This window comes from Schistocerca cancellata, chromosome 5, assembly GCF_023864275.1.
Source record: "Schistocerca cancellata isolate TAMUIC-IGC-003103 chromosome 5, iqSchCanc2.1, whole genome shotgun sequence".
Classification (NCBI taxonomy): domain Eukaryota; kingdom Metazoa; phylum Arthropoda; class Insecta; order Orthoptera; family Acrididae; genus Schistocerca; species Schistocerca cancellata.
In genome coordinates this window covers 619,231,929-619,351,729 of record NC_064630.1, presented here as the reverse complement: position 1 = coordinate 619,351,729, position 119,801 = coordinate 619,231,929, and the positions used below count along the sequence as shown (strand labels likewise).

Here is a 119,801-nt window from a genome sequence, read left to right as displayed (position 1 = left end):
AGCTCTGATTTCCCTGTTTTTATTATGATGATCGTTTCTCCCGATGTGGGTCGGCGTCAACAATTTATTTTCGCATTCAGAGGAGAAAGTTTATGACAGAAGTTTCGTGAGAAGATTTTCCCACAACGAGAAACGCCTCTGTTTTAATTATGTCCACCCTAAATCCCGTATCATGCCAGTGACACTCTCTCCCCTATATCTCGATAATTGAAAACGTGCTGCTCTTCTTTGAACTTTCTCAATGTACCCGTTAATCCTATCTGGTAAGGATCACACCCGCGCAGCAGTACTCCAAAAGAGGACGAACCAGCTTAGTGCAGGCAGTCTCTTTAGTAGACCTGTTGCATCTCCTGAGTGTTCTGCCAACAAAACGCAGTATTTGTTTCGCTTTCCCCAAAACATTTTCTATGTGTTCTTTACAATTTAACGTGTTCATAATCGTAATTCCTACATATTTAGTTGAATTTACGGCCTTTTGATTTGACTGATTTATCGTGTGATCGAAGTTTATCGGATTCCTTTTAGACTCGTGTGGATGACCTCACACTTTTCAGTATTTACGGTGAACTGCCAATTTTCGCACCATACGGATATCTTTTCTAAATCCTTTGTAAGTAGGCTGTTTATGTTTTCTTATTGGCAACGTTACGTAGCGCTCTGTATGAAAATCACTGGCTGTGCTGTGTACAGCCTGTGGCTAGTTTGCATTGTTGTCTGCCATTGTAGTGTTGGGCAGCGGTAGCTGGATGTGAACAGCGCGTAGCATTGCGCCATTGGAGGTGAGCCGCCAGCAGTGGTGGATGTGGGGAGAGAGATGGCGGAGTTTTGTAATTTGTCATGAACTGCTATATATATATTATGACTATTAAGGTAAATACATTGTTTGTTCTCTGTTAAAATCTTTCATTTGCTAACTATCCCTATCAGTAGTTAGTGCCTTCTGTAGTTTGAATCTTTTATTTAGCTGGCAATAGTGGCGCTCGCTGTATTGCAGTAGTTCGAGTAATGAAGATTTTTGTGAGGTAAGTTATTTGTGAAAGGTATAGTTTAATGTTAGTCAGGCCCATTCTTTTGTAGGGATTTTTGAAAGTCAGATTGCGTTGCGCTTAATAATATTGTGTGTCAGGTTAAGCACAGTCGTGTATAAATTGTTCTAAGGGGACGTTTCACCTTTTGGAATTTGTTTTGATCTTTTGATGACTTTACTGGGCGGTAAACGACACCATCATCTGCAAACAGCATTTATATAGGTAGGGAACAGCAGAAAGCCTATAACACTACCTTGGGGAACGACAGAAATCACTTCTGTGACTTTCCGTTCTGTGACTTCTCTGGCAGGAAATCACGAACCCACTCGCATAATCGAGATGATATTCCATAAGCACCCAATGTGATTACAAGCCGCTAGTGAGGTACAATGTCGAAAGCCTTCTGGAAATCTAGAAATATGGATTCAATTTTAAATACTTTATCGAAAGCACTCAGCAGTTTGTGTAAGTAAAGAGGTAGTTGTGTTTCACAAGAACGATGTGTTCTAAATCCGCATTGTCTGTGTGTCAATAGATCATTCTCTTCGACGTAATTCATAGAGTTCGAACACAGTAAATGTTCCAAAATCCTGCTGCAGTCTTTCTACATGCATACATAAATAATCCGCAAGGTACCAGACCGTACTTGGCGGCGGGTACCTAGTACCACAAGTCATTCCCTTTCCTGTTCCACTCGCAAATGGAGCGAAGCAAAAACGACTATCTATATGCCTCTATACGAGTCCTAATTTATCTTATTTTTGTGATTTTTATGCGAAATGAACGTTGGCAGCAAAAGAAACGTAACTCAGTCAGCCACAAACGCAGTTCTCTAAACTCTTTTAACAGTGTTTCGCGAAAGGAACATCGTCTTCTCTCCAGGGTTTTCCAAATATTTATTGAAAATAATTTCCGCTAGAGTTCTCAGAGCATCCCCATTTAACTCATATGTTGATCGAAACTAATGATAACGAATCTAGCAGCACGCCTATCAATTGCTTCGATCTTTAATCCGACCTGGTGATGATCCCAAACAGTCAAACATTATTCAATAATGGGTCGCACTAGCCTTCTACATGCGGTCTCTCTTTTCTGGAATTCTTCCGATTAGCCGGCGTCGAATATACGCCTTCACTACAACCGACCTCAATGTGCTAGTTCCATCTCACGTCATAGCAGAGTAGCACTTGCAGACTAAGTCCTAAGTTTTTACTGGATGTATTCCACTTTGTCTTCCTCTACAGTTTTTACCCTATACAGTTCCCCCTATGGAGGTCATTCCCTGATGTCCTAAAACATATTCTATCATCCCGTCCCTTCTTCTTGTCGGTGTTTTCCATATGCTACTTTCCTCGCTGATTCTGTGGAGACTCTCCTCATTCCTTACGTATCAGTCCACCTAATTTTCAACAGCCTCCTGTTGCACCGCATCTCAAATGCTTCGCTTCTCTGCTGCTTCGGTTTTACCACAGTCCGTGTTTCATTACCTTACAATGCTACGCAATTCTCAGAAATTTCTTCCTCAAATGAAGGCCTACGTTTGACATCAGTAGTCTTCTATTGGCCGGGAATATCACCTTACCAGTTCTACTCTATTTTTTATGCCTTCCTTGCTTCGTTCGTTATTTGTTACTTTGTTTCCCAAGTAGCTAAATTCCTTAACTTCGTCTACTTCGTGATCACCAATTATGATGTTAAGTTTCTCGCTATTCTCATTTCTGCTACTTCTCATTACTGTTGTCTTTTTCCGGTTTACTCTCAATCCATATTTTGTAGTCATTAGACTGTTCATTCCATTCAACAGATCTTGTAGTTCTTCTTCAGTATTACTCATAACAGCAATATCATTAGTGAACTCGTCATTGATGTCCTTTCACCCTTAATTTTAATCCCACGCTTGAAGCTCTATTTTATTTCCATCATTACGTCATCGATGTATAGATTGAACAGCAGGAGTGAAAGATGGCATCTCTGCCTTACACCATTTCTAATCCGAGCACTTCACTCTTGGACTTCCAGTCTTACTCTTCTCTCTTTGTTTTAGTATGTATTGTACATTACCCGTCTTCCCGATAGCTTACTCCTATTTTTCACATAATTTCGAACATCTTGCACTTTTTCGAACACTTATTAGCTGCAACACCAGAGGTGCCTATCTGGTACCTTTACTTTTCATAAGGCCAGACTGAACGTCATCTAACAGAACATTATTTTTATTTTCCATTCTGCTAAATATTTTTCTCGTTAGTAGCTTGGATGTATGAGCTGTTAAGCTAATTGTGCGGTTGGTCTAAAACTAATGTGCTCTTGTTTCTTCGGAATTGTGTGGATGATATTTTTCCGAAAGTCTGATGGTATGTCGCCAGTCTCACGCATTCTAAACAACAACTTGATCAGTCATTGGTTGCCACTTCCTGCAATGATTTTAGAATCTGCGATGAAATGTTGTCTACCCCTTCTGGCTTATTTGACCTCAAGTCTTCCAGACTTCATTGATATTCTGATTCTGATCCTGGATCCTCTATATCTTCCATATCGACTCATTCTTCTCCTATCAAGTCATCAGTTAAATCCTCAATCCTCACAGAGGCCTTCAATGTACTCTTCCAACCTATTCGCATTCCCCTCTGCTTTTACTGGTGGAATTGCTTTTGCGCTCTTAATATTACCATCCTTGCTTGTAATTCTACCGAAAGTCGTTTTGCTTTTTCTATATATAAAGTCAGTCCTTCCGACGATCATTTTTTTTTGATTTCCTTCACATTTTTACTGTAGCCTTTTCGCCTTGGATTCCTTGCACTTTCTACTTATTTCACTAATAAGTGAATTATATTCCCGTCTTGTTCTGAAGATTTTTGTACTTCCTTCTTTCGTCAAGTAATTGAACTACGAGGTTTGTTCAAAAAATTTCGAAATTTTGTCTATAAAATTTTTGTACGTTTAACTTTTACTCTCATTGTGCATGGTTTCCTTCTAAATACTCTCCTCCACAATTGATACATCGCTTCCAACGCCATTTTCACTTCCGGAAGCTGTCCTTATACGCCTCTTGCTGGATCGCACGAAGCGCCGTCTGCGTATTTTCTTTTATCTCATCCATCGTTGCAAATATTCGTACTTTCAACGAGGTTTTCAGGGCTGAAAATACAAAGAAAAGTTCACTGGGGCCACATCTGGAGAGAATGGAGGATGAGCCAGCACAGTGATTTGGTTTTTTGTGCAATAGTCACGCACCAACAAGGATGAATGTGCGGGTGCGTTATTGTGATGAAAGAGCCATGAATTCTCACCACATTTCAAGCTTCTTCCTTCTCACATTTTCTCGCTGGCATCGCTACACGTCCCGATAGCGCCATCGGTTAACAGTTTCTTCCTGAGGCATGATTTCATGATGAATAATCCCAAAGTCAAACAAAACCACCAGCATGTCTTTGCCATTTGACCTGACCCGATGAGCTTCTTTTTATCTTGGAGTACCGTTCCCGACGCGTTATGAAGACTAAACCTTGGTCTCAACATCATACACACGTCTGAACACCAGTTACAGTTCTCTTAAGTGACATCTCATTCTCATTTGCGCGAACCAAAAGCTGTTTGCAGACTGCGAGGCAAAGGTCTTTCTACCCTTGACTCGAGAGCTGCGGGACCAACTTGGCGGCAACAAGATGCATTCCAAGATGCTGAATGTTATATTCTTCTGCAATCTCTCGGATAGTCAATCTTACATGGACATGCACTATTTTGTTGCCGGTCCTGATACGAGCATTGTCGGTAGACGTCGAAGGACATCCTGAACAATGGTCATTTTTAGCTTCTTTCCAGCCATTTTGAAACCGTGTGATTAATAAGTAAGGCTCAAGCGAGTTACCATAGGCTTCCTGTGTCATTTGGTGTGTCTTTGTAAAGGTTTCCATTGCTCCTGTAGCTCTGCCATCTCGAAATTCCCAAACTGTAAGACACAGTGTTCTACTCAATGCAGCACTGCGCAGTGACAGAGATACAACAATGAAACTTCTCGCAGTCATAGATTAAACACAGGTGTGTGCAGAGATGCCAACAGCGTTTCGCTCCAACACCCCTGGCGCGAAATTACGAATGTTCTGAAATTTTTTGAACAACCCTCGTATTTCTTCTGTTACTCAATGTTTCCTAGTAGTTAACTTCCTCGTATCTATGTTCGTCTCTCCAATATCGTTTAGTGCCATATTTAGAGGTTCACTCCTCTTCAACTGAACTGCCTACTCTGGCATTCCTTTTCGCAATATCCACGTCCTTAGCGAACTTCAAAGGCGTCTCAACATGATCTTTCCCCACGATTCTCTTTAACTTCAATCGACTTTCTATCAATAAGTTTCCTTTAATTTACGTCTATGGTCACAAACTTTTTGTTAACAGATTACCGATTTCGGTCTGTAATGGCCATCATCAGATCTGTTTTATAAAAACAAAGTTCTAATCTACTGCAGCTATAGTGGCATCGTCAAATGTTAAACGCAGAATCACCACCAGCATCGTCAAATATATATATAAATAACATCATATACACGAGTCATGTTGTCAGTAGTTTACAACAGTTCGGCGATTTTCGGGTCAGTCAGTAACTACTGACAACATGACTCGTTTATATGATGTTATTTATATATATTTGACGATGCTGGTGCTGATTCTGCATTTAACATTTGACGGTGCCACTATGGCTGCAGTAGATTAGGACTTTGTTTTTATGAAACAGATCTGATGATGGCCATTATAGACCGAAACCGATAATCTGTTAACAAAAAGTTTGTGACCATAGACGTAAATTAAAGGACACTTATTGTATACATGGGTCGCTGTTTTATTCGCGACAATGTCGGAGCTTGTGCGACTCTTTATCGTTACTGAAATGTTATCTGTCTTTGATTTTTGTTCCTGGGTGCAACTTACAATTCAAAATCTGATTACTGGTTCGCTATCGACTATAATGAGAACAAAACTGTTCACAGTCGCACATTTTCAGCCCTACTTTCATAACAAATCCTGCTCCAGTTATACCATTTTCTGTTGCTGTTGATAATACCCTATATTCGTCTGACTAGAAATCCTTATCTTCTTTCCATTTCAATTCAGTGACTTCCACTATGTCTAGATTGAGCATATGCATTTCCCTTTTCAAATTTTCTAGCTTTCCGGCAGTGTTCAAACTTCTGATATTCCATGATACGACTGGTAGAATGAACTCTTCGTTCGTCATGAAACCATTTTCTCATGGGTGCTTCCGGCCTGGCTGTCCCCTCTCAGAGATTCGAATGGGTTACAAATCCGGAATCGTTTGCTAGTGAGGAGACCATTATGGCACGTTTTCAGTTGCAGGAAACACATTATGTGTCTTTAATGGACTGGTTTCGATTGCCTTCTGCGTCCTCATGCAGATTGCCGTTGATCATTGCCGGTTCTTCCGTCTTTAGGGGTGGATTCACACCACAGGATCAAGAGAGGGCAATGAAAATATGAAATCATCGTATGGCATTATTGGCCGGGAGGCCCCATTCGGGGGAGTTCGACCGCCGTATTGCAAGTCCTTTTTAGTTGACGCCACTTCGGCGACTTGCGAGTCAGTGATAAATAAAATGATGATGTGTGACACAGAACAGAACCTTCAGTCTCTTGCAGGGAATTGAACCCGGGTCCCCTGCATGTAAAGCTGTAACGCTACCGCTACGCTGCGGAGGCGGAGTAACGGAATGTAATGACACTCTGTGTACTCATTTGCCCTCTCAAAAAGACTGTTGACAACGTCGTTACTGATGCATCGTTATTCGTAGATATTTAATCGACCTGACTGTCACGCAGCACCCCACAAATATTGTATTCGCAAATTACAGGGGTGTTCTCCCTACTCATTCACATGAACTTATTTTTACTTCATTTAGAGCAAGCTGTCATTCGTCGCACCAAGTAGATATTCTGTCTAAGCAATCTTGTATCCTTCCACAGTCACTCAACGACGACATTTTCGCGTACACTACAGCACCCTCAGCAGACAGTCGCAGAGTGCTGCTCACCCGATCTTTTATCATCCTTCTCTTTCTTTCGCCATCCTTACCATTTGGTTCTAGTAGCTGCAGTTCTTTCCAATAATAACCGTTATGCTTCTTCTGGGCCTGCCTTTTGAGTTTCTTCTTCAGAGATGTTTTCTGCGTAGCCGTTACGTCGAATTAGATGTCCAATTAATTTTCTTCTCTGTATCACGCTAATCAATGACCTTTTTTGTTAGATTCAGCCTAGTTGTCAAATATGGGGTGTCTAGGAAACCTACTTTCTCGGATAGCTAGACAACATTCAAACAAATCGTATTAATGAGTTTTATTACAAAATGAAAAGATTACAATGCTTATCTTTGCGATTACACAGATGTGTCGCAAGCAAAGGGCGACAAACGAAATAAGCAACGTTCTTCAGTATAAACAATCCTAAGTCCGTATTACATAGACAGTACAAGCAAGTGATTAGAGTTGACGCTTCTATCCAAGTTGCTAGTCTTGAAGCTGCTGTAGTACTGGGCCGTGACCAATCGGGCGTGTCGCTTATGTCCTCTCCGCATAGGGGCCGATGCTGTCCCGTTTTCGCCCTGGAGAGGTGTCGGTCAGCGGGCAATTGTGTGACGTCTTGTCTATTCTCTGTCGTTCCTGACTGGCGTACGGGCCCTTGACTTTGCGCTGTACACTTTTCTCGGTAACTTATTTTCCCATTGGTTTCTGTTGAGTCAGGTTAGTTCAGTAACTCTCGTCGATATTCACATTCCTATTGCTTGTTTTTCTGTTCCTAGAGTCCATCCTCCATATCCAAAGGTCAAAATGCTCGAAATAAACGCCTTGATGAATTTATTTCTTTCTTTTATATTAAGGTGATTTTTTGTTACTGAATTCGTCTTTCTCCTCAAGACTTGTTTGATCATGACTGTTTTTCTTTTAATATTCCTTATCCTTCTGTTGCCGTCTGTTATTCTACTTCGCAAGTAGAAAAACTCATTTATTTGAATTTGCATTGTAAAATTTTTGCCCTTATTTTCCTGTTCGATTAGTAATATCGCGATTATTTTAGTTTTGTTAGTGTTTATTTTCAGTTTGTGATCGTCCAAGACATCAGGAAAAAATTTTTCACGTCCACTGGTGATAAAGCAACCACCTATAGATGCTTTAAAAATGCTATCATTTTAGAACCATAACCAGTTTCAGGCATTCATGCCCCTCTTAATAAGGCTAACGTTTCCTCTTACATTGTTTATTCACCATTCAGTAATGGCCATGGAGTTTGCTAGATCCAGCATTTCCGAATCTGCTAAGACTGCTCTGCTATCAGCAAATCAAATACTATTCATTGTGACATTACTGTCGCATACCATCAAGTGATATTGTTTTATTTTCTGCCATTATTTCGTGGTTATTTTATTGAGAGTATGGACATGTGGTCTTGGAAGGAAGACAGTGTGTTTTTCACACTGCACTCCTGGTATTGTGTCCTCTCATTGGCAGAAAGCAGCCAGAAAATACCATAGAGAGAGGTGAGCCTCCTCAGGCAGGTGGGCAGTTTTCTCAGAAGTTAGGCTGCGGGCTGCTTTGTGCTTTTGTGGGCAGAGCCAGGCCCCTGGCGTAGCTGAGGGCAGCGGACACCGTACCGCTTCTATCTTCCACAGAGAGTAATTGAGTTTGACATTTTCTGCCTTATCTGCATGAGCATCAAGGGTCGGCATGTTATGATGCTGCCCCACCAGAATGAGAATGACAATTGTTTTACTCCTGAATTTTGTCTATCCAAACGAACCGGGCCATCCCACCGGCATGCTTCTTGCGAAGTTCCGGTTTTTTAAAAGTGAAATGCGCGATATTCTCGTCTATCACAGTGGAAATAACAATAAGACCTACCCTCCAATGGTATTCTGGAAAGGTTCGGCAGTCGAGGGCCGTGAACTACTATTTTGGGCCATTCTACTCCGGGCTGCAGTGCTGTGCTGTTGCTCTGTGGGCCACCGTCCAGTGCTGATCAGCGTATACTAGCTGTTGTTGGGCAAATGTGTCATTATTATGTTAGCGTGATCAATATTCTGAGCAGCTCAGTTTTGCTTAGTTTGCCACACACCTTGTGTTGCTTAATGTGGTTACAGTTTGAGGCTTTTTGTTGTACCGCTAACTTCGGCTATGCGAGCTGCCCAAATGAGTAGATCTTGTTGCGCCTTCTCCTTAGTCTTCCACACTTTTTGGTACCTCCCCACTGTTTTAAAGTAATTTGTTAAGTTTAAGAAAACTTTGTTCTCTGTTAAATTACTTGTGATTTACGTCGGTCATTAGAGCAAATAAATGTCTGTTAGTATTGACCTAGAATTCAAGATCTCTTTCCATGATTAAATGACATTAACAACAACTAAAACCTGTTGCCCTACAAGTTGATTGTCTGTTGTTTTATTTTGTACACAGAGGCCAAATCTCGACGATAAATGATTGTAAATTAAAGGTAGTGGGCGAACAATACACTCACTCATTGGTCGTTACTTCCCAGTTGTAGCCTCACAAGTATTATCATGCAGAACCGAGCAAGCAATTTTTATGGCACAAACACTCCTTACGACTACGAGAGACAGATTATCTCTGACTCGTGATATAAAAACACTGTTGACATAATATGGAACATTACATTTACGATAGAAGTACTATTTCTGACTGGGAATTGCGGAGATTAAGTTCACAGTGGAATTGTAATTAGCAACATTATTGTAAGCTGTCATCTTTAATATGGAATACAATTCCATTAATTGTAATAACATTTCATCTCATACAAGAGGATGATGTATACTGTAATGTAACTAGGAAAATAGTTTATGGAAAAATATAATTTTTTGAATGGGAATGGTATGTTCAATTCTTTGTTTACTTTAACTTCCCCCTTGTCGTGTCACGGAAAATTATTTGGTGTGTCCTAACTCGTAGGGAACTTTGTGTCCTGGGAAATTAGTAGAGTCTGCATGACGATCTCTCATGCTCTATTTTAAGAGATTAAATTCTGGACGTTATCGAAACTGATACACGATTTGGACGCTGCACCCAAGATGGCATCCCCTGCGCGTACAATTGTGCCTCTGATTAATTTAAGAATTTTCGCCGGAATTCTGCAGGCCCACAGAGTTTTTATTCCAGGTACTAACTTGGACAACAAGCGTCAAGAAAGTATGATTATGAACCATAACTTCTATTCATTTTGTTTTATGCGTTAAGAATTCAACGAATAATTAATTTTGTACCTGGAAGTGTGGAAGATAACTGTGTAAAAATATTGAGGAAGCGACTTCTCCCATCCAAAAGCTTCCATTCAAATAGCTACATGTTGTTCAGTCATAACTATTTAACTTCAATTTCAGAGGGGGAGGGAAGTTGGCGTTTGCTTAGGCCAGGACGCCGTGTATAATATTTGTGTGTATCTGTTTCATGCCACAACGGAACGAGTACTGCTGCTACGACATTTGGTGCAGACTACGAAGGTCCGTCACATGCGAATTTCAGACCAGAAACTCGAAGGAAGACCATATACAGGGTGTTACAAAAAGGTACGGCCAAATTTTCAGGAAGCATTCCTCACACACAAAGAAAGAAAATATGTTATGTGGACATGTGTCCGGAAACGCTTACTTTCCATGTTAGAGCTCATTTTATTACGTCTCTTCAAATCACATTAATCATGGAATGGAAACACACAGCAACAGAACGTACCAGTGTGACTTCAAACTCTTTGTTACAGGAAATGCTCAAAATGTCCTCCGTTAGAGAGGATACATGCATCCACCCTCCGTCGCATGGAATCCCTGATGCGCTGATGCAGCCCTGGAGACTAGAGATGGGGGATCCGCTCTTGAACTAATTCATAGAGTTCAATCTTTCAAAGGAGTGAACAATCAGTGATTCAGAAAAAAAGAACGGTAGCTCCAAACGTTTCCCACGGCAGAGAGAGAGAGAGAGAGAGAGAGAGAGAGAGAGAGACGGAGCATATCAGCAGCGCCTCTGCTGGTCACAGCACAGTGCACGCCACACAACACAGCCAGCGCCGGCCTCTGCCCTGCTTCTACCTTGGCTGCCTGCATTGTGCAGTGCCCCATTGGATTTTGTGTTCCACATATGCCGTGGCGTCTCTGTGCGTCGTCTGCTGCGGCGTGTCTGGCGCAGCGTAACTTCGCATCGCACTCTGTCGGCGATCGTTTCAGTCGCACGTCCTGCCCTCTGGGCAGTTGATGCGAGCAACAGGACAGAGAGCCACCTAGCGGATAACATAGGAACTACTTGCAAAAACCCGCTCGCAAGGGAACGAACTATTTGTCTCGGAGCGGGTGAGTTCACCGCTACCCCCTCCCTCGGAACTTGCCCGCTCAACGCTCGCCCCACCGTCTCGACTCTAGCCAGAGCGTCGAGCAAAGCGACTCAGGTGTCACTGTGGTCTCTGCGGTCTCAGCTCACGCAGTAATACAGCTCGCGGCTCGACCTGCTCGACTCAGCGCCTCTGCATCAGAGTTCGTCCCCACTGGATATTGTTCTTCGTAGTAATGCCGCTATGTATATTACATTATTATGTTATGTATACATCAATTGTTTTTATTTTATTTTTATTTGTTTAAACTGATTAGATTAGGTTCCTGATAACTCCTCTTACTATAGGATTTTTATTATAGACACTCGAATTTACGCTTTAATTACGAGCGAACCGATAAACGTATCGCAAAATGTGATACACCAATATTTTCCTTGTTTTATTCTGCGTAAGGCTATATGCAGCACTTTCGTTTTACAGTCAAATTTATATTTTTTTTTTCTTATTCTGGTACGGATTTTGCGATTTTAGGCGTCTTCGAAAGGAAACGTTCACTTTAAAAATATATGGCTTGCGATGTATTTGTATGAGGTTAATGAAATTTTAATACGTTATAGCCAAATATATTGTTAATGTATATCTCAAGTTACAACATTTTCCGATCACCCAAAAAACCACGATAGTGCAAAATAAATCAATAATCAAAAACTTTGTCATATCGTGGAAATTTCAATAAACAATACAAAATTCTTACTCATTATCTGTGTTACTTCAAAATAGGATCAAATAAGATCAAAATACAGGTATAGTACTGGAATAAACCAAGTTTAAAGGGCAATGTGCCTTCCATTTATTTTATATTGTAAATGAGTGGTGAGTCATGAAAAAGAGCTAATTCATTTCAGGGAGTGAACAGTTCTGATCCAATCTCTGAAAAGAACAGTTTTGCCCATCTCTACTGGAGACTGGCGTATTATATCACAGCCGTCTACAATACGAGCACGAAGAGTCTACATTTGGTACCGGGGTTGCGTAGACAAGAGCTTTCAAATGCCCCCATAAATGAAAGTCAAGAGGGTTGAGGTCGGGAGAGCGTGGAGGCCATGGAATTGGTCCGCCTCTACCAATCCATCGGTCACCGAATCTGTTGTTGAGAAGCGTACAAACACTTCGACTGAAATGTGCAGGAGCTCCATCGTGCATGAACCAATGTTGTTTCGTACTTGTAAAGGCACATGTTCTAGCAGCACAGGTAGAGTATCCCGTATGAAATCATGATAACGTGCTCCATTGAGCGTAGGTGGACGAAACTAAAATGAGCTCTAACATGGAAATTAAGCGTTTCCGGACACATGTCCACATAACATCTTCTCTCTATTTGTGTGTGAGGAATGTTTCCTGAAAGTTTGCCGTACCTTTTTGTAACACCCTGTATAAAGGCAGAACCTCTAACCAATTATCTTCCATGCCACTTCTTCTAGAAGTGGCAAGGACTCTGTTGCTGTTCTCTGTAAAGGGTAGTTTTCCATTTTCGCTATCATTCTGCAGACAAACTTCTGTAGCGGTAGTTTCTGAAGTGCTACGAGATTTTAATTGCATGTGAAATAGTGACTAAATTTATTGTGTGTATTAATCGAAAAAGTACAATTTACGAAATTGTTGGCAGTATTTCATGGTTTTAACTCGCGCGGAACAAGGAAGCGAAATGCAGTCAACTGATGAAACGAGGGCTATAGACAAATCCCACAGCTGCGGCACAGGATCTAGCTAGATCCTCAGCATCCGCGATTGATCCCCTCACCTTAATTATGCAGAAGCCTAGTTTGCTATCTGATAACAAGTCTATTATGTTGCGAGCGCAGTCAACCATGACACAAGAGCAGTCAACCATGGCTCAAGAGCAAAAAGATACGAAAGTTCAAGTCGATCAGATAGCACAAGCGCAGTCTGAAACGCAAACACAGGTCGACGTAATTCTGCTGAACGTTCAAAATCAAAACGAAATGCAAGATACGGTAATTGATCTTATCAGAAAGCAAGAGGCCTTGTTGAATGACTTACAAGAGTTGCGACAGGCACAAGACAAATTTCCGGTAGAGATCTAAAAGAGAGGTGATACTGTCAATGAAATTATGAATCGACAGAATCAGGTAGAAGAAACGGTTGCTAGCATCAGCAAAACACTGCAAAATATTTCCTCAGGACAGGAAGATTAAATCAATGAAAATTTTGAGGTAAATAAGAGTTACTTTTCGGAGGAGATCGACAACTGGGCAAAGGCGAAGGAACATCAGCTGAATCAGACGATAACAGATTGTGTAAAATCTGCTATCTCATCCTTATCCATGGATGAATTGCCAGAAGGAAATTTCCTTAAATGATTAGAAGAGGTTAAGACGCCCCTAGGTTCTGACCTTGTGAAATGGAAGTAACAAGTCCGGGAATCTATTAACATAACCAAAGGAAAGCTAGAAGAGTTTCGAGTGGTAGCAAGGTATATCAAGCTCCAAGACCGCAAACTTTGGGCGACGCAACTAGTTACGGAAATCCAAACGTATATTCGCCATTTTGTAATCCCCTATATACGCCACAAGAAGCCGCTACTGGTCAGTACATGTGAAGGGCTTATTTCAATAGTGGTACAAGTCTATTACCTCCACATTTCTGCCTATAATGCTCCTGAAATTAATGATCCAAACAGAAAGAAAGGTTCATCTCTAGCAAGAAGCCATATGCTTGAATACACTCCTGGAAATTGAAATAAGAACACCGTGAATTCATTGTCCCAGGAAGGGGAAACTTTATTGACACATTCCTGGGGTCAGATACATCACATGATCACACTGACAGAACCACAGGCACATAGACACAGGCAACAGAGCATGCACAATGTCGGCACTAGTACAGTGTATATCCACCTTTCGCAGAAATGCAGGCTGCTATTCTCCCATGGAGACGATCGTAGAGATGCTGGATGTAGTCCTGTGGAACGGCTTGCCATGCCATTTCCACCTGGCGCCTCAGTTGGACCAGCGTTCGTGCTGGACGTGCAGACCGCGTGAGACGACGCTTCATCCAGTCCCAAACATGCTCAATGGGGGACAGATCCGGAGATCTTGCTGGCCAGGGTAGTTGACTTACACCTTCTAGAGCACGTTGGGTGGCACGGGATACATGCGGACGTGCATTGTACTGTTGGAACAGCAAGTTCCCTTGCCGGTCTAGGAATGGTAGAACGATGGGTTCGTGACGGTTTGGATGTACCTTGAACTATTCAGTGTCCCCTCGACGATCACCAGTGGTGTACGGCCAGTGTAGGAGATGGCTCCCCACACCATGATGCCGGGTGTTGGCCCTGTGTGCCTCGGTCGTATGCAGTCCTGATTGTGGCGCTCACCTGCACGGCGCCAAACACGCATACGACCATCATTGGCACCAAGGCAGAAGCGACTCTCATCGCTGAAGACGACACGTCTCCATTCGTCCCTCCATTCACGCCTGTCGCGACACCACTGGAGGCGGGCTGCACGATGTTGGGGCGTGAGCGGAAGACGGCCTAACGGTGTGCGGGACCGTAGCCCAGCTTCATGGAGACGGTTGCGAATGGTCCTCGCCGATTACCCAGGAGCAACAGTGTCCCTAATTTGCTGGGAAGTGGCGGTGCGGTCCCCTACGGCACTGCGTAGGATCCTACGGTCTTGGCGTGCATCCGTGCGTCGCTGCGGTCCGGTCCCAGGTCGACGGGCACGTGCACCTTCCGCCGACCACTGGCGACAACATCGATGTACTGTGGAGACCTCACGCCCCACGTGTTGAGCAATTCCGCGGTACGTCCACCCGGCCTCCCGCATGCCCACTATACGCCTTCGCTCAAAGTCCGTCAACTGCACATACGGTTCACGTCCAAGCTGTCGCGGCATGCTACCAGTGTTAAAGACTGCGATGGAGCTCCGTATGCCACGGCAAACTGGCTGACACTGACGGCGGCGGTGCACAAATGCTGCGCAGCTAGCGCCATTCGACGGCCAACACCGCGGTTCCTGGTGTGTCCGCTGTACCGTGCGTGTGATCATTGCTTGTACAGCCCTCTCGCAGTGTCCGGAGCAAGTATGGTGGGTCTGACACACCGGTGTCAATGTGTTCTTTTTTCCATTTCCAGGAGTGTATTTATGGTATCTCAACTGCAGATTTTTCAGCGCTCATTTAACTCTGTATCTCAAAATGAACAAAAATGGACTTGTACCACTATTGAAATAAGCCTTTCATGTATTCTACACCTAATATCGAAGAGAAAATGCTAAAGTATCGCCAATTTCAGTCATATAATCCCGATAAGAGGACGGTAAATACCGTAGTATTCATGCGAAGCTTCAGGGGAACTTTGCCATGGAACTGGACTGATGCGTAGAAGATAAGCTTTGTATCAGGTTATATTCAAGGAGAAGGTGCACTATGGGCAACCGACGCATGCGAATCTTGTTGGGCTGACGATGAATTTGAACAGGCGTTCTTAGCAAAATACTGGTCGCATGGAATTCAACAATGGTTGCGGCAAGAACTATTTTACCCTGAGCTGTTCTCATTCAAGCAAGGGACGTTAAGAAAGTACTTCGAAAACTATCTTAATAAATATCGTTACTGGGACGATCCTTTACCACCACAGGACATATTGTGAATATTAAAAGCTAGATTATCGGCCAGTGTGAGGAATCAGCTAGTTAATGTGTCAGACGAAAATTTGGAGGATTTTTTGTCTGTGTGTTAGATTCGATCGACCTAATCTAAGAAGACCTCAAGTTCACGTCAGGATCAAATAATGGGTATAATAATGGAAACACTGGTGCCTATCACACACCAAATGGCCTTGGAAGCGGTAGTAATGCACAAAGAACTAACCGAATGGGTAAAGCAAATATAAGCATTGTACCAAATGGTAATTCAAACAATAACCTGGGGAACAACCGTGGAAATGAAAATGGTAGCAGCTTCCGACCGGCCAGAAACAAATTCATTAGAGGTGATCGGAGGTAAAATCCACTCAAATCTAATATACAGCAACCGTTAACTAGTTTTGAGACAATAACTTTCCACAACAGCAACAACAGAATGAACTGCAGTCTATGCCAGGAGATTGACACATGCAGACACCAATAATTACGAGTTAATAAACGAAGCAAATTGTGGCAATGACGCTCGTACAGCAAATTAATCGTCACCCACTCTTGCCGCAGAGACGCGGTCAGGGATTCGAATAGGTGCTGTGACCAGCAGTTCAGGTGCTACGGTATAATGACGGAAAGGAACTATCGGAGGAATTGTATGAGGATATTTAACGATGTGACAAGGTTAATTCTTTCGTGCCAGTTTCGGAAATCCTTGCTACAACCAAAGAAATTCCAGTCACTGTAACATTATACCCGGGAGCTTCGGCTAATGTGATTTTAAGTGCTTTGTTCCAGAAGCTATCCCGGAAAGCAAAACTAATAATTTTGCCAGTGGAGAACTGTAGAATTAGAAAACTAAACTCCTCCCGAACAGGCCTTGAAGGCCCAACGAACCGACCGGCCGCCGTGTCATCCTCATGCCATTGGCGTCACCGGATGCGGTTATGGAGTGGCATGTGGTCAGCACACCGCTCTCCCGGCAGTATGTCAGTTTCCGAGACCGGAATCTTCTCAATCAAGTAGCTCCTCAGTTTGCCTCACAAGGGCTGAGTGCACCCCGCTTGCCAACAGCGCTCGGCAGACCGGATGGTCAGCCATCCAAGTGGTAGCCCAGCCCACAGCGCTTAACTTCGGTGATCTGACGGGAACCGGTGTTACCACTGCGTCAAGACCGTTGGCACTGTAGAATTATAGGAGTCTTAAGAACAATATCCACAAGTGCCAGGATGCAGACACAATTGAAGTAGAAATTGGGAAATACAGGTTTTACATGTGCGTTCCTGGTTGTTGAAAAGGTTGATCGTGGACTGTATTCTGGGCATTAGTAGCATAAGAGAGAGGAACGGAAGCATAGATTTCTCATCAGGGAAAGCTAAATTTTGAATCGACGGTTCTTTAGTGGGGCTTGACTTAATACGGAAAGAAGGAGTACGAGAGGTACTGCCGTGTGGCCCGCATAAGCTTGATCATCACAAATAATAAACGCCGAAATTTGTTTACCACGAAGACAGTGAACATTTCCAGATCAAGTAATCGAGAAACTGAAGGAACCTTTGAACCTCACTGATGAACAGAAGCATCAATTATCAAGTCTCTTATTATCTCATTCAGTTGTTATTGAAGAAAAACTTGAAATTATCAAAGGATATTAGTGTCATCCCGATGTTATGCCACATAGGACATTGTATTGTATTGTATTCAACTGGGGACCTAGAAACGACGGAGAGGCTTCGTCCCCGCCGTAGCCCTCAGCGGTTCACAACCCCACAACAGGCTACAGCAGTCAATTCACCCCAGCACCGCCCCAAACCGAACACAGGGTTATTGTGCGGTTCGGTCCCCAGTGGACCCCCTCGGGAACGTCTCACACCAGACGACTGTTTGCGAGGTAGAATAACGATGGTGTACGCGTACGCGGAGAAAGGGTTTGCGCAGCAATCGCCGACATAGTGTAACTGAGGCGGAATAAGGGAACCAACCCATATTCGCCGAGGCAGATGAAAAACCGCCTTAAAAACCATCCACAGGCTGGCCGGCACACCGGACCTCGACACTAATCCGCCGGGCGAATTCGTTCCGGGGACCGGCACGCCTTCCCGCCCGGGAAGCCGTGCGTTAGACGGCACGGCTAACTGGGCGGGCCACATAGGACATACTGTCATACCTTCTGTCCGGTTCACAAGCGTCTTAATAAACCTGTATAAGAGGAAATTATGAACAAAGAGCTTCACGCTTCAACCATATTCACGCCTCAACCATTTTAACGCCTGCTGAATTGATGTTTAGAAGAAAGAAAAGAAAAGAATGGGAAGATAAAATTTCGAAGACATACCTTGGGAGGAGAAAATTAGACAAGCTCTGGTTAATCTCACCGAGAAGGTCAGAATCAGTAAAAAGTATTATGACAGGAAACTCAAATGGATGCAGACATTCAAGAACGGCGAGAAGGTACTGCTGCGAGTGCAACAGCGATCCTCATTACTTTTCAAAAAGAATAGGAAGTGGCAACTACTATACATTGGACCATTCATAATTGTGAAGATTCCTAACCCTGGCGCGTATTTATTGGCGTATCCAGAAAGTTTACGAATCACAGGACTGTGCCCCCACCACGATATTACGAAATATCATGTGAAATGATTAACCGTGTGAATAGGATTATGATGATTAAATTAAAGGTGATTAGCAATTGAACAGTAAGGAGTGAAGGACTATGATTAAATTTATAGTAATTGTGTTTAGTGTTGGACTATGACACACCCGTAGTGAGATCAGTGTTACTAATTAAAGACTACACACCGCATAGTGAGTACTTTAGAGAGTGTTTATCTAGTAAGTAACTTATTAATTCTTTTTATTGATGACGAACTTAATTCTTTATTTTTCGGAAGAGTGTATATATATTTGTGTGGTTATGTGTTCTCTAATTTTAATTACTTAAGTTTTGATTTAGGGTGTGACCTTGTGTTTTATTCACTCAATTTCATGCACCGTAAGTTACTCTTTCGTGTGAGAGGAAGTTTACCTAAACTGACTGAACTTACCCGAACGAGGTGTTCTGATTTATAATGATAGTGACATTTTAGGGACTTGCAGAATCATCGATAGTGAAACGTTAAATTTTGCTACATTCTTACCACTTACTGTAGTTGCAAGTTGGTTCGTAGATAGGTGTAGATTGGGATTGGTTTGATGGTTCCTGACCCTAACGAAGTTTACTTTCAAGAATGTAAAATACTTTATATACGTTGGTGTGATTTATTTGATTTCAAATGATCATGATTGTAAGAAGTATTAATTTACTACCTGCTCTAAAGTGAATTCAGATTCGGACGTGGTCTGAAAAGAATCTGAGAAGCCATAGGTGATTAATAGAGAAATGTATGATGAAAGCATAGAAGTAGTGCGAAGGCTAGTATATTTATAGTCTTCGTCTGGAGCATTTTCCTCGTGGAATATTCATTTTCGATATACAAAAAAACTGTCTTATCTTACGACGAGTGCGGCTGGTCCCGGCGGAGGTTCGAGTCCTCCCTCGGGCATAAGTGTAAGCGTTTGTCCTTAGGATCTTTTAGGGACTGATGACCTTAGCAGTTAACTCCCATAAGATTTCACACACATTTGAACATTCTTACTGTAAGTAGGCTGTTTAGGTGTAAGTGGGCTGTTTAGGTTTATTATGTTGGCAACGCCACGTAGCGCTCTGTATGAAAATCACTGACTGTGCTGTGTGCAGTCTATGGCTGGTTAACATTGTTAGAATATTCGCTATTGTAGTGTTGGGCAGTTGTAGGTGAGCCGCCAGCAGTGGTGGATGTGGGTAGGGAGATGGCGGAGTTTTGAAAGCAGATGATCTGGACGTGTGTCCATCAGAGACAGTAAATTTGTAAGACTGGATGTCATGAACGGATATATTACATGTTATGACTTTTGAACACTATTAAGGTAAATACATTGTCTGTTCTCTATTAAAATCTTTCATTTGCTAACTATGCCTATCAGTAGTTAGTGCCTTCAGTAGTTAGAATCTTTTATTTAGCTGGCAGTATTGGCGCTCGTTGTATTGCAGTAGTTCGAGTAACGAAGGTTTTTGTGAGGTAAGTGATTCATGAAAGGTATAGGTTATTGTTAGTAAGGGCCATTCTTTTGTAGAGATTATTGTAAGTCAGATTGCGTTGCGCTAAAAATATTGTGTGTCAGTTTAGTGATGATCAGAATAAGTAAAGAGAGAAATGTCTGAGTACGTTCAGTTTTTTACGACGAAGGATTATAATGTGATATCGAGGCACAGAGAGAAGGATTCCTAAAATGAAGGATGGTCTTTCTTGAATATCAGCTGATACGAACAATTCGTATATGTCGATTGATGTGGTATAAGTTACAAAAAGTATTGGATGATCTACTGACTTCATATAATCCCAAAACCTGAATGTAATGCCGGCCGCGGTGGTCTAGCGGTTCTAGGCGGTCAGTCCGGAACCGCGCGACTGCTACGGTCGCAGGTTCGAATCCTGCCTCGGGCATGGATGTGTGTGATGTCCTTAGGTTAGTTAGATTTAAGTAGTTCTAAGTTCTAGGGGACTGATGACCACAGATGTTAAGTCCCATAGTGCTCAGAGCCGTTTGAGCCTGAATGTAATGAACTGTTCATGAGCAGTAATTTACTTTAGAAAGACTTATTTGGTTCAAATGGCTCTGAGCACTACGGGACTTAACATCTGAGGTCATCAGAACATCACACACGCATCCATGCCCGAGGCAGGATTGGAACCTGCGACCGTAGCGGTCGCGCGGCTCCAGACTGAAGCGCCTAGAACCGCTCGGTCACACCGACCGGTAAGATTTATTTAAAATAGATAAAATCGATTGCTATGCAGTGGACACTGCAGTGGATCATACCTCTTCCGAATCTACTGAATTCATGAAGGATCCGATGGAGGAATGTGCTACTAACCCATTCTTTTGCAATGTGTAAAATAAAGATTTCTGACTAAACCAGTGTTTGAAATTGTTCCATGTCCTATTAGTTCGATGTGGTGCCTTGAGGTTCGAGATTATCCCACTTTCCTTCAACCTGATTCCCGCAAGATTCGTCCTACATCAACCTCCAACAGTTCCAGTCAGCCTCCATCTGCCAACAAATTCAATCAGCATCATCAAACTCCGTCGAATCCGTCTATTCAAGTCAAGAGAATGTTATTCTTGTTCACTGAATCGTTTTAAACACGCGCATTGTTGTTTACTTCCTGTTAGTAATCTTAACATTCAACCAGTATACGAAAGAAACATTCAAGGTGATTTGTACATGCTATTTTAGTTTTCTATTTTCTGTGTGTAATTTTCAAAATTTTAATATTCAATTTATCTACGTAACGAACAGGTCAAGGTTGCGGGTTTATATTCCTTGGTTTTCCATGGTTTCCCTCTGAGAAATTTTGTACAGAATTGGTTAAGTTACTAATTTTTGTCTACATAACGCGAACAGGTCGAGGTCGCGGGTCTATGTTCCTTGGTTTTCCATGGTTGTCCTCTGAGAAATTTTGTATAAATTTGGTGAAGTTACTAAATTTGGGTCAATTGCAGATGAACACGTTAGTGAATAACCGACCAAGTGAGTTTCATGAGTCAAGGACTCTTCACGATAGTGAGAGAGAGATTATCTCTGACTCGTGATATAAAAACTCTGTGGAAATAATGTAGAACATTACGTGTACAATGGACGGACTACTTGTGATTGAGAATTGCAGAGGGTAGGATCACAGTGGAATTGTAATTAGCGGCACTGTTGTAAGCTGCAACCTTGAATATTGAATGCAATTTGATTAATTGTGATAACATTTCATCTCATACAAGAAGATGATGACGTTAAACCCTATCTTCCTTCCTTCCTCCACATGTTGGCATCTGGTCTCGATTGGAATTCTGGAATATTTACTTCTTCTTCTTCGATGATTTCGGAAATCCATGCGTAGCAACTCCGCTTTAATGGCTCTGTCATCGGTAACATTACCGTTACTATAGCACAGTGAAAGATATCGTGCCACTGGTGTACTTTACATACGACCAGAATCAATGTAGATTTGCTGCCGGATTACGAGAAAGTACCGTTATGGAAACTACTAAAAGTATGCATTACTACTCATTAAAGTATGCACCAAGTTTTAAACTTGAGTAAAACATTGCCAATCTTGGAGATTTTGGGTATTTTTAAACCTGGCATGACTTTTTCGTTGCTTCTGCAAGGGTGTCCTGGCGTGTTATGTGTACCATGGTCGATGAGGGGGGGGGGGGGAGGGGGAGGAAGCCATATCTAATCTACGCTTACATAGTTAGTTTGCGCGGAGTGGAGACTATGTCTTAGGGGGCGTAAAGTGATCTTTTATCTGCTTTTGAAATAGATTAATTTTACATTTATTTTTCGTTAGGTGTTACGGCATTGAGTCGCTCTACATGGACCTTTTGGTCACTAATTCCTATAAATGTCATGTTACTCCCTAATTCCTCAGGATTATTTATTGCTAAGAGCTGAGATATGTTTTCGCGACCATTTACACTTCGGGTGTTCTCCTGAACGGTTCAACATTATTTTCAGTGCAAGCATTTAGTACGATTTTGGACAGTGTTTTATGCTTACCACCGACTTTAAACATGTATTTTCACCAACGATGGGTTTGGGTCTTGTGCTTTCCCTGCTTTCCACTTGTGCACTGTAGAGATTGTGCATTGGTAGCTGTTGTGGTTGTCTAGATACATGTGTATGAAATGGCCGCCATCGCATAATGGGATCACCAGGACATCTTCTGTCCCTTTCACATCAATGTGTTTTACTGGGAAAAAATTGGAGATTGTTCTACAATGTGCTCTTGTTCTACCCTAAAATTCCTGCCCGCCAAGCAGTTTGCCCCATCAGTGTTCATGCCATCCGACATGCCAGAGCTCAACGCCACGGCAAGGAGAGGAGCGGCGTTTTTGTTATCGGCTTTGCCGGCCAAAATGTCGGCTACTGTCGTCAGCGGAGGCTGGGAATTGGTTGAAGGTCACCATGGAAACCAGACCCCGAATGCCGTGGTCTCGAGAGCAGCGTGGAAGCAGGCAGCAGTGGACCTTCGAAGTGATGTATTTTGTATCGCTTTTCTTTTTCCTTCCAAGTCGATATTTCCTCATGTCAATTAACTGACATACATTTTTTTATTATGTTATAAATAGATGCAATGTCTGTTAAGAAAAAGGTATAACAGGTTAATTATAAACTAGCGATCTTTTTCTCGCAATGAAACCCAATGGGCTATCGCTTAGCTCTTGATGCGCGAGTGAGCGGAGGATTACGAGGCTTTACATGTAAAAATTCAAATGGCTCTGAGCACTATGGGACTTAAAATCTGAGGTCATCAGTCCCCTAGAACTTAGAACTAGTTAAACCTAACTAACCTAAGGACATCGCACACATCCATGCCCGAGGCAGGATTCGAACCTGCGACCGTAGCGGTCGCGCGGTTCCAGACCGAAGCACCTAGAACCGCTCGGCCAACACGGCCGGCTTTTACATGTAACTCTAAGTATCTCGTGCAGGACATCTCTGACAGAGTCCCGGTCTGGAGCAGGTAAAAATATGACGTATCCTTAAGATTTCGTTAGCAAAATACGTTCACCTAAATTCAATAAGAAAAAGGTTTCCCACATGTGGAAAATTTGGTAAAGTCAGCAGGAAACGCATTATCGTAAACTTCCCGTATGCCGTCTTATAAATTTGTTGCCGTGTATAAATCTAATATTAAAATATAGTTTAGCTCTTCTAGAACGCAGACACCTGTTCCGTCGTTGCACACAAAACAGTTTGCGACACTGACCGAAATCTGCTGTTGTCCTGGTCGAAGGTCATTAAAAGTGATTGGTGACCGCTTTTTGACTGGAAGTACAATGTATAAAACCGTTTTCGACCTAGAGAATCTGTGAAGCTGCTTTAAAAGCTCAAACTTTTCCAACAATATCTTCTCAATTTTCAGTTACAATTTTCACATATCGCTGCTCCAGAAAATCTGACTTTGTATAAATCACAGTGATCACTGTGCCATATTTTACTCACAACTCAGAAGCTCTGAAACTACGGAAAAATGGTAGGACGTTTCGTTGCAATGTAAAAAATTTAAGTTAGTTCTGGAGAAGTACAGTTGTAACGTTTTTCCCTTATACCTCTCGTATTTTGCCCGCATCTCGTGGTCGTGCGGTAGCGTTCTCGCTTCCCACGCCGGGGTTCCCGGGTTCGATTCCCGGCGGGGTCAGGGATTTTCTCTGCCTCGTGATGGCTGGGTGTTGTGTGCTGTCCTTAGGTTAGTTAGGTTTAAGTAGTTCTAAGTTCTAGGGGACTTATGACCACAGCAGTTGAGTCCCATAGTGCTCAGAGCCATTTGAACCATTTGAACCTCTCGTATTTTGCTTGAGTTTTGTCACCGCTAACTTGTCAAAGGAAACAAAAGACGTCGGCTTGCTATGAGAGAAAATAACGGTGGTCCAAAGATTAACCAACAACGTACATCTACATCTACATCTATACTCCGCGAGCCACCTTACGGTGTGTGGCGGAGGGTACTTATTGTACCACTATCTGATCCCCCCTTCCCTGTTCCATTCACGAATTGTGCGTGGGAAGAACGACTGCTTGTAAGTCTCCGTATTTGCTCTAATTTCTCGGATCTTTTCGTTGTGATCATTACGCGAGATATATGTGGGCGGTAGTAATATGTTGCCCATCTCTTCCCGGAATGTGCTCTCTCGTAATTTCGATAATAAACCTCTCCGTATTGCGTAACGCCTTTCTTGAAGTGTCCGCCACTGGAGCTTGTTCAGCATCTCCGTAACGCTCTCGCGCTGGCTAAATGTCCCCATGACGAATCGCGCTGCTTTTCGCTGGATCATGTCTATCTCTTCTATTAATCCAACCTGGTAAGGGTCCCATACTGATGAGCAATACTCAAGAATCGGACGAACAAGCGTTTTGTAAGCTACTTCTTTCGTCGATGAGTCACATTTTCTTAGAATTCTTCCTATGAATCTCAACCTGGCGCCTGCTTTTCCCACTATTTGTTTTATGTGATCATTCCACTTCAGATCGCTCCGGATAGTAACTCCTAAGTATTTTACGGTCGTTACCGCTTCCAATGATTTACCACCTATGGCATAATCGTACTGGAATGGATTTCTGCCCCTATGTATGCGCATTATATTACATTTATCTACGTTTAGGGAAAGCTGCCAGCTGTCGCACCATGCATTAATCCTCTGCAGGTCTTCCTGGAGTACGTACGAGTCTTCTGATGTTGCTACTTTCTTGTAGACAACCGTGTCATCTGCAAATAGCCTCACGGAGCTACCGATGTTGTCAACTAAGTCATTTATGTATATTGTCAACAATAAAGGTCCTATCACGCTTCCTTGCGGTACTCCCGAAATTACCTCTACATCTGCAGATTTTGAACCGTTAAGAATGACATGTTGTGTTCTTTCTTCTAGGAAATCCTGAATCCAATCACAAACCTGGTCCGATATTCCGTAAGCTCGTATTTTTTTCACTAAACGTAAGTGCGGAACCGTATCAAATGCCTTCCTGAAGTCCAGGAATACGGCATCAATCTGCTCGCCAGTGTCTACGGCACTGTGAATTTCTTGGGCAAATAGGGCGAGCTGAGTTTCACATGATCTCTGTTTGCGGAATCCATGTTGGTTATGATGAAGGAGATTTGTATTATCTAAGAACGTCATAATACGAGAACACAAAACATGTTCCATTATTCTACAACACGTAAACTGCCCGTATCAGGAAACGGTAGTTTAACAGCGGTGTGTCGATCTACTGAATAGCAGACATATCTTTTGGTTTCTGCGTCTTCAAAGTCCAGTCGCACATTCTCCACATGTCAAACTTACCCATATTCCACCTGCAGGACAGCTATCAGCACATTACACACCAGCATATAAACTCTGTGAACGAATATGCTGTTTAAATAACAGACTGGGGATGTTCATACGCCCATAAATAAAGCACAGACAACTCTGGCAAAAACTTAATGTATTGTAGAGACCCAGTGTCCTCAAGCTTCTTAGTATATATTCGTTACAACAGTTGCACAACAAAACAAATGCTACGATCAGAATTCACAGTGCTGTCACGAACGTAAATTTTTACTTTCGCTCTGACACTACGTATGCGCAAGAGAAAATTACTTGCAGTAGGATGCACAAAACTAATCTGCCGCAGTTCTGTTATGCTTTGAAAGCTGTACCTGCCAAGCAGTTTTTGCTACGATACCGCCAAAAAGTTTCTCAACAAACACAAAATGACAGAATCCTCTCCCTGCCGCGAACAAATGGTCATCAGTGACGATGAACTCACAAAACTGAGGCAGTAAATATTAGAACAACCAGTTTGCCTATATGAACTGTAAATAGTAACGGCGTCACGACTGACATACGCTTTGCGCATTACCTGCCATCTTACAAGTCTGTGAACTTGTCATAAATTAAATAAAACATACTTACAATAACCAAACAAATTCACTTTCTACATGACGTGACTTGAAATACATTATTTATGAAATATGCACAAAGACAATGCTATTTTTCCATATATCTGGAGCGGAGTCACGTAGCTCACCTATAAGGTATGTACATCTTTTGAACTATTTTCACATTAAGTAATTGTTATCGCTGTCAAATAATTATTATATACTATATTTCCTTTGAATTGCTCTGTATAATAGGTTAATTTTCTGGAAGGGATACTGTCCTGTGCGAATTCACTCACGTGAGAATATTGTGCTCTTTCCGACATAGCCGACCGGGGTGGCCGAGCGGTTCTAGGCGCTACAGTCTGGAACCGCGCGACCTCTACGGTCGCAGGTTCGAATCCTGCCTCGGGCATGGATGTGTGTGATGTCCTTAGGTTAGTTAGGTTTAAGTAGGTCTAAGTTCTAGGGGACTGATGACCTCAGAAGTTAAGTCCCGTAGTGCTCGGAGAGCCTCTTTCCGACATAACTCAGGCAAAATAGGTTTATTTCTACGTTTGCACTTCGAGATCTGTTCACTGGCCGGGCTCGGCATAAGACTGACTTTTTCGTCCACACAAGAGAGGGCGTTGTTGGGCCAATGTGTAAATCATTCCTCTGCCACCTTAATAACGTATTGGTGGTACAATTCTCTATAGATTCTCCTCATTTGTATGGATTCGAGCCATTTTTTCCAGGCATTGCAATATTCACTTACGTTAGTGTGAAAGGAGTTTATGTCACACTTTTCACCTATGTAGTTGAGAGACGTGTAAGTAGGCTGTTTAGGTTTTTATGTTGGTAACGTCATCTAGCGCTCTGTATGAAAATCACTGGCTGTGCTGTGTGCAGTCTGTGGCTGGTTGGCATTGTTGAAATATTGTCTATTGTAGTGTTGGGCAGTTGGATGTGAACAGCGCGTAATGTTGCGCAGTTGGAGGTGAGCCGCCAACAGTAGTGGATGTGGGGAGAGAAATTGCAGAATTTTGATAGCGGACGATCTGGACGTGTGTCCATCAGAAAGAGTAAATTTGTGATATTGGATATCATGAACTGACATATATATGATGACTTTGGAACATTATTAAGGTAAATACATTGTTTGTTCTTTGTGAAAATCTTTCATTTGCTAACTATGCCTATCAGTAGTTAGTCCCTTCAGTAGTTTGAATCTTTTATTCAGCTGGCAGTAGTCGCGCTCGCTATATTGCAGTAGGACGAGTAACAAAGATTTTTGTGAGGTAAGTGATTCATGAAAGGTATAGGTTATTGTTAGTCAGGCCATTCCTTTGTAGGGATTTTCGAAAGTCAGACTGCGTTGCGCTAAAAATATTGTGTGTCAGTTTAGTGTTGATCAGAATAGGTAAAGAGCGAAATGTCTGAGTACGTTCAGTTCTGCTCAGCTGTTTGAAAATAAAATAATGTAAGAGGTTTATCACCACAGTCATTCATACATTTTTTCTAAGGGGACGTTTCAGACGTCACATAATGTATTAATTGTGGTGTCACCGCCAGACACCACACTTGCTAGGTGGTAGCCTTTATATCGGCCGCGGTCCGCTAGTATACGTCGGACCTGCGTGTCGCCACTGTCAGTGATTGCAGTCCGAGCGCCGCCACACGGCAGGTCTAATGAGACGTCCTAGCACTCGTCCCAGTTGTACAGACGACTTTGCTAGCGATGCTACACCGACAACTACGCTCTCATTTGCCGAGACGATAGTTAGCATAGCCTTCAGCTACGTCATTTGCTACGACCTAGCAAGGCGCCATTACCAGTTTATATTGAGATTGTAAAACATATACCGTCAAGAGCGATGTACACCCATTATGGATTAAAGTTAAGTATTCCAGCAGCAACGTACCTTATTGGCTATATTAATTACATTGTCATTTTCCAGACCTCACGACAGCCTGCGTGAGCTTAAAAGCATGCATTTCGGCCTCCTCTAGCAACACCGTGTTGGCTCTTCTGCCAACACAATATTAATATCACTTTATAATGGAAACTTGGGACAAAATATTCAGTGAAAAATATAACCAATACAACAAATTATTATTAATGTCTGTTTTTAAACTGGAGAGTTTCTCTAGTGCAGGTCAGCAGTGGTAGAGGCAGTCCTTGTCACATGTTGATGCCACAGCAGGTACGATGGCGTACTGTAAAGTAATGACTTTTAACTTTTTGGATGGAAACTCTTAAAGCTTTCTAAATAAAATAAACGTTATTAGTTTCTACATATTTATTGTTCACGTCTACATATACGCACCCTCCGCTGCTAGAGGGCTCCGAAGTGTAGTGTCTCACGTCGCGGTGTGTTCCGTAACTATGTCGGTGCGTGAGAAACAGCGTGCTGTAATCGATTTTGGAATTCGAAATTTAACCGACAGGAAGAAGATGCTGTGATATGCAAATGATGAGCTTTCCAGAGCATTCACATAACGCTGGCGCCGGTGGCGACATCTACAACGTGCTGACATGAGGAAAGTTTCCGGCCGATTTCTCATACACAAACACCAGTTGACCAGCGTCGCCTGGTGAAACGTTGTTGTGTTGCCTCGTGTAAGGAGGAGAAACGCGTACCATCACGTTTCCGACGTTGATAAGGATCGGATTGTAGGCTATCGCGATTGCGGTTTATTGTATCGCGACATTGCTGCTCGCGTTGGTCGCGATCCAATGACTGTTAGCAGAATATGGAATCGGTGGAGTCAGGAGGGTAATACGGAACGCCGTGCTGGATCCCAACGGCCTCGTATCACTAGCAGTCGAGATGACAGGTATCTTATCCGCATGGCTGTAACGGATCGTGCAGCCACGTCTCGATCCCTGAGTAAACAGATGGGGCGTTTGCAAGACAACAACCATCTGCGGGAACAGTTCGACGACGTTTGCAGCAGCATGGACTATCAGCTCGGAGACCATGGTTGCGGTTAGGCTTGACGCTGCATCACAGACAGGAGCGCCTGTGGTGGTGTACTCAACGGCGAACCTGGGTGCACGAATAACAAAACGTAATTTTTTCGGATGAATCCATGTTCTGATTACAGCATCATGATGGTCGCATCCGTGTTTGGCGACATCGCGGTGAACGCACATTGGAAGCGTGTATTCGTCTTCGCCATACTGGCGCATCACCCGGCTTGATGGTATAGGGTGCCATTGGTTACACGTCTCGGTCACCTCTTGTTTGCATTGACGTCACTTTGAGCAGTGGATGTTACATTTCAGATGTGTTACGACCCGTGGCTCTACCCTTCATTCGATCCCTGCGAAACCCTACATTTCAGCAGGATAATGCACTACCGCATGTTGCAGGTCCTGTACGGGCCTTTCTGGATACAGAAAATGTTCGACTGCTGCCCTGGCCAGCACGTTCTCCAGATCTCTCACCAACTGAAAACGTCTGCTCAATGGTGGCCTAACTACTGGCTCGTCACAATACGCCAGTCACTACTCTTGATGAACTGTGGTATCGTGTTGAAGCTGCATGGGCAGCTGTACCTGTACACATCATCCAAGCTTTGTTTGACTCAATGCCAGGCGTATCAAGGCGTTTCTTACGGCCAGAGGTGGTTGTTCTGGGTACTGATTTCTCAGGATCTATGCACCCAAATTGCGTGAAAATGTAATCACATGTCAGTTCTAGTATATTTGTCCAATGAACGCCCGTTTATTATCTACATTTCTTCTTGGTGCAGCAATTTAAATGGCCGGTAGTGTACATAGATAAGAAGAATAAGGATGTAGAATGTTAAAAACGTTTGTTTTATTTAAAAAGCTTTAAGAGTTTTCACATAAAAAATTCCGAGGTGTTTACTTTTGAACACGCCTTCGTAGTTGCTGCGTCATCCCCTTCCGACGCCGTTGCCACGGTCCCTGCGGTTCGTGTTGAAGCGCTCGCGGCCTTCTTCGTAGCCATCACGTTGGCCCCTACCGTATTCGTAGCCCATGTCGTAGCTCCTGCTGTGAGACAGAGAGGTCACCATTAGCACATTCAAGTTTGCGAGCTGTTGGCGTGGTAGATGCAGTGTGTTGCTTCTCTGACAGATAGACTACTGGCCACTAAAATTGCTGCACCAAGAAGAAAAGGAGATGATAAACGGGTATTCGTTGGACAGATATATTATACTAGAACTGACATGTGATTACATTTTCACGCAATTTGGGTGCATAGATCCTGAGAAATCAGTACCAAGAACAACCACCTCTGGTCGTAATAACGGCCTTGATACGCCTAGGCATTGAGTCAAACAGAGCATGGATGGCGTGTACAGGTACAGCTGTCCATGCAACTTCAACACGATACCACAGTTCATCAAGAGTAGTGACTGGAGTATTGTGACGAGCCAGTTGCTCGGCGACCATTGACCAGAGGTTTTCAATTGGTGAGAGATCTGAAGAATGTGCTGGCCAGGGTAGCAGTCGAACATTTTCTGTTTCCAGAAAGGCCCGTACAGGACCTGCAACATGCGGTCGTGCATTATCCTGCTGAAATGTAAGGTTTCGCAGGGATCGAATGAAGGGTAGGGCCACGTGTCGTAACACATCTGAAATGTAAGATCCACTGTTCAGAGTGCCGTCAATGCGAACAAGCGGTGACCGAGACGTGTAACCAATGCTACCCCATACCATAACGCCGGGTAATACGCCAGTATGGCGATGGCGAATACACGCTTCCAATGTGCGTCCACCGCGATGTCGCCAAACACGGATGCCACCATCATGATGCTGTAAACAGAACATGGATTCATCCGAAAAATTGACTTTTTGCCATTCGTACACCCAGGTTCATCGTTGAGTACACCATCGCAGGAGCTCCTGTCTGTGATGCAGTGTAAAGGGTAACGGCAGCCACGGTCTCCGAGCTGATAGTCCACGCAGCTGCAAACGTCGTCGAACTGTTCGTGCAGATGGTTGTTGTTTTGCAAACGTCCCCATCTGTAGACTCAGGGATCGAGACGTGGCTGCACGATCCATTACAGCCATGCGAATATGATGCCCGTCATCTCGACTGCTAGTGATACGCGGCCGTTGGGACCCAGCACGGCGTTCCGTATTACCCTCCTGAACCCATCGATTCCATATTCTGATAACAATCATTGGATCTCGACCAATGCGAGCAGTAATGTCGCGATAGGATAAACCGCAATCGCGATAGGCTACAATCCGACCTTTATCAAAGTCGGAAACGTGATGGTACGCATCTCTCCTCCTTACACGAGGCATCACAACAACGTTTCACCAGGCAACGCCGATCAACTGCTATTTGTGTATGAGAAACCGGTTGGAAACTTTCCTCATGTCAGCACGTTGTAGGTGTCGCCACCGGCGCCAACCTTGTGTGAATGCTCTGAAAAGCTAATCATTTGCATATCACAGCACCTTCTTCCTGTCAGTTTAAATTCTCGTCTGTAGCACGTGATCTTCGTGGTGTAGCAATTTTAACGCCCAGTATTGTATTATCGGGTAAAATTAGGGAACCACTTTACCAGTTGGTTTACTACGAGTTGCGTTCAACGACTAATACTTTTTTCTAGGCCAGTTTCGGTTGAAAAGATACGGAATTTGTGGTGAGACATCGTGGGATATCCACGCTTCAGCCCGTATGGTTCCACGAAGTTCTGATAGGTGGCGTCGCAATACGTAGCCTTCAAAATGGCATCTGCGTTCCAAGCAGAGAGCTGTCACTTAGTTTGTTTTGACGGAAAAGTAGAGCAATGCTGATATTCATAGGCGTCTGCAGAATGCTTACGGAGACCTGGCAGTGAGCAACAGCACGGCGAGTCTTTGGGGAAAGCGCAACATGATCGCGCAAACCTGTCCGATCTCCCACGTGCCGAACGATTGGACACAGCTGTGACTCTACGATGTTGGAACGTGCGGACACTCTCATTCGAGGTGATCGACGCATCACAGTCAAATACCTCGCCACATAACTGAACTTCTGTGTTGGTAGTGCTGACACACTCATCCACCAGTTGGGGTACTCAAAGGTGGTGGTTGCTGGGTTCCTCGCTGCCTAGCAGAAGACCATATAGAGCAGCGAAGGGCCATGTGTGCGGAGCTGCCTGAGCGCTACGAGGCTAATCGTGACAAATTTTTGTCGAACATCGTCTCAGGCGATGAAACATGGGTTCATCACTTCGAATCGGAAACTGAACGACTGTCCGTGAAGTGGCGCCACATCACCTCTCCTCCGAAGAAAAAAGTTCAAAGCCGCAGCGTTAGCCGGTAAAGCCATGGCGAGGGTCTTCTGGGGCTCAGGAGTGGTTATTCCGTTTGATGTCCTCCCATGTGGTGCTCTGAACTGTGTTGTGCTACCCTTAGGAAACTGAAGAAACGAGTTCAACGTGTTCGTCGCCACGAAAGTACAAACAAACTTCTCCATGATAACGCAAGGCCTCACAGCAGTATGCGCATCCAAGAGCAGCTCACAAAACTTCATTGGGCTGTTCTTCCTCAGTCACTTTACAGCCCGTATCTTGCACCTTTAGGTTCCATCTGTTCGGCCCAATGAAGGGTGCACCTCACGGGAAGAAGGACGTACATGATGGGGTAGTTCTTGATGCAGCACGACGTCGACCTGTAGAGTGGTACCATGCAGGCATACAGGCCCTCCCGGTAAGATGGCGTAAGGCCATCACCTTGCACGGCGATTATGTTGAAAAATGAGGTTTTGTAGCCAAAAGAGAGGACAATAACATTGCTTTTTTGAATCCTGAATAAAACCAACCTGCTTTCAGAAAAAATGTGCGTTAGTTACAGTACGCCAGTCGTTAGTTCATTAACCCTGGTCTTTCACTTCAAAATTAGTGTGTCGACTACTTTGCTGACAAATCTGAGGTCTGATAATTAAATCGACGCCCTAGCTGCAAACAGGCGTTGATGTACATCATTGGGGACATGTTGAAAATGCGTGCACCAACCGGGATTCGAGATCGGGATCTCCTGCTTACATGGCAGACGCTCTATCCATCTGAGCCACCGAGGGCACAGAGGATAGTGCGCCTGCAGGGACTTATCCCTTGCACGCTCCCCGTGAGACCCACATTTCCCAACATGTCCATACCACTACATTCGTAGTGCGCCTAATAGATGGTTGCCCATCACACTAATTACTCGTGGCAGGCTAATCTACCGAGTCCCGTACAAGTTGGGGCATGCCATGTAGGTAGTATCTGTTCCCGAAAGAACAGATACCACTGATGACCGCGCAGCTTCTCTAGAATGAAATGATAATTAAATCGACACCCTAGCTGCAACCAGGCGTTGATATACATCATTTGGGACAAGTTGAAAATGTCATTTCAACATGTGATTTTCAGCTTGTCCCCAATGATATATATCAAAGCCTATTTGCAGCTAGGGTGTCGATTTAATTATCATTTCATTCTAGAGAAGCTGCGCGGTCATCAGTGGTATCTGTTCTTTCGGGAACAGAAACTACCTTCAAATCTGGGATCGCTTACTCTGTGCATCGGCGTTGTAGTGAACATGTAGCTCTACCACGAAGCATAACAGATATGTAAGTATATGGCACAAATACGCAATAGCTGGAAATAAACTGCTGGCCATGAACAATGCAATAACAAGAATAATAGAAAATAACAAAATTTTATTTATTGTGCGTTTACAGTATAACAGGTAGAATAGATGATTAAATTTATGCATGAATTCGTTATATGATGGGCGAGAAATTTTGTTCACAGGGTTGTCACCCTTAGTGACTGAAATGGATCTAATCTGGATGAGCAACGAATTGAACTGAGGTGTCAGACACGGCTACTTCATTCCACAGTGCTCCAACTCATGTCTCAGATCATAACTCGTAGCGGCTGGAAAGTTGTGGCATGCCATTATCTCGGTAGCCCATGACCAGATGTTTTCAATGGGTGAGAGAGCAGGAGAACTTTCTGGCAAGGCCACCAATCGAACACCCTTTGTTTTTGTAGGTTGGACTGAGAATAATGTCTCTGGCTAATACCGAAAACCTCCTAGGTCGATGGTTCGATCCCAGCCACTGCTTAAAATCTAAATTAGAAATGGCTCCCGAAGACTCCCAATATGAGGAGTCACCGTCATTCTGCCAACGGCCTTGTCAAAGGAGGAAGGCCGAGTTGACTTGTTTGGGGCACCCTCTTGCCTTCGAGTGAGAGATTGCTTCTAAAAGGTAGACGAATCGGTAATGAACACCTGCATGATAATGCAGACAGCAACAGAAATCACTGCATTGGATGTAATTAATAAACCAGTTAATCACATTATGTTGTGGTATCATGTATCGATACCACCCCTCGAGCGTCATAGCAGCGGAATGGCAAATTTCCGTGTGACATCGACAGCGTTCGCGCGGGATCTGGCGGACCAATAGCGCGCGCCCGCTGAGTCACATCTCCTGCAACTCAGTACTTAGAGCGTCCTCTGCCACCGCGATATAAGACGGCGGGCGGCACCAACTCAGCCCACTCGCGCTCGGAACCACTACGCTTCAACACTATAGTTCGCGCCTTTGTTCAGTCTCATCCTGCTTGATAGTGCAACAGTTTGACTCATTCTCTTGCTGTATTAACTGCAGTGTCTTCGTCCACCTGGAGAAATAAAAGTTAAGTAAATCTTCTGTTTGTTGTGTTAACTTTTTCGCTGATTATTTCTGCTCCTGTACAACTTTCCTATGCCAACAGATGCCGCACCAGTCTGTAGCCCACCTATCCTTACCATTGTATACGAATGCCTACAGAGCACAGGCAATTCTATAGCATAAATTCGTTTGAAAACAGTTTCCAAAGCAGGAGAGCATGTGTGCTCCGATCATGGTATTTTAATTTTTTGTAAGATTACTTATTAGTACTGTGAAATGCATTCAAAGTTTTGTGTACATAAATATGATGATTGCATTATGTTAAGATAACATGAAGCTTCTGAAATTGTTTTACAAAACTTCTATGTTGGTTTGCGAAGATGTGTGTTCCGCCAACAATTTCTACTTTTCCATGACAAATGGCCGTAAGTAACATTTTGTTAATATTTTGACAATAGAGAAATTTAATGATATCTTGAGACAACTCTGTCCACATATTTCCACTTATTCTTTCGTTTGTTTATGGATGGTGGCATAAAATAAAATTTTACTTTATTTATGTAATGTTGTAATCTGCTGTGACCTGAGTCGTTTCCACAGTTGTCTCCATGTGTTCAACTTATACTTTGTATATTATCAGTGCGTCACTATTATTAATGGGTCGTGTATCGAGGGGTTCCTGAGCTTTGACAATAGATAGCTGCTCTTTGGTGTGTTGTAAGATCTCTTCCTACTGGCCAACGTCTTTGACGACGTGTTCTGTACTGAGGTTAATTCAGTGCTGTCTAGTGCTTCGTCACGAAATTAAGGGACGCCGTACCTACTTTTGTATTTGAGTTTGATACTTTATACTGATTATGAGTTGTATCACAACTGGTTACGATTTCAAAGTGTAAGTCCTCAGTAAGTTGTATAAGCTATTTACTATGTCTGCGATGACACATATGCCTTATTTTTTTTATCGTATGCGGACACCAAAAACTAGTCTGTTAACAACTGAAACCAGGTATGTAATAAATTCTGGAGTAATACAGCTATGTGAAAACGTGAGTTTTCAAAACTTAAGCACCTTGAAAGAGGATCTTTTGAATAGTTCAGACGGTAGTGCACTTACCCATAAAAAATAAATGTCTTACATTCGAGTCTCTATTCCGCACATAATTTTAATCTGCCAGGGAGTTCCAATACAGGCCTATGATGTATTGAGATTATCTTTACCTTTGAGTCGTCGGCTAACAGGAAAGAGAACAACCGTGCTTAAGAAACACCACTGTGTCACCAAAACCGAGTATTTCAGTTACTAAGGTGGAAGGTCAGCGGTTTCCTCTGCAATGCACTTCCGTCCAAGTCAGCAAGAGGTGAAAGGCAAATTCCTGGCACTTTTCTGTTCATAAGAGTTATATCTCAGAGACAATCATTCTCAAGAGAAAATGCTAAAATAACATCCATTTAGCACCCTAGTTCCACACAATCCCTTTAACCGACCGAGGAATCTTTTAACCAATTTCCATGAAACAGATCTGTCGCATCTAACGGAAACGAAAAAGGAAGATAATTATTTAATTATGGGTGGCTTCAATAAAGCAACCTGGAGAGAGAGAGGATGGAACAGTGGGAACTGACTATTTCTCCACATCGCTTCCAGCAAATAACAATAGAAAAACGAAATAATTTAAGAAAACTTATAACAGTTAATCCTGTGTTATTGGAGCACAAATACATTTCAAAATTAGCACGTATTCTTTTGAATTAGCTCTGCCGTGTATGGAAGCCGAAGCAACCATAATGTTTCTTTGATAGGGTCACTAGAAATGATCCTTACAGCCTTGCATCAACACGTATCCCAGCCATTGCTCAAAATTTGAATAAAAATCATCAGAAATCGCAGCCGAAGACTTCCGGTGTAAGGAGTCACTAATTTTGCCAGCGGTCTGGTCAAAGAGGGCGAGGAAGCTTTCAACACGCAACCCGGCCGGATATTATTCACTGATGCAAAGTTTTAAAGGTTTGAGCGGACGATTGCAATACTAATTTTGTAGTGTTCAGCTTACTCCTCGACAAAATTGGTAACAACTCCAAGAACAAATTGTTGTGGGTTGGCAGGAGAGCCAACACCGGGTATGAGAGGAAGCCGAAAGGCACGCGTTTTAGCTCACGCAGGCTGGCGTGAGTTCTGGAACAGGACGAGGAAATTAGACTTTAGAAAAACGGACGTAGCTGGTGGAATACTTAACTTTAATCCATTAATGATGAGCGTCGCTCTTGACTGTACATGATTCAGTATCAATAGTAACTGGTAATGGCGCCTTGCTAGGTCGTAGCAAATGACGTAGCTGAAGGCTATGCTGACTATCGTCTCGGCAAATGAGAGCGTATTTTGTCAGTGAACCATCGCTAGCAAAGTCGGTTGTACAACTGGGGCGAGTGCTAGGAAGTCTCTCTAGACCTGCCGTGTGGCGGCGCTCGGTGTGCAATCACTGATAGTGGCGACACGGGGGTCCGACGTATACTAACGGACCGCGGCCGATTTAAAGGCTACCACCTAGCAAGTGTGGTGTCTGGCGGTGACACCACACAAATTATCCAGAAACATGTGATACCGGTGGCATAAGAACTAATGGTGATGTAAACGAAAGGTTAACCGACAGGTTAGGATCGTATTATTGTCACGATATTTTGATTTTTGGTGGCTTGGCGCTGTGGTCCATCATTTCTTATTTATTGCTATCTTTTCATCTCTGAGTACTTACTACACAGGACACTCATGTTCGTCCTTCCAATAACAATTTACCTATGCCTTAGCACACGCGCCAATAATCAGACTCTTCACATGGAGATAGTTCTCAATAGAATTATTCTCTCCTTTACTTTTTCTAGCGCCTCTTCGTTTCGAACTCTTGAGTTTTGATAGTCTTCGTCTATACTAATTTTTATACGCTTTCCGTATCTTTTCCTACCTGTTCGCTATTAACTTTCGCCCATTTATGTGTTACAGACATACTTTTCAGAAACATTTTGATTCGTTCAGCACAAATACGCGGCATTTTAGGAGGAATAGTAAATATTTTAGGAGGTGATACAATAGAATAATGCAAATAAAACACTCCATTTAACAAGTGTTCAAATGGTTCCAATGGCTCTGAGCGCTATGGGACTTAACATCTGAGGTCATCAGTCCCCTAGACCTTAGAACTACTTAAACCTAACTAATCTAAGGACATCACACACAACCATGCCCGAGGCAGGATTCGAACCTGCGACCGTAGCGGTCGCGTGGTTCCAGACTAAAGCGCCTAGAACCGCTCGGTCACAGCGGCCGGCTAATATGTGTCCAATATTCATTGGTTACAGAAGTACAATGGTTACTTTTGATTTCTCGTGTTGGTACTCCAGCTACTACGGGTTTCTTTATGAATTGTCACTTTTGTTTTGAAGTTAAAGGTGTGAAGTTGAGCTTGAGCTTCATCTAACTGAGTTTTTCAACTGTTATTGTGATTCTTTGGCCAATTCTCCTGTTTTGTTTAAGCACGCTTTACAAATTTTGAGTGTGCTTGTACGGTATTTGTGTATGGTTAGCATAATGCTGCTTTTAGAGAATACGGTGGACAAAATCCCAACCGCAGTATATCATATTCAAGACTGTTTTCTCGTGCATATTACATGTGAACGTGCAAAAGCACAGAGTGTAAATGAAGTAGAAGACACTATTCAGTTAGCAGAACGTAGTCATTCAACAATCGCACATAGAATCTCAACATGTATCAGTGTACAACATACCAAACATGGAGAACGTTACGTATGCACAGCCACCAGCCTTATCATTTGCAGCGAATTCAACACCTTCCAGAAGTAGACGAAAACAGACGATTGTAATTTCAGCTCTGGCTAGTAATGTCAGTACTATTGTCTGCTGATGAAGCCATTTTCAATCGTGGCGATATCATTAACACTAGTAACTTACACTGAGGTGACAAGATTCATGGAATACCTCCTAATATCGTGTCGGACGTCCTGTTGCCCGGAGTAGGGCAGCAACTCGACATGGCAAGACTCAACAAGTCGTTGCAGGACCCGTGCAGAAATAATGAGCCATGCTGCCTCTATAGTCGTCCATAATTGCGAGAGTGTTGACTGTGCAGGAATTTCTGCACGAACTAATCTTTCGATTATGTCCCATAAATATTCGATCGGATTCATGTCGGGCGAGCTGGGTGGCCGAAGCATTAGCACGAACTGTCCAGATTGTTCTTCAAACCAGTCGCAAACAACTGTGGCCCAGTGAAATGTCACATTGTCAGCTATAAAAATACCACCGTTGTCTGGAAGCATGAAGGCCCCCAAAAGACTGCAAATAGTCTTCGAGTAACCGTACATCCAGAGGACTCAGTTCATTCCATGTAGTCCATGTAATCACAGTCCACACCATTATGGAGCCATCACAAGTTTGCACAGTGCCTTGTTTACAACCTGGCTCCATGATTTCATGGGGTATGCACCACACTGCAATCCTAGCATCAGCTCTTACTAAATGAAATCGGGACTGCTCTGACCACGCCACGGTTTTCCAATCGTCTAGGGTCCAACCGATGTGGACACGAGCCCAGGTGAGGCGCTGCAGGCGGTGTTGTGCTGTTAGCAAAGGCACTCGCATCGGTCGTCAGCTGCCACAGCCACTTAGCTCCAAATTTCGCCGCATCATCCCCTGGATACGTTCGTCGTACGTCCCACATTGATTTATGCGATTATTTCAGACAGTGTTACTTTTCTGTCAGTACTAGCAACTACAGAAACGTCGCTGCCATCTGTCATTAAGTGAAGGTTCGAATCCTTCCTCGGGCATGGATGTGTGTGATGTCCTTAGGTTAGTTAAGTCTAAGTATTTCTAAGTTCTAGATGTCAGATGTTAACTCCCATAGTGTTCAGAGCCATTTGAACCATTAAGTGAAGGCCATTGGCCACTGCATTGTCCGCGGTGAGAGATAATTCCTGAAATTTGGTATTCTCGGCACTCTCTTGACACTGTTAATCGCGAAATACTGAACTCCCTAACGATTTAAATGGAACGTCCCATTCGTCTACCTCCAGTTAGTACCATCCTGCGTTCAAAGTCAGTTAATTCCTGTCGTGTATCCATAAGCACGACGGAAACCTTTTCACATGAATAATCTCCTGAGAACAAATGACAGCTCCGTCAATGCACTGCACATTTTTACCTTGTGCACGTGATACTACCGCCATCTTTATACGAGGGTTGGAACTTAAATAGTGGCAACTGTTTATTCACAACGGATACAAAAGAGTTACGTTTGCACCTGTTACTGTCCTTCAAAGTAGTCACCCCGTTGTGCAGAACCCGTTGCCAGCGTATACCGTTAGCAGAGCCTTCCACATCGCTGGCAACGGGTTCTACACAACGCTGGTGACTACTTTGGAAGACTGTTACAGGGGCAATCATGTAACTCTTCTGTATAGGTTGTGAATAACTAGTTGCCACTATTTAAGTTCCCACCCTCGTATGTGCATGTCGCATCCCATGAGTTTTGTCACTTCAGTGTAGACCAATTGTCAACGAAAACACACTTGTCTTTGTAGAGAGACATTTTCAAGAACGAATGTAAATGTGTGATATCGTGTGATAGACCGTCAGCTGATGGGGCCCTTTGTGTTATCGGATCGTATTATACGACCCCATTATCCGGAATTCCTTGAAAATGAGCTTCCCGCGTTATTTGAAGAGGTTTCTTTGAGTATAGAAATGGATATCGTCTTCCAGCATGACGGGTGCCTGAATATTCTAGTCATCAGGTGACACATAATCTAAACGTAACAAGACCCGGCACATGGACTGGCAGAAATGGTGGCCTTCCAATGGGCGCCAAGATCGCCCGACCTTATCCCATCAGATGTTTACTTGTGAGGATGAGACAAATTGATCGTATTACGAATAATGCTAGCCTCTAAAAAGGACGCCAAGATGGCCTCAAAAGAGCAACACGAATGTGCACTGAAGTTGGACGCGGGAGTTATGAAAGTTGGAAATTAATCATTTGCATTTACTTAATACCTTTTATAAGTAATTGTTTGGATTACATTTCAAACGTTGTATACCTGTAGCCAATAAAAATTCGACCCATGTAGTTCTGAATGTTTCATTAGACTTAATATGTACTACAATCTACCCTAATATTTAGTATACGTCCTGAAAGATCTTGTGTTAGCTACCACTAAAGAGTCTTTTAAAGGCTGCATTCTTGCTTTTTCGGTCATCCTGTAAAACAAGGCTGCCAGTATACAATAATTTTTTACTACTCCTAGTACTACACTCTGAGAAACAAATAAAAATAAAGGAATGACGCACCACGAAGAAATTATCCGAATGGGACGGAAATTGGTCTGCATGTGCAGTCAAACAAATGATTACAATTTCAGGAAAAAAAACTAGATGATTTATTCAAGAGAAAAAGCTTCTCAAATTGAGGAAGTCTGTAACGCGTTGGTCAAGCTCTGGGCCTGACGGCCTAGACTGACAGAGTTACTGGATTTCCTCCTGAGGGATATTGTGCCAATCGGCGAGTAAGATCGTCAAAATTCTGAGCTGATTGGAGGGTCCTGTCCGTAATGCTTCAGATGTTCTCAATTCTGGAGAAATCCGGCGACCTTGGTGGTCAATCACGAACGGTAGAAACTCCCGTAGTGTGGGGGAAGTCATTATCTTGCTGAAATGTAAGTGAAGGATGGTTTGCCATGAAGGGGAACAGAACGGGTTGTAGACTATCGTAGACGTATCGCTGTGGTGTAAGGGTGCCGTGGACAACAGCCAAAGGGGTCCTGACGTGAAATGGGATAGCGTCCCAGATCGTCAATGATGGTTATTGGGCCGTATGGCAGGCGACAGTTAGGCTCTTATCCCACCGCTGTCCTGAGTGTCTTCAGACATGTCTTTCCTGTCCCAGAGTGAATATTCCTCCTGAAAGATGCTGCTTTTGATACTACTACAGATTCTTTTGAGGGAAGATTTCTTGCTTCTTCTGTCATTCTGTAAACGAGCCTGCCGGTATACTCGTATAACGGTTCTTTTACTACTCCGGGTACTATATGGGTTGGGGGCTCAGTGGGTGAGATTATAAACTCAAGTTGGTTGTATGTTTTTTTCTGCCATCAGTTTCTTAACATCAGTGAAAAGTTCTAAGTTGCACCGTGCATTGGACGTAATGTTAAATTTGAGGACAGACTATGCCTGGTATGATAGATATGGAAGCACGAGATTTTGAAACCAGCCTTCGGTTTGATGACAGCCTTACCTTTCCTTACTTCTACTATTAAGTCATCCCTAATTAAAATGTCAAGGATAGCGGATTCTACAGCTTTTTAATAGTTACTGCTTTTATTCATCCTTAATCATATCCTGGCAATGTTCTGTAGGCTGTAGATATTGAATTAGTTTCTTTCGTAGACTTTGAATAACAGGAATTTTTTTGTCATCAGTCTTCTGACTGGTCTCATGCGGCCCGCTACGAATTCCTCTCCTGTATCAGTCTCTTCAAAAAAATGGTTCAAATGGCTCTGAGCACTATGGGACTTAACTTCTGAGATCATAAGTCCCATAGAACTTATAACTACTTAAACTTAAGTAACCTAAGGACATCGCACACACCCATGCCCGAGACAGGATTCGAACCTGTGACCATAGCGGTCGCGCGGTTCCAGACGGTATCGCCTAGAACCGCTCGGCCACTCCGGCCGGCTCAGTCTCTTCATCTCAGAGTAGCACTTGCAACCTAAATCCTCAATTTTTTGCTGGATGTATTCCACTGTCAGTCTTGCTTTACATCTCCGTGTAGTGTCATGACAGATATTCTGCGATGTCTTAACAGGTGTCCTACCATATCGTCCCTTCTTCTTGTCAGTGCTTCCCACGTATTTCTTTCCTCGTCGTTTCTGCTGTGTGCCTCCTCATTCCTTACCTTATCAGTCTACCTAATTTTCAACATATTCTGTAGTACCACATGTCAACTACTTCGATTCTCTTCTGTTCCGGTTATCCCACAATCCATGTTACCCTATCATACAGTGCTGTGTTACAAACGTAAATTTATAGAAATTTATTCTCAAATTAAGGCCTATGTTTGGTACTCGTAGAGTTCTCTTGACCAAGAATGCCCTTAATGGAAGTGCTAATCTACTTTTGAAATCCTCCTTGCTCCGTCCAACATAGGTTATTTTGCTGCCTAGCTAAAATTCCTTAACTTGATCTACTTCGTGATCACTGTGGTATCGATAGCCACGATGATACGGCGTAGGTGCAAGTACTTAAGTTGGCACTACGACCGACATCGACGATAGCGCCCTCTAACAGGCGCTGTCCAGATCTACGAGCTCCGCTGCAGTTTCTGCCCATTTTCATCAAGAACAGACGGCCGGGACACTTCGCTTCCTATTGAGACTATGTACTACTTAACGACGGGTCTAAGGCTTCGCACCTCAGTGCAAAGTTATGTATTCAGTTAATATTGTGATATGTTGTTGTTGTGGTCTTCAGTCCTGAGACTGCTTTGATGCAGTTCTCCATGCTACTCTATCCTGTGGAGCTGCTTCATCTCCCAGTACGTACTGCAGCCTACATCCTTCTGAATCTGCTTAGTGTATTCATCTCTTGGTCTCCCTCTACGATTTTTACCCTCCGCGCTGCCCTCCAATGCTAAATTGGTGATCCCTTGATGCCTCAGAACATGTCCTACCAACCGATCCCTTCTTCTAGTCAAGTTGTGCCACAAACTTCTCTTCTCCCCAATTCTATTCAGTACCTCCTCATTAGTTATGTGATCTACCCATCTAATCTTCAGCATTTTTCTGTAGCACCACATTTCGAAAGCTTCTATTCTCTTCTTGTCCGAACTATTTATCGGCCATGTTTCACTTCCATACATGGCTACACTCCATACAAATACTCTCATAAACGACTTCCTGACACTTAAATTTATACTCGATGTTAACAAATTTCTCTTCTTCAGAGACGCTTTCCATTGCCAGTCTACATTTTATATCCTCTCTACTTCGACCATCATCAGTTATTTTGCTCCCCAGATAGCAAAACTCCTTTACTACTTTAAGTGTCTCATTCCCTAATCTAATTCCCTCAGCATCACCAGAGTTAACTAGACTCCATTCTATTATCCTCGTTTTGCTTTTGTTGATGTTCATCTTATATCCTCTTTTCAAGACACTGTCCATTCCGTTCAACTGTTCTTCCAAGTCCTTTGCTGTCTCTGACAGAATTACAATGTCATCGGCGAACCTTAAAGTTCTCCATGGATTTTAATACCTACTCCGAATTTTTGTTTTGTTTCCTTTATTGCTTGCTCAATATACAGACTGAATAACATCGGGGAGAGGCTACAACCCTGTCTCACTCCCTTCCCAACCACTGCTTCCCTTTCATGCCCCTCGACTCTTATAACTGCCATCTGGTTTCTGTTATTGTGATATAGTAAAACCATTTTCAGAGAGCAGTGCCGAGAGATATTCACCTTTTCCTGCTCCTACTCGCTTCCTAAATTCGGCCAACCCTTCGGTTTACAGGAGCAGACCCACGCGCCGCCTCCCAGGCGGGATACAAAAATCACCTATCCCGATGTTAACTTTCTCGCTGTTCTTATTTCTGCTACTTCTCACTGCTTTCGATTTACTTCGATTCGCCCTCAATCTGTATTTTGTTCCCATCAGACTGTTCATTCCATTCAGCAGATTTCGTAATATTTCTTCAGTTTCACTGAAGATAGCATAGTCTGGAAATCTGTGAAACTTCCTGGCAGATTAAAACTGTGTGCCGAATCGAGACTGGAACTCGGGACCTATGCCTTTCGCAGGCAAGTGCTCTACCAACTGAGCTACCCAAGCACGACTGATGCCCCGTGCTTGGGTAGCTCAGTTGGTCACCGCCGGTGGCGGTAGGCACAATTTCGCCCTCTTTTACTCATGTCGCGCGATTCTTTGTTGGTTTTAGTTATGTTCGGTTACAGATACCTTCTACAAGAATCCCCACTACCCATGAGATATATCGATACTTGCGGCGTCATCATGGCAGCAATGTTGTCGAACTTAAATACCCAACGCGAGACTGGCGACAGATTTAGCGAGCTGTCCATACGCCTCTCCTCACCACGGCAGCGAGATCGTCATGGTATACATTCATCAACCGCAAGACAGTCAACCGCCAACGATTGTACGACATTCGCATGGTAGATTCCCCACTCTGCTTTATATGTGGCATGCAGGACACTGACGAACATTCTCTGCAGTGCGGTGAGGCAAAGGATGTTTGGCAGCTGACGCAACGCATCATGGCCCTTCTCCGACGCACCGACGAATCCACGATCACGACGGACGCTTTATTTTTTCCTGATGCTGTCTTTTTCCCCTCAGAAAAAACATCGGCAATCCGATGGATTGGAGGACACGCATCGCACTACGTGCTCTCGCGGACCTTGATATCGGGCATGGACTATGGGCATTATCTACTAGAGCAACACGAAATCATCCGACGCCACTCTAAATACAAAACGCATTTTGCGAACTTTCTAGGCAGCATGTTTCATAACCCCCCAAAGCGGTGGGGAGTCCCAGGTTTAAGTTGTTTCGAGGGATAGGATTTACTGCCAGTGAAGTGTCGAGGATGTCACTTCGTCCCTATATTTCTTTCCCTTCTTTTTCATATATGATTTTTATTTTGGGACATTAAAATTAAATGATAAATAAAATATTATTGTTACTAACAAAAAATTTATAAAAAAAAGTTCGTATAGCACTTGCCCGCGAAAGACATAGGTCCCGAGTTCGAGTCTCGGTCCGGCACACAGTTTTAATCTGCCAGGAAGTTTCATATCAGCGCATACTCCGCTGCATGGTAAAATTTCATTCTGGAATCTGTGATTCATTTACTCATCTGTTACAGAAAAACATGTAAGTAACAAATGGAATACATGAGAGGCCATGTTTTATACAGCCACACTCACTTTATTTGAGGAGCTTTAAAATACAAAACTCGGGTGAACATTTTGTTAGTAAGTTGTTAATACAGTATAAAGTTCAATTAGCGTGGGACTTGTGGCACAGCGGCTGTGCGCAGGGTCAGCCGCGCGCCACGCCGTACCCGCGGCCCCTGCGGTACGTGTCGTAGTTGCGGTCGCGGGCGTCCTCGTAGCCGTCGCGCCGGCCCATCTCGTACTCGTAGCCGCGGTCGTAGTCCCTCCTGTCGCCCAGCACGCGCTGCGCCTCGGCCATCAGAGGTGCCGTCACCAGCGCCAGCACCATCACCACCTGCCACACAACACACAGGCCTCACATGTCTGCTCGTGTAAATAAGTACACTACTGGCCATTAAAATTGCTACACCACGAAGATGACGTGCTTCAGACGCGAAAGTTAACCGACAGGAACAAGATGACATGCTAATGATTAGTTTTTCAGAGCATTCACACCAGATTGGCGCCGGTGGTGACACCTACAACGTGCTGACATGAGGAAAGTTTCCAACCGATTCCTCATACACAAACAGCAGTTGACCGGAGTTGCCTGGTGAAACGTTGTTGGGATGCCTCGTGTTAGGAGGAGAAATGCCTACCATCACGTTTCCGACTTTGATAAAGGTCGGATTGTAGCCTATGGCGATTGCGGTTTATCGCATCGCGACATTGCTGCTCGCGTTGGTCGAGATCCAATGACTGTTAGCAGAATATGGAATCTGTGGGTTCAGGAGGGTAATACGGAACGCCGTGCTGGACCCCAACGGCCTCGTATCACTAGCAGTCGAGATGACAGGCATCTTATCCGCATGGCTGTAACGGATCGTGCAACCACGTCTCGATCCCTGAGTCAACAGATGCGGACGTTTGCAAGACAACAACTATCTGCACCAACAGTTCGACGACGTTTGCAGCAGCATGGACTATCAGCACGGAGACCATGGCTGCGGTTAGGCTTGATGCTGCATCACAGGCAGGAGCGCCTGCGATGGTATACTCAACGACGAACCAGGGTGCACGAATGGGGAAAACGTCATTTTTTTTTTTGATGAATCCAGGTTCTGTTTACAGCATCATGATGGTCGCATCCGTGTTTGGCGACATCGCGGTGAACGCACATGGAAGCGTGTATTCGTCATCGCCATACTGGCGTATCACCCGGCGTGATGGTATGGGGTGCCATTGGTTACACGTCTCCGTCACCTCTTGTTCTCAATGACGGCACTTTGAACAGTGGATGTTACATTTCAGATGTGTTACGACCCGTGGCTCTACCCTTCATTCGATCCCTGCGAAACCCTTCATTTCGGCAGGATAATGTACGACCGCATGTTGCAGGTCCTGTACGGGCCTTTGTGGATACCGAAAATGTTTGACTGCTGCCCTGGTCAGCATATTCTCCAGATCTCTCACCAATTGAAAACGTCTGGTCAATGGTGGCCGAGCAACTGGCTCGTCACAATACGCCAGTCACTACTCTTGATGAAGTGTGCTGTCGTGTTGAAGCAGCTGTACCTGTACACGCCATCCAAGCTCAGTTTGACTTAATGCCCAGGCATATCAAGGCCGTTATTACGGCCAGAGCTGGTTGTTCTGGGGACCAATTTCTCAGGATCTGTGCAGACAAATTGCGTGAAAATGTAATCACATGTCAGTTCTAGTATAATATATTTGTCCAATGCACACCCCTTTTATCATCTGCATTTCTTCTTGGTGTAGCAATTTTAATGGCGAGTAGTGTAAAATGCATAAAATTGTTCTGTTGTAAATTTCCGTACCGTATAGACTGTAGAGCAAAAAAAGTGAAGCCCTCACAATGATAGGAAGAAAATGAAATGACAATTCATGTGCTGAGATGGTATGTGACGGTATTTCAGTGATTACAAAATCGAGTCAAATTTACGAAGAACATCGTCGTTCGAGCCCACTTAAAACGATAATGTTACACACCTTCAGGCATGTACGCGTGCACTGATTCTGTTGGGAAGGCTGTCATAAAATCGTTGTATCCTCTTCTGAGACAAACTGCCCAACAACTATTGTAACCGCCCTTAACATCTTGGTTACTGGCACTTAGATGAAGTAGACGGCGGAGTTGATTCCACATATGTTCTATTGGGGACAGGTAATAGAATCTTGCTGGCAATGGGAGTTACTAAACATCATGCAGATAGTCCTTAGAGACAAGTCTTATGTGTGGGCAAACATTATTCTGTCCCAGGACAGAATCTTAACATCTTGGTTACTGGCACTGAGATGAAGTAGACGGCGGAGTTGATTCCACATATGTTCTATTGGGGACAGGTAATAGAATCTTGCTGGCAATGGGAGTTACTAAACATCATGCAGATAGTCCTTAGAGACAAGTCTTATGTGTGGGCAAACATTATTCTGTCCCAGGACAGAATCTTCTCAGTTTTCATGGCACGTCAATCCGAATAAAATACACAAGCCGTCCGTGGCTGTTTCTGCCATATCTGTCAGCAGTAAAAACCACTGACTGCCGGGGCTGGCACGTTTTTCTAACTATATGAGCATGAATGCAGCATCTGACACCAATCAGAGAGGGCTGAAACGACACTTGCAGTTCGGCAGCTCTTAGGAGTTCCGACCCGCCCAGAGACCGGGCCCCAAGAGATATACTGGCTCCGAAACTGATGTGTGACGTCACACTACTCCCCTTGTCCGTCATAATTATCGAATGATCCACTCCGTGCAGGGCCCTCGGGAAATAAAAGATGTCAATGGAAAGATACCCACTAATGGTCGTAACTTTGTTGTGTGCTATCGAGTGCTTGCTTTTATTTAAACGCGCAGCTAAAATTATTAAACTCGTTTTAAATCATTGTTAAAATTCATGGTGAAACCTTCACCTGTCATTTATTTCGCACAATTTGCGACTAGTTTCGGTCAGTCACAATTATATAGCTTAGCTTATGTTGATAATGATCATTGACTGAAACTAGTAGCGAATTGTGCAAAATAAATGACAGCTGAAGGTTTCAACATAAATTTTAACAATTACAATGAAATGAATACCTCTAGCTGCATACAGGCGTTGGTGTAAGTCAACGGGGACAGTTAAAAACGTGTGCCCCGACCGGCACTCGAACCAGGGATTGCCTGCTTACATGGCAGACGCTCTATCCATCTGAGCCACTGAGTGCGACTATAGGGACTTATCTCTGGCACGCCTCCCATGAGACCCACATTCCCAATTTATTGTCCCGCATTATGTTGATAGTGCCCCTGCCCATTATACTCATTACTCGTGGCTTTTTTGTCGATTCCCGGATGCTCAAACAGTGCCTGAACTCTTACGCGAATCGGCGGCGGCTGAATATCACCACCTGCTAAAATGCGTAAATCGTATGGAATAGTTACCCACATTATTTGCTGCATGTATTCCAGTCTCTGTCCTCCTCTATAGTTTTGGCCGTCTACAGCTCCCTCTAGTACCATGGAAGTCATTCTCTCATGTCTTAACGGATGTCCTATCATACTGTCTCTCTCCTGTCAGTCTTTTCCACTTATTCCAATCCTCTCCGATTCTGCGCAGAACCTCCACATTCCTTACCTTATCAGAGCACCTAATTTTCAACATTCGTTTGTAGCATCACATCTCAGATGCTTCGGTTCTCTTCTGTTGCGGTTTTCCTATATGTCACGTCTCATTACCATACAGTGCAGTACTCCAGACGTACATTCTCAAAAATGTCTTCCTCAAATTAATGTCTATGTTTGACGCTAGTAGACTTGTCTTGGCCAGGAATGTCATTTTTCCCAGTGCTAGTCTGCTTTTGATGTCCTTCTTTGGTCCGTCATTGGTTATTTTGCTGCCTAGGAAGTAGAATTCCTTAACTTCGTTTGCTTCTTGACCATTAATCTTGGTGTTAAGTATCTCGCTGTCGATGTTGGTTTGCTGTCGTTTCTGACAAGAGCAACCCTATCACTGAACTGTTCACAGTAGCACACTCTTCGACCTACCTTCCTATTCACAACAAATCTTACTCCCGTTAAACCATTATCTGCTGTTGTTGATATTACCCTATACCCATCTGACCAGAAATCCTCGTTTTCTTTCCATCTCACTTCACTGACCCCCTACACTATCGAGATTGAGGGTTTATATTTCCCTTGTCACATTTTCTAGTTTCCCTGTCACCTTCAAGCTTCTCAAATTCCACGCCCCGACTCGTAGAACGTTATCCTTTCGTTGATTATTCAATTTTTTTCTCATGGTCACATCTCCCTGGGCATTGTCTTTTCGGAGATCCGATTGGAGGACTATTCCGGAATCTTTTGCCAATGGAGAGTTTGTCATGACATTTTTTCAATTACAGGACAGATGTCCTGTGGCACGCCACGTATTTTTAATGCAGTGGTTTTCAGTGCCTTGTGCTTCGTCATGCCATTGATCATTGCTGATTCTTCCTCCTTTAGGGGCAGTTTGCCACACAAAGGACAAGAGAGTGCCCTGGACCTCTGTCCGCTCCTCCGCCCTCTTTGACAAGACCGTTGGCAGAATGAGGCTGACTTCTTATGCCGGAAGTCCTCTGCCGCCAGTGCAGGCATTATTCTGTTGATAATTGGCACCACATTTTGTAGTGTGGAAGATATAAGATGAGGACACAGGATATCTGTAACGTACCATCGCGCCATCAATGTTCCCTGTCACCTACAACATAAAGCCATACTCTGTGATGTAAGAGAGTCTTTCTGGTTGTTTGATTGTGGTCCATTTCCATTCCTAACGTTTCGTCCACAGTTGCGCTGGACATCATCGGAGGTGCTCCTTCCACTGAGTCTTGCCGAGAGTTGAATTGTTATCAGACATCGGATGATGTCCGCACAGCTCTGAATCGAAATGTTTAATACACAGCGAGCATACAACCTGGAAGTTTCACCAGCGGCTAAGACATCCAGTCACTGTATGATCATACACAATGGCTCCCCGTACCTGATGTCAGGACTAACGACGCTGTGCCTATTCAAAGAGAGACCTCTCCCCACGTCACCGCCATAGTCGTCGACGATGGGGTAGCGCAGAACCGCGACTCATTTCTCAGTATAATGTGAGACTAGTCATTACCAGTCCATGCTGCCCGGATGCAGTACCACTCATAATGAAGCCGTTTCTGTTACGGTGTTAACAACGTCCTACAAATGGAACGGCAATTGCCTAGTCCGGCTGTTGCTAGTCCCCAACTAGTGGTGCTGAACAGCACAGACTTAAGCAGGGGGTCCATTACTGGATCTCGGATGGCAAACGCAGATATGAAGCGGTTACAATGTGCTTGCTGCACAATATGCTGATCCTCCCTTGTGCAGCAACCTCGACGACGAGTAAGCCCGCCTTCACCTTCCCATGTAGGCCAACATCGTACCACTATTACATACGAATGCACCACAATCCACGATATTCCACGATTCGAGCAACCAGCCAAATGGAGATACACAATGATACAATATTCAAACACTGTCTCCCATGAGTCAGCAGCATCTTCATAACCTTTACATTGATCACTCAACATCTGTCGCTGTTTAAGCCCCTTGTATACCCTACCAGACCTGGTAACGGAACTAAACGCGAACCACACTGCAACACACTGGTGGCCTTAGTACCTGTCACAGAGAACTGGAACTAATCGTTTTCATCCCTACCGATGGTGTGTACGCGTACAAAGTTACACTGGTATCCGACGACGTCCTGTGGGTGCTTCACTTTTTTTGTCGGGCGGTGTATACGATATTGGTTCAAAAAGTTTCGTAAGAGCATAAATAAAAAACACAGAGATAGGCAAGATAGTGATTTTAATACTTTAAGTGTTCTGCATAGTCTCCCTCCAATGCTATTCACACGTTCACTCGCCAGATTTTAGAAGCATTAAATGAGAAAACAGCAGAGGTTGGTATTTTCTGCGTCCTCTCTAAGGCATTTGACTGTGTGAATCACAGTATTCTTCTTGATGAATTAACATTTTATGTGATTGATGGTAGAGCACATCAAAGGATAATGTCATAATCAGCTAAAAGAATACAGAAAGTTGTGCTTAGTATGCAAACAATATAGTCCAGGGACATAATTCTAACTGGGGAGAACCACGGATGGGGTTCCCAAGGTTCAATCTTGTGTCCACCACTGTTTCTCATATATGTAAACGATCTTCCGTCTAGTATACAACAAGCAGAATTAGATCTTTTGGCAGATGATACCAGTATTGCAATCAATACTAGCATACATACGGAAACAGAATAAATGATAAACAAAGTTCTTAATAGTATCTTTGACTGTTTTCCTGCGCATGGTCTCACTCTCGATTTTAAAAGGACGCAACATATTCAGTTCTGCACATCTAGAGGTACTAAATCAATGATAAGCGTAATACATGGTGAGGAAATAGTAAATAGGGTAGAGACTTCAGAGTTCTTAGAGTCCATGTTGATGAGAATTTAAACTGAAAAAAAAACAACATTTTGAAACTCCTAAGACAACTTAGCTCAGCCATTTTTAGGTTAGAATCATTGCAATTCTTGGGGAGAGACACATCAGTAAGTTTACACATTTTTCATATTTTCATTACTAATGTCTGTTCTGAGATAATTCATCTTTAAGAAAGAAAGTCTTCATTGCGCAATAAGTCCTGTGAGAATAAAGGTGCTGCTCACCCACGATAATTTTGTAGATACCTGTTTAAGGAGTTGGACATTCTAACTACTGCTTCACAGTATATGTATTCCCTCATGAAGTTTGTTGTAAATAATCCACTACAGTTCAAGAGGAACAATGTGGTACGCAGTTACAGTACCAAAAGGAAATTACGTTCATTACTCCACACTGAGGTTATCTTTAGTACAGAAATGGGTGCAGAAACCTGCATCAATAATTTTTGATCATTTACCCATAGATATAAGACGTCTGTCAGACAGCAAAGTAAAATTCGATAATAAACTGAGAAAGTTTTTCCTTGACAGGACCTTCTACTCCTTGGAAGAATTTGTATTTTATAATGTGTAAAAGGTGGTGGGTAGCAATTACCAACTCACATCTTTATATCGTTTCTTTGTTTTTGTAAAAAAATTAGAAATGTTCAGAATGTAACCGTATGTACAAATTAATGTACGATATGAGTCTATAATGACTCGTTCCATATCATGACGATCTATCGTGCAAAATGATCCATGGAACATGTTACTAACAAAATAACTTGAGTACAACGCACAGAATGTGCATAAAACCATGTGAAACTGTCAGAAAAGTTCTTCCTTGGCAAATTGATCAACTCGGGCATCAAACTGGACTGAATGTCGGCTATGTCGTCAAAGCGTTGATCTTTCTGGTGAGTTTATGTACGTCGTCATTTACTGGTGAGATCGTACCGATAACACCAAGTCTCATCTCCCATGGCGATATTCCCACAAAGGAACTGTCCATGTTTTGCATTTCAGTTATGCCGTAGCAGGCGTCCAAACGTCGCTGTTTTTGTTCGGGAGTCAAACCCTCAAGTTAGTGATGTTGCTCTATTGAGATTTGTGACGGGACAACATTGACACACTGCGGTCGTACACTGACTGCTTAACACCCCCCTCTGACCATTGTTTACACTTGTTAGGTCGAGCTGCCACTGTAATTACTGCACTGACGTGGCGTATACGCCAGAAATAAAATCAGTCTCGGGACTTTTTTGGTCGGATGGTGTATACAAGGTGAACCACACTTCGCGCATCGGAACCACAACAGCAACGGTACAAAAATACCTGCAAGAAAATTTCGTGTACTGCATATTTTCGGTAGGAAGTGGACGTCAAAGAAAGGCAATGTGGCAACACCGTATGACAATTATCTTGATATAAGTATGTCGTATAGATGAGCTGCTCCGATAATACAGTGAGTAGAGTTTTGCGTTAGAAGATTCGAGTTCGAGAGTCCAATATCTGGTCTAATAATAAATTCTTTTATTTTCTTATTTGGATTCTCAGTCGTGAAGCACCAATTACACAGTCCCATACAGAACACAAGCAATTATTTAATACTAAAACCTATTACATTCCATGGCAGTGATAAAACAGCCTTATTATAAAGTGACTGTACGAACAGTCGTAGGTTAGAGATTATTAATTTATTTATTACGTCCGGGGAGGGCTTAATCTGATAATGTTGAAATTAATGCGAGAGGCACATGTCACGTTAAAATTAATGTCAACAGCAATTGACACAGAGTCAGGCGCGCCAGAACGGAATGCATTTAGGTACGGCGACAAAAGCAGTCATAGCAATAGAGAATACGAACAGGGGTACGTGAACATACGCCGCCCTCATACAAGTGCTACTTTTTCCACTCCGATAGACGACACGTAAACAATGTGTCATAACATTTATGTGTCATCTACCAGAGATGAAGGAGCGCCGCCTTGATGAGGGCTGCGTATATTTCTTATGTTTGATATGTCATGTCCCGAAGGATCAAATTGATAAGGAATTCTCCGTGGTCATGGAACGAGTCAGTACATGAAATTGTAACGGAAGTATACTATAAACAAAATGAAACGTATACAAACCCTTTGCAGACCACAAACCATAAGGTTAAGTAAACATAATCAACAACTTACACAGGAGTTACCTTAATTTTTTAATTTTTACTGGCGTTCCTTTACAGAATGGGAATGAGCCATGAGGCAACGGTTCAGTTTAAACTTAGAGTGCTTGGATTACTACTAAGATTTTTGAATTCTTATTGAAGATGGAAGGAACAGAGTCAAGGAGGTGCGTTCCAAATGCTGAATGGATATCAGCCTACTACGTGAAAGCTGGTGACACTTGGGAATAAGCTGTGCCGTTAACAACAAACGACATTAAAGAAAATAGGTATTGAGAGGTCACTGTCAGAATTCCTAGACTTCTGAACAGGCATCGACAAGCACGCTTTTGTCGAGGTACCTAAGTCATTCCGTTCTGGTGTTCCTATTAACTTTAACGTGCCATATGCTCCGGGCCTAATTTTAACATTATCTGATGAAGCTCTCCACGGGCAAATCGCGTAATAAATAAATTACAAATCTACATCCTACGACTATATTTACAATATATTTAATACTATCATAGAAATTAGACTATTATTGTTTTTATTATTTCACTTTTGCCTTGAAATATTTTCTCTGTTTCACGGGTTACACGCTCCTAGGCTTTCTCATCCACTGCCAACATTGTTTCCCTTTTCTTCAGCTACACCCCTCCCCCCTCTCCTTCTTCACTTATTCCTTTATTTTTATGCTAGGTAATTCCCTCGCAATTATACAAATTACATAGAAATCTCCTCTAACTATAAGTTATTTCATCAACTATATTGAAAGCCAGTTTCTAATGTACCCTCCTGTCCTTGATGCTGTCGAGTACTACCAACTATCATGCTTACAGCTTTCATGTCTATCGCATTTCTTTACGACATTACGTCACCAGTAAGAGTAGCAATCCGCAGCACAGGTAATTACAAAAGTCAGTTAGGGTTTCTGTGTTGCACTCATTAATGTGGAAGGACGGTTGTAGCTGTGGATGCAGTTATGCTGCGAAGAATTCAGAACAGGACGATCCAGCGAGTTGATAAATTTTTTGAGATGAAGGTTATGTGTGTTTTGAGAAAGCCATAGTGCCACTGCTAGTGAATTCATATTACACTAACCTCTTTTACTGAACATAGTACGTATGTTTAACATTTCCACATTGATAAATTTTGTAGCTATTTCTGCCTTATGACAGGTAATTTATTTTGTAGAGGCCTGGGGAGGGTGGCCTGTATAGTGGCAGGTTAGGGTAAAGTTGAGTTGATGTGTTGTCGTCAGGATGGTGGCCGATGGTGGATCAAGAAAACATCTTTAACATTCCCACACTTTATTAGTAAACAAGCTTCAGCACTCGTAGCGTCGTTCCATAGTGACAGCGCCCTCTTTGTGCTGACAGCAAGTGCAGCGGAGCTGCAGGTGAGGAGCGACCTCCTGGCAGTTGGGCCGGAGGAATGATGCACGACTTCTGCGACCGCACGGGCATTGTATGGATTCGAGTATGCAACTCAATGTAAGGCGCGCCGGCAGACGCAGTAACCTGTCAAGATTCTTGTAGGGGAAGACAGTCCCCAACGGTGGTGTGTACCCTTGCGAGCAGACGTGTATGGCGTTTGTCTGCATAAGAGCAAGTGGAGGAATGGCTGCATCACCTCATGAACGACTGCTGAATGTTGGCTACAGCTGAAGTGAGCCTAAAAGTGTCCCAGCAGCTGGAAGGCACCAAGTCCATAGGAGTGTACTTACAAGGGAACCTCCCCATCGCACCCCCCTCAGATTTAGTTGTAAGTTGGCACAGTGGATAGGCCTTGAAAAACTGAACACAGATCGATCGTGAAAACAGGAAGAAGTTGTGTGGAACTATGAAAAAATAAGCCAAATATACAAACTGAGTAGTCCATGCGCAAGATAAGCATTATCAAGGACAGTGTGATCTCAGGAGCGCCGTGGTCCCGTGGTTAGCGTGACCAGCTGAGGAACGAGAAGTCCTTGGTTCAAGTTTTACTTCGAGTGAAAAGTTTAACTTTTTATTTCAGTTTATGTGACAAACTCTTATGTTTTAATCACTTTTTTTGGGAGTGATTATCACATCCACAAGAAAACCTAAATCGGGCAAGGTAGAAGAATCTTTTTACCCATTCGCCAAGTGTGCTAGTTAGGTGGGTCGACAACATATTCCTATCATGTGACGCACATCCTGTCACCAGTGTCGTATAGAATATATCAGACGTGTTTTCCTGTGGAGGAATCGGTTGACATATGACCTTGCGATCAAATGTTTTCGGTTCCCATTGGAGAGGCACGTCCTTTCGTCAACTAATCGCACGGTTTTGCGGTGCGGTCGCAAAACACAGTGAACAGAGACGTCAATGAACGAACGGACAGATCATAACTTCGCGAAAATAAAGAAAGTAAAATTTTCAGTCGAAGGAAGATTTGAACCAAAGACCTCTCGTTCCGCAACTACTCACGCTAACCACGGGACCACGGCGCTCCTAACCTTACCCTCTTCTTAATATTACCTATCTTGTGCATGGACTACTCAGTTTGTATATTTTGTTTATTTTTTCATAGTTCCACACAACTTCTTCCTGTTTTCTCAATTGATCTGTGTTCAGTTTTTCAAGGCCTATCCACTGTGCCAACTTATAACTACATCTGAGGGGGGTGCGATGGGGATGTTCCCTTGTTAGAATCGGCAGTAGGCTTAGTGGAGGAGCCCAAGTCTCGTAGTGGCTGTTGTGGGCCCTGAGAATATTGAGCCTCGCACGATTCCAGTTTTCCTTAACGACCTGAGGGATGATCTCCGCAGGAACTAGATCTTGAATCCCTCATACGTTCGAAAGGGAGGAATTAACAGGATAAGCAAACATCAAGGAAACCGGAGTAGCCTTCAAAGCCTCATGGCTGGCGGTGTTGAAGGCAAAGCTAAGCCAAGGGAGGCTAAAATCCCACTTACTGGGAGACTTCTGATGAAATATAATCAGTGCGGATTTAAGTTTACGCTTGACTCTTTCCGCAAAGGACGCCTGAGGATAATACGGACTGGTAGTCACATGCTCAACCCTGCTTTGAAAACAGAAGGCCTTGGAATGAGCCGACAGAAAGGCCGGCGCTTTATCACTAACGATTTGCTTAGGAGGTCCAAAACACTAAATACGTTAGGTAAATGCGTAATGGTGGTGGCAGCAGTCACATTACGACTCTGAAGAAGCCAGGTAAACCTCGAAAACGCGTCATTAATAACTAATACATATCGATGACCTCTTTTGGTGCGAGGTAAGGGCCCCAAACAGAGTTTGTCCATGGGGCAAGATTCACGCTCAGAACTAAGGAACCCCTGTTGAAGAGCGTTATGCGGTTTGGCCAAACGACACTGTTGAAGAGCGTTATGCGGTTTGGCCAAACGACACAACTGATACCGACAAACCATTTCTCTAACGTTTCGGTCAATAGACGACCAAGTCAGATGCTCCTTAATCTTCTGCACGGTCTTATAGGTTCCTAAATGACCGCCAATCAACGAGTTGTGAAAATAATGGAAAACGGGGCGTATTAGGGTGCTTGGTAGAGAGATCTTAATCTCCTTGTTACGTCCCACCCTTTTACACAAAATGCCTTTCCTGATAATGTATTCATCCAGACGCTCCCCCACCGAAAGCCGTTTCTTAACGGGCCCCCAAGTGCGCCCTGATCCTGATAGTCGGCAATGTCACTAAACAAATGAGGAATATCGTCTAACACGACACAACTAAGATTGCCTTCCCAGCTTCTTGGGCGCCCCCACTGCTATAATCAAGATGGTGGAATCAGTCCCGATCACTGAATGACAAATACCGTTGCGAGATATCCCGCCTACGGACGTCAGCGTACAAAGTCACCCTTCCAGAATGAATTTTGCTAGTCTCCTGCGGAGTGTGTGCTGATATGAAACTTCCTGGCAGGTTAAAACTGTGTGCCGGACGGAGACTTGAACTCCGGACCTTTGCATTTCGCGGGATGGACTGGTACAATCTACAAGGACGCTTTGTAGGCTTCGAAGCGCACTGTATCAAAATTCAAGAGTCTGAAGTTGGCAGAATGTTTGGTGTTGGTGAACCGAGTTAGTCATAACTGACACTGCGGCTGGTAGAAGGCGTACTGCTTCGACACAGTTGCGTGGTGGAACGGTGGACAGAAGAGGCTTGCATACAGCAATGAGTGGACACTGGACCACACGATGTGACCACAGGGCGCCACACTGTCATCACGGCCGAAACCGACAGAACAGCTTCGTCCACAGCGTTGAGTCGACACTGGAGTACCGCAGCTGGTGTCACCATGTCTGCGGCAATGGTTCAACGCCGAAAGTAAATAAATATTACGTAAATAAATATTACGTAAGTAGATGAACATATCCACTACCCTTAGATTGCACTATTGGCTGCAAATCACTGAAACAGTGACTGTCGTAAAATACCTAGGAGTAACGATCTGGAGCGATCTAATGTGAAATGAGCATGTAAAAAAGTAGGAAGTCAGATGTTAAAATAAGATTCATTGGGAGAATATTTAGGAAATGTAACTCATGCTCGAGAAAAACGGCTTTAAACGGCTTTAAAAGCTTCTGTGCGAATGCACAAACGGTGCCCGAACTCTTATGGGAATCGGCAACGCGCCGCGAGTCATGAGTATAATGGGCAGGGGCACTGCGAATGTAGTGCGGGACAATACGTTTGGAATGTGGGTTTCGCGGGAGGCGTGCCAGAGATAAATGCCTGCAGTCGCGCTATCCTCTGTGTCCTCGGTGGCTCAGATGGATAGAGCGTCTGCCATATTAGCACGAGATCCAGGGTTCGAGTCCCGGTCGGGGCACACATTTTTATCTGTCCCCGTTGACGTATGTCAACGCCTGTAAGCAGCTAAGGGTGGTCATTTCATTGTAATTTCCTGGCTTTAAAAGGATTTGTTCGATCGGTTATTCAGTATCGGTCATCAGTCTTTGTCATATACTAGTATAGATCAATAGAAGAAATAGAAAAGATCCAACGAAAAATGGCACGTTTCGTAGCAGAACCGTTTCTGCTACATACTCTGCAAGCGACAGAAGAGACCAACAGCACGCGACAGCTTCAGGTGACAAAAGACGTCCACAAGTATAGCTATCGAAGTGTCCTACGCTGGCGACGTCCACGTCACTGCTTGACATCTGCTACACCTGGTGACGTTTGAATTCAAACAAGTTTGAATCTTGTTGCTGTGGCACAAATGACAGTGGACAATAACAGCTACGAGTTTTCTCGACATACCGATGGAGCGGACGTGCCGGGTGCTCTGAAATACGTATCATCTGACTGTTAAAAAAGTTTTCGGTGAAGAAATTTGATTCTTCTGTATCTTACAACTTGATACATTCGCTCGATAAAGGGCTGATTTTTTTCGTTATTCATCGTAGCTACTGCGCTGCACGAAACTAAATAAGGGGCTGCACGGATTTTTCAAGCGTTTACAGAGGTAAAAACGCACTGCGTAGACTTCGTGTATACTTCATTTTAGGCTATACTTTATTAGATATGAGATGTAGCCAACATGTCGAAATTTTACTTAAAGTTCAGAGCAGACTGAAATCTCTTTTCATTCTGGAGATGGTAAGTTTTATATCCACTGACTCGTCGCGCGGATGCACCCAATTCCTTCCCTCCACATCGGGGAACATGTGATCTAAAAATTTTCATATATCATGAACGGTTCGAAATACCGAAAGGAGAATTTTTAAAAATGTCAGCACGCGAAGAGAACGTATTTTCCCGTATGATTAACACTCGAAATGTTTTCGTCAAATCGATTGAGCGGAGCGAAAACAAGGCTCCCCACAAATTACACAATGGATTTTACCCGAATTTTCGTAGCCAATTATGGTGTCGTACAGAGACCCAGTTGCGACACAAAAGTTGGGAACACGAATCGATGCCGCAGACATTAGCGAGAACTCGCTGCAGTCCCCAACGACGCCTAGGGAGGCGCTCTCGTGGACCACGCCTCCTCTTTCAGCATGGCAGCGTTCTCACACTGAGGCCAATATAGTGTTGAGCTAGCAGTGGCTCTGCCCAGTTGGACACCTCAGCTACAGCAGCGAACGAGAAGCCAAAGTTTCAGAAACACTTGTAGTGTTATTAATATTGAAGATTGTACATCAAGAGAACAATTTGTTAATTAGTGCATCAAGTGATGCTTTGCTGTCTATGGCAGTTGTAAATTATCCAATACTCCTGTGCCAAGGAAATGTGTCAGAATTAAGTAAATCTTTTATTTATTTGTGTAACATAGTGAACGAATATTTCATGTCTTCTAGTTTGATGGGCCCTCTGTCAGACGTGTTCATCAGCGCCCGTACAAAGTCCCAATTTTTACACAGTCCAATGTTTTGTACACAGTCCAGTCTAGCCACTGTCACAAATGATGATGATGATGATAATGATGATGAAATGATAAGGACAACACAAACACCCCGGCCGGGAATCGAACCCAGGACCCCATGATCCAGAGGCAGCAACGCTAGCCACTAGACCACGAGCTGCGGACACTCTGCCAAAGGAATTAAAGAACCGACAGTTATTGCCGGACGAAAGTAGCTTCTCCTGGTTACAACAAATGGCGACGACGATCGGCGTTTAACCGGCTCGTATCCCACACCAGCTCTCTGTCCGTTGCACACGTCTTTCTTTTTCATCATCATCATCATAATCATCACCATTTAAGACTGATTATGCCTTTCAGCGTTCAGTCTGGAGCATAGCCCCCCTTATACAGTTCCTCCATGATCCCCTATTCAGTGCTAACTTTGGTGCCTCTTCTGATGTTAAACCTATTACTTCAAAATCATTCTTAACCGAATCCAGGTACCTTCTCCTCGGTCTTCCCCGACTCCTCCTACCCTCTACTGCTGAATCCATGAGTCTCTTGGGTAACCTTGCTTCTCCCATGCGTGTAACATGACCCCACCATCTAAGCCTGTTCGCCCTGACTGCTACATCTATAGAGTTCATTCCCAGTTTTTCTTTGATTTCTTCATTGTGGACACCCTCCTGCCATTGTTCCCATCTACTAGTACCTGCAATCATCCTAGCTACTTTCATATCCGTAACCTCAACCTTGTTGATAAGGTAGCCTGAATCCACCCAGCTTTCGCTCCCATACAACAAAGTTGGTCGAAAGATTGAACGGTGCACAGATAACTTAGTCTTGGTACTGACTTCCTTCTTGCAGAATAGAGTAGATCGTAGCTGAGCGCTCACTGCATTAGCTTTGCTACACCTCGCTTCCAGTTCTTTCACTATGTTGCCATCCTGTGAGAATATGCATCCTAAGTACTTGAAACCGTCCACCTGTTCTAACTTTGTTCCTCCTATTTGGCACTCAATCCGTTTATATTTCTTTCCCACTGACATTACTTTCGTTTTGGAGATGCTAATCTTCATACCATAGTCCTTACATTTCTGATCTAGCTCTGAAATATTACTTTGCAAACTTTCAATCGAATCTGCCATCACAACTAAGTCATCCGCATATGCAAGACTGCTTATTTTGTGTTCACATATCTCAATCTCACCCCGCCAGTCTATTGTTTTCAACATATGATCCATAAATAATATGAACAACAGTGGAGACAGGTTGCAGCCTTGTCTTACCCCTGAAACTACTCTGAACCACGAACTCAATTTACCGTCAACTCTAACTGCTGCCTGACTATCCATGTAAAGACCTTTAATTGCTTGCAAAAGTTTGCCTCCTATTCCATAATCTCGTAGAACAGGCAATAACTTCCTCCTAGGAACCCGGTCATATGCCTTTTCTAGATCTATAAAGCATAGATACAATTCCCTGTTCCACTCATAACACTTCTCCATTATTTGCCGTAACCTAAAGATCTGGTCCTGACAACCTCTAAGAGGCCTAAACCCACAATGATTTTCATCCAATTGGTCCTCAACTAATACTCGCACTTTCCTTTCGACAATACCTGAGAAGATTTTACCCACAACGCTGATTAAAGAGATACCTCTGTAGTTGTTACAATCTTTTCTGTTTCCATGTTTAAAGATTGGTGTGATTACTGCTTTTGTCCAGTCCTTTCTTTTTTAAAAAAATTTTTTTTGCTCTGCTCCTAGTTAGTTGTATTAGTGTGTAACACTCTGTTTCAACACGTCTGAGCCGCCTCGGGAAATGTCTCTAAGCGAGCTTGCACAGTTTCAGGCACAGCAGATACACTCCTGGAAATTGAAATAAGAACACCGTGAATTCATTGTCCCAGGAAGGGGAAACTTTATTGACACATTCCTGGGGTCAGATACATCACATGATCACACTGACAGAACCACAGGCACATAGACACAGGCAACAGAGCATGCAAAATGTCGGCACTAGTATAGTGTATATCCACCTTTCGCAGCAATGCAGGCTGCTATACTCCCAGGGAGACGATCGTAGAGATGCTGGATGTAGTCCTGTGGAACGGCTTGCCATGCCATTTCCACCTGGCGCCTCAGTTGGACCAGCGTTCGTGCTGGACGTGCAGACCGCGTGAGACGACGCTTCATCCAGTCCCAAACATGCTCAATGGGGGACAGATCCGGAGATCTTGCTGGCCAGGGTAGTTGACTTACACCTTCTAGAGCACGTTGGGTGGCACGGGATACATGTGGACGTGCATTGTCCTGTTGGTACAGCAAGTTCCCTTGCCGGTCTAGGAATGGTAGAACGATGGGTTCGAAGACGGTTTGGATGTACCGTGCACTATTCAGTGTCCCCTCGACGATCACCAGTGGTGTACGGCCAGTGTAGGAGATCGCTCCCCACACCATGATGCCGGGTGTTGGCCCTGTGTGCCTCGGTCGTATGCAGTCCTGATTGTGGCGCTAACCTGCACGGCGCCAAACACGCATACGACCATCATTGGCACCAAGGCAGAAGCGACTCTCATCGCTGAAGACGACACGTCTCCATTCGTCCCTCCATTCACGCCTGTCGCGACACCACTGGAGGCGGGCTGCACGATGTTGGGGCGTGAGCGGAAGACGACCTAACGGTGTGCGGGACCGTAGCCCAGCTTCATGGAGACGGTTGCGAATGGCCCTCGCCGATACCCCAGGAGCAACAGTGTCCCTAATTTGCTGGGAAGTGGCGGTGCGGTCCCCTACGGCACTGCGTAGGATCCTACGGTCTTGGCGTGCATCCGTGCGTCGCTGCGGTCCGGTCCCAGGTCGACGGGCACGTGCACCTTCCGCCGACCACTGGCGACAACATCGATGTACTGTGGAGACCTCACGCCCCACGTGTTGAGCAATTCGGCGGTACGTCCAGCCGGCCTCCCGCATGCCCACTATACGCCCTCGCTCAAAGTCCGTCAACTGCACATACGGTTCACGTCCACGCTGTCGCGGCATGCTACCAGTGTTAAAGACTGCGATGGAGCTCCGTATGCCACGGCAAACTGGCTGACACTGACGGCGGCGGTGCACAAATGCTGCGCAGCTAGCGCCATTCGACGGCCAACGCCGCGGTTCCTGGTGGGTCCTCTGTGCCGTGCGTGTGATCATTGCTTGTACAGCTCTCTCGCAGTGTCCGGAGCAAGTATGGTGGGTCTGACACACCGGTGTCAATGTGTTCTTTTTTCCATTTCCAGGAGTGTAGAATGCGTGCTGCCCACTGTCAGCCTATCGGCGTCTTTACTGGAGAAGCAAGCAGCACCGCTGCCGATAACTGCTCCCAGATTAGCCCAGACCACAGCCAAGGCGATGAATAGTCGAACAACAGAGCGCAATTACAGCCACACTTCGTCGCTTACAGAATAACAGCTATAGAGCGTGATGCTTACTTTTAGTCAACTGTTCGTACTGAAGTGTATCGCCTCTGTATCAAAGTCTGTGGAGAAACACTTCCCAAAAAGGTCGCATGCGACGAACTTGTGAATTTGTTAGATGTCTGCTTTGACAGTAAAATCCCTGTCTACTGCACGGTTTAAATTTTTTCTACTGAAGCAGCAGCCTGTTCACACAGTCAGACAATGGATGACGGAACGCAAATGTCTCAACGGGCACTGCAAGTGTTCATCTGGTATTAACTATAGTGACATAATGTTACGTGATGTTAATACACAGAACGAATCTGACGCCCGCTTTCACGCTGCAGTTCTAAAACTATCAGATCCTGATTTAGAAAGAGTTCTGTCTGTAGTGGAATCTCAAACGATTGTGGACTCTACAGAATTTTATTTTGAGGCTTCGTGTGTTTATTTTGTTCGTAGCGCATCTGACCTTCTCATGTACAGAAGTACAGAACAGTGTTCAAATAATTAAGAATAGTGCTCCGACAAAGAGCAAGACCAGTAAGAACATTAGAAGTAAAAGCCTTCAATCTCGTAGCACGCGGAGTGTGTTAAAAAGTGGGAGAAAATCGTTTCCTCAGTGTTTTTCGAGGCGTGGTTGGAAAAATTGTCCCTGCCATAATGCTAGTTGCTCTCAATGTGGACGTGAAGGTCGTATTCAGACTGTGTGTTTATGCTGCAGGCAAGGCAAAGGCGATAGCCGCGTTCGTGCTGGCGCAGTGCAGCACTCTTAAACAGGCGTACGCAGTACACACCGTGCCACTCACTGATGCAAGAGCTGAATCTAGCACTATGGAGAAGCATGCGAACAAACTTTTTGTTCATTTAAAATAGAACATAAGACAATCAAGTTACAGTTGGACATTTGTGCTTCTGTTTCCCTGATAAATGAAGACACTTATGCTAGAATCTGTAGCCCACCGCTACGGCAGCCTGCTTCTGTTTTGTCTGCCGGGAAATTCTAGTTCTTGTCATATGTAGTTTGCTAGCAACTTTTCAGGCAGTGACAAAGTATGTTACTTTTCATGCACTAAATTCTAAGAACACTGCAGACATTTTGCATCAGATTTGTTTGATTTATTCAGTTTGTGCATTCAGAACAATGTGGTACAAATTACTGTTTCTTAGTATCAAACAAATTTTCAGACTTCTGTAGTAAGTTTAACTATATAAACCGGGGGAAGGGAGGGGGGAGGGGGAGAGAAAGGGCTGAAGACCTTGAAGCACACATCTCAGTGCAAGACGGCGCACAGGCGCAGTTTTTCCACGTACGACCTGTACTCCACACATTACGTGAGCAGTTGCTCAGGGATTGCAAAGATGGCACGACAATGGGGTTATCCATCTCGTTTCTGCAAGCCAAGGAGCATCATCCTTCGTCATCCTGTAGGAGTCTTTGTGTCGTTTACCTTTGTGTGCGGTCTTTAAGGCAACAGTAAAACCACAAAAGTAATGGACTGCTTTCCTGTTCAACTTCCGGAGGAACTGATGGACAGATTGGGACAAGCAAATACTTTTCAAAGATAGATTTTCAAGAGGCGTATGTACAGTTACCGCTGGACGAACAGTCAAAGCAATGCTTTGTGATAAACACTCACTTAGGTTTGTTCTAATTTCAAGTATAAAATTTGAAAGTGCTTCAGGTTCTGCAATTTTTCAACTGTTCATGGAACAGTCACTTCTTGTACTATCTAGACAATATTGCGATGTTGGGTTGTACGCCTGCTGAATATTTAGCAAAATTAGACTGCATATTTCATGTTCTTTCTGCTGTTGGTTAAAATGTGCAACAAGGACAAGTGCTCCTTCTTCCAGGGAGAACTGAACTATTTAGGTCGTGTAATAAATGCACTGAGTATAAATGTTTCTACATCCTACTTGGCTGCAATTACAGATCTGCTGGAACCCCCTAATATTAAGGAGCTCCAATCAGGGGAAGCTGACCTATTTTATAAAATTTATTTCTAACGCTGCGCAAAGTGCTGCTCCGCTTAACCGGCTGCGCCTGAAAAATGTACCTTTTTGTGTGGTCGAAAGAATGCCAGAACGCATTTCAGCAATTGAAAGAGGCATTGCTAAGTCATAGACGTTTGATTCCCTTTGGCTCAGCTAATCGTCTTGTGTTAACTGTGGATGTATGTCTCCCATAAGATTGGTTCTTCTGACAGGCCTATTGCTTAATCTTAATAAAACGCAGTGTAACAACAAAACATTTTGAAAAAAGGCGCTCGTCATTATCTATGTTGTCACGAAATTCCACCAGTATTTGTACAGCTGGATGGTCTATTTGATGACAGGTCATTGGCCTTTAATGGTATTGCTCAATCATGCCAAGCCTGTTCCACCTCGGACAGCGCAAACACTACGATGCTGGGCTCTAATATTGTCCAGCTACCTGTGTGAGTTGTTGCCCAGGCCCACTGCCTGACATTCGAAGTCTGACATGTTGTCTCGGTTACTCGTTGGTACCAACACAGCGTTTGATCGACTCTCAATATACTGATCGCCTTCAAAATTTTCCTCTCGTCTTTCGGCCTGTTGTTGCGACAACTGCTTCTGACGCAGCTCAGCTTGCTTTGAAATATATGTGCCATGGGTGGCCCACAGTTTGAAAGAAGTTCCTCGCCCATTGGCGTGACTCTATTTTTCGCATCGTCACACTCTTTCCACTTGATCAGGTGCTTTGCTATTGCATTGGTTACAAATCAAACTGTTCACGGTCGTGGGCTCGAATCCTCCACTGCTTAATATTTGAATACAAATCATCAGCACTGGCAGCTAAAGACATCCACCATAAGGAGTAACCTTCATTGTGAAACAGAGTGGATGAGCGCACAGAGGTACAGGGCACTCTCTCTTTCCCTTGGGCGGAAGAATCAGCAATCATCAGCTGTATGAGAATGCAGAAGGCTGTGGAAACCACTGCATTAAAGACACATAATGTGTATCGACAGGACATGTGGCCTGTAATTGAAAAAGTGTCGTGATGATCTCTTCATTGGCAAATCCCCCATTCGGATCTCCGGTAGGAGCTGTCAAGCGGGTGTTGACCATGAGAAAAAGACTGAATAATAAGTGAAAGGATAGCGTTGTATGAGTCATTAACATAAAAACCCTTTAATAGATTGTTTAGTTTTAGTAAATTTTGAGGTGGTCTCTATTTTCACTCACATTTCACTGTTTGAATTGTTACAGTTAATTGAGGTTAGATTTGGTACTGAATTAACGAACTTATTTAGACATGTGTTGACTGGCACTTCCTTTTTATTCAATACACAGAACAATCAAGAGGCAGATGTAGTTGCGATGAGGAGACCATTGTCATTTATTATTGAAAAATTGTTTATGAAAGTACTCGAGGAACGTGGCTTCGAATCTGAGGCATCTAAACCTGCGTGTTTTTTCATACATGACATTTTTTTGCCTCATGGAAGTGAAAATGTATATGGCAATTCAATCTACCCCAAAGTTGGCTTCGGAACGGAGGTGGAAAAAGATTGGTACCTTCCATTCTGTGTTGGTCAGGAGGAAGGCTGATGGTACGCTGGAACATGCCGTTTACGGGAAATCAACTCACACTGCTTTTTATCTGCAGGAAATAACTGTCACTAACCTGCTCAGCGTGAAGTTGTATGTCGAAGGGGTATATCGGCCAGTTTAGAATGAGAAACTTTGTCAGTTGAGTAAGCCCACCTCGAAGTCCCCCTTCGTCAGAATAGTTATATTATTGAAAGACAAATAAAATGCCCGTGATATCGACCAGCCGTGAATCAAGTGACTCATGATAAGAACGAGAAAGCACCTTAGTCGAAAGGCTTTTTGTCTTACGCAGGAAGCATTTGGTCATTGTGTTTTTGACCACCATCTAAGACATAGTCCTTTTAGGATACGTAAAAGATGATCTCGGTTTGCGTAAAGTGGATTTCTATCGTATCACTTGCAGTTGTGCCACGTCATAGACTGAAGAGCCAAAGAAACTGGTACACCTCCCAAAGCCAAATATCGTGTAAGCCCCCCCCCCCCCCCCCCCCCCCGACCCCGGACCGCGCAGAAGTGCCGCAACGCGACGTGGCATGGACTCGACTAATATCTGAAGTAGTGCTGGAGGGAACTGACACCATGAATCCTGCAGGGCTATCCATAAGTCCATAAGAGTACGAGGGGCTGGAGATCCCTTCTGAACAAGCACGTTACAAGGCATCCAAGATATGCTCAATAATGTTCATGTCTGGGGAACTGTTTAAACTTAGAAGAGTGTTCCTGGAGCCATTCAGTAGCAATTCTGGACTTGAGGGGTGTCGCATTCTCCTGCTGGAATTTACCAAATCCGTCGGAATGCACAATGGACATGAATGGATGCAGGTGATTAGACAGGATACTTACGTACGTGTCACCTGTCAGAGTCGTATCTAGACGTATCAGGGCTCCCATATCACTCCAACTACATATGTCCCACACCATTAAAGAGCCTCCACCAGCATGAAGAGTCTCCTACTGACATGCAGGGTCAATGGATCCATGAGGTTGCCTCCATACCTGTACACGTTCATCCGCTCGATACAATCTGAAACGAGACTCTTCCAACCAGGCAACATGTTCCCAGTTCATTGTCGGTGCTGACGCACCCAGGCAAGGCGTAAAGCTTTGTGTCGCGCAGTCATCATGCATACAAGAGTGGTCCTTCGGCTTCGAAAGCTCATATCGATGATGTTTCCTTGAATGGTTTGCACGCTGACATTTGTTGATGGCCCGGCACTGCAATCTGCAGCAGTTTGCAGAAGGGTTACACTTCTGTCACGTTGAACGATTCTCCTATCCTGTGTCAACCTCTTCATCCCAGAGTCACACCTGCAATCTACGGCCGGCCGCGGTGGTCTAGCGGTTCTGGCGCTGCAGTCGGGAACCGCGGGACTGCTACGGTCGCAGGATCGAATCCTGCCTCGGGCATGGGTGTGTGTGATGTCCTTAGGTTAGTTCGGTTTAAGTAATTCTAAGTTCTAGGGGACTTATGACCTAAGATGTTGAGTCCCATAGTGCTCAGAGCCTGCAATCTACGTCTTCAATTATTTGCTGGGCATATTCCAATCTCTGTTCTTCTCTACAGTTTTTGCCTTCTACAGTTCCCTCTAGTACCATGGAAGCCAGTCTCTGATGTCTTAACGTATATCATAATATCCTGTCCCTTCTTCTTGTCAGTGTTTTCCACATATTCCTTTCCTCTCCGATTCTGTAGCTATAGTCCTTACTTTACAAGTTCACCTAATTTTCAACATTCGTCTGTAGGACCATATTTCAAATGCTTCGATTCTCTTTTCCCACAGTCCATGTTTCGCTACCAAACGTACACTCTCATAAATTTCTTCCTCAAATTAATGCCTATGTTTGATACTAGAAGACTTGTCTAGGCCAGGAATGCTCTTTTTGCCATTGGTAGTCTGCTTTTGATGTTCTCCTTCCTCCGTCACTCATTGATACGTGGGTACCAGGATTTCTTAACTTCATCTACTTTGTGACCATCAGTCGTGATGTTAAGTTTCTCGCTGTTCTCATTTCTGATTCTTCTCATTACTTTCGTCTTTCTTCTATTCATTCTCAATCCATATTCTGTATTCATTAGACTGTTCATTCTGTTCAGCAGATCATGTAATGCTTCTTCACTTTCACCGAGGGAGCAATGCCGTGAGCGAATCTTATCATCGATACCCTTACACCTTGGATTTTAATTCAACTCCTGAACCTTTCTTTTATTTCCATCATTGCTTCATCCATGTACAGACTGAACAGTAGAGAGGGAAGACTACATACCAGACTAACTGCAAAGGTCTCCTAATTTCTGATTCTAATACTGGATCCTCTGTCTCTTATAAATCTATCATATTTCTTCGTCTATCACATCAGACAAATTTTCCCCTCATGGAGGCCTTCAATGTTCTCTCTCCACCTGTCTGCTCTTTCCTCTGCTTTTAACAGTGGAATTACCGCTGCACTCCTAATGTTACCATCCTTACTTTTAATTTCAGCGAAGGTTGTTTTGTCTTTTTATATGCAGAGTCAGTCTTTCCGACAATCATTTCTTTCTCAATTTCCTCACATTTTTCCTGCAGCCATTTCCTCTTAGCATCATCGTTGAACTTCCTGTTTTTTTCATTCCTCAGCGACCTACATTTCTGTGTCCTGAAATTCGCTGAACATTTTTGTACTTCCCCCTTTCATCTATCAACTGAAGAATTTCTTCTGTTACCCATGGTTTTCTCGCAATTACCTTTCCTGTACCTTTGTTTTTCGTTCCAATTTCTGTGATTGCCCTTTTTAGAGATGTCCATTCCTCTTGAACTGTACTGCCAGCTGAGCTATTCCTTGTTACAGTATCTACAAAATTAGAGAAGTTCAATAGTATCTCGTCACTACTTAGTACTTCCATATTCCACTTCTTTACTTACTAATTTTTCATGCCTAATCTCGTAAACTCCAGCCTAGTCTTCATCACTACTACAGTGTGATCTGAGTCTATATTTGCTACTGAGAACGCCTTAAAATTCAGTATCTGATTTCGGAACCTCTGTCTCTGAGTATGATACCCAGACTTAAATGACAATTACACTACTGGCCGTTAAATTTGCTACACCACGAAGATGACGTGCTACAGACGCGAAATTTAACCGACAGGAAGACGATGCTGTGATATGCAAATGATAAGCTTTTCAGAGTATTCACACAAGGTAGGCGCCGGTGGCGACAACTACAACGTGCTGACATGAGGAAAGTTTCCAACCGATTTCTCACACACAAACAGCAGTTGACCGGTGTTGCCTGGTGAAACTTTGTTGTAATGCCTCGTGTCAGGAGGAGAAATGGGTACCATCACGTTTCCGACTTTGATAAAGATCGGATTGTAGCCTATCGCGATTGCGGTTTATAGTATCGCGACATTGCTCCTCGCGTTGGTCGAGATACAATGACTGTTAGCAGAATATGGAATCGGTGGGTTCAGGAAGCTAATACGGAACGCCGTGCTGGATCCCAACGGCCTCGTATCACTAGCAGTTGAGATGACAGGCATGTTATCCGCATGGCTGTAACGGATCGTGCAGTTGCGTCTCGATCCCTGAGTCAACAGATGGGGATGTTTGCAAGACATCAACCATCTGTACGAACAGTTCGACGACGTTTGCAGCAGCATGGACTATCAGCTCGGAGACCATGGCTGCGGTTATCCTTGACGCTGCATCACGGACAGGAGCGCCTGCGATGACGTACTCAACAACGAACCTGGGTTCACGAATGGCAACACGTCGTTTTTTCGGATGAATCCAGGTTCTGTTTACAGCATCATGACGGTGGTATCCGTGTTTGGCGACATCGCGGTGAACGCACATTGGAAGCGTGTATTCGTCATCGCCATACTGGCGTATCACCCGGCGTGATGGTGTGAGGTGCCATTGGTTACACGTCTCGCTCACCTCTTGTTCGCATTGACGGCACTTTGAACAGTGGACGTTACGTTGTGGATGTGTTACGACCCGTGGCTCTACCCTTCATTCGATCCCTGCGAAATCCTACATTTCAGCAGGATAATGCACGACCGTATGTTGCAGGTCCTGAACGGGCCTTTCTGGATACAGAAAATGTTCGACTGCTGTCCTGGCCAGCACATTCTCCAGATCTCTCACCAATTGTAAACGTCTGATCAATGGTGGCCGAGCAAGTGTCTCGTCACAATACGCTAGTTACTACTCTTGATGAACTGTGGTATCGTGTTGAAGCTGCATGGCAGCTGTACCTGTACACGTCATCCAAGCTCTGTTTGACTCAATGCCCAGGTGTATCAAGGCCGTTATTACGGCCAGAGGTGGTTGTTCTGGGTACTAAATTATCAGGATCTATGCACCCAAATTGGGTGAAAATGTAATCACATGTCAGTTCTAGTATAATATATTTGTCCAATGAATACCCGTTTATCATCTGCATTTCTTCTTGGTGTAGCAATTTTAATGGCCAGTAGTGTATAATCTAACTGCAATCTTTCCATATCTCCCGACCGTTTCCAAGTATACCTTCTCCCTTTGCGTTTCTTGATCAGACTATTCGCAATTACTATCTGAAATTTATAACAGAACTCAATTAGTCTGTCTGATCTCTCATTCCTAGGGCTAAGCCCGTATTCTACTCTAACTCTTTCTTCTACTCCTTCTCCTGAAACCTCAGTGACTATTAGATTTTCATCTCCTTTTAAGAACTGAATTATCCGTTCACTATCCTCATGTACTTTCTTTGTCTCTTCGTCTTCAGCATGCGATGCCGGCATGTGTACCTGAACTAACGTTGTCGGTGTTGGTTTGCTGTCGACTGTGATGAGAACAACCCTATGGCTTAACTGTTTACAGTAACTCACTCTCTGCCCTACTTCCTGTTCATAAAAAATCCTACTCCCGTTATACCATATTCTGCTGCTGTGGTTTGCTGTCGACTGTGATGAGAACAACCCTATGGCTTAACTGTTTACAGTAACTCATTCTCTGCCCTAATTCCTGTTCATAAAAAATCCTACTCCCGTTATACCATATTCTGCTGCTGTGGTTTGCTGTCGACTGTGACGAGAACAACCCTATGGCTTAACTGTTTACAGTAACTCACTCTCTGCCCTACTTCCTGTTCATAAAAAATCCTACTCCCGTTATACCATATTCTGCTGCTGTTGATAATACCCTACACTGATCTGAGCAGAACTCCTTATCTTCTTTTCTTTTCACTTCACTCATCCCCACTATATACAGACTAAGCATTTGCATTTCCATTTTAGATTTTCTATCTTCAGTACCACGTTCAGGCTTCTGACATTCCACGCCCTGATTCGTAGAACGTTATCCTTTCGTTGATTATTTAATCTTTTTCTCATGGTCACCTCTCCCTTGGCAGTCTCCTCCCGGAGATACGAACTGGGTGCTATTCCGGAATCTTTTGCCAATGGAGAGATCATCATGACCCTTTTTTAATTACAGGGCACGTGTCCTGTGGATATACGTTATGTGTCTTTCCATTGCCTTCTCACCCTCATGCCGTTGATTACTACTGTTTCTTCTGCCCTTATAGGCTGTTTGCCACCTCATGGTCATGAGAGTGCCTTGAATCTCTGTCCGCTCCTCCACCCTGCTTGACAAGGCGGTTGGCAGAATGAGGGTGACTTCTTACCCCGGACGTCCTCTGACGCCAAGGCTGATTATTAATCAAAATTCAAGCGGTGGCGGGTTTCGAACCCGGTATGGAGGACATATCATATGAAGCACCATCTGTTGGTCATTTCGTCCACTTTTCTTCAACTTCAATAAAACCCCATGTATTTCAAGCACAGGTGTCAATTTTTCCCTGCCTGTGTACATTATTCCGTGAAGTACTGAATTTTTAAATTTTAACGGACTTTTGGGTCACACTTTATTACTCAAGGGCGAACGATCCGCAAACAATACAAGCTTCTGCCCTTACCTCATCATCAGCATGAGGAAGCAGTTCAAATGCAGCCTGTTCGGCACAACGTATAAAATCAACGACTGATAAAGACTTGGACCTCCTCTTCAAGCGCCAAACCTTTGCCCTTCCCATTAACTACGTCCGTCTGATCGGTTCCTTTCTCTCCCGCCGTCCTTCCTATGTCACCATCCATAACACAGATTCCTACACCTTTTTCCCCTCCGCCGGTGTGCCCCAAGGCTCCGTCCTCTCCCCCCTTCTGTACCTTTTGTACACGGCGGACATGCCGCCGCGTCACCCCCAGTCCACCTTCTCCAGTTTGCCGATGACACTGCCTTCCTTGCCCTTGCCCCCACCCTGCAACGCTCCCAACGCCTTCTCCAATCCCATCTTGACCGCTTCACTGCTTGGTGCAACCAGTGGTTGCTTAAGGTCAATCCCTCCAAAACCCAGGCGATCATTGTAGGCAAAACCACCCCTTCCTTCCGCCTCCTTGATTTCTATCTCACCGTCTATGGCCGTCCTATCGCCCTCACTCCCACCCTTCAGTACCTTGGCGTCACCCTCGACCGTCGCCTCTCCTGGACTCCCCATCTCCGGACAATCCAAGCCAAGGCACGTTCCCGCCTCCGTCTCCTCAAGCTCCTTTCTGGCCGTACGTGGGGTTTGGACGCCTCCACAATCCTCCACACCTATAAATCCCTCATCCGCCCTATACTTTGTTACGCCCATCCAGCCTGGATCTCCGCGCCCCCTACCTTTTATAAATCCCTCCAAATCCTTGAACGCCATGCTCTCCGCCTTGCCTATCGCATCCGTCTCCCCTCCCCCACGCGGATCCTGTATGATCTCATCCCCTTCCCCCACCTCCTCCTTTTCCTTGAAAGGATACGGATCCTGTACACCTCCCGTAAACTTGATCCTCCTCACCCGCTCGTGTCCCCAATCCTCTCCCACCCCCGCCCGCTGCCGCGCCTGTATTCCCATATCCCACCTGGTCTCCATCTCTCCACCCTCCTTACCCTCTCCCAAGGTGGCTTCCGCCAGCTCCCCCTCCCTGATGATGTCCTCCTCCCCTGCATCTACCCCTCCTATCAACTTTGATCCTTCCCCCCCCCCCACCTCCTGTGTCCTTTCCTTTAGGCACCCTCCCTCCCCCCCCTTTCGCTTCCCTTCTCTTTCCTTTCTTCCCTCCCTCCTACCCTCTCCTCCGGGCTTCCCCTCCCCCTTCCTCCCTCCCCCTCTCTCCTTTGCCCATGGCATCTCTGCTCTCCCCTCTCCCATCTCCCCATCCTCCTCCTCCACCTCCACTCTTGGCAGGTCCCCGGACTCGTACACGCTGAGTGAACATTCGCGCGCCGGAGGTCATCGCCATCAGTGTATCGTGTGTGCCGTCGTGTTTAGTGTTCAGTTTCGTCGTCACACTCCATTGTTCACCAGTGCCGTTGTCTTCTTCAGTGTTTGTGCGTCGTGTCAACAGTTCGTAGTGTGGATTGTCATCGAGTGTGAACGGCTTCTTGTGTTTTTCTGTTCGTGAGTCTACTGTTTTTTCCCGCCGTTTTTCTACGTGATGTCTCTTCTCTGTTTATTTTCTTGTACTCTCTTCGGCTGAAGAGCAGCGTATTGTGCTGCTGCCAGCCTACCTGCTTGCTCAGGTGTCCAAATAACAATAAAGTTAAAAAAAAAAGACTTGGACATCGACCCAAATAAACATTTCCTTAATACAGATAACGGTGCGGCGTCCAAAACTTTCTCGAAGAACATAACGATGTAGTATTAGACTCCGAGCCACGGCAACGTTTAAACTTCGTCGAATGCTGGCAGTTACTGAACGAAATTCCTAATCATATTGCGACTAAGAAACACCATCCGGCCAACCCCCTACAATGCTGAAATTTTTTCGAAAGAATTAAGTGAAGCCGAAATAATTCCTTGGAAACAAAATCCAACCGTCGGCCTGTTCAATGGATCCTTTCACGAACTAGAGTTAAACTGTGGGTTGCTTGATGCGATGATCGGCAGGGGAATTACTATGACACACAACTTAGGCAGTCATTGGAACAACATTATGATCTTTATACAATAACAAGAAGGACAATGCACATTGAAGTCTCACTCTACTATTGCGCAGTTTATCCAACCACGGCAAGCAACAAGACATGTCGTCCCCCGTAGAGGCAAACAGTATGAAACTTGAGTTTCCTTTGGTCTATGGAGTGTTGAAGTAACTTACGGGAATGCGGCCTCGTGACGTCTTCAACCGCCGATTTACGACAGGTGTCCACCGTGTCATTTTCAAGGCCGCAAATATGAGAAAGCGCTATACAAGGACACAGGAACCTTGATATGCAGGGAACGTGCGGCATGATAATGCACGTACACGCACGTACACGCACCTCACAACCAAGGGTTACCAACGTCAGAAGATATCGCCAATGAAGATTAATAACTAACGTGGTAAAGTTCGTCACCCTTCGACAGAATAGTTACATTAACAGACGGATCAGATGCGCGTTGCGCTATCAACCATTCTTGAATCGGATAAGTAATGATAAAAACATGGTGGTACCTAAGCCTTAAGCAGGAAGCATTTCGAACAAGGCTGGTAATATTCTGCGGAAATACGATGTGAAATATGTTGTTCGACTACCATCTCAGATCAGGGACTTTTTACGATCTATGAACATCAAGAGCTCAGATGGAAACCCAGTTCTAAGCAAAGAAGGGAAAGCAGAAAGGTGGAAGGAGTATATACAGGGTCTATACAAGGGCGATGCACTTGAGGACAATATTATGGAAATGGAGGAGATGTAGATGAAGATGAAATGGGAGATACCATACTGCGTGAAAAGTTGACAGAGCACTGAAAGACCTGAGTCGAAACAAGGCCCCCGGAGTAGACAACATTCCATTGGAACTACTGACGGCCTTTGGAGAGCCAGTCCTGACAAAACTCTTCCATCTGGTGAGCAAGATGTATGAAACTGGCGAAATACCCTCAGACTTCAAGAAGAATATAATAATTCCAATCCCAAAGAAATCAGGCGTTGACAGATGTGAAAATTACCGAACTATCAGTTTAATAAGCCACAGCTGCAAAATACTAACACGAATTCTTTACAGACGAATGGAAAAACTAGTAGAAGCCGACCTCGGGGAAGATCAGTTTGGATTCCGTAGAAATACTGGAATACGTGAGGCAATACTGACCTTACGACTTATCTTAGAAGAAAGATTAAGGAAAGGCAAACATACGTTTCTAGCATTTGTAGACTTGGAGAAAGCTTTTGAAAATGTTGACTGGAATACTCTCTTTCAAATTCTAAAGGTGGCAGGGGTAAAATACAGGGAGCGAAAGGCTATTTACAATTTGTACAGAAAGCAGATGGCAGTTATAAGAGTCGAGGGACATGAAAGGGAAGCTGTGGTTGGGAAGGGAGTAAGACAGGGTTGTAGCCTCTCCCCGATGTTATTCAATCTGTATATTGAGCAATATACGTTAATACTACTCATCCTTTGGTTATCAATATTCACTATCGGTAACTTATGGCGTCGTTCGTCTTTAGTTTTGTGTGTGTATGTTGTGACAATACAGCCTTCAAAAAGGGGGTCCACAGACTTTGAGAGTGGACATGGTTGTGCCTTCTTGGTTCATTGTGCGTTCAATGACAGACGTAGCCATGCCGAAACAGGCCATGGGGAGGGTGGGGGCGGAGGGGTGGGGGGGGGGGGTGGGGGGCGGCTCGCACAGCTGCCCACAGCCAACACCGACTCAAAGGAAGGCCTCGGCGCTTTTTCGTGACGTCACTTCAGCTAGGCACGGCGAACGCCAGGTCTGTTGCAGGCATACTCATAATGGTGGTGTCTCCCTCTCTGACACAGGAAAATGTGAGTCCGCAGCTCGTGGACGTGCGGTAGCGTTCTCGCTTCCCACGCTCGGGTTCCCGGGTTCGATTCCCGGCAGGGTCAGGGATTTTCTCTGCATCGTGATGACTGGGTGTTGTGTGATGTGCTTAGGTTAGTTAGGTTTAAGTAGTTCTAAGTTCTAGGGGACTTATGACCATAGGTGTTAAGTCCCATAGTGCTCAGAGACACAGGAAAATGTGAAACTATTGGTGGTAGTTGACCAACACACATTGTTCTGAGAGATTTCTGCAATCAATTAATTGTGCAGTTCATTACACTTCTTAACAAATAGTGTACTCCTGAACTTAAATTTCCACCTGTTTTAAGGATTGACATACAAAAACAACTTCATGGTCGAGCAGCAACAGAATTCGTGCTTGTTTACCTTATTTGTAAATCTGAGAAAGTTACGTTTGTGCTGGGTTGCTTTTACAAGAAACTGTGAACATATTGGTGCTCTTCTTTAGGTATCTTGGTTGACTATGGGGTGAGGAGCACTGAATGTTAATGAAATATCTTGCGATTGTACACGTTGGGGGAGGGGGTGGGGGACAGAAGAAGAAGCAAAAGAGAGATACTTGTTTTATCAAATAAAATTTTTTTATCTTATAAAGTTTCTCCTTTCAGTTGCAAGAAGGGAATATTTATCTTTTCTAATGTGCATGTTTTAAAAAGTTTAAGCTCAGCAGTATTTTCGATGTATGAAGCTATTTTGTTTCCTGTTTAGAATTCCTTTCGTTGAAAACGACTGTAATCTAATGACTGGCAACAGTTGGACATTTATACATGTAAATTAGTTCACATTTCCAGTGACGATGTCAAACGAAAATAAATAAATAAATAAATAAAAGAAACGAGTTCATTGTAAGGGGGTCGGGGTAAGTTTGGATAGCAAAGTGGATCAAGTAAATATAGTTACTTGAATGTAAAATTTCCGAAGCTTGCAATGGGGCAAAACATCTCATATGAATGCACAATGTAAGCCTGCAAAAGGTCCGTGAACTAGAAAACGTCACGAAACAATAATTAATCATTGTTAGTGACATAAACGACTTCACATATTGCTGTATGTGCCATGTTGTTATCTCCACCAAACAACTGTGTGGAACATTCTCTACGACAACTGCCACTATCCGTATATCTTAGAACACGTGCAGGCTTTATTACCTAGGACCTTGCCTTCACGGTGACGCTTTTGTCGCACGTTCGTCGCGTAGGCAACCGTGTTGCATGGCTTTCTGTCAGCCATTCTGTTCACAGATGACGCTAGCTTCACGATGGATGGTTCTGTGCTGTGAATAAACCCCGTAGAATGGTGGCAGTGAACCATCAGCAATGGTTCAGCCTCAGGGTGTGGGTGGCGATTATTGGCAAGCAGCTCACGAGAGCACTCATCCTTCCACATCACACCACAGGCGAGGCATATCTGCATTTCCGCCGGGTGAGTCTGTCTCCCCTGGTGAAAGACAAGACTTTGATAGTGCGAAGGGTAATTGTTGCTAGTACATGACGGTGCGCCATCCTGCTGCCTCCCTGGGAGTGGAGCTGAAGCCCTCGTAGAGACGGAACGTCTCTCTGTTGCCTTATATGTTCGCTTAAAAGCACTGATACTCCACCTTCAAATGCGTGTACCTCAATTCGAACGCATTTCCGGCCTTATGTCCACGTGGTGTCTTTTTCTTTTTTATCCTGTCAGGGAACTTTTCTTGCAGTTTGCTCTCATTTAGCAAAATTACCCTTCATATGACGGACATAAATATTTTGTTTACTTTTTAACATTGTTCTGCCTAGAACTTAGTTATACGTTACTTTTTTGTTTTCGTAACTGTCACGCCTGTTGCATGTCCTTCCATAAATCAAGGCTTATTACCCATTGCTTTCAGTTGTAAATACAGAGATACTAATTTTGGAAAGCAGATGACCTCAATTAAAACCAATGCTCAAGTGAGCATTCTCTGTTCTACTGTTGCCCTCGGCAGTATAATACATGAGCAGAAATGCTGAGAGGACTAGTTCTGTCGCAATGTTCCACTCGCACTGCAGTTGCGTGCAAGTAATGTTCATGCGATGCCAACATGCAGTCATGCATGAGGCGAAGCAGCGTGACGACATCTAGAGGTCGCTTGAAGGTCTTCAGTTAATACAGTAGCTAGGCACGTGACTCACCGCACTCCTATTGACCACAGAAGATGACAGTTTTCCGATCCATGCGCATATCGCGGAGAATGGGCGGTGATATTAGCATAAAGCAGTTACTCCAGCAGATTTACGCATTAGTATTAGCGAGGACTGGGCAGATCTGCCAAATTTCCGATGGACATAGCGTTACTAATGGCACAGTGTTAAGAAGGAGCTCTACTCTTCGGGAACAGTTGAGTTCTAGATATATTAAAATAAGTGATAGGAGAACATAAATAGGCATCTGGACCAGATGATATACCTGTGAGATTCTAAAGAGATTAAGCGAAAGAACTTGCTCCACTTGTAGCAGTAATTTATCGTACGTCTCTACAACAAAGAAGGGTATATAACGATTGGAAAAGAGCATATATCATTCCCGTTTTCAAGAAAAATTCGACGCACGTAATTGTAGGTCTGTGTCGATGACGTCAAACTGTTGTAGAATTATGGAGCATGTTTTATGCTCACGTATTATTAAGATTTTTAAGGAAGAAAAATCTTCTGTTTAAACGAACATGACTTGTGGAAACCGAGCTACTGCGGAACGCAGCTCACTCTTCTTGTCCGTGAAACACACAGCACTGTAGACAACGGCACCAAAGTGATGCCGTGTTCTACATCTACATCTACATCTACATCCATACTCCGCAAGCCACCTGACGTTGTGTGGCGGATACAATTCCACACTATCCTTTAGTGAACATAATAAGAGCTTACCAACTATCGGAACAAATTTGTGATTAGAATCAGGACTTTCATGCTAGAGAGAACTCAACACGCTGCTTTTAATGGAAGTACACTGAAGAGCCAAAGAAACTGGTACGCCTGCCTAATATCGTGTAGGGCCCCTACGAGCACGCAGAAGTGCCCACAACACGACGTCGCATGGACTCGACTAATGTCTGAAGTAGTGCTGGAGGGAATTGACACCGTGAGTCCTGCAGGGCTGTCCATAAATCCATGAGAGTACGACGGGGTGATCTCTTCCGAACAGTACGTTGCAAGGCATCCCAGATATGCGCAATAATGTTCATGTCTGGGAAGTTCGCTGCCCAGCGAAAGTGTTTAAACTCATAAGAGTGTTCCTGCAGCCAATCTGTTACAATTCTGAACGGATGTCGCATTGTCCTGCTGAAATTGCCCAAGCCCTTGGCAATGCACAATGGCCATGAATGCATGCAGATGATCATACAGGATGCTCACGTAAGTGTCACATGTAGGAGTCGTATCTAGACGTATCAGGGTTCCCACATCACTCCAATTGCACACGTCCCACACCATCACAGAGCCTCCACCAGCTTGAAGAGTCCCCTGCTGACATGCAGGATACATGGCTTCATGATGTTGTCTTCATACCCGTACACGTACATCCGCGCGATACAATTTGAAACGAGACTCGTCCGCTCAGGCAACATGTTTCCAGTCATCAACAGTCCAAAGCTGGTGCTGACGGGAGCAGGCGACGGGTAAAACTTTGTGAGGATGATGATGTTTGGTTTGTGGGGCTCTCAACTGCGTGGTCATCAACGCCCATACAAAGTCTCAATTTTTTCACAGTCCAATCCCCAATGCGGCCGGGAATCGAACCCACTAAAGCTTACTGTCATGCAGTCATCAAAGGTACACGAGTAGGTCTTCGGCTCCGAAAGCCCATATCGATGATGTTTCGTTGAATGGTTCGTACGCTGACACTTGTTGATGGCCCAGCACTGAAATCTGCTGCGATTTGCGGAAGGGTTGCATTTCTTCCATGATGAACGATTCTCTTTAGTCGTCATTGGTCCAGTTCTTGCAGGATCTTTTGATGTGTTTTGATGTTTTATCGTATTCCTAATATTCACGGTACTCTCGTAAAGTGGTCGTACGGGAAAATTCCCTCTTCATCGCTATCTCGGAAATACAGTCTCCCATCGCTCGTGCGCCGACTATCACCACGTTCAAACTCACTTAAATCTTGATAACCTGGAATTTTTGCAGCAGTAACCGATCTAACATCTGCGTCAAACACCTGTTGCGTCACATAAGCGTTACCGAGAGCAGCGTGGCATTCTGCCTGTTTACATATATCTTTATTTGAATACGCATGCCTATACCATTTTCTTTGGCGCTTCATTGTATATACCTGTGGTCATGTTTTGTCACCAGAAGCTGCTGCGTGCTGTTGATGTCTTCTGTCGCTTACATAGGATATAGCCTACAACAGATGTAAAGGTAGTCTCGGGAGTGGCACAAGGAAGTGTGATAAGGCTGTTGCTTTTCAAGGATTTTATAAATAATGTAATGGACAACGTCGGAGACGCCATGACGATATTCTGGGACGATGCAGTGTCAATAAGAACGTAACAAGCCAGAAGGCTTGTAACGCCGGAAATGCATATCCTCCTATTTCCATCTATTGTACCATTTTTTTTTCCTTATTTTGTTACCTGAAGATATGACATTTCTGTGTCCTTATATATTGTAATTGTCCAACTATATATATTTATGTCGATGTATAATTGGTTTGTTTTGTAAATATTACTTGTATTTTTACGCGGAGTCTGGCCTAGGCAAAACTATGCTATCGAACGATTACATCTACATCTACATTCTACATCTACATTTACATCTACATCTACATTTATACTCCGCAAGCCACCCAACGGTGTGTGGCGGAGGGCACTTTACGTGCCACTGTCATTATCTCCCTTTCCTGTTCCAGTCGCGTATGGTTCGCGGGAAGAACGACTGTCTGAAAGCCTCTGTGCGCGCTCTAATCTCTCTAATTTTACATTCGTGATCTCCTCGGGAGGTATAAGTAGGGGGAAGCAATATATTCGATACCTCATCCAGAAACGCACCCTCTCGAAACCTGGCGAGCAAGCTACACCGCGATGCAGAGCGCCTCTCTTGCAGAGTTTGCCACTTGAGTTTGTTAAACATCTCCGTAACGCTATCACGGTTACCAAATAACCCTGTGACGAAACGCGCCGCTCTTCTTTGGATCTTCTCTATCTCCTCCGTCAACCCGATCTGGTACGGATCCCACACTGATGAGCAATACTCAAGTATAGGTCGAACGAGTGTTTTGTAAGCCACCTCCTTTGTTGATGGACTACATTTTCTAAGGACTCTCCCAATGAATCTCAACCTGGTACCCGCCTTACCAACAATTAATTTTATATGATCATTCCACTTCAAATCGTTCCGCACGCATACTCCCAGATATTTTACAGAAGTAACTGCTACCAGTGTTTGTTCCGCTATCATATAATCATACAATAAAGGATCCTTCTTTCTATGTATTCGCAATACATTACATTTGTCTATGTTAAGGGTCAGTTGCCACTCCCTGCACCAAGTGCCTATCCGCTGCAGATCTTCCTGCATTTCGCTACAATTTTCTAATGCTGCAACTTCTCTGTATACTACAGCATCATCCGCGAAAAGCCGCATGGAACTTCCGACACTATCTACTAGGTCATTTATATATATTGTGAAAAGCAATGGTCCCATAACACTCCCCTGTGGCACGCCAGAGGTTACTTTAACGTCTGTAGATGTCTCTCCATTGAGAACAACATGCTGTGTTCTGTTTGCTAAAAACTCTTCAATCCAGCCACACAGCTGGTCTGATATTCCGTAGGCTCTTACTTTGTTTATCAGGCGACAGTGCGGAACTGTATCGAACGCCTTCCGGAAGTCAAGGAAAATGGCATCTACCTGAAACCGGTTCGTCAGACAAACTGGAGAGGCCTTCCGTTCAGCCCTCCGGAATGTCTTTCGCCCCCTGCCACACCTTGAGACGACCTCCCACTCTACCACAGGTGAGGGATCAGCCTCAATGCGGGCAGTATCCCGGGAAACCACAGTCGTAGTCCGATCGGGGGATGCGTGGGACGAGCTGGCCGTCCCCTACAAACCCCCATCCGGACCCCCACAGTGATGCCCATTGGCAACAGCCTCAAGCTGTGTGACCGAAGCCAACACTGCCTGAAGCTGGGAGCGAAGGGATGCCAACTCAGCCTGCATCCGAACACAGCAGTTGCAGTCCCTATCCATGCTAAAAACTTGTGCAAAGAACGTCTGAACTAATCTACAGAGAGCGCAAACAAAACGACACAAAATTGAAGCAGTTATTAAAATACAAGATTGCCTAGTAAATGCAGTAATGCTGCCACTTGTGCACTGCTGACACACTGCTCGGCTGCGGAAGGAGACTACGCGATTTAACACTATTCGAGTACTAAAACGTGATGCTACAACTCTCAAATACTATAATACGCCCGAAATTTATGAATTAAACAATGCAAGTACCAAAAACACGCAAAGAAATTAAGAATTAAACTATGTAACAAATGAGTGAGCTAGGAGTATACGACTTGCTGCTGCAGCTGCTTATCCAACGGCGGCAGGGAGCACACTCGATAGGTCGTGTGGAGAACCAAAGTGTTTGGGATCTTAGGTAGTGTTAACTCTGCCGCGTGCAGCGCAGGCAGAGTGGAGTCTGGTGGGAGTAAGGCAGTGGAGCAGGTGTGTTGTGTGACGCTCCCGCGAGTTGCCGCGCTTTCGGGGTTTGGCAGCATGTAATTGCGCTGGACTTGCTATGTTAGTTTCTGACATGGTGTCGCGGACGGGAAGCGTTAGCTGGCACACATCAAGAGCCCGTTTCGGCTGGAGACCGTGTCGAGAAGAAGGCGCGCCAACATCCAGTTTCTGCAACAGCGACGGCCGACAATGAGTGACTGTCGTCACCTCCTCGATCGACGACTTCAAACCTTCAATCAACCCACAAGGAAGACTGGAAGCACGTAACGTTTTAGAACTGTATGGCAGACCCCAGCTTTTAAAATTGTCCCATTTGCCTCACAAAATTACAGCAACTTAGCATGAACCTTTGTCCCAATTGCATTACTAAGCAGGGTCCCTGTTGTTGAAATTCAAACGCCAGCATTAAAGTAATATCACTCCATTCCACTGCTTTAATTTCAAAGTTCAGTTAAAGTATTCATAGCTGGCTACAATATTTAGATTACACAAGCATAAATTAAGAGTGCGAGTTTTGTTACCATATAGCTTACCTGTGACTGCAGCTCAGCCTGGTACGTACTAAATTTTACTATTGTTAATTGTTCAGAATCATTTAATTCAAGTTCAAAGTTAAATCTCTTATTCCTAAATTGCGTAGATTCAAGTAGCTTTTGAAGTGATTGTTCATGTAGCCCAAAACTAACCTTATTTTACTGAATTTGGTAGTGCTTCAGAAACAAAGCTCACTATTAATTTCAGTCACTAAATTAACTTTCAATTTTCCGGTTTTATTAATTATTTTGCTAAATTAAGTCAGAGTGTAGCGAAATTTATTTCTTCTGACAAACATTCAGTTTTCACACAACACGTGTCAACCTTCAGTTGCCACGGTTTTAGTGCTAATTATATGTGCATTAATCTTTCATTTTCAGTTATTATAGTAGTTGTCCATAGGAGTGGCGACCGTAATTTTCCCCAAATCTCAAATATCTAATTAACGCTAGTTAATTGTTAACGTAACGACAGCACATTTACTTTCTTTATTAACTTTACCCCTTTTCAAAATTAATTTCCACCAATTTCATTTGCATTTTTCCTTTCATTTAGATGTAACCCTTTCCTCCCTCTTTACCGACAAATTAACTTCGGTGACGATTGCTTTTCCCAAATTTGCACTAGGTGCACGCGGTTTAATTTTTCACTGTCATTAAGGTCGATAAGTGAGGGGGAGGTTACAGGCTGTAGCGAATTACAGGAAGACCTGCAGAGGATCAGATGGCTCTGAGCACTATGGGACTTAACATCTGAGGTCATAAGTCCCTTAGAACTTAGAACTACTTAAGCCTAACTAACCTAAGGACATCGCACACATCCATTCCCGAGACAAGATTCGAACCTGCGACCGTAGCAGCAGCGCGTTTGCGGACTGAAGCGCCTAGAACCGATCGGCCACACCGGCCGGCGCAGAGGATCGATGACTAGTACAGTGACTGGCGGATGACCCTGAATGTAAATAAATGTAATTTACTGCGAAAAATAAGGGAAGAAATCCGCTACTGTTCAGTTTCACAACTGGCGACAAACCACTGGAAACAATAACTGCAGTAAAATACATAAGAATAACCATCTGAAGCGACCTTAAGTGGAATGACCATATAAAACAAATTGTAGATAAACGACATGCTACGTTGAGATTAAAGAAATCCGTACATTAGCTGTTACTAACGATCAGAACAGCTATTTGGCCAAGGATTGAAAAAGTATACTACCTTCCTTAAAGTAGAGGAGAGGGGGAATATCACCAAAATGCAACTCTAGATCCAGAATGAATTTGTACTCTGCAGTGGAGCGTGTGCTGATTAGAAACCTGCTGGCAGATTAAAACTTTGTCACGGACCGGGAATGGAACCTGGGAGCGTCGCCTTTTGCGGGTATGTTCGAGTCCTAGTCCGGCACACGGCTTTAATCTGCCAGGAGGTTAAGAATCAGCGCACATTCCGCTGCAGACTGAAAATTCGTTCTTCAAATAGTCCCCTAGGCTGTGACTGAGCTATGTATCCACAAAATTCTCTCTTTCGGAGCTGCTAGCCGCACAAGGTATCCAGGAGAACTTCTTTGAAGTTTGGAAGGTAAGAGATAAGATACTGGCGGAAGTAAAGCTCTAGGGATGGGTGCTTGAAGAGTTCAGCAGGTGGAGCACTTGCCCGTTAAAGGCAAACGTTCTAGGCTCGAGTCGCAGTCCGACTCGCAGTTTTAATCTGTCAGGGAATTTCAACTCTGAAAAACCGAAAGTAAATTTTGCGGTATGTCGGTACGTTGCTTCTGCTCCACAAAATGATCATATGGGGAACCAGTGGCATCGTATGTATGCAGCAAACAAGTTAGTGCCAACGTATCTGCTGTTCTCGCTATGATAGCGAAAGATATCTCGGTCGAATGGCGTCTAAGCCTCGTTAAACTACAAAATGCAACCGTGGGCCTTTGGCAGACGGGAGATAAGTTATCAGAGATGGTGAAGTGTTTGTCTTTCTGTTGTTAAAACACGGTACAAGCCATTTCCAACCAGAGGTTCATGAACAAAAACGTTCAGTCGACAACAGAGCAGGGATACGTTAGTTTTTTTTCCGGAAAGGTGATGTCATCGGCCAGTCTGTAGAATAAATTTCAAAAACAGTTTGCATATGAGAGGGTAAATCGGTCAGTTAGGTTCTTTTCATAAAACTCCACATTTGACACATCTATGCGTGCTTACAGTGCTGAGTTCGCAACGCACATTACACTGTAAAGCTTACAAAAACCCCCTGTAGAAAATGGACATTAATTAGCCCAGTTATTTCACTTGTATAAGCCCCTTCCGTTACCCATTTATCCTGTAAATGACAATAAATGAGTGGATGTGAATATGAGTACATTTGAAATGTTTTTGCGGGAAAACAGTGAATATGAGTGGATTTGAAATCTTTCTGCGGGCAACCAGAGTTAGTACTAGGAGTGAATAAGCTTTGCAAACTTAACATGGTAGAAAGGCAGACGAGAGAACGGAAATAATTGAGCGGTGTCAATATGCTACGTCCGTATATCACTGGAATGTGGTGAGGCACATGTAACGGGATTTCTCCCTTCCAACTGTTCAAAAGAGGAACCGTTTCGTCCATGCAAACTTTTTCGCCACTGTTGCGGCGTTTTGTAAGTGGCCGAGCATGCTCTTCTGAGAAGTCCTGACTGAGTGGGGATCCACGTACTTGGCTGATATATTCTAGGTTTAAGAAGTGCTTAATCCGTTTGTTACAGCTTCGTTATGTTAAGGTAACTATTATTGGTTCCCCTTTTTTTCGATTCTTTTACTTAATTTTGCATCTTCAGTGTAACTTGATGGTGTGTCCTTTATCTCTTTTGAACTAACATTACTTGAGAGCTTTGTTTGAAGAACGAATCATAATGAGCTCCCACGTTGCTAATTTGATTATGTGTTACCTTATGAACCCCGTGCCGAATATCATAAGTTCACTACTCTTTTGACTGATGTACATTTGTGTCCAATGTTGCTACTTTACTCCATTAGGTCCCACGTGTTCTTGATTTCATAATTTCCAATAAGTGTTGCTGTATAAGTCCTGGAGCATGAACTTAAGCACCCAATTAACATCTGTATGTGCAGAGAATTTTCTGATGGTAACTATTTTTTTGATTCTTAGCAAAAATTTTGCCACACGTTTCTGATACAATACTGCTCACTGCCCCCTATGTCCATTCATTTCTTGCCTTAATGGAGTAGATTGCAGAATTAAACATAGCCCAGTACTGTTCACTGCCCCCTATATCCATTCACTGCTGGCTTTAATGGGGGCAGATTACAGAACTAAACATCGCTCACTCTCTAACTGTGCTTTTGCTTAAATGATCCTTGTTCCATCCGTTTTCTAGCTTCAATATCTTGAACGTGAGGCTGATCCCAAGTACGACAGAATCAATGTCTCCAACTCATTCCATTTTCAAACGTGTTAAAGAACTCCTTATTTAATGAATAGTTACAAAGTGGAAACGAATGCTAAATTGCGTGATCCTGTTTGTGTTTGTAATATTCTGTGTTTTGAATGTGGTACTGCATGTTTGATTACATTGTCGTCATTCATGAGCGATGAACCTTTTTTTGTCTTATATAATTTTATACCACGCATTGTTGCCTCCATCCTCTCACAAATGCCTATTATGAAAGATTAATAGTAATGGAATGTAGATTTGTCTTGAAAGAGGTATTCAGGTAAAGAGATGTGCCGCGAAATAAATCTAATGCAGCCTCCGCTACACTACCTTCTACCACATCCTCCTTAAATCCATGTTATCTATTTTGCAAAATCATCAGTTATCATGTTTGTTGTGTTGTATCTAAATATGTAATATTATTTTTTATACAAGCATGATAGGTAATCAACATATGTGGGTAGAGGTGCATGATAGGCATTATTTAAGAATGAAGGTGCAATAGATGCAACTTCATTAAAAAAAACACCTTTTATCTGATGACCCTATGCAGAATCTTTTCATCACCATGCTAGAGGTACGATTTACTGAACAAAGACATGTATCTGTAGAGCCTTACCATGGATCTTCCGGCTGGTCCTGGCGGAGGTTCGAGTCCTCCCTCGGGCATGGGTGTGTGGGTTTGTCCTTAGGATAATTTCGGTTAAGTAGTGTGTAAGCGTAGGGACTGATGACCTTAGCAGTTAAGTCCCATAAGATTTCACACACATTTGAACATTTTTGAACATGAATCTTCGCATCCGTGAGAATTTTATGAGAAACAAGCAGACGGTAGGATGTGTATTAATCATTATTTTTTCCGGAGTTCACGCAACTGTTGATTCAGCAATGACGACTGAATGGTTATCATTCTGTTAGCAGTGCATTTGAGTTGTACACTTTGGGTTAAAATGGCTCTGAGCACTAGGGGACTTAACATCTGAGGTCATCAGTCCCTTAGAACTTAGAACTACTTAAACCTAACTAACCTAAGGACATCACACACATCCATTCCCGAGGCAGGATTCGAACCTGCGACCGTAGCGGTCACGCGGTTCCAGACTGAAGCGCCTAGAATCGCTCGGCCACAGCGGCCGGCTGTACTCTTTTGGGGTAATTTGTATGTGTTTCAAGGATTTTCTAGGTTTTTGTATGGTACTTGGTAGCAGTATCGAATATTTTTTTATTTTGTTGTTTTGTGAGAGAGAGGATGTGCTTAAGCAATTGGAAGTATGACGAGTAGGTAGGAGGAATCAGCGTCATTACCTGTTGAAGAATGAAAAGTATAGCCGTGACGGATAGTTCACAGGACTTAGTGTTTGAGGAAAGTGTGGATATTCACTAGCCCAATAGGACAGAAAACATTGGGCTGACTAGAGAGGGAGAATTGAAGGGAACTCGTGTAGCAGACTGATAAATTCGCGTTTATTTTGCAGAGTCTGAACGAACAGAAAGGTAACCTTGCGAAAAGGTTTGACGAGCAAAAGGAGGGTCAACAGAAACGGAAAAGAAAGTCTGATGAACAAAGTCAAAAGTTAGATGTCCAAAACAGAAGATCAGATGAAATGAGAACCAGTTTAGATTTGGCGATTGCAAAAAGCTAAGTGACTACGGAATCTATCCTACAGGAACTGGCTGAAATAAGACAGGAGATCAGTGGAATAAATCAATGGGAAGGTTAAGTAGCATGGCGGATTAGTGAAGTGCAAGAAGTTGAACAGGGATTAACAGAGCGACCTGAAAGCTGTGTGGCTACAGTCTAGTATGACTTCATGCTGCGGTCGATGAGAGAATCACTGATAGTGATCAGCTCAAGGAAATAGCATCTGGAATTCGTACCAAACAATAGAAGTTTCTCGAGCATGTCTGTCAGTAGAAAGCATATAGCAAGTCTTCATACAAAAAAGCGAAGTAAATAAAGTAATGGAAAACTAAGTGTACTTGCAGTCACTGCCGAGCAGATCTCTTTCAGAAGTGAAGGTGGATCTCATACACAACTGGTAGCTGTAGATGATGGCGATGAAGTACAGACACTGCTGCGTTTCAAGCAGACACAACTTGAGGTTATAAGACGCATTTGCGAAATGTTAGGTCAACTGCAGCAAGCCCACTTACATAAGGAGAAAATACGTGTAGATGGTGTGGTGTCAACGCCAGACACCACACTTGCTAGGTAGTAACCTTTAAATCGGCCGCGGTCCGTTAGTATACGTCGGACCCACGTGTCGCCACTATCAGTGATTGCAAACCGAGCGCCGCCACACGGCAGGTCTAGTCTAGAGAGACTCCCTAGTACTCGCCCCAGTTGTACAGCCGACTTTGCTAGAGATGGTTCACTGTCTACATACGATCTCATTTGCAGAGACGACAGTTTAGCATAGTCTTCAGCTACGTCATTTGCTACGACCTAGCAAGGCGCCATGTTCAGTTACTATAATTACTGTCTTCAAGAATGTATTCTGAACAGATAATATTGTGAATCATGTACCGTCAAGAGCGACGTTCATCATCAATGGATTAAAGTTAAGTATCAAACTAAGTATCATTCCTTGTCATGTTCCAGACCTCACGTCAGTATAGTTCTTCCCTGCTCACGCCAGCTTGCGTGAGCTAAAACGCGTGCATTTCGGCCTCCACCCGTAACACGGTGTTGGCTCTACTGCTAACACAAAAGATGGAGCTCCTAAACTAGAATGCACTGACGAGAGCAATAATCGAAAACGGGTGGTGTCAGAAGATTTTCTCGATCTCGAAGACTTGTGGCACCAACTACTTGACATGAAAGCGTGGAAATCAATGATGAAGAGTGTAGGCAGCACTCTGTATCCATGCAAAAGTATTCTTTATTTCCAGCCACAGATGTGATTCAGTCAATTTGAACTTAGTCTTCTGCTTTCGCAGGAACCATTGTCGGAAATGAAATTCGTAATTAGCCATCTGTGAGAAGAGGTAGCAGCATGGATGCTGATTTTCATGAGCTATTTTGTAAAACGTATTGTGATTTTTGAAGAGATTTTCTCAATGAGTTTTGGTCGAAAAATTATACAAGAATGGATAAAGTTGAGCTTCCACATTATGGAGAATTACTGTGAGATACTCATCACAACATCCATCGCATATTTTAAGGAGATGGTAAATTAATACATAGAGACACCATATGATCTGCCAGACTTGATCCGAATTTGCCTAAAGAAATTACCCCATCGATTGTGATGGAATTTTGTAATCACAGGAAGGAAAAAGGAAGACGTAAATTAGTTTCAGACTTACTGCATGAGCAGGATTATGACTGAGGTTCAGATAAATCTGAGCTACTCCTTACTGAGCGCTCTGAACGAAGAAACTGGCCGCCGTATTATTCACAAAACCGAAATAAGAGAAGGAATGGGATTTGTGAATGTGAGTCTTGGAGTCCACATCCCTTGTACTGGTGGCATTTTAATAAAAACGCATCATCGATCAAAAATATGCCTCCTCCACATATCGGGGAAATCGAATTAGCTAATCCTCACAACAATGATAGTAACAGAGAAGAGGTTGTGAAGCCATTACAGAAGCTAACAGAAAGGATAACAAGTCATAAGTGTGAAACTAGGGAGAAAATGGAAAAGTCATGATTGTTGGACATAGACTTTGATGATGTCAGGGAGATATTGTATGAGGAAAAAGAGGAAACAAAAGCCTATAACTGTCCTATAATGCATGTAAAAGTATCTTCGATACATCAGAGAAGATATGTACAAAAGCTGGTCCGCAGCTCGTGGTCGTGCGGTAGCGTTCTCGCTTCCCACGCCCGGGTTCCCGGGTTAGATTCCCGGCGGGGTCAGGTATTTTCTCTGCCTCCTGATGACTGGGTGTTCTGTGATGTCCTTAGGTTGGTTAGGTTTAAGTAGTTCTAAGTTCTAGGGGACTGATGACAATAGATGTTAAGTCGCATAGTGCTCAGAGCCATTTGAACCATTTTGTTCAAAAGCTGCAGTGCAGAGCATGGCCAATATTTCCACTGAGGGGCAGTTACAGGTAAGTGTGTGGAAGTCAAACAGCAAATGCAGCTGGGTTTTCTAAGTAGACCATATTAGCTTAATACAAATTTTCTAATTATTCCATTGTTAACTGCTGAGGCAATCCTTGGCCTAGACTTTTTCAATTATCAGGCTGCACTAGATTTGACAGAAAGTTGTGCCACTGTAAATGTGGTTGGGTGTGTGATCGCATTGACCTTGTGCACTGTGTAAATAAAGTTGATATGGTCAATCAGTCATTCAGTGAAGTTGTAGTCTCGAATGTATGAGTGAGGTGTGTATTAGATACCATGATGACCTGCGATGGGAAAATTACAAAGTGAAAGAGTTGACTGAAATTATCAGAGAAAACAAACATTACATAGAAGTGGGAGCTGAATGAGAAGAGTTAGGCAGAATGTTGCATGCAAACAGGTGTGTGTGACCTAGTTCGCTGGGTTCAAATAAAAATTATATGTAAAGACTTCGAGTGAAGGAACACTGTAAGCTGGTTCCCTTCGTATTAGGACGTTTGTGCATAAAAATGACGTTGAGATTGGGCTGTATGCACGAAGAAGTCATGTGGATTACACAGCGTAACTGATCTTGAAATTTTCAGTGAATAAACGGTTGTGTATAAATTTCATGAGAAGGTGACTTTTGGATTGTAGTCATTATCGTTCGAAGTAAGAATTAGTGTACACGTGTTTCTCTTTCGTCATGTTTTGTTACAATATACACTCCTGGAAATGGAAAAAAGAACACATTGACACCGGTGTGTCAGACCCACCATACTTGCTCCGGACACTGCGAGAGGGGTGTACAAGCAATGATCACACGCACGGCACAGCGGACACACCAGGAACCGCGGTGTTGGCCGTCGAATGGCGCTAGCTGCGCAGCATTTGTGCACCGCCGCCGTCAGTGTCAGCCAGTTTGCCGTGGCATACGGAGCTCCATCGCAGTCTTTAACACTGGTAGCATGCCGCGACAGCGTGGACGTGAACCGTATGTGCAGTTGACGGACTTTGAGCGAGGGCGTATAGTGGGCATGCGGGAGGCCGGGTGGACGTACCGCCGAATTGCTCAACACGTGAGGCGTGAGGTCTCCACAGTACATCGATGTTGTCGCCAGTGGTCAGCGGAAGGTGCACGTGCCCGTCGACCTGGGACCGGACCGCAGCGACGCACGGATGCACGCCAAGACCGTAGGATCCTACGCAGTGCCGTAGGGGACCGCACCGCCACTTCCCAGCAAATTAGGGACACTGTTGCTCCTGGGGTATCGGCGAGGACCATTCGCAACCGTCTCCATGAAGCTGGGCTACGGTCCCGCACACCGTTAGGCCGTCTTCCGCTCACGCCCCGACATCGTGCAGCCCGCCTCCAGTGGTGTCGCGACAGGCGTGAATGGAGGGACGAATGGAGACGTGTCGTCTTCAGCGATGAGAGTCGCTTCTGCCTTGGTGCCAGCGATGGTCGTATGCGTGTTTGGCGCCGTGCAGGTGAGCGCCACAATCAGGACTGCATACGACCGAGGCACACAGGGCCAACACCCGGCATCATGGTGTGGGGAGCGATCTCCTACACTGGCCGTACACCACTGGTGATCGTCGAGGGGACACTGAATAGTGCACGGTACATCCAAACCATCATCGAACCCATCGTTCTACCATTACTAGACCGGCAAGGGGACTTGCTGTTCCAACAGGACAATGCACGTCCGCATGTATCCCGTGCCACCCAACGTGCTCTGGAAGGTGTAAGTCAACTACCCTGGCCAGCAAGATCTCCGGATCTGTCCCCCATTGAGCATGTTTGGGACTGGATGAAGCGTCGTCTCACGCGGTCTGCACGTCCAGCGCGAACGCTGGTCCAACTGAGGCGCCAGGTGGAAATGGCATGGCAAGCCGTTCCACAGGACTACATCCAGCATCTCTACGATCGTCTCCATGGGAGAATAGCAGCCTGCATTGCTGCGAAAGGTGGATATACACTGTACTAGTGCCGACATTGTGCATGCTCTGTTGCCTGTGTCTATGTGCCTGTGGTTCTGTCAGTGTGATCATGTGATGTATCTGACCCCAGGAATGTGTCAATAAAGTTTCCCCTTCCTGGGACAATGAATTCACGGTGTTCTTATTTCAATTTCCAGGAGTGTATAACAACCAAAACTACGATTGTCCATGTTGTTGATTGTAGTGATTTGTTATACTGCAGTTGTTTGTATTATCACGAAGGCGCTCTCAGAAGCACGTGTGGACAATTGGTTCAAATGGCTCTGAGCACTATGGGACTTAACTGCAGAGGTCATCAGTCCCCTAGAACTTAGAACTACTTAAACCTAACTATCCTAAGGACATCACACACATCCATGCCCGAGGCAGGATTCGATCCTGCGACCGTAGCGGTCTCGCGGTTCCAGACTGTAGCGCCTAGAACAGCTTGACCACTCCGGCCGGCTGTGGACGATTCATAAGTAAGTTTATACTGGGGAACTACAATATACATATGTATGTAAGTGTGTGTGTGTGTGTGTGTGTGTGTGTGAAGTGCATGATAACCATTAATTTTTGAACGAAGGCACGATAGATGTGTCCTATTAGGAAATAAAAACTGTATGAACCGAACTCTTTTATCTGGCTTTCTGCTCAGGATATTTTTCTGTTGCACATTTTAAAAATACACAGAGCAGTTTCAAGGGGCTGACATGCAAATATCTCTCACAGTAGGAAGAGACTATAGAGGGCATATCTCCAACATGTAAAGTGGACTGCAAGTGGAATTCAATTCTGATATGTCATGTTATAGCAGAGATATTCGTATTCGACAAAACTGTGGAACCAGTCACTCTTCATTTGTTAACGAAAGTGGCCGAGCGGTTCTAGGCGCTATAGTCTGGAACTGCGCGAATGCTACGGTTGCAGGTTCGAATCCTGCCTCGGGCATGGATGTGTGTAATGTCCTTAGGTCAGTTAGGTTTAAGAAGTTCTAAGTTCTAGGGGACTGATGACCTCAGAAGTTAAGTACCATACTGCTCAGAGCCATTTGAACCATTTTTGCTAACGAAAGAATTTCTATTGCACGAGGCCGTGTCACTGGGTTCGGTGATGTTGGTCGTTTTGTTTCTGGCATTTTGAGCTCAATGTACGTGCAATCAGTTAGGGAGTGTTTCAGATGTAAGTATTCATTAGGTACACGCTCAGCACTTATTACAAGGCGAAAACTGTCTGCAGCTATTCCATTTAAGAACTGTGCCGTAAAACTAGTTAATGTCTTTTTCCGTTACCTAAACTTAGTGCACACGTATAAAGCTTTGGATTTGTTATTAACTTCACCGAGATTTAGTCCTCTGTTAGCAGTGCCAAGCAATATTGTATCTCATTTGATTCTGAATATGTGTCCTGGAATCACGATACGTCCATTGTTTGAGTTTGTGACACAACTTGTGCTATGGAATCAACTTAAGGTATTGTTTATGTAGTGTCGAGGACTGCTTTCTGGATGTCTTCTAATTGCCTACCACTAAGTGTTTCTAAAGATGACAGTATGTGTGTTAGTACCTGTTTGTAGTTGACAAGGACGGTATGATTTATGTCGCTTCTAAATTCAACGTCACCAACTTTCTCCGCCGAATGCAACAATTTTTTGTTAACGCCGAACAACATAGGGAGAAACGATCATCGTAATAAAGTAAGGTGCCTAAATCAGAGCTCTCACGGAAAGATACAGGTGTTTTTTTCCGCGCGCTGTTCGAGATTGGAATAACAGAGAATTATTGTGAAGGTGGCTCGATGAACACTCTGCCAGGCACATAAGTGTGATTTGCGGAGTATCGATGTAGATGTAGATATCAAGGCATTTTATTTTTCATAATTTGGTTGAGTTCATCTGATGCTGTATTTGTTTTCCTTTTCCTATGTTCATTATATAGACCCACCGCTCTCCGAGTCGTTCGACGAGGAACTGCTACTGTACATCTTGAAAAAATGACACCTTGTGTCTTATTCAAATCCTTATTTCGATACTGTATATGATGTTTTCGTCCTACTAGGCGACAATGCGCACCCGCTTGAGGCTAGATCCACCTCTGTAGCCGAGGCCACTAACGCACACCTATGTTGTGTCTTTCGACTCGGAGGTATCGAATCCTGGTAGTGGATGAAATTTTCACTGCCAGTATTTAGACTGGCAAGGGGTGGGAAGGTGGTGGCGTTAATTTTCTGATCACGACACAATCTCCTGGATTAAATTCCTAACGTCATCGCAGTGTCACATGAAGTGAATGAATGTGAAACTGTTGATGATGGTCCGTCCGTTGGATGGGAATGTTAAGTTCGGCGACCCCCTTGGTGCTACTTCGAGAGTAGTTTATATACCAGCAGGACATTTCACCCCCTCCATTCTCTCATCATTATAATCATGCAACACAAATATAACCCTACACTATATATACATACATTACATTCACCTATGCTCTACAAATACACATCCGTCACGGCTCTCACATATCCATAAGGAAACTGGCCAATGCGCGCAGAGTTAAAATACATCTTCATCTACATCTACATGTATACTCCGCAAATCACACTTAAGTGCTGTCAGAAGGTTCATCGAACCACCTTCACAATAATTCTCCATTATTCCTCTCTCGTACAGGTGCGGGAAAAACGAACACCTATACCTTTGCCTGCGAGCTCTCATTTCCCTTACTTTATTGTGATGATCGTTTCTCCCAAGGTAGGTTAACAAATATTTTCGTATTCGGAGGAGAAAGTTGGTGATTGAAATTTGGTGAGAAGATGCTACCGCAACGAGAAGCGCCTTTGTTTTAATGATGTCCACCCAAAATCCTCTATCATGTCAGTGACACTCCCTCACTTATTTCGCGATAATACAAACCGTGCTGCTCTTCTTTGAATTTTCTCGATGTACTCCATTAATACTATCTGGTAAGGACCTCACATCGCGTAGGAGTACTCTAAAAGAGGACGTACGAGCGTAGTGTAGGCAGTTTCTTTTGCAGATCTGTTAGATTTTCTAAGACTTCTGTCAATAAAACGCAGTCTTTGGTTTGCCTTCCCCACAACATCTTCGGTGTGTTCTTTCTAATTTAAGCTGTTCGTAATTGGAATTCATTGGTTTATGATTTATGGTATAATAAAAGTTTAACGAACTCTTTTTAGCACTCATGTGGATGGCCTTACACTTGACGTTATTTAAGGTCAATTGCCAATTTTCGCACCATACCGATATCTTTTCTAAATCGTTTTACAGTTTGTTTCGATCTTCTAATGAATTCACTAGACGATAAACGACAGCGTCATCTGCAAACAACCTACGACAGCTGCTCAGATTGTCTCCTAAACTATTTATATAGATAAGGAACATCAGAGGGCCTATAACACTACCTCGGGAAACGCTAGAAATCACTCCTGTTTTACTCGATATTTTCAGTCAGTTACTACGAACTGTGACCTGTCTGATAGGAAATCACGAATCCAGTCGCATAACTGAGACGATACACCATAAGCAGGCTATTTCACTATAATCAGCTTGCGTCAAGAGGCTGAATCCATCCCGTGGGATATACTATATTGTAGCCAGCCGACACCACACGGGGGCAATCCTTCCGTGTGCAGACGTTGGCACCAAAGATACTACTGTTGTCCGACTGTGGTAGCAATGGCGGTCAGCACCGCCCAAATGCTGAGCTCACGAGTGCCACGCCCCCTGAGGTGAGGCGCCTTCAATACCACGGATAAAGTGGAAGAGAGACTGGATTCCAGCTCTATCCAGTTCTTCCGAGTTCTTGCTCAGTTGTGTAGTACCTCCATTTAATGGCGGTAGAAGATAGTCATAATGCAGTCGCAACTTTCTCTACGAAAGTCGTACATTAGAAGAGCCTTCATTATATATGTATTTTTCTGTACTGTGAACAGTTAAGGTGTTTAACTTATCCCGGCTTTGCGAAGGACTTGTATATGGAGTGCGACAAGGGCGCTCTGTGTCAGTGTTGAGTATAACACAATATTTCTCTCAGAACTTGTATTCTGTCATTCTTTTGATTTCTGCCTCAGAGCACGCGCATCATCCCGATGGGACATCATACTTTTGGCCACGAGATTTTACTTAGTCACTCCGGATATTCCGGCCAACATTGTGATTCGGAATTTGCAATCCTGTGCTAATATCCCCATCAGGGAAGAGTTTAGGGTGAGGAGTGGAGTGTCCACCTGTGTGGCCCAACCAGAAGTGTTTGGGACACTAACAAGAAGTGTATCACCGCTTACAGTCTCGCTCCCTTACTTCTTGGCGCGAACAGTGCAGCATTGCAAGAACGGCATTAAGTTTCTAAGGCGCTCACAGATATCAAATCTGACAGCACAAATGTTGCCGTATGTGCTAATAAGCTTCAATGTAAATCTGAGTTACTTGAAAAGTATTTATGTAGCCTCATCGAGTTAGCAAAAATGTCAACATGAAAAAAGAGTGACACTACATTAAATATCTAAAAATAACTGCTACAAAAATTTGGAACAACACATCATGATGAACTTGGGTTCATTTGTAAATTTTTTAAAATTATTTTTTTACCTATTTTCGGAAACTACTTTCGTGACACTGTTTTGAAAACAAGAAATAGATATGTACAGCCACTTGTGATAACGTTGAACGGAGACAGTACTGTGTGGAAATGTTTGGGGGTTAATACGCCCATGTGACTTCTCACACCTTGACACATGTACCAGTGAAACGATCATGTACGACAATGTCACTGGGTGCATTACGTGTTGTCACCTTCCCACTTATAAGGATAGTGCAATATTGTTGAACATGGTCGCTTTGGTGGTACAGGTGTTATAGTGTGGCGAGGCATAATGTTACGCTGGCTTACTGACTTCCAAATCTTTCAACACGATACACTCACCCGTAAATATTTGTTGTGAAGCTGTATTCCTTCCCCACATGCGCGTTTTCAGGGGTGCATTCGGTCTTGATTTCGTTTTTATGGCGACAATGCACTACCGCGTCGAACAGTGGAGGTGAAGGAGCTCTCAGAACGAGAGGATATTCGATGATAGGACTGGCCTGCTCATTCCCCGACTGAAATCTCATCGACCACTTGTAGGATGTGTTCGGGAGAAGTGTTGCAGTATGTCCACATGCACGAACGGCCATCCAGCAATTGTCAACAGCGCTGCTGGAGGAATAGAAACCCTACCACAAACATGCGTTACCAACTTTGTGGCCATCACGGGAGAAGGTTGTAGAACATGCACTGTCATCCGTTGTGATCACACACCTGTTAAAAACCGTGTATCACATTTTGAGGGGTTGAGGGAACCATCACGAATCGCGACGGCTTCAGTGAAATTACTGTCTTTACCAAAACCGTCACTTCTGTTCGTCTCATTGTGTATTTTTTTCAGTCACATTCTGTACCATATTGTAGCAGTTCTTTTTAAGTGTCATCCAACTTTCATCGAGCTTTGGTGCTTGCCAGTGACACAACTTGAGAAGTTACTTTCGTCCTTAAGTTTTGCACACCAGTGTACAACCAGAATGAGTAAGAGAATTGCCAGGTTTCTCTGTTATGTCTATTCTCTTAATTTTCTCAATAGATGAAAGTCCAAATGTACGAATATGACATTTAGGTCTTTCTGGGTACCCCAGATGACCGATCGAATGATCTCGCTGAGTTCTTTTAATAATGTAATCATCTGTGCAGGGTGGGTGGAACATCCTTCATGTTGGTGCCATATGGGCCGCCTCTTTTCCCATGGGATAACTATGGCAGAAAATATATTCGGAACCGTAGGTAGGTTACCTGCAGCTCCCATCAGTAAATCCGGGACCAATGATGAGATTTTTGAAAAGGTAACAAATTTCTCTCAGGCAGTGTGCATTACCAACTGACTACACGAGTATACTGCGAAGACTGATTTGTTCATGGTTTTGGAGTTTGGAAGTCATTGCCATCAAGCTGTTGTCGGAGCGAAGAGTTTGAATGTAGTGCTCATAGGTCATACCTTTGAATTTTCCTACTCGCATAGCGAAGCCGACTTAAGCGACATATTGGATGTACGCTAGTGCTGACAAAATGTTAGTTATACTTCTTGCCGATCAGTACATGTTATTTATCATTGGCGTATTGGATTTTTCACAATAACACTCTTGAAATTTTTTTGTATAGTGTTTACACATACGGATGGTAAGGTCTTGGCACGATCAGGAAACATTTCAGCACAGAAACGCACCTCTACTCCAACAGTTTGGTGTCGTCCGCCATAAACGAAAACCATACCCACTCTTTTTTCTATCGTATACAACGTTAATCACCAGCTTCAGGAGCAAGTTTTCTGATGGCTGCAACAGCAGAACACACATTTATCAGCTTCATGCAAGGAGGCAAACTTTCGAACCAACCAAATGTTACTGATTTCATCCAGCAGGTGAGACCTTAAGAGATTAAACTTTTTGTTTTGGAATCTGTCTCTCCTATGGAAAAATTCATGGCACCCTCAGTGACCTAGGAATGTTAGACTTACAGCTGTACCAGAAAAATCGAAAAATGTTGAAGACTTTCAAAGCTATATGAACATTGTCTCAAGTCTGCAAACTACTGGTATTTACCCAAGTACCTGGGTAATATCGATGCCCTTACAGTGTAATACCAGCAGTATGAAATACAGACATAATAAAGTTCCTGTTCTAAGAAAGTAACATGTTTTATCTTAATATGTAACTATCAGTACACAGCTTCTTTATCGAAAATGGTGGTCAAATTAAAAAAAAATATCAACTGAAGGTAGAACTCTGTTGATACTTGTTGCTGACGGTTTTCTTAAGCTTATTTTAGGATTCCTCTCTTCAAAATCAGAAACAGAGTCTTTGCCAGTCACTTTGGTAATTTCATTGAAATTGTGATTACGGCTCAGTTTTTCCGCAAGGTTATAAGAAATTCACTGAAATTCAACCAGTAAATGCCATAGAACAGTTGTGCCAACGTTGTTACCCAGTTCAGTAATTCTTGCTGCGGTTCAGGAGAAAAATCAAATCTTTTCTCTACGGATGGTTTTTTCTCTGAATTTGATTTTAGTAGACCATAAACTGGAATATTGTTAGTATGTTCAACTACTTTGATACTCTATACACTATTCGCCCTCACTTCAGAAAAGTAAATGCATTACATTTAGCATTATGTCATTTTCTTTTTCCTGTCCTCGCCATCTGAAATTAGGTATAACACCTTATTTAAGAAGAAACACCTTTTTTGTAAGTTTTATAGCATCGTAAATATCGAAACCCTGTCGACATTGAGCCATATTCGTCTGTCGGTATTACCCACTGAGACAGCATGGTGGAGACTAGGCTTTAATGGCTCTGCTAATGCTAGAAAAGTTACAAAACCCATGCCGAAAGACACATTTTAAAACATACTGTGTGCCTACATTATAGTTGTTATTCTTAAGAAAGTCTGCAAACGCTCACCTCAGTTTAAGAATAAACGGAAGATAACATCAATAAAATTTTCCCAATTGGTGGCTTTAAGTGAGCGGACATCATGGAGTGTGACAACCAAGGACAGAGGTGGACAATGTGGTTTCGTGGAAGGAGGGTGTAAACACTGCGGACTTTCGCAGGCTGTTGGCGGCATTGTGCGGAGAGAGTACGTGGGCCACAAGAAATGCCCTTCCAACACGACAACGTTCGTGTCCATGGGAGTCGGAAGACTACGATTGCCATCGCTGAAATGGGCATTCAGGTACTGCCACACTCGCTGTATTCTCCTGACTTGATTCTTCCGGTTATTACTTATTCGGGGCTATGACCAAACCTTTGAGCAGATATAATTTCACAGACTTCCTGGAACTGCGATCAGCTGTGTTGCGATGGGTAAATTTGAGCATTTTCTCGTTTTTGGTAGGTTCGTATTGATAACAGGAAGTCACCTCAACTGTGATGATCATTTCCAGGAAAGAATCGTTCGCGTTTTGCGTTTCAGTCAAAAGACGACAAGCTTCAACGCGTCGTTCTTTTTGTTCAGGAGTCGACGTGTGCAGGACAAACTTTGCACAAACTTTTCTCTTCTCCAAAACATTCTGGAGAATGTCCCGAACACTTGGTTTAGGGATATTTCGTTGCTCTGTTGCGATTTGTGAAACAACGCATTGGAACACTACGGCCCCACATGCACTACTTAACACTGCCTGCTCACAGCCGACTGGTTGAATGCACGTGTGTTGTTTACACTTTTTAGTTCAAGCTCCGCCGCAGCTACTGCGCTGACGTCGCTTATAATCCAGGAATAAAATCAGGCTCGCAACTTTTTGGACGGAGGTGTATTTATGGCTCCCTGTCGTATTTGCAACATCCTGTATTCTGACGGAGCACCAGGCCATGAACTATCTTTCGGCTATTAAAAATGGGTTGTAACTCGGAACCCACATAGTCACTGGAAATTTTACGTGACCATTTGGTCGCAATAAACGTTACTGTTATTTATTCTTGTTTCTGGAGAGAAAGCAAGAAATCTGGTATTTTATCAAGTCTTGCGCTAAATCAGTAATAGGCCGACAGTGTATTTCTACAATATTTTACTTGTACATTGTGAAATATACTTTTAAAAAAGATGCATAATTGAACTATACGTGGATTTGTTTCCGTCTACTGTTCAATAAAAGACTGGGATAAATAAGTAACAATGCCACCCTGGATAATCAGCGTGCAGTGAGAACATCGAGCCATTTGAATGGAAAGCAACGCCAATCCTCGCCAACTTGCTTCACTGACGTTTGAATATGACGGAAATAAAAGTATAAACTGCCAGACCCACAAAAGAAGTGTCCGGCATCTCTCGAATAATTACGTAGAAAATTATGAGACTCAATCTCCGGAGAAAATCTAAGATTAGTTCTGTGCATCTCTTATACTAGACCCAAAGCCGCCGTGAAGAAAACAAATTACTGAGAGCTCACACAAGGCCGTATAACAGGTCGTTCCTTCTAAGCGCAGTCAGTGAACTGAGGGAGAAAATAAACTGAGTTGACAAAGATCATGGGATATCCCCTGATATCGTGTCGGACCTCCTTTTGCCGGGCGTTGTACAGCAACCCGAAGTGGAATGAACTCAATAAGGCGTTAGAAGTCCACTACAGAAACACTGAATCATGCCGCCTCTATAGCCGACCATAACTATGAATGTATTGCCGATTATGACCTCTCGATTATGTCCCATAAATGTTCCGTGGGATTCATGTCGGGCCACCTGGGTGGCCAAATCATTCGCTCGGTTGTCTAGAATATTCTTCAAACCAGTCGCGAATAACTGTGGTCTGGTGATATGGAGCATTGTCATCCATAAATTTGGCTGCAAATGGTCTCCAAGTAGCCAAACATCACCTTTTCCAGTCAGTGCTTGGTTCAGTTGGACCAGAGTACCCATTCCATTCCATGTAAACGCAGCCCACTCTATTAGGAGGCCACTACTAGCTTGCACAGTGCCGTGTTGACAACCCTGCTCTATGGCTTCGTGGGGTTTCCGCCACAATCGAATCTTACCATAACTTCTTGCAAACTGAAATCGGCGACGACTTTCGAGTCGTCTAGGGTCAAACCGATATGATGTTTGGTTTGTGGGGTCATCTGCGGCCGTACAAAGTCTCAGTTTCAACACAGTCCAATCTAGCCACTGTCACGAATGATGATGAGGATGAAATGATGAGGACAACACAAACACCCAGTCCCAGGGCAGAGAATATCCTCAACCCGGCCGGGAATCGAACCCGGGACCCCATGATGCAGAGGCAGCAACGCTAGCCACTAGACCACGAACTGCATCAAACCGATATGGTCGCAAGCCCAGGAAAGGCGCTGCACACGATATGCTCTGAAACAAAGGCTCTAGCGTCGACCGTCTACTGCCATAGCATATTAACGCCAAATTTCGTCGCGTTGTTCTAGCGGATCATTCGTCATACGTCCCATAGTGATTTCTGCAGTTATTTGACGCAGTGTTGCTTGTCTGTTAGCACTGGCAATTCTACGTAAACGCCTCTTCTCTCCGTCGATAAGAGAAGGCCGTCGGCCACAGTGTTGTCCGTGGTGACAGATAATGTTTGAAATTTGGTGTCTCGAGACATTCTTGGCGCTGTGGATCTCGGAATATTGAGTTCTCTAACAATTTCCGAAATGGAATGTGCCATGCATCTACCTCCAACTATCATCCGCGTAAGCATGTTAATTCCCGTCGTGCGGCCATGTTCACGTTGGAAACCTTTCCACATGAATCAGTTGAGTACAAATGACATCTCCCCCAGTGCACTGCCCTTGTACACTTTGTGTACGCGATACTACGCCATCTGTATCTGTGCATATCGTTATACCATGACTTTTGTCACTCAGTGTATTTCAGTACTATCAGCAGAGAAAAATACTCTCCTCTACACTACTGAGCAGTAATTTGCAGAGCACAGTAATAGAAGCATATTATACTCTGATGTATACGGCATAATTGCATTAGAAACTAACAAAGATCAACTGAAACACGATGAAATAATCCAGACAAATATAGTCGTTCGTGGAGTAGAAAACGCTTCCGAATTACGGATTTTACCTATTCGGTTTTAATGTAAAACCCTCTGGAAAAATATATTACAATTGACATCATAACTGAAGCCCCGTTCTCTTCGACTGGTAAAATAATGCAACAAAAGTGACTTTGTTTTCACACGAGGCACGTAGGAGTGTAATGTTACATCCGGTCTATTAAAGCATGAAATATGTCAATGTCGCTAAACAGTTCAGTTTTAATTCTTAAATCGACTTAAATGTAAATTTCTCCTCTGGGTGCATATTATAAAGAGTTTTAAGTTTTCTGTTCGATCAAGTATAAGTTCTTTTTTTAACTTAAACGAAGGCGAGATCAGCCATACGAAAGGCAAATACGAGGACGCGGTGAAAAATAATACCTGCGAAATTTTCAAGTGAAAATTATTAAAGATTTTAAAATAAAACATACGTTGTTAACATTCCATATCTTTATTCTTCATGTCTACATATTTAATTCTCAACATAGTCTCCCTGACGACGAACACAGTTCTCTCAACGAGAGACCTGTCTGTAGAATGTTTGTTGACGGTGGCACAGTCTCAACCCTATCTGCACCACTTCATCACTAGCAAAGCAAAGTCAGCGCAGGTGTTTATTAAGTTTTGGAAACAGATCAAAATCGAATAGGGCAAAGTCGAGACCGTATGAAGGATGATCGATGACGACGAACCCAAGGCGTAGGATTGTTGCAAATCTTGCAGTATCCGTGTGTGGTCTGGCAATATCATGCTGATGGAGGGGGTATTCCATGTGTGGACGAACTCCTCGAATTCGAAACTCGATTCCAGCACGCTGTTACTCAAGCACCGACATAGTTATGGTACACACCGTCATGTTACCCTCTAGAATTCGGAGCTCTCTAGCGGTAGAGGGCTGTTAATATGTAGACATGAAGAATAAAGACGTAGAATGTTATTAACTTTTGCTTTATTTAAAAAGCTTTGAGAATTTTCACGTAAAAAATTCGGACGCATAACTTTTCAGGCCGCCCTCGTATATTTGTAATAAGATATGCCAGCTATAACACTAATACTTCATGTATGCTGATAAATAACGAAAAATAGTCAGACGAACACACACAGACAGTTGTGGAAGAACTCTAGTTATTTGGATATGAAATAGGTAGGAGCAGTACACTAGAGGTTCACAGATAAATGTAAAGCGTTCAGCAGCGGATGAGCGATTAGTGTTGAGCACAGAAGCGCATGTCTACTCACCACTAAGGCTCTCATATCGCAGGTTGCGGAGCTGCGTCTCGTCAGATCTTCTGTAGCGTGAATAACTTTGACGGACACTGCCTCATCCATATATGCATGCGGTCTGGGCTGGGGATAAAACCATGGGAAATTCCCCCCAGCCCCTCCACGTCGTCCCTGGAGCGCTCCCGAAAGCTTTGTTCTCCGTTATCGCAGAATCGCTTACAAATGACGACAAAGGGCCGCCCTGGAAGCCACCACGGCGTGACCACCAGCTCTCAGTCAGGGACGGCGAGGACCGTCAGTGGACGAGACGCATACAAAATGACAGCAATTTAGCGCCACCCAGTAATGCTAGCGTGGAGTTTCCGCATGCGAATGGAAGTTTTGTCGCGTACTAATGTGACAAAGCCAGCACATTTTCCTGGACAGGCATTAAGACTAACATAACGTTACTTTATACACCGCTATTTCGTGCATCAAAACAAGAACAAAATATTCCTGTATTTACACAACCATCTCAGGTCCAGTAAGAAACAAAACTTCCATTTAAGCAGACATTCTACGGCTTCCACTTCTGCCTTTATTATTTTACGACTATATGACATTCATAGCTTCTTCTGGAGTTCAGAGATAATATCACTGTCCTTTTCTTTTTGTTTTTTGAAGAAATGTCACTATAGAGGTGCTCTTCGGCGACATTGACATAAGTTTAAAAGGCTTACCACAGTTCCATACTTACAACCATAAATAATGTTAAACTTCCTGGCAGATTAAAACTGTGTGCCAGACCGAGACTCGAACTCGGGACCTTCGCCTTTCGCGGGCAAGTGCTCTACCATCTGAGCTACCGAAGCACGACTCACGCCCGGTACTCACAGCTTTACTTCTGCCAGTATCTCGTCTCCTACCTTCCAAACTTTACAGAAGCTCTCCTGCGAACCTCGGTCGGGCACACAGTTTTAATCTACCAGGAAGTTTCATATTAGCGCACACTCCGCTGCAGAGTGAAAATCTCATTCTGGAAAACTCCCCCAGGCTGTGGCTAAGCCATGTCCCCGCAATATCCTTTCTTTCAGGAGTGCTAGTCCTGCAAGGTTCGCAGGAGAGCTTCTGTAAAGTTTGGAAGGTTGGAGACGAGATACTGGAAGAAGTAAAGCTGTGAGTCCCGGGCCTGAGTCGTGCTTCAGTAGCTCAGATGGTAGAGCACTTGCCCGCGAAAGGCAAAGGTCCCGAGTTCGAGTCTCGGTCGGGCCACAGTTTTAATCTGCCAGGAAGTTTCATATCAGCGCACACTCCGCTGCAGAGTGAAAATCTCATTCTGATAAATAATGTTAATCACATGGTTGCTACTATTCAGGATGTAACACAAATGTATGGTCAAACTTTCCATAAAGATTACTCAGACATAGATTAATAAAATGTGTTACACGGACGTGGCTCTGGGGATACTTTATTTCCGTGTTAGAGCTCATTTTCTATTTCTCTTCGCCCCGCGGTGTGAGGTGCCTTGTCACGGTCCGTGCGGCTCCCACCGTAGGAGGTTCGAGTCCTCCCTCGGGCATGGGCGTGTGTGTGTGTGTGTGTGTGTGTGTGTTGTCCATAGCGTAAGTTAGTTTAAGTTAGATTAAGTAGTGTGTAGGCTTAGGGACCGATGACCTCAACAGTTTGGTCCCATAAGACCTTACCACAAATTTCCAAATTTCTACTTCTCTTCATAATCACGTTAATCACGGGAAACACGGAGACACAACACGTATCAACATTACATGAAACGTTTTCTTACATGATATTCAAAATATCCTCTTGGTTACGTTTGGTTAGATGTGCAGTAAGTTCTAGTCTGGTTTACTACCAGTGCTTGTTGTTCCAGTTGAACGAATGTAATATTGACATGACTCACATCATTGTCCTACTAAAATCAAGTCTGTAGCATCAGCTGTTTAGTGCTTATCAAGCAGTCCGCCTGCTTGGCTGAGTAGCGGGCACGGTAGCTCAGTGTGTTCGGTCAGAGGATTAGCTGCCCTTTGGAATAAAAAAGTGAGTGACTGGATCATCGGTGAATTTGAAGGGGTGTCTTAGGACGTCTGTCCCGAACAAATGCAACGAACTGTATCAAACAAAGTGAGATTAAAACAAAAAAAAAGTGGTGACGTCTTTGCCTACGATCCAGTGAGCCCGGGTTCGATTCCCGACCTGGTTGGAGATTTTTCTCCCCCTCGTGGACTGAGTGTTGTGCTGCTTCATCTACATCTACATCTACATCTACATACATACTCCGCAATCCACCATACGGTGCGTGGCGGAGGGTACCTCGTACCACAACTAGCATCTTCTCTCCCTGTTCCACTCCCAAACAGAACGAGGGAAAAATGGCTGCCTATTTGTCTCTGTACGAGCCCTAATCTCTCTTATCTTATCTTTGTGATCTTTCCGCGAAATATAAGTTCGCGGCAGTAAAATTGTACTGCAGTCAGTCTCAAATGCTAGTTGTCTAAATTTCCTCAGTAGCGATTCACGAAAAGAACGCCTCCTTTCCTCCAGAGACTCCCACCCGACTTCCTGAAGCATTTCCGTAACTCTCACATGATGGCCAAACCTACCAGTAACAAATCTAGCACCCCACCTCTGAATTGCTTCTATGTCCTCCCTCAATCCGACCTGATAGGGATCCCAAACGCTCGAGCAGTACTCAAGAATAGGTCGTATGAGTATTTTATAAGCGGTCTCCTTTACAGATGAACCATTACATGCTTGTCCCACTTCATATCGCTCTGCAATGTTACGCCCAAATATTTAATCGACGTGACTGTGTCAAGCTCTGCACTACTAATGGAGTATTCAAACATTACGGGATTTTTTTTCCTATTGACCTGCATTAATTTAAATTTATATATATTTAGTGTTAGCTGCCATTCTTTACACCAATCACAAATCCTGTCCAAGTCATCTTGTATCCTCCTTCAGTCACCTATCGATGACACCTTCCCGTACACCACAGCATCATCAGCAAACAGCCGCACATTGCTATCCACCCCATCCAAAAGATCATTTCTGTAGATAGAAAACAACAGCGGACCTACCACACTTCCCTGGGGCACTCCAGATGGTACCCTCACCTCCGATGAACACTCACCATCGCGGACAACGTACTGGGTTCTACTACTTAAGAAGTCTTCGAGCCACTCACATACTTGGGACCCAATCCCACATGCTCGTACCTTAGTTAGGAGTCTGCAGTGGGGCACCGAGTCAAACGTTTTCCGGAAGTCAAGGAATATGGCATCCGTCTGATACCCTTGATCCATGGTTCGCAAGATATCATGTGAAAAAAGGGCGAGTTGCGTTTCGCAGGAGCGATGCTTTCTAAAGCCGTGCTGATGCATGGACAGCAACTTCTCTGTCTCAAGGAAATTCATTATATTCGAACTGAGAATATGTTCGAGAATTCTGCAACAAACCGATGTTAAGGATATTGGTCTGTAATTTTGAGGATCCGTCCTTCTACCCTTCTTATATACAGGCGTCACCTGCGCTTTTTTCCAGTCGCTCGGGACTTCACGTTGAGCAAGAGATTCGCGATAAATGCAAGCTAAATAAGGAGCCAATGCAGTAGAGTACTCTCTGTAAAACCGAATTGGAATCCCATCAGGACTTGTCCAATGCGTGATTTACAATCTGTTTAAAATTTGTCCATAATTCTTCCACGTCCATCGTACCAGAAGTAAATGAGGTCGATTCATTTACTAAGTGGCATGCTAACAACTGCTTATCTGCTCTTTCTAGTAAGAATACTCTCCTAGCCTTCTTGACCGACTTTTTAACTTCCATAACCATAGTCGTAATGACATCATCGTGATCACTAATACCTGTCTCAACACTGACACCGTCGATGAGGTCTGGTCTGTTCATGCCATCAACGACAAGCAAGTCGCCCAAGGCGGCGCCACCTGAAATAAGATTTACAAGCCGGCGGCCTAACTTCCGTGGACTGGGTCTCCCGCCCGTCAATGCCTCATGCTCATTTCATTTTGTTGCTCATCGAGAACAGTGCAAGAGAACTGTACTCAAATGCTGAGTTGGCAGGTGCCAATTCACTGTACGGGTTAGCAGATGGAAATGGCCTTGGCGCTCAACGTTTGTATTGGGAGAGATTTCGAGAACGACGGTGCCCCGAGACAAAGTTGACATTGGACATACGAGGCATTTGATCGTCGTCTTAGGGATCACAGGACGTTCTAAGGCTACTACTTGTCACTGGGTGAGGATGAAGTTCTTCGTGCATTTGACAACCTCATTGCCAGCATAAAAAAAATTAGCTACAGCAAATAACTTTGACTACATGAGAGTGTGGAGAGTGCTACATGGAAACCTGCTGTATCCTTACCATGCACAGCGTGTGCACGCAGTATCAGTAGCTGATTTCTCAGCTAGGGTACACTTACGCGAATGGTACATTCAACAACGTGTCAATCCTCAATTTAGTGCAAATGTGCTGTTCACAGGTGAGATTCGTTTCAAAGTAGATGATTAATGTATTGCAGTAGAAACTGAACTCTAACACGGAAAGGAAGCTTTTGCGGACCCATGTCCATATAAGGAATTTTCTTTCTGTCCGTATGAGGAATTTCATCTGAAAGTTTAGGAAAACGTTTTTGTTACACCCTATATGTGACTAGGTTCTTTAGTTTTAAGCTGAATATTAAGTACATATTCGATATGTAATGCCACTTATTTTCTTCACAAAGTTTTCTTAATTTAGGCATTTATTTTTATTCGTCAGTCTTCTGAGTAGCTCGACGCGAACCGCCACGACGCCATCTCGAAGTATTCGTACGCACAACTTTTGCCGGGTGTATATTTGTTCAATATATGCCAATCTCTGTGTTTCCCTAAATTTTTTACCCTCTTTAGTACCTCTACTAACACGGAAGTTATTCCCCGATGCCTTAAAAACATGTCCTTTGATCCAGTCCTTGTCAGTGTTTCCCACATATTCTTTTTTCGCCGGTTCTGCAGAGAAGCGTATTCCTTATTTTATCAGGCCACCTAATTTTGAACATTCTTTTATGTCACAACGTTTCATCCACTTCGACTCTCTTGCTTTCCGGTTTTCCCCACAGTCCATGATTCACTACCATACAATGCTGTCCTCCAAATTTACATTCACAGAAATTTATACCTCAAATTAAGGGCAATGTTTGAGACTATAAGGGGCAATCAAATGAAAACGAGACAGACGGAAAAAAGTAAGTAAACTGTTTATCATTCAAAAGTAATCCCCATAACTGTTAATACATTTATCCTACTGTGAGACAAGACGGTCACTGCCTTCACGGAAGAATGTTGGCAGTTGCCTTCGGAACCATTATTGTACCTAGGAGTGCACCACTTCGTCTGAATCAAATCGACGGCTTCGAATATCTTCCGTCCGGGCTCCGAAAAACGGAAATCACACTGCGAGAGAATCGGCATTGTACAGAGGATACGTAACGCCTTTCCGGTGAAACTTTTGCAACGTAGTCGAAACAACCTTGACAATGTGATTCTTCAGTTTCTCCCGGCGTATTTGTTCATCGAAGAGTTCACCTGTCCCCGTTGGACACTATGAACCGGCAGTACACCCGTGGACTCTTCGATCAACCTTGACAATATTTTTCCATCTTTCCATATTTTTGGAGCCCTGAAAAAAAAGACATTCGGAGCCGTCGACTTGCTTCGGACGAACCTGGGTACAATCGTGTTTCCTTAGACAACCGCAATCATTTGTCCGTAGGGGCATTGACCATTTGGTCTCATAGAGGAATAAATTTATTTACAGGTAAGGCGATTATCTACGAAATAATAAACAGGTTACTTACTTTTTTTCTATCTGCGTCGTTTTGAGTATCTCTTCTAGCGGATTCCTTTTGGAGGCGAGTGCTTTCTTATCCTGTGCTACGATCACTTTTATATCCTACTTCGTTCGTCTGTCATGTGTTATTTTACATGCAAGATAGCAGAATTCCTTCATTTTTTGCTGTTCCTCTTCCCCAGTTTTGCTGTTACTACCCAAAACTTCCTTGTTCAGTTTGCTTTCAGTCCATATTCAGTTGTTATTAGACTTCATTCCGCACGGTAAGTCCTACAATTCTTTCTTACTTGTAGTGACGATTGTCATGTCATCAGTGAATGTGATAACCGATTATTTTTCATCCTGGATTGTAATCTTATACCTGGGATTTTCTCTGATTCCCATTACAGCTTCTTCGACGGTCAGACTGAGCAGTAGGGATGCAAGATGGTACTCCTTACACTCCTTTTAGTTCGAGTGCTTCGTTCTCATTTTCCACTTTAGTTCTTGCACATGCTACGAGCTATAAACTACACTCCTGGAAATTGAAATAAGAACACCGTGAATTCATTGTCCCAGGAAGGGGAAACTTTATTGACACATTCCTGGGGTCAGATACATCACATGATCACACTGACAGAACCACAGGCACATAGACACAGGCAACAGAGCATGCACAATGTCGGCACTAGTACAGTGTATATCCACCTTTCGCAGCAATGCAGGCTGCTATTCTCCCATGGAGACGATCGTAGAGATGCTGGATGTAGTCCTGTGGAACGGCTTGCCATGCCATTTCCACCTGGCGCCTCAGTTGGACCAGCGTTCGTGCTGGACGTGCAGACCGCGTGAGACGACGCTTCATCCAGTCCCAAACATGCTCAATGGGGGACAGATCCGGAGATCTTGCTGGTCAGGGTAGTTGACTTACACCTTCTAGAGCACGTTGGGTGGCACGGGATACATGCGGACGTGCATTGTCCTGTTGGAACAGCAAGTTCCCTTGCCGGTCTAGGAATGGTAGAACGATGGGTTCGATGACGGTTTGGATGTACCGTGCACTATTCAGTGTCCCCTCGACGATCACCAGTGGTGTACGGCCAGTGTAGGAGATCGCTCCCCACACCATGATGCCGGGTGTTGACCCTGTGTGCCTCGGTCGTATGCAGTCCTGATTGTGGCGCTCACCTGCACGGCGCCAAACACGCATACGACCATCATTGGCACCAAGGCAGAAGCGACTCTCATCGCTGAAGACGACACGTCTCCATTCGTCCCTCCATTCACGCCTGTCGCGACACCACTGGAGGCGGGCTGCACGATGTTGGGGCGTGAGTGGAAGACGGCCTAACGGTGTGCGGGACCGTAGCCCAGCTTCATGGAGACGGTTGCGAATGGTCCTCGCCGATTACCCAGGAGCAACAGTGTCCCTAATTTGCTGGGAAGTGGCGGTGCGGTCCCCTACGGCACTGCGTAGGATCCTACGGTCTTGGCGTGCATCTGTGCGTCGCTGCGGTCCGGTCCCAGGTCGACGGGCACGTGCACCGTCCGCCGACCACTGGCGACAACATCGATGTACTGTGGAGACCTCACGCCCCACGTGTTGAGCAATTCGGCGGTACGTCCACCCGGCCTCCCGCATGCCCACTATACGCCTTCGCTCAAAGTCCGTCAACTGCACATACGGTTCACGTCCACGCTGTCGCGGCATGCTACCAGTGTTAAAGACTGCGATGGAGCTCCGTATGCCACGGCAAACTGGCTGACACTGACGGCGGCGGTGCACAAATGCTGCGCAGCTAGCGCCATTCGACGGCCAACACCGCGGTTCCTGGTGTGTCCGCTGTGCCGTGCGTGTGATCATTGCTTGTACAGCCCTCTCGCAGTGTCCGGAGCAAGTATGGTGGGTCTGACACACCGGTGTCAATGTGTTCTTTTTTCCATTTCCAGGAGTGTATTAAAATTGCATGTCATTGTGGCAAAGCTACACGGGAGAAATCACACAAATGATAGGAGTATAGGAATCATGAACTGCGCATCAGCAGTACATTAACCTTCTTCAGAAAAATAAATTTGCTTTATCTGAAACTAATTCCTATGAATGATAAATAGCGAAACTTGTGGACTGTTTTAGAGTTTCATGGCAACATCGTTTAAATAATAAGCTGAAATGACCTGAACGAGGTCTTCGTCGTTTGAAACTACCACACCAGCCACAAGTTTGAGCGACTCATCTCCTAATTCAGTGTTATTACGGAACTTTGAAACTCTCCAAGGAAGCGGCGAGAAGGTCTTTTACACGCAACGCTCGCACCGTGCACTTAATAAAAGTAGTACTTTAATGTCAAGCCGCAGCATTTAATCTTGCTGCGCGACCGCAGCTGAGTCACATTGTTTCATCTGTGACAGAAGCGCCATCGAGACGCAGTAAGTCGCCTTTGAAGCAAGCCTAAAGACAGGAGTTTCAGGTAGAAAATAAAACTACACTTACTTGTCTCTTTTCCGTAATCGGGCACTCACGACTTCTTAGTCCAGCAAACTAATTTTTAAAATAAAATCAAAATTCAGTCTCAGACTTGCTAAGAAATGAATAATAATATTGCACATGAACGCCAGAAGTCTTCGAGGAGAATGGAAACGCACGTTATGAAGATATTGGTATTTTGGGTGAAGAGAGATACAGAAGATAAACGCTATTGCAAAACTCACACTGAATTTGTAAAATTTCCAGGAATCAGTGATATCTTTTAACTCCATGTTAAGTGCAATTTAAAAATGTGAAAAACTTACAGTTAGTATTAATATATGTGAATAGGAAAAGTAAGCGAAAATACAGCTTTTGAAAATCCAGTGAATACAAAATACTGCTCAGCTTTACGCGTAACATTACGTGTGACTCTTCAGCGATTTTGTTGATGGACTTTGAGGGCTAGCCCTAAACTACTTCTAATGCTAGTTTAACCACTATGGTCTTCGAATTGCATCTTCAGACCAAAGTCTAGCTCATTAAGACGTTCACCTATGGTGGCCAATGAATTAGTGATTTCCAATAAACCCCCGATTCAATAAGAATCGACCTCTCGCGCGTGAATCACCTTCAAGAGTTTGATTACTTTATAAATTAGTTAATGTGTTAAATGTTAGTCGTTAAGCACGTAACCGAGAAAAATTTTAGAAAAGGTTTGAAATTATTTTTTAAGATTTTTGGAAGTCTTTAAAAGCTCTCATTATGAAATACTGGATGAAAATATTCTGCCCTCCATTTTTCACACTTCTCTATGTTTATAACTCGTAACTCCTGAACTATGTGTTGTACAGTGATATAATTTTGCAGATATATTCAGTGATACACATGGATTATGTCTGCAAAGTATGTTACGAAAAGAGTTAGTAGTAATGCTGTAATACATTAAAACGTCCTAGCTGATGCTAAAGTTTTTCTGCATGAACGGCGAATATGTAGTAAGTGACACGTTTTTGCCGTTCATCATTTTGTGGGGGCGGGAGGAGAGGGGGATGTTACCGAGAACAGCTTCTTAACAGTGTGAAATATGAGTGAAGTTTGAAGTCCTAAAGTTCTCTTATTCTCGAATATTGGACGAATGAAGTATGGGTGTTTGCTTGTTTGCGCGCCGACAGTTACGCTGCCTCAAGATATAAACACAGTCTCCAACTGTAATACTTGTCATATTGAGTTACATTTTGAACGTCAGATCATACCTCTTAGAGAGTACATTTTTAAATTTAGTCAATAATTCAGTCAAATATTAAAAATGAAGTTTTTGTTTTTGCTGGAACCCATTAGGTAGCTAATCTGCAACTGGAATTGTGTTCTGGTATAGTTGCGAAGTAAAACAGATGAGAACCTATAAACATATTTGGCAGTGGAGAGAAACCCCTGCTGTCTGAGTGTACATCCTTGGCCCCAGTATGCAACAAGAAGAATGTGCCCGAAAATACCTGAGTTGCACTAATATTCATCTATCAGGACCAGGTCGCCAAGAGTGTGACTATTCCAATGAAATATATTATTAGGTACATTTATATTTATTGCATCAACAGTACCAATGCTTATGTGTTGGAATCTTTGTGGGCAGCAACAAGTTCCAACAATGATATCATTTACCCAGATAGAATTCCATTCCATATGTTCGTATTATGTGCATTCCACCGAACATACGTGAGAAGAGAATGCAACCAGCTCTCCAAAAGAAGTGGGAAAGAAACGTGAGCAGATGGCACAGAATACTAATTAAAGGACTTGTTAAGAAGCGCCAACCACTCGGTGGAAATTCACTAAAGTTACCTGCTTTCTGTATCTGCTTACATTTAATTGCTCTTTGCTAGTTAGTCTATCTCTATCTTAATTTACTATTTCTCTCTTATATCTATGGACTGTACTTCCTAGTGCGTGAATGCCTATGCTGCTTTTACCCATAGCTCAAGTGGCCATCATTTGTTGGTACTGTAGTTGCAAAATATCCAAGATGAAGGTGGCAAGAAATCAAAAATTTCAAGATGGCAGTACAGTAGCTTGGCAGCTGCCAAAATCGGACATGGCATTAGCAGGAAATGGTAGAAAGTAAGATGGTGGAAATAACCCACCTGCTGGGGAGAGAATTTAAAAAATATCAGAGATGACTAGTTCCCTAGTACTAGCTAGCATTACGGTGCCATGTTAAAAATTATCTGAACAACTTAAATAAATAATGGAAAATATGCAAATGCATGGACATAACTGATGTGACTAGGCACTAGTAATCTAACTTAACAAGTTTAGCTGTAGTTGACAATGAGCGTAGTTTGATGAGGTCCCACACTTTGTGCAAGGCACACTGGAATGTTAAAATTAAATATGTCCACATCAAAAATTTCTGTTATTTATCAAAATATATCGGACATTACTGTTTATTGACCTTACAGATTAGGCTGCTTATTCCAATGAATGATCTCGATTATTGTACCATAACACGTGTAAGCCACAATGGAACCTCAAATTAAATATTTGCAATTCAGATTTTATGTTTTATTGTTCTATAAGACACATAATATTTGTCAAATAACACAATATTATTTCCACATTTTGATTGTCTTAAAGAATATGTAAGCCCTCTCCTTCGCCCACTCTCCCCGCCCCCCCCCCCTCTCTCTCTCTTCACATAAACACACACACACACACACACACACACACACACACACACACACACACACACACTACACATGCATGTGCAATGTTTATGTAAACTGTCAATGCGTAATTCCCACGTGAAAAAATATCTGTCTAAATTGATGCCTAAATATGCCTGTGGACACTCAAATTAAGTGTCCCAATATATTTTCACGCATAAAAAATAAAGTGTTAAGCTGGCAGTTGACGCTTCATTTTAGGCCTGAACGAGACTGTGTAACAAAATGAACATGACCAGTTCTGTAACTATACAAAACAAATCCTGGGTAAAATACTATGCTTAGCAGGCAAGCAGTAATAGTTGAGACAAATAGACAATATCAGTTACTGTTCTATAATTGTCAGCTGCTGGAAGAATGCAATTAATATATAAATTAGATTCCCTAATTAAGAGTCACAATGCTATTTTCATATCTCAAGTGTAATATTTGTCAAAATACGTAAAGATACTGACCCATCAACCTTAGGTTTACATGAGGCTTTGTTATGCAGACTGAACTTCCTTCACCTGACGCTTTTCCAAGTTTCCCAGTAACAGTTCACATCAGCAAGACAATTTTAGGAAGGTAGAAGATAATGAATGTTCTACAGTAGAAAAATATAATCGATGCTACTGTCTGGCTACTAATTATTTTTATTACTAGAGACCGGATTATATGCATCACAAAAACCTTAAAATATGCAGGCAAATATGTATTAAAATGCTTAAAAATGCATGAAAAGTGTCGAAATATGAAAGATCAAATAATAAAAAACATGGTAGTTACTGCGTGCATTATATTTCAAAGTCGTATCTGTGTATATCAATTACAAGGAAGAGCTCCGGCAACGCAAAAAATCGGTACATTTAGAACGTTGATATCATTTTCTGAATACTTTCTGGTGGAGATTAGGAAGGAGGTCTTACTGTGACCATTTTCTAAAAATGTGGAAAATGGGGACGCATACCGTGTTTCAAGAATTGTTCCCTCTTTGCTATTGTTGTCAGTATCAAGCGGATGCGATGCAAGTGAGTCAAAGCAAAACAATCGATATGTACAGGACCAACATCGAGATACATCGTAGGCAGAGGGACACGCTCAAAAGCTCTGTAATATCTTATTCAAAAAAACAACATGAATTTTTTGAACCATCGGGTCACAGCATCATTTACGATTTAGTTTACATCTTTCTACTATTGTAAACATAAACGAGCAACTACTGTTCCAAATGTTCGGTAGTAAGATTGTGCCTTCGATCATTCAAAAAAATTTTTATAAGCAGAAAAGGGCTGTTCTACATCAACTAAGGTAAATGGGAGGTATTTGGGTGCTATGTTGGCACTTATTGTTTCTGATAAAAGTTCACCCATCCCATTAATAAAACTACCAGTTTGACACAAGGTTTCAAAGCCTGGTTCATTGTTTAAAATGTTTTCGATCTTTTCTTTTAGTTTCCTTGGGAATACGTCCGGCAATGAGGAGTTCACTATAATAATTTTATTCATTAGCTGAATGGATTCATTCAACGCCAAACGTTGAGTTTCAAGCTTTTTAATACCTGCAGGTATATGGGAAAAAATGAGTGCTAATCACAGCAATGTCTTTTTTAATACCGGAATCATTAAAATCTTCCTTCTACTGGCAAACTGCTAAATCCCCTGTACTATCGAAGCCGTTTACGACCCCTCTAATAGCCTCGAAATGTTATTTGTAAAACAACACACCTTCGAGTCACGTACCCCAACGAGTTACCACGGGTTCGGGAGGTAAAGGCACATTTGGTAGCTTTTCCTGTAGGTCTTGATGCGGTATGGAGCCTTTAGAAACCCTTTCTTTGTGGATGAAATCAGTTTATTTACATTCACAAGCGTGGAACGTACTTATTCAGCAAGACGATGTACTCCTTGAGCAAAGCACGTCACATGAATCAAATTGGGATAAAATATTCGGAGGGCTTTTCCTGCTTTGATTATACAGGGAGCAGCACCTGAAATAAACGCAAACACCCTTTCACCTGCAGAAGATTCTGGAAAGATATTTCTAATATCCTCAGTCACAAATCTGGCGATCGTAGAATGATTTACTTTTTCAAGTTCTTTGCAGGCTACTAAATAGGAAGAAGAAGGCTTTTCTTTGAAAGTACCAACAATCAAATTTACAATGTAACGGTCAGAAGCGTCTGTAGTTTCATCAACTGAAATCCAGATAATGCTGTCCTTGAGTTCATTGCGTGTTTCTTCCGGAACATTTGCGTAAATTGTCGTCATGTAATTTTTAACTAATGTTGATTCATCTGGTATATTTTGATTTAAGCAATATTTGTGCA

The 119,801-nt window shown here is 43.7% G+C and overlaps 1 protein-coding gene across 2 annotated transcripts; it reads right to left on the bottom strand.

The window, feature by feature from the left end:
- Positions 1-30,362: 30,362 nt before the first annotated feature.
- On the bottom strand, positions 30,363-106,696 carry LOC126187560 (uncharacterized). Of its 2 annotated transcripts, none has more exons than XM_049928715.1 (3): positions 106,495-106,696; positions 46,291-46,457; positions 30,363-30,523 (listed from the first exon to the last, which is right to left on the bottom strand). In XM_049928715.1, the coding sequence occupies exons 1-3, from the start codon at positions 106,582-106,584 to the stop codon at positions 30,409-30,411; spliced, it is 372 nt and encodes a 123-aa protein (XP_049784672.1). In that variant the 5' UTR covers positions 106,585-106,696; the 3' UTR covers positions 30,363-30,408. The 2 variants fall into 2 exon arrangements, with proteins under 2 accessions (XP_049784672.1, XP_049784671.1); XM_049928714.1 differs by having other exon boundaries at positions 30,363-30,526; positions 106,495-106,694.
- Between the last annotated feature and the right edge of the window lie 13,105 nt (positions 106,697-119,801).

Bases quoted from the DNA above. Each gene is read 5' to 3' on its own strand.
- LOC126187560 (XM_049928714.1), bottom strand. From the start codon at position 106,584: ATGGATGAGGCAGTGTCCGTCAAAGTTATTCACGCTACAGAAGATCTG. The intron at 46,458-106,494 runs GTGAGTAGACAT...GTTGTGTGGCAG, and splicing joins GCGATATGAGAGCCTTAGTG to GTGGTGATGGTGCTGGCGCT. The intron at 30,527-46,290 runs GTACGGCGTGGC...TCTGTCTCACAG, and splicing joins ACGTACCGCAGGGGCCGCGG to CAGGAGCTACGACATGGGCT.